We start from the raw sequence: 144,179 nt of genomic DNA on the forward strand, positions 1-144,179 counted from the left end.
CATGAAAAACGTCATTTTAAAGACACCAGACCAACCAAGATTCCAAAAGTATAAAACAGAAAAAAATGCTTACCAAGAAGGAAAATGTATCGTGCTCCGCACCCTCCGCCCGCCCTGTGGTGCAACTGATGTCCGTTTCTCCAAAAATGACTCAATGGGAGCGTAATGTTGCAACCACACACAATAGTTGACCTGTTGTTAGGAAAAAACGAGTTAGTACATTTCAAACAAGGAAAAGGTCATTTTAAAGTGAACTCGATAAACCAACATTTCGAAAGAAAAAACAGAAAGAAATGCTTACGAAGAAGGAAAATGTATCGTCCTCCGCACCCTCCACCCGCCCTGTGGTGCAAATGATGTCCCTTTCTCCAAAAGTGACTCAATGGGACAGTAATGTTGCAACCACACACACAAGTTGACCTGCTGTCAGGGAAGAACGAGTTAGTACATTTCAAACAAGGAAAATGTCATTTTAAAGTCAACTCGGTAAACCAAGATTCCAAAAGAAAAAAGAGAAAAAAATGCTTACCAAGGAAGGAAAATGTATCGTGCTCCGCACCCTCCTCCCGCCCTGTGGTGCAACTGATGTCCCTTTCTCTAAAAATGTACTCAATGGGAGCATAATGTTGCAACCAAACACACAAGGTGTCCTGCTGTGAGGAAAAAACGAGTTAGTACATTTCAAACATGAAAAAGGTCATTTAAAAATCAACAGAATAACCAAGATTCCAAAAGTTTAAAATCAACAGATTAAACAAGATTCCAAAAGTACAAAACAGAAAAAAATGCTTACCAAGAAGGAAAATGTATCGTGCTCCGCACCCTCCTCCCGCCCTGTGGTGCAACTGATGTCCCTTTCTCCAAAAATGTCTCAATGGGAGCGTAATGTTGCAACCACACACATAAGTTGACCTGCTGTTAAGAATAAACGAGTTAGTACATTTCAAACATGGAAAAGGTCATTTTAAAGTCAACTTGATAAACCAAGATTCCAAAAGTATAAAAAAGAAAACAATGCTTACCAAGAAGGAAAATGTATCTTGCTCCGCACCCTCCTCCCGCCCTGTGGTGCAACTGATGTCCCTTTCTCCAAAAATGTACTCAATGGGAGCGTAATGTTGCAACCACACACACAAGTTGACCTGCTGTGAGGAAAAAACGAGTTAGTACATTTCAAACATCAAAAATGTCATTTTAAAATCAACAGATTAACGAAGATTGCAAAAGTATAAAACAGAAAAGAATGCTTACGAAGGAAGGAAAATGTATCGTGCTCCGCACCCTCCTCCCGCCCTGTGGTGCAAATGATGTCCCTTTCTCCAAAAATGTCTCAATGGGAGAGTAATGTTGCAACCACACACACAAGTTGACCTGCTATCAGGGAAAAACGAGTTGGTACATTTCAAACAAGGAAAAGGTCATTTTAAAGTGAACTCGATAAACCAAGATTCCAAAAGAAAAAACAGAAAAAAATGCTTACCAAGGAAGGAAAATGTATCGTGCTCCGCACCCTTTTCCCGCCCTGTGGTGCAACTGATGTCCCTTTCTCCAAAAATGACTCAATGGGAGCGTAATGTTGCAACCACACACACAAATTGATGTGCTGTTAGGAAAAAACGAGATAGTACAATTCAAACATGGAAAAGATCATTTTAAAGTCAACTTGATAAACCAAGATTCCAAAAGTATAAAACAGAAAAAAATGCTTACCAAGAAGGAAAATGTATCGTGCTCCGCACCCTCCTCCCGCCCTGTGGTGCAACTGATGTCCCTTTCTACAAAAATGTACTCAATGGGAGCGTAATGTTGCAACCACACACACAAGTTGACCTGCATTGAGGAAAAAACGAGTTAGTACATTTCAAACATGAAAAAGGTAATTTAAAAATCAACAGTATAACCTAGATTCCAAAAGTTTAAAATCAACAGATTAACCAAGATTCCAAAAGTACAAAACATAAAAAAAGGCTTACCAAGGAAGGAAAATGTATCGTGCTCCGCACACTCCTCCCACCCTGTGGCGCAGCTGATGTCCCATTGTCCAAAAATGTACTCATTGGGAGTGTAATTTTGTAACCACACACACAAGTTGACCTGTTGTGAGGAAAAAACGAGTTAGTACATTTCAAACATGAAAAAGGTCATTTTAAAGTCACCAGACCAACCAAGATTCCAAAAGTATAAAACAGAAAAAAATGCTTACCAAGAAGGAAAATGTATCGTGCTCCGCACCCTCCGCCCGCCCTGAGGTGCAACTGATGTCCCTTTCTCGAACAATGACTCAATGGGAGCGTAATGTTGCAACCACACACACACGTTGACCTGCTGTTAGGAACAGACGAGTTAGTACATTTCAAACATCGAAAAGGTCATTTTAAAGTAAACTTGATAAACCAAGATTCGAAAAGTATAAAACAGAAAAAAATGCTTACCAAGAAGGAAAATGTATCGTGCTCCGCACCCTCCGCACGCCCTGTGGTGCAACTGATGTCCCTTTCTCCAAAAATGTACTCAATGGGAGCGTAATTTTGCAACCACAGACACAAGTTGATCTGTTGTTAGGAAAAAACGAGTTAGTACATTTCAAACAAGGAAAAGGTCATTTTAAAGTGAACTCGATAAACCAAGATTCCAAAAGAAAAGACAGAAAAAAATGCTTACCAAGGAAGGAAAATGTATCGTGCTCCACACCCTTCTCCCGCCCTGTGGTGCAACTGATGTCCCTTTCTCCAAAAACGACTCAATGGGAGCGTAATGTTGCAACCACACACACAAGTTGACCTGCTGTTAGGAAAAAACGAGTTAGTACATTTCAAACATCGAAAAGGTCATTTTAAAGTCAACTTGATAAACCAAGATTCGAAAAGTATAAAACAGAAAAAAATGCTTACCAAGGAAGGAAACTGTATCGTGCTCCGCACCCTCCTCCCGCCCTGTGGTGCAACTGATGTCCCTTTCTCCAAAAATGTAGTCAATGGGAGCGTAATGTTGCAAACACACACACAAGTTGACCTGCTGTGAGGAAAAGACGAGTTAGTACATTTCAAACATGAAAAAGGTCATTTTAAAGTGAACTTGATAAACCAAGATTCCAAAAGTATAAAACAGAAAATAATGCTTACCAAGGAAGGAAAATGTATCGTGCTCCGCACTCTCCTCCCACCCTCTGGTGCAATGGATGTCCCTTTCTCCAAAAATGTACTCAATGGGAGCGTAATGTTGCAACCACCCACACAAGTTGACCTGCTGTGAGGAAAAAACGGGTTAGTACATTTCAAACATGGAAAAGGTCATTTTAAAGTCAACTTGATAAACCAAGATTCCAAAAGTATAAAACAGAAAAAAATGCTTACCAAGGAACGAAAATGTATCGTGCTCTGCACCCTCCTCCCGCCCTGTGGTGCAACTGATGTCCCTTTCTCTAAAAATGTACTCAATGGGAGCATAATGTTGTAACCAAACACACAAGGTGACCTGCTGTGAGGAAAAAACGAGTTAGTACATTTCAAACATGAAGAAGGTCATTTAAAAATCAACAGAATAACCAAGATTCCAAAAGTTTAAAATCAACAGATTAACCAAGATTCCAAAAGTATAAAACAGAAAAAAATGTTTACCAAGGAAGGAAAATGTATCGTGCTCCGCACTCTCCTCCCGCCCTGTGGTGCAACTGATGTCCCTTTCTCCAAAAGTGTACTCAATGGGAGCGTAATGTTGCAACCACACACACAAGTTGACCTGCTGTGAGGAAAAAACGAGTTAGTACATTTCAAACATGAAAAAGGTCATTTTGAAGTCACCAGACCAACCAAGATTCCAAAAGTATAAAACAGAAAAAAATGCTTACCAAGAAGGAAAATGTATCGTGCTCCGCACCCTCCGCCCGCCCTGTGGTGCAACTGATGTCCCTTTCTCCAAAAATGAATCAATTGGAGCGTAATGTTGCAACCACACACACAAGTTGACCTGTTGTTAGGAAAAAACGATTTAGTACATTTCAAACAAGGAAAAGGTCATTTTAAAGTGAACTCGATAAACCAATATTTCAAAAGAAAAAACAGAAAAAAATGCTTACCAAGGAAGGAAAATGTATCGTGCTCCGCACCCTCCTCCCGCCCTGTGGTGCAACTGATGTCCCTTTCTCCAAAAGTGACTCAATGGGACAGTAATGTTGCAACCACACACACAAGTTGACCTGCTGTCAGGGAAGAACGAGTTAGTACATTTCAAACAAGGAAAATGTCATTTTAAAGTGAACTCGATAAACAAAGATTCCAAAAGAAAAAACAGAAAAAAATGCTTACCAAGAAAGGAAAATGTATTGTGCTCCGCACCCTCCGCCCGCCGTGTGGTGCAACTGATGTCCCTTTCTCCAAAAATGACTCAATGGGAGCGTAATGTTGCAACCACACACACAAGTTGACCTGCTGTGAGGAAAAAACGAGTTAGTACATTTCAAACATGAAAAAGGTCATTTAAAAATCAACAGAATAACCAAGATTCCAAAAGTTTAAAATCAACAGATTAACCAAGATTACAAAAGTACAAAACAGAAAAAAATGCTTACCAAGGACTGAAACTGTATCGTGCTCCGCACCCTCCGCCCGCCCTGTGGTGCAACTGATGTCCCTTTCTCCAAAAATGACTCAATGGGAGCGTAATGTTGCAACCACACACACAAGTTGACCTGTTGTTAGGAAAAAACGAGTTAGTACATTTCAAACAAGGAAAAGGTCATTTTAAAGTGAACTCGATAAACCAGGATTCCAAAAGTATAAAAAAGAAAAAAATGCTTACCAAGAAGGAAAATGTATCGTGCTCCGCACCCTCCGCCCGCCCTGTGGTGCAACTGATGTCCCTTTCTCCAAAAATGTACTCAATGGGAGCGTAATGTTGCAACCACACACACAAGTTGACCTGCTGTGAGGAAAAAACGAGTTAGTACATTTCAAACATGAAAAAGGTCATTTTAAAATCAACAGATTAACCAAGATTGCAAAAGTATAATACAGAAAAAAATGCTTACCAAGGAAGGAAAATGTATCGTGCTCCGCACCCTCCTCCCGCCCTGTGGTGCAACTGATGTCCCTTTCTCCAAAAATGACTCAATGTGAGGGTAATGTTGCAACCACACACACAAGTTGACCTGCTGTCAGGGAAAAACGAGTTGGTACATTTCAAACAAGGAAAAGGTCATTTTAAAGTGAACTCGATAAACCAAGATTCCAAAAGAAAAAACAGAAAAAAATGCTTACCAAGGAAGGAAAATGAATCGTGCTCCGCACCCTTCTCCCGCCCTGTGGTGCAACTGATGTCCCTTTCTCCAAAAATGACTCAATGGGAGCGTAATGTTGCAACCACACACACAAGTTGACCTGCTGTTAGGAAAAAACGAGTTAGTACAATTCAAACATGGAAAAGGTCATTTTAAAGTCACCAGACCAACCAAGATTCCAAAAGTATAAAACAGAAAAAAATGCCTACCAAGAAGGGAAATGTATCGTGCTCCGCACCCTCCGCCCGCCCTGTGGTGCAACTGATGTCCCTTTCTCGAACAATGACTCAATGGGAGCGTAATGTTGCAACCACACACACAAGTTGACCTGCTGTTAGGAAAAAACAAGTTAGTACATTTCAAATATCGAAAAGGTCATTTTAAAGTCAACTTGATAAACCAAGATTCGAAAAGTATAAAACAGAAAAAAATGCTTACCAAGAAGGAAAATGTATCGTGCTCCGTATCCTCCGCCCGCCCTGTGGTGCAACTGATGTCCCTTTCTCCAAAAATGTACTCAATGGGAGCGAAATTTTGCAACCACACAAACAAGTTGACCTGCTGTGACGAAAAAAAGCGTTAGTACATTTCAAACATGAAAAAGGTCATTTAAAGATCAACAGAATAACCAAGATTCCAAAAGTTTAAATTCAATAGATTAACCAATATTCCAAAAGTACAAAACAGAAAAAAATGCTTACCAAGGAAGGAAAATGTATCGTGCTCCGCACACTCCTCCCACCCTGTGGCGCAGCTGATGTCCCATTGTCCAAAAATGTACTCAATGGGAGTGTATTTTTGTAACCACACACACAAGTTGACCTGTTGTGAGGAAAAAACGAGTTAGTACATTTCAAACATGAAAAAGGTCATTTTAAAGTCACCAGACCAACCAAGATTCCAAAAGTATAAAAGAGAAAAAAATGCTTACCAAGAAGGAAAATGTATCGTGCTCCGCACCCTCCGCCCGCCCTGTGGTGCAGCTGATGTCCCTTTCTCCAAAAATGACTCAATGGGAGCGTAATGTTGCAACCACACACACAAGTTGATCTGTTGTTAGGAAAAAACGAGTTAGTACATTTCAAACAAGGAAAAGGTCATTTTAAAGTGAACTCGATAAACCAAGATTCCAAAAGAAAAAACAGAAAAAAACGCTTACCAAGGAAGGAAAATGTATCGTGCTCCACACCCTTCTCCCGCCCTGTGGTGCAACTGATGTCCCTTTCCCCAAAAACGACTCAATGGGAGCGTAATGTTGCAACCACACACACAAGTTGACCTGCTGTTAGGAAAAAACGAGTTAGTACATTTCAAACATGGAAAAGGTCATTTTAAAGTCAACTCGATAAACCAAGATTCCAAAATTATAATACAGAAAAAAATGCTTACCAAGTAAGGAAAATGTATCGTGCTCCGCACCCTCCGCCCGCCCATTGTGCAACTGATGTCCCTTTCTCCAAAAATGTACTCAATGGGAGCGTAATGTTGCAACCACAGACACAAGTTAACCTGCTGTGAGGAAAAAACGAGTTAGTACATTTCAAACATGAAAAAGGTCATTTAAAAATCAGCAGAATAACCAAGATTCCAAAAGTTTAAAATCAACAGATTAACCAAGATTCCAAAAGTACAAAACAGAAAAAAATGCTTACCAAGGAAGGAAAATGTATCGTGTTCCGCACTCTCCGCCCGCCCATTGTGCAACTGATGTCCCTTTCTCCAAAAATGTACTCAATGGGAGCGTAATGTTGCAACCACAGACACAAGGTGACCTGCTGTGAGGAAAAAACGAGTTAGTACATTTCAAACATGGAAAAGGTCATTTTAAAATCAACAGATTAACCAAGATTCCAAAAGTATAAAACGAAATTAATGCTATCAAGGAAGGAAAATGTATCGTGCTCGGCACCCTCCTCCCGCCCTGTGGTGCAACTGATGTCCCTTTCTCCAAAAATGTACTCAATGGGAGCGTAATGTTGCAAACACACACACAAGTTGACCTGCTGTGAGGAAAAGACGAGTTAGTACATTTCAAACATGAGAAATGTCATTTTAAAATCAGCAGATTAACCAAGATTCCAAAAGTATAAAACAGAAAAAAATGCTTACCAAGGAAGGAAAATATATCGTGCTCCGCACCCTCCGCCCGCCCTGTGGTGCAACTGATGTCCCTTTCTCCAAAAATGTACTCAATGGGAGCGTAATGTTGCAACCACACACACAAGTTGACCTGCTGTGAGGAAAAAACGAGTTAGTACATTTCAAACATGAAAAAGGTCATTTAAAAATCAACAGAATAACCAAGATTCCAAAAGTTTAAAATCAACAGATTAACAAAGATTCCAAAACTACAAAACAGAAAAAAATGCTTACCAAGAAGGAAAATGTATAGCGCTCCGCACCTTCCGCCCGCCCTGTGGTGCAACTGATGTCCCTTTCTCCAAAAATGTACTGAATGGGAGCGTAATGTTGCAACCACACACACAAGTTGACCTGCTGTGAGGAAAAAACGAGTTAGTACATTTCAAACATGAAAAAGGTCATTAAAAATCAACAGAATAACCAAGATTCAAAAAGTTTAAAATCAACAGATTAACCAAGATTCCAAAAGTACAAAATAGAAAAAAATGCTTACCAAGGAAGGAAAATGTAATGTGCTCCGCACACTCCTCCCACCCTGCGGCGCAGCTGATGTCCCATTCTCCAAAAATGTACTCAATGGGAGTGTAATTTTGTAACCACACACACAAGTTGACTTGTTGTGAGGAAAAAACGAGTTAGTACATTTCAAACATGAAAAAGGTCATTTTAAAGTCACCAGACCGACCAAGATTCCAAAAGAATAAAACAGAAAAAATGCTTACCAAGAAGGAAAATGTATCGTGCTCCGCACCCTCCACCCGCCCTGTGGTGCAACTGATGTCCCTTTCTCCAAAAATGACTCAATGGGAGCGTAATGTTGCAACCACACACACAAGTTGACCTGCAGTTAGGAAAATACGAGTTAGTACATTTCAAACATCGAAAAGGTCATTTTAAAGTCAATTTGTAAACCAAGATTCCAAAAGTATAAAACAGAAAAAAATGCTTGCTAAGAAGGAAAATGTATCCTGCTCCGCACTCTCCGCCCGCCCTGTGGTGCAACTGATGTCCCTTTCTCCAAAAATGTACTCAATGGGAGCGTAATGTTGCAACCACAGACACAAGTTGACCTGCTGTGAGGAAAAAACGAGTTAGTACATTTCAAACATGAAAAAGTCATTTAAAAATCAACAGAATAACCAAGCTTCCAAAAGTTTAAAATCAACAGATTAACCAAGATTCCAAAAGTACAAAACAGAAAAAAATGCTTACCAAGGAAAGAAAATGTATCGTGCTCCGCACACTCCACCCACCCTGTGGCGCAGCTGATGTCCCATTCTCCAAAAATGTACTCAATGGGAGTGTAATTTTGTAACCACACACACAAGTTGACCTGTTGTGAGGAAAAAACGAGTTAGTACATTTCAAACATGAAAACGGTCATTTTAAAGTCACCAGACCAACCAAGATTCCAAAAGTATAAAACAGAAAAAAATGCTTACCAAGAAGGAAAATGTATCGTGCTCCGCACCCTCCTCCCGCCCTGTGGTGCAACTGATGTCCCTTTCTCCAAAAATGTACTCAATGGGAGCGTAATGTTGCAAACACACAGACAAGTTGACCTGCTGTGAGGAAAAGACGAGTTAGTACATTTCAAACATGAGAAATGTCATTTTAAAATCAACAGATTAACCAAAATTCCAAAAGTATAAAACAGAAAAAAATGCTTATCAAGGAAGGAAATTGTATCGTGCTCCGCACACTCCTCCCACCCTGTGGCGCAGCTGATGTCCCATTCTCCAAAAATGTACTCAATGGGAGTGTAATTTTGTAACCACACACACAAGTTGACCTGTTGTGAGGAAAAAACGAGTTAGTACATTTCAAACATGAAAAAGGTCATTTTAAAGTCTCCAGACCAACCAAGATTCCAAAAGTATAAAACAGAAAAAAATGCTTATCAAGAAGGAAAATGTATCGTGCTCCGCACCCTCCGCCCGCCCTGTGGTGCAACTGATGTCCCTTTCTCCAAAAATGACTCAATGGGAGCGTAATGTTGCAACCACACACACAAGTTGACCTGCTGTTAGGAAAATACGAGTTAGTACATTTCAAACATCGAAAAGGTCATTTTAAAGTCAACTTGATAAACCAAGATTCCAAAAGTATAAAACAGAAAAAAATGCGTACCAAGAAGGAAAATGTATCGTGCTCCGCACCCTCCGCCCGCCCTGTGGTGCAACTGATGTCCCTTTCTCCAAAAATGTACTCAGTGGGAGCGTAATGTTGCAACCACACACACAAGTTGACCTGCTGTGAGGAAAAAACGAGTTAGTACATTTCAAACATGAAAAAGGTCATTTAAAAATCAACAGAATAACCAAGATTCCAAAAGTTTAAAATCAACAGATTAACAAAGATTCCAAAACTACAAAACAGAAAAAAATGCTTACCAAGGAAGTAAAATGTATCGTGCTCCGCACACTCCTCCCGCCCTGTGGCGCAGCTGATGTCCCATTCTCCAAAAATGTACTCAATGGGAGCGTAACGTTGCAACCACACACACAAGTTGACCTGTTGTGAGGAAAAAACGAGTTAGTACATTTCAAACATGAAAAAGGTCGTTTTAAAGTCACTAGACCAACCAAGATTCCAAAAGTATAATACAGAAAAAAATGCTTACCAAGAAGGAAAATGTATCGTGCTCCGCACCTTCCGCCCGCCCTGTGGTGCAACTGATGTCCCTTTCTCCAAAAATGTACTGAATGGGAGCGTAATGTTGCAACCACACACACAAGTTGATCTGCAGTGAGGAAAAAACGAGTTAGTACATTTCAAACATGAAAAAGGTCATTTAAAAATCAACAGAATAACCAAGATTCCAAAAGTTTAAAATCAACAGATTAACCAAGATTCCAAAAGTATAAAACAGAAAAGAATGCTTACCAAGAAGGAAAATGTATCGCGCTCCGCATCTTCCGCCCGCCCTGTGGTGCAACTGATGTCCCATTCTCCAAAAATGTACTCATTGGGAGCGTAATGTTGCAACCACACACACAAGTTGACCTGTTGTGAGGAAAAAACGAGTTAGTACATTTCAAACATGAAAAAGGTCGTTTTAAAGTCACCAGACCAACCAAGATTCCAAAAGTATAAAACAGAAAAAAATGCTTACCAAGAAGGAAAATGTATCGCGCTCCGCACCTTCCGCCCGCCCTGTGGTGCAACTGATGTCCCTTTCTCCAAAAATGTACTGAATGGGAGCGTAATGTTGCAACCACACACACAAGTTGACCTGCTGTGAGGAAAAAACGAGTTAGTACATTTCAAACATGAAAAAGGTCATTTAAAAATCAACACAATAACCAAGATTCCAAAAGTTTAAAATCAACATATTAACCAAGATTCCAAAAGTACAAAATAGAAAAAATGCTTACCAAGGAAGGAAAATGTATCGTGCTCCGCACACTCCTCCCACCCTGTGGCGCAGCTGATGTCCCATTCTCCAAAAATGTACTCAATGGGAGGGTATTTTTGTAACCACACACACAAGTTGACTTGTTGTGAGGAAAAAACGAGTTAGTACATTTAAACATGAAAAAGGTCATTTTAAAGTCACCAGACCGACCAAGATTCCAAAAGTATAAAACAGAAAAAATGCTTACCAAGAAGGAAAATGTATCGTGCTCCGTACCCTCCGCCCGCCCTGTGGTGCAACTGATGTCCCTTACTCCAAAAATGACTCAATGGGAGCGTAATGTTGCAACCACAGACACAAGTTGACCTGCTGTGAGGAAAAAACGAGTTAGTACATTTCAAACATGAAAAAGGTCATTTAAAAATCAACAGAATAACCAAGCTTCCAAAAGTTTAAAATCAACAGATTAACCAAGATTCCAAAAGTACAATACAGAAAAAAATGCTTACCAAGGAAAGAAAATGTATCGTGCTCCGCACACTCCACCCACCCTGTGGCGCAGCTGATGTCCCATTCTCCAAAAATGTACTCAATGGGAGTGTAATTTTGTAACCACACACACAAGTTGACCTGTTGTGAGGAAAAAACGAGTTAGTACATTTCAAACATGAAAACGGTCATTTTAAAGTCACCAGACCAACCAAGATTCCAAAAGTATAAAACAGAAAAAAATGCTTACCAAGAAGGAAAATGTATCGTGCTCCGTACCCTCCGCCCGCCCTGTGGTGCAACTGATGTCCCTTTCTCCAAAAATGACTCAACGGGAGCGTAATGTAGCAACCACACACAAAAGTTGACCTGCTGTTAGGAAAAAACGAGTTAGTACATTTCAAACATCGAAAAGGTCATTTTAAAGTCAACTTGATAAACCAAGATTCCAAAAGTATAAAACAGAAAAGAATGCTTACCAAGGAAGGAAAATGTATCGTGCTCCGCACCCTCCTCCCGCCATGTGGTGCAACTGATGTCCCTTTCTCCAAAAATGTACTCAATGGGAGCGAAATGTTGCAACCACACACACAAGTTGACCTGCTGTGAGGAAAAAACGAGTTAGTACATTTCAAACATGAAAATGGTCATTTAAAAATCAACAGAATAACCAAGATTCCAAAAGTTTAAAATCAACAGATTAACCAAGATTCCAAAAGTACAAAACAGATAAAAATGCTTACCAAGGAAGGAAAATGTATCGTGCTCCGAACCCTACTCCCGCCCTGTGGTGCAACTGATGTACCTTTCTCCAAAAATGACTCAATGGGAGAGTAATGTTGCAACCACACACACAAGTTGACCTGCTGTCAGGGAAAAACGAGTTAGTACATTTCAAACAAGGAAAAGGTCATTTTAAAGTGAACTCGATAAACCAAGTTTCCAAAGGAAAAACAGAAAAAAATGCTTACGAAGGAAGGAAAATGTATCGTGCTCCGCACCCTCCTCCCGCCCTGTGGGGCAACTGATGTCCCTTTCACCAAAAATGTACTCAATGCGAGCATAATGTTGCAACCACACACACAAGTTGACCTGCTGTGAGGAAAAAACGAGTTAGTACATTTCAAACATGAAAAATGTCATTTTAAAATCAACAGATTAACCAAGATTCCAAAAGTATAAAACAGAAAATAACGCTTACCAAGGAAGGAAAATGTATCGTGCTCCGCACCCTCCTCCCGCCCTGTGGTTCAACTAATGTCCCTTTCTCCAAAAATGTACTCAATGGGAGCTTAATGTTGCAACCACACACACAAGTTGACCTGCTGTGAGGAAAAAACGAGTTAGTACATTTCAAACATGAAAACGGTCATTTTAAAGTCACCAGACCAACCAAGATTCCAAAAGTATAAAACAGAAAAAAATGCTTACCAAGAAGGAAAATGTATCGTGCTCCGCACCCTCCGCCCGCCCTGTGGTGCAACTGACGTCCCTTTCTCCAAAAATGTACTCAATGGGAGCGTAATGTTGCAACCACACACACAAGTTGACCTGCTGTGAGGAAAAAACGAGTTAGTACATTTCAAACATGAAAAATGTCATTTTAAAATCAACAGATTAACCAAGATTCAAAAAGTAAAAAAAGAAAATAACGCTTACCAAGGAAGGAAAATGTATCGTGCTCCGCACCCTCCTCACGCCCTGTGGTGCAACTGATGTCCCTTTCTCCAAAAATGTACTCAATGGGAGCGTAATGTTGCAACCACACACAGAAGTTGACCTGCTGTGAGGAAAAAACGAGTTAGTGCATTTCAAACACGAAAAATGTCATTTTAAAATCAACAGATCAACAAAGATTCCAAAAGTATAAAATTGAAAAAAATGCTTACCAAGGAAGGAAAATGTATCGTGCTCCGCACCCTCCTCCCGCCCTGTGGTGCAACTGATGTCCCTTTCTGCAAAATTGACTCAATGGGAGCGTAACGTTGCAACCACACACACAAGTTGACTTGCTGTTAGGAAAAAACGAGTTAGTACAATTCAAACATCGAAAAGGTCATTTTAAAGTCAACTTGATAAACCAAGATTCCAAAAGTATTAAACAGAAAAAAATGCTTACTATGAAGGAAAATGTATCGTGCTGCGCACCCTCCGCCCGCCCTGTGGTGCAACTGATGTCCCTTTCTCCAAAAATGTACTGAATGGGAGCGTAATGTTGCAACCACACACACATGTTGACCTGCTGTTAGGAAAAAACGAGTTAGTACATTTCAAACATGAAAAAGGTCATTTAAAAATCAACACAATAACCAAGATTCCAGAAGTTTAAAATCAACAGATTAACCAAGATACCAAAAGTACAAAACAGAAAAAAATGCTTACCAAGGAAGGAAAATGTATCGTGCTCCGCACACTCCTCCCACCCTGTGGCGCAGCTGATGTCCCATTCTCCAAAAATGTACTCATTGGGAGTGTAATTTTGTAACCACACACACAAGTTGACCTGTTGTGAGGAAAAAACGAGTTAGTACATTTCAAACATGAAAAAGGTCGTTTTAAAGTCACCAGACCAACCAAGATTCCAAAAGTATAAAACAGAAAAAAATGCTTTCCAAGAGGGAAAATGTATCGTGCTCCGCACCTTCCGCCCGCCCTGTGGTGCAACTGATGTCCCTTTCTCCAAAAATGTACTGAATGGGAGCGTAATGTTGCAACCACACACACAAGTTGACCTGCTGTGAGGAAAAAACGAGTTAGTACATTTCAAACATGAAAAAGGTCATTTAAAAATCAACAGAATAACCAAGATTCCAAAAGTTTAAAATCAACAGATTAACCAAGATTCCAAAAGTGTAAAACAGAAAAGAATGCTTACCAAGAAGGAAAATGTATCGCGCTCCGCACCTTCCGCCCGCCCTGTGGTGCAACTGATGTCCCTTTCTCCATAAATGTACTCAATGGGAGCGTAATGTTGCAACCACACACACAAGTTGACCTGCTGTGAGGAAAAAACGAGTTAGTACATTTCAAACATGAAAAAGGTCATTTAAAAATCAACAGAATAACCAAGCTTCCAAAAGTTTAAAATCAACAGATTAACCAAGATTCCAAAAGTACAAAACAGAAAAAAATGCTTACCAAGGAAGGAAAATGTATCGTGCTCCGCACACTCCACCCACCCTGTGGCGCAGCTGATGTCCCATTCTCCAAAAATGTACTCAATGGGAGTGTAATTTTGTAACCACACACACAAGTTGACCTGTTGTGAGGAAAAAACGAGTTAGTACATTTCAAACATGAAAACGGTCATTTTAAAGTCACCAGACCAACCAAGATTCCAAAAGTATAAAACAGAAAAAAATGCTTACCAAGAAGGAAAATGTATCGTGCTCCGCACCCTCCGCCCGCCCTGTGGTGCAACTGATGCCCCTTTCTCCAAAAATGACTCAACGGGAGCGTAATGTAGCAACCACACACAAAAGTTGACCTGCTGTTAGGAAAAAACGAGTTAGTACATTTCAAACATCGAAAAGGTCAGTTTAAAGTCAACTTGATAAACCAAGATTCCAAAAGTATAAAACAGAAAAAAATGCGTACCAAGAAGGAAAATGTATCGTGCTCCGCACCCTCCGCCCGCCCTGTGGTGCAACTGATGTCCCTTTCTCCAAAAATGTAGTCAATGGGAGCGTAATGTTGCAACCACACACACATGTTGACCTGCTGTTAGGAAAAAACGAGTTAGTACATTTCAAACATGAAAAAGGTCATTTAAAAATCAACACAATAACCAAGATTCCAGAAGTTTAAAATCAACAGATTAACCAAGATACCAAAAGTACAAAACAGAAAAAAATGCTTACCAAGGAAGGAAAATGTATCGTGCTCCGCACACTCCTCCCACCCTGTGGCGCAGCTGATGTCCCATTCTCCAAAAATGTACTCATTGGGAGTGTAATTTTGTAACCACACACACAAGTTGACCTGTTGTGAGGAAAAAACGAGTTAGTACATTTCAAACATGAAAAAGGTCGTTTTAAAGTCACCAGACCAACCAAGATTCCAAAAGTATAAAACAGAAAAAAATGCTTACTAAGAAGGAAAATGTATCGTGCTCCGCACCTTCCGCCCGCCCTGTGGTGCAACTGATGTCCCTTTCTCCAAAAATGTACTGAATGGGAGCGTAATGTTGCAACCACACACACAAGTTGACCTGCTGTGAGGAAAAAACGAGTTAGTACATTTCAAACATGAAAAAGGTCATTTAAAAATCAACAGAATAACCAAGATTCCAAAAGTTTAAAATCAACAGATTAACCAAGATTCCAAAAGTGTAAAACAGAAAAGAATGCTTACCAAGAAGGAAAATGTATCGCGCTCCGCACCTTCCGCCCGCCCTGTGGTGCAACTGATGTCCCTTTCTCCATAAATGTACTCAATGGGAGCGTAATGTTGCAACCACACACACAAGTTGACCTGCTGTGAGGAAAAAACGAGTTAGTACATTTCAAACATGAAAAAGGTCATTTAAAAATCAACAGAATAACCAAGCTTCCAAAAGTTTAAAATCAACAGATTAACCAAGATTCCAAAAGTACAAAACAGAAAAAAATGCTTACCAAGGAAGGAAAATGTATCGTGCTCCGCACACTCCACCCACCCTGTGGCGCAGCTGATGTCCCATTCTCCAAAAATGTACTCAATGGGAGTGTAATTTTGTAACCACACACACAAGTTGACCTGTTGTGAGGAAAAAACGAGTTAGTACATTTCAAACATGAAAACGGTCATTTTAAAGTCACCAGACCAACCAAGATTCCAAAAGTATAAAACAGAAAAAAATGCTTACCAAGAAGGAAAATGTATCGTGCTCCGCACCCTCCGCCCGCCCTGTGGTGCAACTGATGTCCCTTTCTCCAAAAATGACTCAACGGGAGCGTAATGTAGCAACCACACACAAAAGTTGACCTGCTGTTAGGAAAAAACGAGTTAGTACATTTCAAACATCGAAAAGGTCATTTTAAAGTCAACTTGATAAACCAAGATTCCAAAAGTATAAAACAGAAAAAAATGCGTACCAAGAAGGAAAATGTATCGTGCTCCGCACCCTCCGCCCGCCCTGTGGTGCAACTGATGTCCCTTTCTCCAAAAATGTACTGAATGGGAGCGTAATGTTGCAACCACACACACAAGTTGACCTGCTGTGAGGAAAAAACGAGTTAGTACATTTCAAACATGAAAAAGGTCATTTAAAAATCAACAGAATAACCAAGATTCCAAAAGTTTAAAATGAACAGATTAACCAAGATTCCAAAAGTACAAAATAGAAAAAAATGCTTACCAAGGAAGGAAAATGTATCGTGCTCCGCACACTCCTCCCACCCTGTGGCGCAGCTGATGTCCCATTCTCCAAAAATGTACTCAATGGGAGAGTAATGTTGCAACCACACACACAAGTTGACCTGCTGTCAGGGAAAAACGAGTTAGTACATTTCAAACAAGGAAAAGGTCATTTTAAAGTGAACTCGATAAACCAAGTTTCCAAAGGAAAAACAGAAAGAAATGCTTACGAAGGAAGGAAAATGTATCGTACTCCGCACCCTCCTCCCGCCCTGTGGGGCAACTGATGTCCCTTTCACCAGAAATGTACTCAATGCGAGCATAATGTTGCAACCACACACACAAGTTGACCTGCTGTGAGGAAAAAACGAGTTAGTACATTTCAAACATGAAAAATGTCATTTTAAAATCAACAGATTAACCAAGATTCCAAAAGTATAAAACAGAAAAAAATGCTTACCAAGGAAGGAAAATGTATCGTGCTCCGCACCCTCCTCCCGCCCTGTGGTTCAACTAATGTCCCTTTCTCCAAAAATGTACTCAATGGGAGCTTAATGTTGCAACCACACACACAAGTTGACCTACTGTGAGGAAAAAACGAGTTAGTACATTTCAAACATGAAAAAGGTCATGTAAAATCAACAGAATAACCAAGATTCCAAAAGTTTAAGATCAACAGATTAACCAAGATTCCAAAAGTACAAAACAGAAAGAAATGCTTACGAAGGAAGGAAAATGTATCGTACTCCGCACCCTCCTCCCGCCCTGTGGGGCAACTGATGTCCCTTTCACCAGAAATGTACTCAATGCGAGCATAATGTTGCAACCACACACACAAGTTGACCTGCTGTCAGGGAAAAACGAGTTAGTACATTTCAAACATGGAAAAGGTCATTTTAAAGTGAACTCGATAAACCAAGATTCCAAAAGAAAAAACAGAAAAAAATGCTTACCAAGGAAGGAAAATGTATCGTGCTCCGCACCCTCCTACCGCCCTGTGGGGCAACTGATGTCCCTTTCTCCAAAAATGTACTCAATGGGAGCGTAATGTTGCAACCACACACACAAGTTGACCTGCTGTGAGGAAAAAACGAGTTAGTACATTTCAAACATAAAAAAGGTCATTTTAAAGTCAACTTGATAAACCAAGATTCCAAAAGTATGAAACAGAAAAGAATGCTTACCAAGGAAGGAAAATGTATCGTGCTCCGCACCCTCCTCCAGCCCTGTGGTGCAACTGATGTCCCTTTCTCCAAAAATGTACTCAATGGGAGCGTAATGTTGCAACCACACACACAAGTTGACCTGCTGTGAGGAAATAACGAGTTAGTACATTTCAAACATGGAAAAGGTCATTTTAAAGTCAACTTGATAAACCAAGATTCCAAAAGAAAAAACAGAAAAAAATGCTTACCAAGGAAGGAAAATGTATCGTGCTCCGCACCCTCCTCCCGCCCTGTGGGGCAACTGATGTCCCTTTCTCCAAAAATGTACTCAATGGGAGCGTAATGTTGCAACCACACACACAAGTTAACCTGCTGTGAGGAAAAAACGAGTTAGTACATTTCAAACATAAAAAAGGTCATTTTAAAGTCAACTTGATAAACCAAGATTCCAAAAGTATGAAACAGAAAAGAATGCTTACCAAGGAAGGAAAATGTATCGTGCTCCGCACCCTCCTCCCGCCCTGTGGTGCAACTGATGTCCCTTTCTCCAAAAATGTACTCAATGGGAGCGTAATGTTGCAACCACACACACAAGTTGACCTGCTGTGAGGAAATAACGAGTTAGTACATTTCAAAAATGGAAAGGGTCATTTTAAAGTCAACTTGATAAACCAAGATTCCAAAAGTATAAAACAGAAAAGAATGCTTACCAAGGAAGGAAAATGTATCGTGCTCCGCACCCTCCTCCCGCCCTGTGGTGCAACTGATGTCCCTTTCTCCAAAAATGTACTCAATGGGAGCGTAATGTTGCAACCACACACACAAGTTGACCTGCTGTGAGGAAAAAACGAGTTAGTACATTTCAAACATAAAAAAGGTCATTTTAAAGTCAACTTGATAAACCAAGATTCCAAAAGTATAAAACAGAAAAGAATGCTTACCATGGAAGGAAAATGTATCGTGCTCCGCACCCTCCTCCCGCCCTGTGGTGCAACTGATGTCCCTTTCTCCAAAAATGTACTCAATGGGAGCGTAATGTTGCAACCACACACACAAGTTGACCTGCTGTGAGGAAATAACGAGTTAGTACATTTCAAACATGGAAAAGGTCATTTTAAAGTCAACTTGATAAACCAAGATTCCAAAAGTATAAAACAGAAAAAATGCTTACCAAGGAAGGAAAATGTAACGTGCTCTGCACCCTCCTCCCGCCCTGTGGTGCAACTGATGTCCCTTTCTCCAAAAATGTACTCAATGGTAGCGTAATGTTGCAACCACACACACAAGTTGTCCTGCTGTGAGGAAAAAACGAGTTAGTACATTTCAAACATGAAAAAGGTCATGTAAAATCAACAGAATAACCAAGATTCCAAAAGTTTAAGATCAACAGATTAACCAAGATTCCAAAAGTACAAAACAGAAAAAAATGCTTACCAAGGAAGGAAAATGTATCGTGCTCCGAACCCTCCTCCCGCCCTGTGGTGCAACTGATGTCCCTTTCTCCAAAAATGACTCAATGGGAGAGTAATGTTGCAACCACACACACAAGTTGACCTGCTGTCAGGGAAAAACGAGTTAGTACATTTCAAACATGGAAAAGGTCATTTTAAAGTGAACTCGATAAACCAAGATTCCAAAAGAAAAAACAGAAAAAAATGCTTACCAAGGAAGGAAAATGTATCGTGCTCCGCACCCTCCTCCCGCCCTGTGGGGCAACTGATGTCCCTTTCTCCAAAAATGTACTCAATGGGAGCGTAATGTTGCAACCACACACACAAGTTGACCTGCTGTGAGGAAAAAACGAGTTAGTACATTTCAAACATAAAAAAGGTCATTTTAAAGTCAACTTGATAAACCAAGATTCCAAAAGTATGAAACAGAAAAGAATGCTCACCAAGGAAGGAAAATGTATCGTGCTCCGCACCCTCCTCCAGCCCTGTGGTGCAACTGATGTCCCTTTCTCCAAAAATGTACTCAATGGGAGCGTAATGTTGCAACCACACACACAAGTTGACCTGCTGTGAGGAAATAACGAGTTAGTACATTTCAAAAATGGAAAGGGTCATTTTAAAGTCAACTTGATAAACCAAGATTCCAAAAGTATAAAACAGAAAAGAATGCTTACCAAGGAAGGAAAATGTATCGTGCTCCGCACCCTCCTCCCGCCCTGTGGTGCAACTGATGTCCCTTTCTCCAAAAATGTACTCAATGGGAGCGTAATGTTGCAACCACACACACAAGTTGACCTGCTGTGAGGAAAAAACGAGTTAGTACATTTCAAACATAAAAAAGGTCATTTTAAAGTCAACTTGATAAACCAAGATTCCAAAAGTATAAAACAGAAAAGAATGCTTACCAAGGAAGGAAAATGTATCGTGCTCCGCACCCTCCTCCCGCCCTGTGGTGCAACTGATGTCCCTTTCTCCAAAAATGTACTCAATGGGAGCGTAATGTTGCAACCACACACACAAGTTGTCCTGCTGTGAGGAAATAACGAGTTAGTACATTTCAAACATGGAAAAGGTCATTTTAAAGTCAACTTGATAAACCAAGATTCCAAAAGTATAAAACAGAAAAAATGCTTACCAAGAAAGGAAAATGTATCGTGCTCTGCACCCTCCTCCCGCCCTGTGGTGCAACTGATGTCCCTTTCTCCAAAAATGTACTCAATGGGAGCGTAATGTTGCAACCACACACACAAGTTGACCTGCTGTGAGGAAATAACGAGTTAGTACATTTCAAAAATGGAAAGGGTCATTTTAAAGTCAACTTAATAAACCAAGATTCCAAAAGAAAAAACAGAAAAAAATGCTTACCAAGGAAGGAAAATGTATCGTGCTCCGCACCCTCCTCCCGCCCTGTGGGGCAACTGATGTCCCTTTCTCCAAAAATGTACTCAATGGGAGCGTAATGTTGCAACCACACACACAAGTTGACCTGCTGTGAGGAAAAAACGAGTTAGTACATTTCAAACATAAAAAAGGTCATTTTAAAGTCAACTTGATAAACCAAGATTCCAAAAGTATGAAACAGAAAAGAATGCTTACCAAGGAAGGAAAATGTATCGTGCTCCGCACCCTCCTCCAGCCCTGTGGTGCAACTGATGTCCGTTTCTCCAAAAATGTACTCAATGGGAGCGTAATGTTGCAACCACACACACAAGTTGACCTGCTGTGAGGAAATAACGAGTTAGTACATTTCAAAAATGGAAAGGGTCATTTTAAAGTCAACTTGATAAACCAAGATTCCAAAAGTATAAAACAGAAAAGAATGCTTACCAAGGAAGGAAAATGTATCGTGCTCCGCACCCTCCTCCCGCCCTGTGGTGCAACTGATGTCCCTTTCTCCAAAAATGTACTCAATGGGAGCGTAATGTTGCAACCACACACACAAGTTGACCTGCTGTGAGGAAAAAACGAGTTAGTACATTTCAAACATGGAAACGGTCATTTTAAAGTCAACTTGATAAACCAAGATTCCAAAAGTATAAAACAGAAAAGAATGCTTACCAAGGAAGGAAAATGTATTGTGCTCCGCACCCTCCTCCCGCCCTGTGGTGCAACTGATGTCCCTTTCTCCAAAAATGTACTCAATGGGAGCGTAATGTTGCAACCACACACACAAGTTGACCTGCTGTGAGGAAATAACGAGTTAGTACATTTCAAACATGGAAAAGGTCATTTTAAAGTCAACTTGATAAACCAAGATTCCAAAAGTATAAAACAGAAAAAATGCTTACCAAGGAAGGAAAATGTATCGTGCTCCGCACCCTCCTCCCGCCCTGTGGTTCAACTAATGTCCCTTTCTCCAAAAATGTACTCAATGGGAGCTTAATGTTGCAACCACACACACAAGTTGACCTGCTGTGAGGAAAAAACGAGTTAGTACATTTCAAACATGAAAACGGTCATTTTAAAGTCACCAGACCAACCAAGATTCCAAAAGTATAAAAACAGAAAAAAATGCTTACCAAGAAGGAAAATGTATCGTGCTCCGCACCCTCCGCCCGCCCTGTGGTGCAACTGATGTCCCTTTCTCCAAAAATGTACTCAATGGGAGCGTAATGTTGCAACCACACACACAAGTTGACCTGCTGTGAGGAAAAAACGAGTTAGTACATTTCAAACATGAAAAAGGTCATTTAAAAATCAACAGAATAACCAAGATTCCAAAAGTTTAAAATCAACAGATTAACAAAGATTCCAAAACTACAAAACAGAAAAAAATGCTTACCAAGGAAGTAAAATGTATCGTGCTCCGCACCCTCCTCTCGCCCTGTGGTGCAACTGATGTCCCTTTCTCCAAAATGACTCAATGGGAGAGTAATGTTGCAACAACACACACAAGTTGACCTGCTGTTAGGAAAAAACGAGTTAGTACATTTCAAACATCGAAAAGGTCATTTTAAAGTCAACTTGATAAACCAAGATTCCAAAAGTATAAAACAGAAAAAAATGCTTGCTAAGAAGGAAAATGTATCGTGCTCCGCACTCTCCGCCCGCCCTGTGGTGCAACTGATGTCCCTTTCTCCAAAAATGTACTCAAGGGGAGCGTAATGTTGCAACCACACACACAAGTTGACCTGCTGTGAGGAAAAAACGAGTTAGTACATTTCAAACATGAAAAAGGTCATTTAAAAATCAACAGAATAACCAAGCTTCCAAAAGTTTAAAATCAACAGGTTAACCAAGATTCCAAAAGTACAAAACAGAAAAAAATGCTTACCAAGGAAAGAAAATGTATCGTGCTCCGCACACTCCACCCACCCTGTGGCGCAGCTGATGTCCCATTCTCCAAAAATGTACTCAATGGGAGTGTAATTTTGTAACCACACACACAAGTTGACCTGTTGTGAGGAAAAAACGAGTTAGTACATTTCAAACATGAAAACGGTCATTTTAAAGTCACCAGACCAACCAAGATTCCAAAAGTATAAAACAGAAAAAAATGCTTACCAAGAAGGAAAATGTATCGTGCTCCATACCCTCCGCCCGCCCTGTGGTGCAACTGATGTCCCTTTCTCCAAAAATGACTCAACGGGAGCGTAATGTAGCAACCACACACAAAAGTTGACCTGCTGTTAGGAAAAAACGAGTTAGTACATTTCAAACATCGAAAAGGTCATTTTAAAGTCAACTTGATAAACCAAGATTCCAAAAGTATAAAACAGAAAAAAATGCGTACCAAGAAGGAAAATGTATCGTGCTCCGCACCCTCCGCCCGCCCTGTGGTGCAACTGATGTCCCTTTCTCCAAAAATGTACTCAATGGGAGCGAAATGTTGCAACCACACACACAAGTTGACCTGCTGTGAGGAAAAAACGAGTTAGTACATTTCAAACATGAAAATGGTCATTTAAAAATCAACAGAATAACCAAGATTCCAAAAGTTTAAAATCAACAGATTAACCAAGATTCCAAAAGTACAAAACAGATAAAAATGCTTACCAAGGAAGGAAAATGTATCGTGCTCCGAACCCTACTCCCGCCCTGTGGTGCAACTGATGTCCCTTTCTCCAAAAATGACTCAATGGGAGAGTAATGTTGCAACCACACACACAAGTTGACCTGCTGTCAGGGAAAAACGAGTTAGTACATTTCAAACAAGGAAAAGGTCATTTAAAAGTGAACTCGATAAACCAAGTTTCCAAAGGAAAAACAGAAAAAATGCTTACGAAGGAAGGAAAATGTATCGTGCTCCGCACCCTCCTCCCGCCCTGTGGGGCAACTGATGTCCCTTTCACCAAAAATGTACTCAGTGCGAGCATAATGTTGCAACCACACACACAATTTGACCTGCTGTGAGGAAAAAACGAGTTAGTACATTTCAAACATGAAAAATGTCATTTTAAAATCAACAGATTAACCAAGATTCCAAAAGTATAAAACAGAAAATAACGCTTGCCAAGGAAGGAAAATGTATCGTGCTCCGCACCCTCCTCCCGCCCTGTGGTTCAACTAATGTCCCTTTCTCCAAAAATGTACTCAATGGGAGCTTAATGTTGCTACCACACACACAAGTTGACCTGCTGTGAGGAAAAAACGAGTTAGTACATTTCAAACATGAAAACGGTCATTTTAAAGTCACCAGACCAACCAAGATTCCAAAAGTATAAAACAGAAAAAAATGCTTACCAAGAAGGAAAATGTATCGTGCTCCGCACCCTCCTCCCGCCCTGTGGGGCAACTGATGTTCCTTTCTCCAAAAATGTACTCAATGCGAGCGTAATGTTGCAACCACACACACAAGTTGACCTGCTGTGAGGAAAAAACGAGTTAGTACATTTCAAACATGAAAAATGTCATTTTAAAATCAACAGATTAACCAAGATTCAAAAAGTAAAAAAAGAAAATAACGCTTACCAAGGAAGGAAAATGTATTGTGCTCCGCACCCTCCTCACGCCCTGTGGTGCAACTGATGTCCCTTTCTCCAAAAATGTACTCAATGGGAGCGTAATGTTGCAACCACACACAGAAGTTGACCTGCTGTGAGGAAAAAACGAGTTAGTGCATTTCAAACACGAGAAATGTCATTTTAAAATCAACAGATCAACAAAGATTCCAAAGTATAAAATTGAAAAAAATGCTTACCAAGGAAGGAAAATGTATCGTGCTCCGCACCCTCCTCCAGCCCTGTGGTGCAACTGATGTCCCTTTCTGCAAAATTGACTCAATGGGAGCGTAACGTTGCAACCACACACACAAGTTGACTTGCTGTTAGGAAAAAACGAGTAAGTACAATTCAAACATCGAAAAGGTCATTTTAAAGTCAACTTGATAAACCAAGATTCCAAAAGTATTAAACAGAAAAAAATGCTTACTATGAAGGAAAATGTATCGTGCTCCGCACCCTCCGCCCGCCCTGTGGTGCAACTGATGTCCCTTTCTCCAAAAATGTACTGAATGGGAGCGTAATGTTGCAACCACACACACAAGTTGACCTGCTGTGAGGAAAAAACGAGTTAGTACATTTCAAACATGAAAAAGGTCATTTAAAAATCAACAGAATAACCAAGATTCCAAAAGTTTAAAATCAACAGATTAACCAAGATTCCAAAAGTGTAAAACAGAAAAGAATGCTTACCAAGAAGGAAAATGTATCGCGCTCCGCACCTTCCGCCCGCCCTGTGGTGCAACTGATGTCCCTTTCTCCATAAATGTACTCAATGGGAGCGTAATGTTGCAACCACACACACAAGTTGACCTGCTGTGAGGAAAAAACGAGTTAGTACATTTCAAACATGAAAAAGGTCATTTAAAAATCAACAGAATAACCAAGCTTCCAAAAGTTTAAAATCAACAGATTAACCAAGATTCCAAAAGTACAAAACAGAAAAAAATGCTTACCAAGGAAGGAAAATGTATCGTGCTCCGCACACTCCACCCACCCTGTGGCGCAGCTGATGTCCCATTCTCCAAAAATGTACTCAATGGGAGTGTAATTTTGTAACCACACACACAAGTTGACCTGTTGTGAGGAAAAAACGAGTTAGTACATTTCAAACATGAAAACGGTCATTTTAAAGTCACCAGACCAACCAAGATTCCAAAAGTATAAAACAGAAAAAAATGCTTACCAAGAAGGAAAATGTATCGTGCTCCGCACCCTCCGCCCGCCCTGTGGTGCAACTGATGTCCCTTTCTCCAAAAATGACTCAACGGGAGCGTAATGTAGCAACCACACACAAAAGTTGACCTGCTGTTAGGAAAAAACGAGTTAGTACATTTCAAACATCGAAAAGGTCATTTTAAAGTCAACTTGATAAACCAAGATTCCAAAAGTATAAAACAGAAAAAAATGCGTACCAAGAAGGAAAATGTATCGTGCTCCGCACCCTCCGCCCGCCCTGTGGTGCAACTGATGTCCCTTTCTCCAAAAATGTACTGAATGGGAGCGTAATGTTGCAACCACACACACAAGTTGACCTGCTGTGAGGAAAAAACGAGTTAGTACATTTCAAACATGAAAAAGTCATTTAAAAATCAACAGAATAACCAAGATTCCAAAAGTTTTAAATCAACAGATTAACCAAGATTCCAAAAGTGTAAAACAGAAAAGAATGCTTACCAAGAAGGAAAATGTATCGCGCTCCGCACCTTCCGCCCGCCCTGTGGTGCAACTGATGTCCCTTTCTCCAAAAATGTACTGAATGGGTGCGTAATGTTGCAACCACACACACAAGTTGACCTGCTGTGAGGAAAAAACGAGTTAGTACATTTCAAACATGGAAAAGGTCATTTTAAAGTCAACTTGATAAACCAAGACTCCAAAAGTATAAAACAGAAAAGAATGCTTACCAAGGAAGGAAAATATATCGTGCTCTGCACCCTCGTCCCGCCCTGTGGTGCAACTGATGTCCCTTTCTCCAAAAATGTACTGAATGGGTGCGTATTGTTGCAACCACACACACAAGTTGACCTGCTGTGAGGAAAAAACGAGTTAGTACATTTCAAACATGAAAAAGGTCATTTAAAAATCAACAGAATAACCAAGATTCCAAAAGTTTAAAATGAACAGATTAACCAAGATTCCAAAAGTACAAAATAGAAAAAAATGCTTACCAAGGAAGGAAAATGTATCGTGCTCCGCACACTCCTCCCACCCTGTGGCGCAGCTGATGTCCCATTCTCCAAAAATGTACTCAATGGGAGAGTAATGTTGCAACCACACACACAAGTTGACCTGCTGTCAGGGAAAAACGAGTTAGTACATTTCAAACAAGGAAAAGGTCATTTTAAAGTGAACTCGATAAACCAAGTTTCCAAAGGAAAAACAGAAAAAAATGCTTACGAAGGAAGGAAAATGTATCGTACTCCGCACCCTCCTCCCGCCCTGTGGGGCAACTGATGTCCCTTTCACCAGAAATGTACTCAATGCGAGCATAATGTTGCAACCACACACACAAGTTGACCTGCTGTGAGGAAAAAACGAGTTAGTACATTTCAAACATGAAAAATGTCATTTTAAAATCAACAGATTAACCAAGATTCCAAAAGTATAAAACAGAAAAAAATGCTTACCAAGGAAGGAAAATGTATCGTGCTCCGCACCCTCCTCCCGCCCTGTGGTTCAACTAATGTCCCTTTCTCCAAAAATGTACTCAATGGGAGCTTAATGTTGCAACCACACACACATGTTGACCTACTGTGAGGAAAAAACGAGTTAGTACATTTCAAACATGAAAAAGGTCATGTAAAATCAACAGAATAACCAAGATTCCAAAAGTTTAAGATCAACAGATTAACCAAGATTCCAAAAGTACAAAACAGAAAAAAATGCTTACCAAGGAAGGAAAATGTATCGTGCCCCGAACCCTCCTCCCGCCCTGTGGTGCAACTGATGTCCCTTTCTCCAAAAATGACTCAATGGGAGAGTAATGTTGCAACCACACACACAAGTTGACCTGCTGTCAGGGAAAAACGAGTTAGTACATTTCAAACATGGAAAAGGTCATTTTAAAGTGAACTCGATAAACCAAGATTCCAAAAGAAAAAACAGAAAAAAATGCTTACCAAGGAAGGAAAATGTATCGTGCTCCGCACCCTCCTCCCGCCCTGTGGGGCAACTGATGTCCCTTTCTCCAAAAATGTACTCAATGGGAGCGTAATGTTGCAACCACACACACAAGTTGACCTGCTGTGAGGAAAAAACGAGTTAGTACATTTCAAACATAAAAAAGGTCATTTTAAAGTCAACTTGATAAACCAAGATTCCAAAAGTATGAAACAGAAAAGAATGCTTACCAAGGAAGGAAAATGTATCGTGCTCCGCACCCTCCTCCAGCCCTGTGGTGCAACTGATGTCCCTTTCTCCAAAAATGTACTCAATGGGAGCGTAATGTTGCAACCACACACACAAGTTGACCTGCTGTGAGGAAATAACGAGTTAGTACATTTCAAAAATGGAAAGGGTCATTTTAAAGTCAACTTGATAAACCAAGATTCCAAAAATATAAAACAGAAAAGAATGCTTACCAAGGAAGGAAAATGTATCGTGCTCCGCACCCTCCTCCCGCCCTGTGGTGCAACTGATGTCCCTTTCTCCAAAAATGTACTCAATGGGAGCGTAATGTTGCAACCACACACACAAGTTGACCTGCTGTGAGGAAAAAACGAGTTAGTACATTTCAAACATAAAAAAGGTCATTTTAAAGTCAACTTGATAAACCAAGATTCCAAAAGTATAAAACAGAAAAGAATGCTTACCAAGGAAGGAAAATGTATCGTGCTCCGCACCCTCCTCCCGCCCTGTGGTGCAACTGATATCCCTATCTCCAAAAATGTACTCAATGGGAGCGTAATGTTGCAACCACACACACAAGTTGACCTGCTGTGAGGAAATAACGAGTTAGTACATTTCAAACATGGAAAAGGTCATTTTAAAGTCAACTTGATAAACCAAGATTCCAAAAGTATAAAACAGAAAAAATGCTTACCAAGGAAGGAAAATGTATCGTGCTCTGCACCCTCCTCCCGCCCTGTGTTGCAACTGATGTCCCTTTCTCCAAAAATGTACTCAATGGGAGCGTAATGTTGCAACCACACACACAAGTTGACCTGCTGTGAGGAAATAACGAGTTAGTACATTTCAAAAATGGAAAGGGTCATTTTAAAGTCAACTTGATAAACCAAGATTCCAAAAGAAAAAACAGAAAAAAATGCTTACCAAGGAAGGAAAATGTATCGTGCTCAGCACCCTCCTCCCGCCCTGTGGGGCAACTGATGTCCCTTTCTCAAAAAATGTACTCAATGGGAGCGTAATGTTGCAACCACACACACAAGTTGACCTGCTGTGAGGAAAAATCGAGTTAGTACATTTCAAACATAAAAAAGGTCATTTTAAGGTCAACTTGATAAACCAAGATTCCAAAAGTATGAAACAGAAAAGAATGCTTACCAAGGAAGGAAAATGTATCGTGCTCCGCACCCTCCTCCAGCCCTGTGGTGCAACTGATGTCCCTTTCTCCAAAAATGTACTCAATGGGAGCGTAATGTTGCAACCACACACACAAGTTGACCTGCTGTGAGGAAATAACGAGTTAGTACATTTCAAAAATGGAAAGGGTCATTTTAAAGTCAACTTGATAAACCAAGATTCCAAAAGTATAAAACAGAAAAGAATGCTTACCAAGGAAGGAAAATGCATCGTGCTCCGCACCCTCCTCCCGCCCTGTGGTGCAACTGATGTCCCTTTCTCCAAAAATGTACTCAATGGGAGCGTAATGTTGCAACCACACACACAAGTTGACCTGCTGTGAGGAAAAAACGAGTTAGTACATTTCAAACATAAAAAAGAACATTTTAAAGTCAACTTGATAAACCAAGATTCCAAAAGTATAAAACAGAAAAGAATGCTTACCATGGAAGGAAAATGTATCGTGCTCCGCACCCTCCTCCCGCCCTGTGGTGCAACTGATGTCCCTTTCTCCAAAAATGTACTCAATGGGAGCGTAATGTTGCAACCACACACACAAGTTGACCTGCTTTGAGGAAATAACGAGTTAGTACATTTCAAACATGGAAAAGGTCATTTTAAAGTCAACTTGATAAACCAAGATTCCAAAAGTATAAAACAGAAAAAATGCTTACCAAGGAAGGAAAATGTAACGTGCTCTGCACCCTCCTCCCGCCCTGTGGTGCAACTGATGTCCCTTTCTCCAAAAATGTACTCAATGGTAGCGTAATGTTGCAACCACACACACAAGTTGTCCTGCTGTGAGGAAAAAACGAGTTAGTACATTTCAAACATGAAAAAGGTCATGTATAATCAACAGAATAACCAAGATTCCAAAAGTTTAAGATCAACAGATTAACCAAGATTCCAAAAGTACAAAACAGAAAGAAATGGTTACCAAGGAAGGAAAATGTATCGTGCTCCGAACCCTCCTCCCGCCCTGTGGTGCAACTGATGTCCCTTTCTCCAAAAATGACTCAATGGGAGAGTAATGTTGCAACCACACACACAAGTTGACCTGCTGTCAGGGAAAAACGAGTTAGTACATTTCAAACATGGAAAAGGTCATTTTAAAGTGAACTCGATAAACCAAGATTCCAAAAGAAAAAACAGAAAAAAATGCTTACCAAGGAAGGAAAATGTATCGTGCACCGCACCCTCCTCCCGCCCTGTGGTGCAACTGATGTCCCTTTCTCCAAAAATGTACTCAATGGGAGCGTAATGTTGCAACCACACACACAAGTTGTCCTGCTGTGAGGAAATAACGAGTTAGTACATTTCAAACATGGAAAAGGTCATTTTAAAGTCAACTTGATAAACCAAGATTCCAAAAGTATAAAACAGAAAAAATGCTTACCAAGAAAGGAAAATGTATCGTGCTCTGCACCCTCCTCCCGCCCTGTGGTGCAACTGATGTCCCTTTCTCCAAAAATGTACTCAATGGGAGCGTAATGTTGCAACCACACACACAAGTTGACCTGCTGTGAGGAAATAACGAGTTAGTACATTTCAAAATTGGAAAGGGTCATTTTAAAGTCAACTTGATAAACCAAGATTCCAAAAGAAAAAACAGAAAAAAATGCTTACCAAGGAAGGAAAATGTATCGTGCTCCGAACCCTCCTCCCGCCCTGTGGGGCAACTGATGTCCCTTTCTCCAAAAATGTACTCAATGGGAGCGTAATGTTGCAACCACACACACAAGTTGACCTGCTGTGAGGAAAAAACGAGTTAGTACATTTCAAACATAAAAAAGGTCATTTTAAAGTCAACTTGATAAACCAAGATTCCAAAAGTATAAAACAGAAAAGAATGCTTACCAAGGAAGGAAAATGTATCGTGCTCCGCACCCTCCTCCCGCCCTGTGGGGCAACTGATGTCCCTTTCTCCAAAAATGTACTCAATGGGAGCGTAATGTTGCAACCACACACACAAGTTGACCTGCTGTGAGGAAATAACGAGTTAGTACATTTCAAACATGGAAAAGGTCATTTTAAAGTCAACTTGATAAACCAAGATTCCAAAAGTATAAAACAGAAAAAATGCTTACCAAGGAAGGAAAATGTATCGTGCTCTGCACCCTCCTCCCGCCCTGTGGTGCAACTGATGTCCCTTTCTCCAAAAATGTACTCAATGGTAGCGTAATGTTGCAACCACACACACAAGTTGTCCTGCTGTGAGGAAATAACGAGTTAGTACATTTCAAACATGGAAAAGGTCATTTTAAAGTCAACTTGATAAACCAAGATTCCAAAAGTATAAAACAGAAAACATGCTTACCAAGGAAGGAAAATGTATCGTGCTCTGCACCCTCCTTCCGCCCTGTGGTGCAACTGATGTCCCTTTCTCCAAAAATGCACTCAATGGGAGCGTAATGTTGCAACCACACACACAAGTTGACCTGCTGTGAGGAAATAACGAGTTAGTACATTTCAAACATGGTAAAGGTCATTTTAAAGTCAACTTGATAAACCAAGATTCCAAAAGTATAAAACAGAAAAAATGCTTATCAAGGAAGGAAAATGTATCGTGCTCCACACCCTCCTCCCGCCCTGTGGTGCAACTGATGTCCCTTTCTCCAAAAATGTACTCAATGTGAGCGTAATGTTGCAACCACACACACAAGTTGTCCTGCTGTGAGGAAATAACGAGTTAGTACATTTCAAACATGGAAAAGGTCATTTTAAAGTCAACTTGATAAACCAAGATTCCAAAAGTATAAAACAGAAAAAATGCTTACCAAGGAAGGAAAATGTATCGTGCTCTGCACCCTCCTTCCGCCCTGTGGTGCAACTGATGTCCCTTTCTCCAAAAATGTACTCAATGGGAGCGTAATGTTGCAACCACACACACAAGTTGTCCTGCTGTGAGGAAATAACGAGTTAGTACATTTCAAACATGGAAAAGGTCATTTTAAAGTCAACTTGATAAACCAAGATTCCAAAAGTATAAAACAGAAAAAATGCTTACCAAGGAAGGAAAATGTATCGTGCTCCACACCCTCCTCCCGCCCTGTGGTGCAACTGATGTCCCTTTCTCCAAAAATGTACTCAATGGGAGCGTAATGTTGCAACCACACACACAAGTTGTCCTGCTGTGACGAAATAACGAGTTAGTACATTTCAAACATGGAAAAGGTCATTTTAAAGTCAACTTGATAAACCAAGATTCCAAAAGTATAAAACAGAAAAAATGCTTACCAAGGAAGGAAAATGTATCGTGCTCTGCACCCTCCTTCCGCCCTGTGGTGCAACTGATGTCCCTTTCTCCAAAAATGTACTCAATGGGAGCGTAATGTTGCAACCACACACACAAGTTGTCCTGCTGTGAGGAAATAACGAGTTAGTACATTTCAAACATGGAAAAGGTCATTTTAAAGTCAACTTGATAAACCAAGATTCCAAAAGTATAAAACAGAAAAAATGCTTACCAAGGAAGGAAAATGTATCGTGCTCTGCACCCTCCTCCCGCCCTGTGGTGCAACTGATGTCCCTTTCTCCAAAAATGTACTCAATGGGAGCGTAATGTTGCAACCACACACACAAGTTGACCTGCTGTGAGGAAATAACGAGTTAGTACATTTCAAACATGGAAAAGGTCATTTTAAAGTCAACTTGATAAACCAAGATTCCAAAAGTATAAAACAGAAAAAATGCTTACCAAGAAGGAAAATGTATCGTGCTCTGCACCCTCCTCCCGCCCTGTGGTGCAACTGATGTCCCTTTCTCCAAAAATGTACTCAATGGGAGCGTAATGTTGCAACCACACACACAAGTTGTCCTGCTGTGAGGAAAAAACGAGTTAGTACATTTCAAACATGAAAAAGGTCATGTATAATCAACAGAATAACCAAGATTCCAAAAGTTTAAGATCAACAGATTAACCAAGATTCCAAAAGTACAAAACAGAAAAAAATGGTTACCAAGGAAGGAAAATGTATCGTGCTCCGAACCCTCCTCCCGCCCTGTGGTGCAACTGATGTCCCTTTCTCCAAAAATGACTCAATGGGAGAGTAATGTTGCAACCACACACACAAGTTGACCTGCTGTCAGGGAAAAACGAGTTAGTACATTTCAAACATGGAAAAGGTCATTTTAAAGTGAACTCGATAAACCAAGATTCCAAAAGAAAAAACAGAAAAAAATGCTTACCAAGGAAGGAAAATGTATCGTGCTCCGCACCCTCCTCCCGCCCTGTGGGGCAACTGATGTCCCTTTCTCCAAAAATGTACTCAATGGGAGCGTAATGTTGCAACCACACACACAAGTTGACCTGCTGTGAGGAAAAAACGAGTTAGTACATTTCAAACATAAAAAAGGTCATTTTAAAGTCAACTTGATAAACCAAGATTCCAAAAGTATGAAACAGAAAAGAATGCTTACCAAGGAAGGAAAATGTATCGTGCTCCGCACCCTCCTCCAGCCCTGTGGTGCAACTGATGTCCCTTTCTCCAAAAATGTACTCAATGGGAGCGTAATGTTGCAACCACACACACAAGTTGACCTGCTGTGAGGAAATAACGAGTTAGTACATTTCAAAAATGGAAAGGGTCATTTTAAAGTCAACTTGATAAACCAAGATTCCAAAAGTATAAAACAGAAAAGAATGCTTACCAAGGAAGGAAAATGTATCGTGCTCCGCAACCTCCTCCCGCCCTGTGGTGCAACTGATGTCCCTTTCTCCAAAAATGTACTCAATGGGAGCGTAATGTTGCAACCACACACACAAGTTGACCTGCTGTGAGGAAAAAACGAGTTAGTACATTTCAAACATAAAAAAGGTCATTTTAAAGTCAACTTGATAAACCAAGATTCCAAAAGTATAAAACAGAAAAGAATGCTTACCAAGGAAGGAAAATGTATCGTGCACCGCACCCTCCTCCCGCCCTGTGGTGCAACTGATGTCCCTTTCTCCAAAAATGTACTCAATGGGAGCGTAATGTTGCAACCACACACACAAGTTGTCCTGCTGTGAGGAAATAACGAGTTAGTACATTTCAAACATGGAAAAGGTCATTTTAAAGTCAACTTGATAAACCAAGATTCCAAAAGTATAAAACAGAAAAAATGCTTACCAAGAAAGGAAAATGTATCGTGCTCTGCACCCTCCTCCCGCCCTGTGGTGCAACTGATGTCCCTTTCTCCAAAAATGTACTCAATGGGAGCGTAATGTTGCAACCACACACACAAGTTGACCTGCTGTGAGGAAATAACGAGTTAGTACATTTCAAAATTGGAAAGGGTCATTTTAAAGTCAACTTGATAAACCAAGATTCCAAAAGAAAAAACAGAAAAAAATGCTTACCAAGGAAGGAAAATGTATCGTGCTCCGCACCCTCCTCCCGCCCTGTGGGGCAACTGATGTCCCTTTCTCCAAAAATGTACTCAATGGGAGCGTAATGTTGCAACCACACACACAAGTTGACCTGCTGTGAGGAAAAAACGAGTTAGTACATTTCAAACATAAAAAAGGTCATTTTAAAGTCAACTTGATAAACCAAGATTCCAAAAGTATAAAACAGAAAAGAATGCTTACCAAGGAAGGAAAATGTATCGTGCTCCGCACCCTCCTCCCGCCCTGTGGGGCAACTGATGTCCCTTTCTCCAAAAATGTACTCAATGGGAGCGTAATGTTGCAACCACACACACAAGTTGACCTGCTGTGAGGAAATAACGAGTTAGTACATTTCAAACATGGAAAAGGTCATTTTAAAGTCAACTTGATAAACCAAGATTCCAAAAGTATAAAACAGAAAAAATGCTTACCAAGGAAGGAAAATGTATCGTGCTCTGCACCCTCCTCCCGCCCTGTGGTGCAACTGATGTCCCTTTCTCCAAAAATGTACTCAATGGTAGCGTAATGTTGCAACCACACACACAAGTTGTCCTGCTGTGAGGAAATAACGAGTTAGTACATTTCAAACATGGAAAAGGTCATTTTAAAGTCAACTTGATAAACCAAGATTCCAAAAGTATAAAACAGAAAACATGCTTACCAAGGAAGGAAAATGTATCGTGCTCTGCACCCTCCTTCCGCCCTGTGGTGCAACTGATGTCCCTTTCTCCAAAAATGCACTCAATGGGAGCGTAATGTTGCAACCACACACACAAGTTGACCTGCTGTGAGGAAATAACGAGTTAGTACATTTCAAACATGGTAAAGGTCATTTTAAAGTCAACTTGATAAACCAAGATTCCAAAAGTATAAAACAGAAAAAATGCTTATCAAGGAAGGAAAATGTATCGTGCTCCACACCCTCCTCCCGCCCTGTGGTGCAACTGATGTCCCTTTCTCCAAAAATGTACTCAATGTGAGCGTAATGTTGCAACCACACACACAAGTTGTCCTGCTGTGAGGAAATAACGAGTTAGTACATTTCAAACATGGAAAAGGTCATTTTAAAGTCAACTTGATAAACCAAGATTCCAAAAGTATAAAACAGAAAAAATGCTTACCAAGGAAGGAAAATGTATCGTGCTCTGCACCCTCCTTCCGCCCTGTGGTGCAACTGATGTCCCTTTCTCCAAAAATGTACTCAATGGGAGCGTAATGTTGCAACCACACACACAAGTTGTCCTGCTGTGAGGAAATAACGAGTTAGTACATTTCAAACATGGAAAAGGTCATTTTAAAGTCAACTTGATAAACCAAGATTCCAAAAGTATAAAACAGAAAAAATGCTTACCAAGGAAGGAAAATGTATCGTGCTCCACACCCTCCTCCCGCCCTGTGGTGCAACTGATGTCCCTTTCTCCAAAAATGTACTCAATGGGAGCGTAATGTTGCAACCACACACACAAGTTGTCCTGCTGTGACGAAATAACGAGTTAGTACATTTCAAACATGGAAAAGGTCATTTTAAAGTCAACTTGATAAACCAAGATTCCAAAAGTATAAAACAGAAAAAATGCTTACCAAGGAAGGAAAATGTATCGTGCTCTGCACCCTCCTTCCGCCCTGTGGTGCAACTGATGTCCCTTTCTCCAAAAATGTACTCAATGGGAGCGTAATGTTGCAACCACACACACAAGTTGTCCTGCTGTGAGGAAATAACGAGTTAGTACATTTCAAACATGGAAAAGGTCATTTTAAAGTCAACTTGATAAACCAAGATTCCAAAAGTATAAAACAGAAAAAATGCTTACCAAGGAAGGAAAATGTATCGTGCTCTGCACCCTCCTCCCGCCCTGTGGTGCAACTGATGTCCCTTTCTCCAAAAATGTACTCAATGGGAGCGTAATGTTGCAACCACACACACAAGTTGACCTGCTGTGAGGAAATAACGAGTTAGTACATTTCAAACATGGAAAAGGTCATTTTAAAGTCAACTTGATAAACCAAGATTCCAAAAGTATAAAACAGAAAAAATGCTTACCAAGAAGGAAAATGTATCGTGCTCTGCACCCTCCTCCCGCCCTGTGGTGCAACTGATGTCCCTTTCTCCAAAAATGTACTCAATGGGAGCGTAATGTTGCAACCACACACACAAGTTGACCTGCTGTGAGGAAATAACGAGTTAGTACATTTCAAAAATGGAAAGGGTCATTTTAAAGTCAACTTGATAAACCAAGATTCCAAAAGAAAAAACAGAAAAAAATGCTTACCAAGGAAGGAAAATGTATCGTGCTCCGCACCCTCCTCCCGCCCTGTGGGGCAACTGATGTCCCTTTCTCCAAAAATGTACTCAATGGGAGCGTAATGTTGCAACCACACACACAAGTTGACCTGCTGTGAGGAAAAAACGAGTTAGTACATTTCAAACATAAAAAAGGTCATTTTAAAGTCAACTTGATAAACCAAGATTCCAAAAGTATGAAACAGAAAAGAATGCTTACCAAGGAAGGAAAATGTATCGTGCTCTGCACCCTCCTTCCGCCCTGTGGTGCAACTGATGTCCCTTTCTCCAAAAATGTACTCAATGGGAGCGTAATGTTGCAACCACACACACAAGTTGACCTGCTGTGAGGAAAAAACGAGTTAGTACATTTCAAACATAAAAAAGGTCATTTTAAAGTCAACTTGATAAACCAAGATTCCAAAAGTATAAAACAGAAAAGAATGCTTACCAAGGAAGGAAAATGTATCGTGCTCCGCACCCTCCTCCCGCCCTGTGGTGCAACTGATGTCCCTTTCTCCAAAAATGTACTCAATGGGAGCGTAATGTTGGAACCACACACACAAGTTGACCTGCTGTGAGGAAAAAACGAGTTAGTACATTTCAAACATGGAAAAGGTCATTTTAAAGTCAACTTGATAAACCAAGATTCCAAAAGTATAAAACAGAAAAGAATGCTTACCAAGGAAGGAAAATGTATCGTGCTCTGCACCCTCCTCCCGCCCTGTGGTGCAACTGATGTCCCTTTCTCCAAAAATGTACTCAATGGTAGCGTAATGTTGCAACCACACACACAAGTTGACCTGCTGTGAGGAAAAAACGAGTTAGTACATTTCAAACATGGAAAAGGTCATTTTAAAGTCAACTTGATAAACCAAGATTCCAAAAGTATAAAACAGAAAAGAATGCTTACCAAGGAAGGAAAATGTATCGTGCTCTGCACCCTCCTCCCGCCCTGTGGTGCAACTGATGTCCCTTTCTCCAAAAATGTACTCAATGGTAGCGTAATGTTGCAACCACACACACAAGTTGACCTGCTGTGAGGAAAAAACGAGTTAGTACATTTCAAACATAAAAAAGGTCATTTTAAAGTCAACTTGATAAACCAAGATTCCAAAAGTATAAAACAGAAAAGAATGCTTACCAAGGAAGGAAAATGTATCGTGCTCTGCACCCTCCTCCCGCCCTGTGGTGCAACTGATGTCCCTTTCTCCAAAAATGTACTCAATGGTAGCGTAATGTTGCAACCACACACACAAGTTGTCCTGCTGTGAGGAAATAACGAGTTAGTACATTTCAAACATGGAAAAGGTCATTTTAAAGTCAACTTGATAAACCAAGATTCCAAAAGTATAAAACAGAAAAAATGCTTACCAAGGAAGGAAAATGTATCGTGCTCTGCACCCTCCTCCCGCCCTGTGGTGCAACTGATGTCCCTTTCTCCAAAAATGTACTCAATGGTAGCGTAATGTTGCAACCACACACACAAGTTGTCCTGCTGTGAGGAAATAACGAGTTAGTACATTTCAAACATGGAAAAGGTCATTTTAAAGTCAACTTGATAAACCAAGATTCCAAAAGTATAAAACAGAAAACATGCTTACCAAGGAAGGAAAATGTATCGTGCTCTGCACCCTCCTTCCGCCCTGTGGTGCAACTGATGTCCCTTTCTCCAGAAATGCACTCAATGGGAGCGTAATGTTGCAACCACACACACAAGTTGACCTGCTGTGAGGAAATAACGAGTTAGTACATTTCAAACATGGTAAAGGTCATTTTAAAGTCAACTTGATAAACCAAGATTCCAAAAGTATAAAACAGAAAAAATGCTTATCAAGGAAGGAAAATGTATCGTGCTCCACACCCTCCTCCCGCCCTGTGGTGCAACTGATGTCCCTTTCTCCAAAAATGTACTCAATGTGAGCGTAATGTTGCAACCACACACACAAGTTGTCCTGCTGTGAGGAAATAACGAGTTAGTACATTTCAAACATGGAAAAGGTCATTTTAAAGTCAACTTGTTAAACCAAGATTCCAAAAGTATAAAACAGAAAAAATGCTTACCAAGGAAGGAAAATGTATCGTGCTCTGCACCCTCCTTCCGCCCTGTGGTGCAACTGATGTCCCTTTCTCCAAAAATGTACTCAATGGGAGCGTAATGTTGCAACCACACACACAAGTTGTCCTGCTGTGAGGAAATAACGAGTTAGTACATTTCAAACATGGAAAAGGTCATTTTAAAGTCAACTTGATAAACCAAGATTCCAAAAGTATAAAACAGAAAAAATGCTTACCAAGGAAGGAAAATGTATCGTGCTCCACACCCTCCTCCCGCCCTGTGGTGCAACTGATGTCCCTTTCTCCAAAAATGTACTCAATGGGAGCGTAATGTTGCAACCACACACACAAGTTGTCCTGCTGTGAGGAAATAACGAGTTAGTACATTTCAAACATGGAAAAGGTCATTTTAAAGTCAACTTGATAAACCAAGATTCCAAAAGTATAAAACAGAAAAAATGCTTACCAAGGAAGGAAAATGTATCGTGCTCTGCACCCTCCTTCCGCCCTGTGGTGCAACTGATGTCCCTTTCTCCAAAAATGTACTCAATGGGAGCGTAATGTTGCAACCACACACACAAGTTGTCCTGCTGTGAGGAAATAACGAGTTAGTACATTTCAAACATGGAAAAGGTCATTTTAAAGTCAACTTGATAAACCAAGATTCCAAAAGTATAAAACAGAAAAAATGCTTACCAAGGAAGGAAAATGTATCGTGCTCTGCACCCTCCTCCCGCCCTGTGGTGCAACTGATGTCCCTTTCTCCAAAAATGTACTCAATGGGAGCGTAATGTTGCAACCACACACACAAGTTGACCTGCTGTGAGGAAATAACGAGTTAGTACATTTCAAACATGGTAAAGGTCATTTTAAAGTCAACTTGATAAACCAAGATTCCAAAAGTATAAAACAGAAGAGAATGCTTACCAAGGAAGGAAAATGTATCGTGCTCCGCACCCTCCTCCCGCCATGTGGTGCAACTGATGTCCCTTTCTCCAAAAATGTACTCAATGGGAGCGTAATGTTGCAACCACACACACAAGTTGTCCTGCTGTGAGGAAATAACGAGTTAGTACATTTCAAATATGGAAAAGGTCATTTTAAAGTCAACTTGATAAACCAAGATTCCAAAAGTATAAAACAGAAAAAATGCTTACCAAGGAAGGAAAATGTATCGTGCTCCGCACCCTCCTCCCGCCCTGTGGTGCAACTGATGTCCCTTTCTCCAAAAATGTACTCAATGGGAGCGTAATGTTGCAACCACACACACAAGTTGACCTGCTGTGAGGAAATAACGAGTTAGTACATTTCAAACATGGTAAAGGTCATTTTAAAGTCAACTTGATAAACCAAGATTCCAAAAGTATAAAACAGAAAAGAATGCTTACCAAGGAAGGAAAATGTATCGTGCTCCGCACCCTCCTCCCGCCATGTGGTGCAACTGATGTCCCTTTCTCCAAAAATGTACTCAATGGGAGCGTAATGTTGCAACCACACACACAAGTTGTCCTGCTGTGAGGAAATAACGAGTTAGTACATTTCAAAAATGGAAAAGGTCATTTTAAAGTCAACTTGATAAACCAAGATTCCAAAAGTATAAAACAGAAAAAATGCTTACCAAGGAAGGAAAATGTATCGTGCTCTGCACCCTCCTCCCGCCCTGTGGTGCAACTGATGTCCCTTTCTCCAAAAATGTACTCAATGGGAGCGTAATGTTGCAACCACACACACAAGTTGACCTGCTGTGAGGAAATAACGAGTTAGTACATTTCAAACATGGTAAAGGTCATTTTAAAGTCAACTTGATAAACCAAGTTTCCAAAAGTATAAAACAGAAAAGAATGCTTACCAAGGAAGGAAAATGTATCGTGCTCCGCACCCTCCTCCCGCCATGTGGTGCAACTGATGTCCCTTTCTCCAAAAATGTACTCAATGGGAGCGTAATGTTGCAACCACACACACAAGTTGTCCTGCTGTGAGGAAATAACGAGTTAGTACATTTCAAAAATGGAGAAGGTCATTTTAAAGTGAACTTGATAAACCAAGATTCCAAAAGTATAAAACAGAAAAGAATCCTTACCAAGGAAGGAAAATGTATCGTGCTCCGCACCCTCCTCCCGCCCTGTGGTGCAACTGATGTCCCTTTCTCCAAAAATGTACTCAATGGGAGCGTAATGTTGCAACCACACACACAAGTTGACCTGCTGTGAGGAAATAACGAGTTAGTACATTTCAAACATGGTAAAGGTCATTTTAAAGTCAACTTGATAAACCAAGATTCCAAAAGTATAAAACAGAAAAAATGCTTACCAAGGAAGGAAAATGTATCGTGCTCCGCACCCTCCTCCCGCCATGTGGTGATACTGATGTCCCTTTCTCCAAAAATGTACTCAATGGGAGCGTAATGTTGCAACCACACACACAAGTTGTCCTGCTGTGAGGAAATAACGAGTTAGTACATTTCAAATATGGAAAAGGTCATTTTAAAGTCAACTTGATAAACCAAGATTCCAAAAGTATAAAACAGAAAAAATGCTTACCAAGGAAGGAAAATGTATCGTGCTCTGCACCCTCCTCCCGCCCTGTGGTGCAACTGATGTCCCTTTCTCCAAAAATGTACTCAATGGGAGCGTAATGTTGCAACCACACACACAAGTTGACCTGCTGTGAGGAAATAACGAGTTAGTACATTTCAAACATGGTAAAGGTCATTTTAAAGTCAACTTGATAAACCAAGATTCCACAAGTATAAAACAGAAAAGAATGCTTACCAAGGAAGGAAAATGTATCGTGCTCCGCACCCTCCTCCCGCCATGTGGTGCAACTGATGTCCCTTTCTCCAAAAATGTACTCAATGGGAGCGTAATGTTGCAACCACACACACAAGTTGTCCTGCTGTGAGGAAATAACGAGTTAGTACATTTCAAACATGGAAAAGGTCATTTTAAAGTCAACTTGATAAACCAAGATTGCAAAAGTATAAAACAGAAAAAATGCTTACCAAGGAAGGAAAATGTATCGTGCTCTGCACCCTCCTCCCGCCCTGTGGTGCAACTGATGTCCCTTTCTCCAAAAATGTACTCAATGGGAGCGTAATGTTGCAACCACACACACAAGTTGTCCTGCTGTGAGGAAATAACGAGTTAGTACATTTCAAACATGGAAACGGTCATTTTAAAGTCAACTTGATAAACCAAGATTCCAAAAGTATAAAACAGAAAAGAATGCTTACCAAGGAAGGAAAATGTATCGTGCTCCGCACCCTCCTCCCGCCATGTGGTGCAACTGATGTCCCTTTCTCCAAAAATGTACTCAATGGGAGCGTAATGTTGCAACCACACACACAAGTTGACCTGCAGTGAGGAAAAAACGAGTTAGTACATTTCAAACATGGAAAAGGTCATTTTAAAGTCAACTTGATAAACCAAGATTCCAAAAGTATAAAACAGAAAAGAATGCTTACCAAGGAAGGAAAATGTATCGTGCTCCGCACCCTCCTCCCGCCCTGTGGTGCAACTGATATCCCTTTCTCCAAAAATGTACTCAATGTGAGCGTAATGTTGCAACCACACACACAAGTTGACCTGCAGTGAGGAAAAAACGAGTTAGTACATTTCAAACATGGAAAAGGTCATTTTAAAGTCAACTTGATAAACCAAGATTCCAAAAGTATAAAACAGAAAAGAATGCTTACCAAGGAAGGAAAATGTATCGTGCTCCGCACCCTCCTCCCGCCCTGTGGTGCAACTGATGTCCCTTTCTTCAAAAATGTACTCAATGGGAGCGTAATGTTGCAACCACACACACAAGTTGACCTGCTGTGAGGAAAAAACGAGTTAGTACATTTCAAACATAAAAAAGGTCATTTTAAAGTCAACTTGATAAACCATGATTCCAAAAGTATAAAACAGAAAAGAATGCTTACCAAGGAAGGAAAATGTATCGTGCTCCGCACCCTCCTCCCGCCCTGTGGTGCAACTGATGTCCCTTTCTCCAAAAATGTACTCAATGGGAGCGTAATGTTGCAACCACACACACAAGTTGTCCTGCTGTGAGTAAATATCGAGTTAGTACATTTCAAACATAAAAAAGGTCATTTTAAAGTCAACTTGATAAACCAAGATTCCAAAAGTATAAAACAGAAAAGAATGCTTACCAAGGAAGGAAAATGTATCGTGCTCCGCACCCTCCTCCCGCCCTGTGGTGCAACTGATGTCCCTTTCTCCAAAAATGTACTCAATGGGAGCGTAATGTTGCAACCACACACACAAGTTGTCCTGCTGTGAGGAAATAACGAGTTAGTACATTTCAAACATGGAAAAGGTCATTTTAAAGTCAACTTGATAAACCAAGATTCCAAAAGTATAAAACAGAAAAAATGCTTACCAAGGAAGGAAAATGTATCGTGCTCTGCACCCTCCTCCCGCCCTGTGGTGCAACTGATGTCCCTTTCTCCAAAAATGTACTCAATGGGAGCGTAATGTTGCAACCACACACACAAGTTGACCTGCTGTGAGGAAATAACGAGTTAGTACATTTCAAACATGGTAAAGGTCATTTTAAAGTCAACTTGATAAACCAAGATTCCAAAAGTATAAAACAGAAAAGAATGCTTACCAAGGAAGGAAAATGTATCGTGCTCCGCACCCTCCTCCCGCCATGTGGTGCAACTGATGTCCCTTTCTCCAAAAATGTACTCAATGGGAGCGTAATGTTGCAACCACACACACAAGTTGTCCTGCTGTGAGGAAATAACGAGTTAGTACATTTCAAATATGGAAAAGGTCATTTTAAAGTCAACTTGATAAACCAAGATTCCAAAAGTATAAAACAGAAAAAATGCTTACCAAGGAAGGAAAATGTATCGTGCTCCGCACCCTCCTCCCGCCCTGTGGTGCAACTGATGTCCCTTTCTCCAAAAATGTACTCAATGGGAGCGTAATGTTGCAACCACACACACAAGTTGACCTGCTGTGAGGAAATAACGAGTTAGTACATTTCAAACATGGTAAAGGTCATTTTAAAGTCAACTTGATAAACCAAGATTCCAAAAGTATAAAACAGAAAAGAATGCTTACCAAGGAAGGAAAATGTATCGTGCTCCGCACCCTCCTCCCGCCATGTGGTGCAACTGATGTCCCTTTCTCCAAAAATGTACTCAATGGGAGCGTAATGTTGCAACCACACACACAAGTTGTCCTGCTGTGAGGAAATAACGAGTTAGTACATTTCAAAAATGGAAAAGGTCATTTTAAAGTCAACTTGATAAACCAAGATTCCAAAAGTATAAAACAGAAAAAATGCTTACCAAGGAAGGAAAATGTATCGTGCTCTGCACCCTCCTCCCGCCCTGTGGTGCAACTGATGTCCCTTTCTCCAAAAATGTACTCAATGGGAGCGTAATGTTGCAACCACACACACAAGTTGACCTGCTGTGAGGAAATAACGAGTTAGTACATTTCAAACATGGTAAAGGTCATTTTAAAGTCAACTTGATAAACCAAGATTCCAAAAGTATAAAACAGAAAAGAATGCTTACCAAGGAAGGAAAATGTATCGTGCTCCGCACCCTCCTCCCGCCATGTGGTGCAACTGATGTCCCTTTCTCCAAAAATGTACTCAATGGGAGCGTAATGTTGCAACCACACACACAAGTTGTCCTGCTGTGAGGAAATAACGAGTTAGTACATTTCAAAAATGGAGAAGGTCATTTTAAAGTGAACTTGATAAACCAAGATTCCAAAAGTATAAAACAGAAAAGAATGCTTACCAAGGAAGGAAAATGTATCGTGCTCCGCACCCTCCTCCCGCCCTGTGGTGCAACTGATGTCCCTTTCTCCAAAAATGTACTCAATGGGAGCGTAATGTTGCAACCACACACACAAGTTGACCTGCTGTGAGGAAATAACGAGTTAGTACATTTCAAACATGGTAAAGGTCATTTTAAAGTCAACTTGATAAACCAAGATTCCAAAAGTATAAAACAGAAAAAATGCTTACCAAGGAAGGAAAATGTATCGTGCTCCGCACCCTCCTCCCGCCCTGTGGTGCAACTGATGTCCCTTTCTCCAAAAATGTACTCAATGGGAGCGTAATGTTGCAACCACACACACAAGTTGACCTGCTGTGAGGAAAAACCGAGTTAGTACATTTCAAACATAAAAAAGGTCATTTTAAAGTCAACTTGATAAACCAAGATTCCAAAAGTATAAAACAGAAAAAATGCTTACCAAGGAAGGAAAATGTATCGTGCTCTGCACCCTCCTCCCGCCCTGTGGTGCAACTGATGTCCCTTTCTCCAAAAATGTACTCAATGGGAGCGTAATGTTGCAACCACACACACAAGTTGACCTGCTGTGAGGAAATAACGAGTTAGTACATTTCAAACATGGTAAAGGTCATTTTAAAGTCAACTTGATAAACCAAGATTCCAAAAGTATAAAACAGAAAAGAATGCTTACCAAGGAAGGAAAATGTATCGTGCTCCGCACCCTCCTCCCGCCATGTGGTGCAACTGATGTCCCTTTCTCCAAAAATGTACTCAATGGGAGCGTAATGTTGCAACCACACACACAAGTTGTCCTGCTGTGAGGAAATAACGAGTTAGTACATTTCAAACATGGTAAAGGTCATTTTAAAGTCAACTTGATAAACCAAGATTCCAAAAGTATAAAACAGAAAAAATGCTTACCAAGGAAGGAAAATGTATCGTGCTCTGCACCCTCCTCCCGCCCTGTGGTGCAACTGATGTCCCTTTCTCCAAAAATGTACTCAATGGGAGCGTAATGTTGCAACCACACACACAAGTTGTCCTGCTGTGAGGAAATAACGAGTTAGTACATTTCAAACATGGAAAAGGTCATTTTAAAGTCAACTTGATAAACCAAGATTCCAAAAGTATAAAACAGAAAAGAATGCTTACCAAGGAAGGAAAATGTATCGTGCTCCGCACCCTCCTCCCGCCATGTGGTGCAACTGATGTCCCTTTCTCCAAAAATGTACTCAATGGGAGCGTAATGTTGCAACCACACACACAAGTTGACCTGCAGTGAGGAAAAAACGAGTTAGTACATTTCAAACATGGAAAAGGTCATTTTAAAGTCAACTTGATAAACCAAGATTCCAAAAGTATAAAACAGAAAAGAATGCTTACCAAGGAAGGAAAATGTATCGTGCTCCGCACCCTCCTCCCGCCCTGTGGTGCAACTGATATCCCTTTCTACAAAAATGTACTCAATGTGAGCGTAATGTTGCAACCACACACACAAGTTGACCTGCAGTGAGGAAAAAACGAGTTAGTACATTTCAAACATGGAAAAGGTCATTTTAAAGTCAACTTGATAAACCAAGATTCCAAAAGTATAAAACAGAAAAGAATGCTTACCAAGGAAGGAAAATGTATCGTGCTCCGCACCCTCCTCCCGCCCTGTGGTGCAACTGATGTCCCTTTCTTCAAAAATGTACTCAATGGGAGCGTAATGTTGCAACCACACACACAAGTTGACCTGCTGTGAGGAAAAAACGAGTTAGTACATTTCAAACATAAAAAAGGTCATTTTAAAGTCAACTTGATAAACCATGATTCCAAAAGTATAAAACAGAAAAGAATGCTTACCAAGGAAGGAAAATGTATCGTGCTCCGCACCCTCCTCCCGCCCTGTGGTGCAACTGATGTCCCTTTCTCCAAAAATGTACTCAATGGGAGCGTAATGTTGCAACCACACACACAAGTTGTCCTGCTGTGAGTAAATATCGAGTTAGTACATTTCAAACATAAAAAAGGTCATTTTAAAGTCAACTTGATAAACCAAGATTCCAAAAGTATAAAACAGAAAAGAATGCTTACCAAGGAAGGAAAATGTATCGTGCTCCGCACCCTCCTCCCGCCCTGTGGTGCAACTGATGTCCCTTTCTCCAAAAATGTACTCAATGGGAGCGTAATGTTGCAACCACACACACAAGTTGACCTGCAGTGAGGAAAAAACGAGTTAGTACATTTCAAACATGGAAAAGGTCATTTTAAAGTCAACTTGATAAACCAAGATTCCAAAAGTATAAAACAGAAAAAATGCTTACCAAGGAAGGAAAATGTATCTTGCTCTGCACCCTCCTCCCGCCCTGTGGTGCAACTGATGTCCCTTTCTCCAAAACTGTACTCAATGGTAGCGTAATGCTGCAACCACACACACAAGTTGTCCTGCTGTGAGGAAATAACGAGTTAGTACATTTCAAACATGGAAAAGGTCATTTTAAAGTCAACTTGATAAACCAAGATTCCAAAAGTATAAAACAGAAATAATGCTCACCAAGGAAGGAAAATGTATCGTGCTCCGCACCCTCCTCCCGCCCTGTGGTGCAACTGATGTCCCTTTCTCCAAAAATGAACTCAATGGTAGCGTAATGTTGCAACCACACACACAAGTTGTCCTGCTGTGAGGAAATAACGAGTTAGTACATTTCAAACATGGAAAAGGTCATTTTAAAGTCAACTTGATAAACCAAGATTCCAAAAGTATAAAACAGAAAAAATGCTTACCAAGGAAGGAAAATGTATCGTGCTCCGCACCCTCCTCCCGCCCTGTGGTGCAACTGATGTCCCTTTCTCCAAAAATGTACTCAATGGGAGCGTAATGTTGCAACCACACACACAAGTTGACCTGCTGTGAGGAAATAACGAGTTAGTACATTTCAAACATGGAAAAGGTCATTTTAAAGTCAACTTGATAAACCAAGATTCCAAAAGTATAAAACAGAAAAAATGCTTACCAAGGAAGGAAAATGTATCGTGCTCTGCACCCTCCTTCCGCCCTGTGGTGCAACTGATGTCCCTTTCTCCAAAAATGTACTCAATGCGAGCGTAATGTTGCAACCACACACACAAGTTGACCAGCTGTGAGGAAAAAACGAGTTAGTACATTTCAAACATGGAAAAGGTCATTTTAAAGTCAACTTGATAAACCAAGATTCCAAATGTATAAAACAGAAAAAATGCTTACCAAGGAAGGAAAATGTATCGTGCTCCACACCCTCCTCCCGCCCTGTGGTGCAACTGATGTCCCTTTCTCCAAAAATGTACTCAATGGTAGCGTAATGTTGCAACCACACACACAAGTTGTCCTGCTGTGAGGAAATAACGAGTTAGTACATTTCAAACATGGAAAAGGTCATTTTAAAGTCAACTTGATAAACCAAGATTCCAAAAGTATAAAACAGAAAAAATGCTTACCAAGGAAGGAAAATGTATCGTGCTCCACACCCTCCTCCCGCCCTGTGGTGCAACTGATGTCCCTTTCTCCAAAAATGTACTCAATGGGAGCGTAATGTTGCAACCACACACACAAGTTGTCCTGCTGTGACGAAATAACGAGTTAGTACATTTCAAACATGGAAAAGGTCATTTTAAAGTCAACTTGATAAACCAAGATTCCAAAAGTATAAAACAGAAAAAATGCTTACCAAGGAAGGAAAATGTATCGTGCTCTGCACCCTCCTTCCGCCCTGTGGTGCAACTGATGTCCCTTTCTCCAAAAATGTACTCAATGGGAGCGTAATGTTGCAACCACACACACAAGTTGTCCTGCTGTGAGGAAATAACGAGTTAGTACATTTCAAACATGGAAAAGGTCATTTTAAAGTCAACCTGATAAACCAAGATTCCAAAAGTATAAAACAGAAAAAATGCTTACCAAGGAAGGAAAATGTATCGTGCTCCACACCCTCCTCCCGCCCTGTTTTGCAACTGATGTCCCTTTCTCCAAAAATGTACTCAATGGGAGCGTAATGTTGCAACCACACACACAAGTTGACCTGCTGTGAGGAAAAAACGAGTTAGTACATTTCAAACATGGAAAAGGTCATTTTAAAGTCAACTTCATAAACCAAGATTCCAAAAGTATAAAACAGAAAAAATGCTTACCAAGGAAGGAAAATGTATCGTGCTCCACACCCTCCTCCCGCCCTGTGGTGCAACTGATGTCCCTTTCTCCAAAAATGTACTCAATGGGAGCGTAATGTTGCAACCACACACACAAGTTGACCTGCTGTGAGGAAATAACGAGTTAGTACATTTCAAACATGGTAAAGGTCATTTTAAAGTCAACTTGATAAACCAAGATTCCAAAAGTATGAAACAGAAAAGAATGCTTACCAAGGAAGGAAAATGTATCGTGCTCCGCACCCTCCTCCCGCCCTGTGGTGCAACTGATGTCCCTTTCTCCAAAAATGTACTCAATGGGAGTGAATTGTTGCAACCACACACACAAGTTGTCCTGCTGTGAGGAAATAACGAGTTAGTACATTTCAAACATGGAAAAGGTCATTTTAAAGTCAACTTGATAAACCAAGATTCCAAAAGTATAAAACAGAAAAAATGCTTACCAAGGAAGGAAAATGTATCGTGCTCTGCACCCTCCTCCCGCCCTGTGGTGCAACTGATGTCCCTTTCTCCAAAAATGTACTCAATGGTAGCGTAATGTTGCAACCACACACACAAGTTGTCCTGGTGTGAGGAAATAACGAGTTAGTACATTTCAAACATGGAAAAGGTCATTTTAAAGTCAACTTGATAAACCAAGATTCCAAAAGTATAAAACAGAAAAAATGCTTACCAAGGAAGGAAAATGTATCGTGCTCTGCACCCTCCTTCCGCCCTGTGGTGCAACTGATGTCCCTTTCTCCAAAAATGTACTCAATGGTAGCGTAATGTTGCAACCACACACACAAGTTGTCCTGCTGTGAGGAAATAACGAGTTAGTACATTTCAAACATGGAAAAGGTCATTTTAAAGTCAACTTGATAAACCAAGATTCCAAAAGTATGACAGAAAAGAATGCTACCCAAGGAAGGAAAATGTATCGTGCTCCGCACCCTCCTCCCGCCCTGTGGTGCAACTGATGTCCCTTTCTCCAAAAATGTACTCAATGGGAGCGTAATGTTGCAACCACACACACAAGTTGACCTGCTGTGAGTAAAAAACGAGTTAGTACATTTCAAGCATGAAAAAGGTCATTTTAAAGTCAACTTGATAAACCAAGATTCCAAATGTATAAAACAGAAAAGAATGCTTACCAAGGAAGGAAAATGTATCGTGCTCCGCACCCTCCTCCCGCCCTGTGGTGCAACTGATGTCCCTTTCTCCAAAAATGTACTCAATGGGAGCGTAATGTTGCAACCACACACACAAGTTGACCTGCTGTGAGGAAATAACGAGTTAGTACATTTCAAACATGGAAAAGGTCATTTTACAGTCAACTTAATAAACCAAGATTCCAAAAGTATGACAGAAAAGAATGCTTACCAAGGAAGGAAAATGTATCGTGCTCCGCACCCTCCTCCCGCCCTGTGGTGCAACTGATGTCCCTTTCTCCAAAAATGTACTCAATGGGAGCGTAATGTTGCAACCACACACACAAGTTGTCCTGCTGTGAGTAAAAAACGAGTTAGTACATTTCAAGCATGAAAAAGGTCATTTTAAAGTCAACTTGATAAACCAAGATTCCAAATGTATAAAACAGAAAAGAATGCTTACCAAGGAAGGAAAATGTATCGTGCTCCGCACCCTCCTCCCGCCCTGTGGTGCAACTGATGTCCCTTTCTCCAAAAATGTACTCAATGGTAGCGTAATGTTGCAACCACACACACAAGTTGTCCTGCTGTGAGGAAATAACGAGTTAGTACATTTCAAACATGGAAAAGGTCATTTTAAAGTCAACTTGATAAACCAAGATTCCAAAAGTATGACAGAAAAGAATGCTTACCAAGGAAGGAAAATGTATCGTGCTCCGCACCCTCCTCCCGCCCTGTGGTGCAACTGATGTCCCTTTCTCCAAAAATGTACTCAATGGGAGCGTAATGTTGCAACCACACACACAAGTTGACCTGCTGTGAGTAAAAAACGAGTTAGTACATTTCAAGCATGAAAAAGGTCATTTTAAAGTCAACTTGATAAACCAAGATTCCAAATGTATAAAACAGAAAAGAATGCTTACCAAGGAAGGAAAATGTATCGTGCTCCGCACCCTCCTCCCGCCCTGTGGTGCAACTGATGTCCCTTTCTCCAAAAATGTACTCAATGGGAGCGTAATGTTGCAACCACACACACAAGTTGAACTGCTGTGAGGAAAAAACGAGTTAGTACATTTCAAACATAAAAAAGGTCATTTTAAAGTCAACTTGATAAACCAAGATTCCAAAAGTATAAAACAAAAAAGAATGCTTACCAAGGAAGGAAAATGTATCGTGCTCCGCACCCTCCTCCCGCCCTGTGGTGCAACTGATGTCCCTTTCTCCAAAAATCTACTCAATGGGAGCGTAATGTTGCAACCACACACACAAGTTGACCTGCTGTGAGGAAAAAACGAGTTAGTACATTTCAAACATGGAAAAGGTCATTTTAAAGTCAACTTGATAAACCAAGATTCCAAAAGTATAAAACAGAAAAGAATGCTTACCAAGGAAGGAAAACTTATCGTGCTCCGCACCCTCCTCCCGCCCTGTGGTGCAACTGATGTCCCTTTCTCCAAAAATGTACTCAATGGGAGCGTAATGTTGCAACCACACACACAAGTTGACCTGCTGTGAGGAAAAAACGAGTTAGTACATTTCAAACATGGAAAAGGTCATTTTAAAGTCAACTTGATAAACCAAGATTCCAAAAGTATAAAACAGAAAAGAATGCTTACCAAGGAAGGAAAATATATCGTGCTCCGCACCCTCCTCCCGCCCTGTGGTGCAACTGATGTCCCTTTCTCCAAAAATGTACTCAATGGGAGCGTAATGTTGCAACCACACACACAAGTTGACCTGCTGTGAGGAAAAACCGAGTTAGTACATTTCAAACATAAAAAAGGTCATTTTAAAGTCAACTTGATAAACCAAGATTCCAAAAGTATAAAACAGAAAAGAATGCTTACCAAGGAAGGAAAATGTATCGTGCTCTGCACCCTCCTTCCGCCCTGTGGTGCAACTGATGTCCCTTTCTCCAAAAATGTACACAATGGGAGCGTAATGTTGCAACCACACACAGAAATTGACCTGCTGTGAGGAAAAAACGAGTTAGTACATTTCAAACATAAAAAAGGTCATTTTAAAGTCAACTTGACAAACCAAGATTCCAAAAGTATAAAACAGAAAAGAATGCTTACCAAGGAAGGAAAATGTATCGTGCTCCGCACCCTCCTCCCGCCCTGTGGTGCAACTGATGTCCCTTTCTCCAAAAATGTACTCAATGGGAGCGTAATGTTGCAACCACACACACAAGTTGACCTCCTGTGAGGAAATAACGAATTAGTACGTTTCAAACATAAAAAAGGTCATTTTAAAGTCAACTCGATAAACCAAGATTCCAAAAGTATAAAACAGAAAAAAAATGCTTACCAAGGAAGGAAAATGTATCGTGCTCCGCACCCTCCTCCCGCCCTGTGGTGCAACTGATGTCCCTTTCTCCAAAAATGTACTCAATGGGAGCGTAATGTTGCAACCACACACACAAGTTGACCTGCTGTGAGGAAAAAACGAGTTAGTACATTTCAAACATAAAAAAGGTCATTTTAAAGTCAACTTGATAAACCAAGATTCCAAAAGTATAAAACAGAAAAGAATGCTTACCAAGGAAGAAAAATGTATCGTGCTCCACACCCTCCTCCCGCCCTGTGGTGCAACTGATGTCCCTTTCTCCAAAAATGTACTCAATGGGAGCGTAATGTTGCAACCACACACACAAGTTGACCTGCTGTGAGGAAAAAACGAGTTAGTACGTTTCAAACAAAAAAGAGGTCATTTTAAAGTCAACTTGATAAACCAAGATTCCAAAAGTATAAATCAGAAAAGAATGCTTACCAAGGAAGGAAAATATATCGTGCTCTGCACCCTCCTTCCGCCCTGTGGTGCAACTGATGTCCCTTTCTCCAAAAATGTACTCAATGGGAGCGTAATGTTGCAACCACACACACAAGTTGACCTGCTGTGAGGAAAAAACGAGTTAGTACATTTCAAACATGGAAAAGGTCATTTTAAAGTCAACTTGATAAACCAAGATTCCAAAAGTATAAAACAGAAAAGAATGCTTACCAAGGAAGGAAAATGTATCGTGCTCCGCACCCTCCTCCCGCCATGTGGTGCAACTGATGTCCCTTTCTCCAAAAATGTACTCAATGGGAGCGTAATGTTGCAACCACACACACCAGTTGTCCTGCTGTGAGGAAAAAACGAGTTAGTATATTTCAAACATAAAAAAGGTCATTTTAAAGTCAACTTGATACACCAAGATTCCAAAAGTATAAAACAGAAAAGAATGCTTACCAAGGAAGGAAAACTTATCGTGCTCCGCAACCTCCTCCCGCCCTGTGGTGCAACTGATGTCCCTTTCTCCAAAAATGTACTCAATGGGAGCGTAATGTTGCAACCACACACACAAGTTGACCTGCTGTGAGGAAAAAACGAGTTAGTACATTTCAAACATGGAAAAGGTCATTTTAAAGTCAACTTGATAAACCAAGATTCCAAAAGTATAAAACAGAAAAGAATGCTTACCAGGAAGGAAAATATATCGTGCTCCGCACCCTCCTCCCGCCCTGTGGTGCAACTGATGTCCCTTTCTCCAAAAATGTACTCAATGGGAGCGTAATGTTGCAACCACACACACAAGTTGACCTGCTGTGAGGAAAAAACGAGTTAGTACATTTCAAACATAAAAAAGGTCATTTTAAAGTCAACTTGATAAACCAAGATTCCAAAAGTATAAAACAGAAAAGAATGCTTACCAAGGAAGGAAAACGTATCGTGCTCTGCATCCTCCTCCCGCCCTGTGGTGCAACTGATGTCCCTTTCTCCAAAAATGTACTCAATGGGAGCATAATGTTGCAACCACACACACAAGTTGACCTGTTGTGAGGAAAAAACGAGTTAGTACATTTCAAACATAAAAAAGGTCATTTTAAAGTCAACTTGATAAACCAAGATTCCAAAAGTATAAAACAGAAAAGAATGCTTACCAAGGAAGGAAAATGTATCGTGCTCTGCACCCTCCTTCCGCCCTGTGGTGCAACTGATGTCCCTTTCTCCAAAAATGTACTCAATGGGAGCATAATGTTGCAACCACACACACAAGTTGACCTGCTGTGAGGAAAAAACGAGTTAGTACATTTCAAACATGGAAAAGGTCATTTTAAAGTCAACTTGATAAACCAAGATTCCAAAAGTATAAAACAGAAAGGAATGCTTACCAAGGAAGGAAAATGTATCGTGCTCCGCACCCTCCTCCCGCCATGTGGTGCAACTGATGTCCCTTTCTCCAAAAATGTACTCAATGGGAGCATAATGTTGCAACCACACACACAAGTTGACCTGCTGTGAGGAAAAAACGAGTTAGTACATTTCAAACATAAAAAAGGTCATTTTAAAGTCAACTTGATAAACCAAGATTCCAAAAGTATAAAACAGAAAAGAATGCTTACCAAGGAAGGAAAATGTATCGTGCTCCGCACCCTCCTCCCGCCCTGTGGTGCAACTGATGTCCCTTTCTCCAAAAATGTACTCAATGGGAGCGTAATGTTGCAACCACACACACAAGTTGACCTGATGTGAGGAAAAAACGAGTTAGTACATTTCAAACATAAAAAAGGTCATTTTAAAGTCAACTCGATAAACCAAGATTCCAAAAGTATGAAACGGAAAAGAATGCTTACCAAGGAAGGAAAACGTATCGTGCTCTGCACCCTCCTCCCGCCCTGTGGTGCAACTGATGTCCCTTTCTCCAAAAATGTACTCAATGGGAGCATAATGTTGCAACCACACACACAAGTTGACCTGCTGTGAGGAAAAAACGAGTTAGTACATTTCAAACATAAAAAGGTCATTTTAAAGTCAACTCGATAAACCAAGATTCCAAAAGTATGAAACAGAAAAGAATGCTTACCAAGGAAGGAAAATGTATCGTGCTCTGCACCCTCCTTCCGCCCTGTGGTGCAACTGATGTCCCTTTCTCCAAAAATGTACTCAATGGGAGCATAATGTTGCAACCACACACACAAGTTGACCTGCTGTGAGGAAAAAACGAGTTAGTACATTTCAAACATAAAAAAGGTCATTTTAATGTCAACCCGATAAACCAAGATTCCAAAAGTATGAAACAGAAAAGAATGCTTACCAAGGAAGGAAAACGTATCGTGCTCTGCACCCTCCTCCCGCCCTGTGGTGCAACTGATGTCCCTTTCTCCAAAAATGTACTCAATGGGAGCATAATGTTGCAACCACACACACAAGTTGACCTGCTGTGAGGAAAAAACGAGTTAGTACATTTCAAACATAAAAAAGGTCATTTTAATGTCAACTCGATAAACCAAGATTCCAAAAGTATGAAACAGAAAAGAATGCTTACCAAGGAAGGAAAACGTATCGTGCTCTGCACCCTCCTCCCGCCCTGTGGTGCAACTGATGTCCCTTTCTCCAAAAATGTACTCAATGGGAGCGTAATGTTGCAACCACACACACAAGTTGACCTGCTGTGAGGAAAAAACGAGTTAGTACGTTTCAAACAAAAAAGAGGTCATTTTAAAGTCAACTTGATAAACCAAGGTTCCAAAAGTATAAATCAGAAAAGAATGCTTACCAAGGAAGGAAAATGTATCGTGCTCTGCACCCTCCCCCCGACCCTGTGGTGCAACTGATGTCCCTTTTTCCAAAAATGTACTCAATGGGAGCATAATGTTGCAACCACACACAAAAGTTGACCTGCTGTGAGGAAAAAACGAGTTAGTATATTTCAAACATAAAAAAGGTCATTTTAAAGTCAACTTGATACACCAAGATTCCAAAAGTATAAAACAGAAAAGAATGCTTACCAAGGAAGGAAAATGTATCGTGCTCCACACCCTCCTCCCGCCCTGTGGTGCAACTGATGACCCTTTATCCAAAAATGTACTCAATGGGAGCGTAATGTTGCAACCACACACACAAGTTGACCTGCTGTGAGGAAAAAACGAGTTAGTACGTTTCAAACAAAAAAGAGGTCATTTTAAAGTCAACTTGATAAACCAAGATTCCAAAAGTATAAAACAGAAAAGAATGCTTACCAAGGAAGGAAAATGTATCGCGCTCTGCACCCTCCTCCCGCCCTGTGCTGCAACTGATGTCCCTTTCTCCAAAAATGTACTCAATGGGAGCATAATGTTGCAACCACACACACAAGTTGACCTGCTGTGAGGAAAAAACGAGTTAGTATATTTCAAACATAAAAAAGGTCATTTTAAAGTCAACTTGATACACCAAGATTCTAAAAGTATAAAACAGAAAAGAATGCTTACCAAGGAAGGAAAATGTATCGTGCTCCACACCCTCCTCCCGCCCTGTGGTGCAACTGATGTCCCTTTCTCCAAAAATGTACTCAATGGGAGCGTAATGTTGCAACCACACACACAAGTTGACCTGCTGTGAGGAAAAAACGAGTTAGTACGTTTCAAACAAAAAAGAGGTCATTTTAAAGTCAACTTGATACACCAAGATTCCAAAAGTATAAAACAGAAAAGAATGCTTACCAAGGAAGGAAAATGTATCGTGCTCCACACCCTCCTCCCGCCCTGTGGTGCAACTGACGTCCCTTTCTCCAAAAATGTACTCAATGGGAGCGTAATGTTGCAACCACACACACAAGTTGACCTGCTGTGAGGAAAAAACGAGTTAGTACGTTTCAAACAAAAAAGAGGTCATTTTAAAGTCAACTTGATAAACCAAGATTCCAAAAGTATAAAACAGAAAAGAATGCTTACCAAGGAAGGAAAATGTATCGCGCTCTGCACCCTCCTCCCGACCTGTGGTGCAACTGATGTCCCTTTCTCCAAAAATGTACTCAATGGGAGCATAATGTTGCAACCACACACACAAGTTGACCTGCTGTGAGGAAAAAACGAGTTAGTATATTTCAAACATAAAAAAGGTCATTTTAAAGTCAACTTGATACACCAAGATTCCAAAAGTATAAAACAGAAAAGAATGCTTACCAAGGAAGGAAAATGTATCGTGCTCCGCACCCTCCTCCCGCCCTGTGGTGCAACTGATGTCCCTTTCTCCAAAAATGTACTCAATGGAAGCGTAATGTTGCAACCACACACACAAGTTGACCTGCTGTGAGGAAAAAACGAGTTAGTACGTTTCAAACAAAAAAGAGGTCATTTTAAAGTCAACTTGATAAACCAAGATTCCAAAAGTATAAATCAGAAAAGAATGCTTACCAAGGAAGGAAAATGTATCGTGCTCCACACCCTCCTCCCGCCCTGTGGTGCAACTGATGTCCCTTTCTCCAAAAATGTACTCAATTGGAGCGTAATGTTGCAACCACACACACAAGTTGACCTGCTGTGAGGAAAAAACGAGTTAGTACGTTTCAAACAAAAAAGAGGTCATTTTAAAGTCAACTTGATAAACCAAGATTCCAAAAGTATAAATCAGAAAAGAATGCTTACCAAGGAAGGAAAATGTATCGTGCTCTGCACCCTCCTTCCGCCCTGTGGTGCAACTGATGTCCCTTTCTCCAAAAATGTACTCAATGGGAGCGTAATGTTGCAACCACACACACAAGTTGACCTGCTGTGAGGAAAAAACGAGTTAGTATATTTCAAACATAAAAAAGGTCATTTTAAAGTCAACTTGATAAACCAAGATTCCAAAAGTATAAATCAGAAAAGAATGCTTACCAAGGAAGGAAAATGTATCGTGCTCCGCACCCTCCTCCCGCCCTGTGGTGCAACTGATGTCCCTTTCTCCAAAAATGTACTCAATGGGAGCGTAATGTTGCAACCACACACACAAGTTGACCTGCTGTGAGGAAAAAACGAGTTAGTACATTTCAAACATAAAAAAGGTCATTTTAAAGTCAACTTGATAAACCAAGATTCCAAAAGTATAAAACAGAAAAGAATGCTTACCAAGGAAGGAAAATGTATCGTGCTCCGCACCCTCCTTCCGCCCTGTGGTGCAACTGATGTCCCTTTCTCCAAAAATGTACTCAATGGGAGCGTAATGTTGCAACCACACACACAAGTTGACCTGCTGTGAGGAAAAAACGAGTTAGTACGTTTCAAACAAAAAAGAGGTCATTTTAAAGTCAACTTGATAAACCAAGATTCCAAAAGTATAAATCAGAAAAGAATGCTTACCAAGGAAGGAAAATGTATCGTGCTCTGCACCCTCCTTCCGCCCTGTGGTGCAACTGATGTCCCTTTCTCCAAAATTGTACTCAATGGGAGCGTAATGTTGCAACCACACACACAAGTTGACCTGCTGTGAGGAAAAAACGAGTTAGTACATTTCAAACATGGAAAAGGTCATTTTAAAGTCAACTTGATAAACCAAGATTCCAAAAGTATAAAACAGAAAAGAATGCTTACCAAGGAAGGAAAATGTATCGTGCTCCGCACCCTCCTCCCGCCCTGTGGTGCAACTGATGTCCCTTTCTCCAAAAATGTACTCAATGGGAGCGTAATGTTGCAACCACACACACAAGTTGACCTGCTGTGAGGAAAAAACGAGTTAGTACATTTCAAACATAAAAAAGGTCATTTTAAAGTCAACTTGATAAACCAAGATTCCAAAAGTATAAAACAGAAAAAAATGCTTACCAAGGAAGGAAAATGTATCGTGCTCCGCACCCTCCTCCCGCCCTGTGGTGCAACTGATGTCCCTTTCTCCAAAAATGTACTCAATGGGAGCGTTATGTTGCAACCACACACACAAGTTGACCTGCTGTGAGGAAAAAACGAGTTAGTACATTTCAAACATAAAAAAGGTCATTTTAAAGTCAACTTGATAAACCAAGATTCCAAGAGTATAAAACAGAAAAGAATGCTTACCAAGGAAGGAAAATGTATCGTGCTCCACACCCTCCTCCCGCCCTGTGGGGCAACTGATGTCCCTTTCTCCAAAAATGTACTCAATGGGAGCGTAATGTTGCAACCACACACACAAGTTGACCTGCTGTGAGGAAAAAACGAGTTAGTACATTTCAAACATAAAAAAGGCCATTTTAAAGTCAACTTGATAAACCAAGATTCCAAAAGTATAAAACAGAAAAGAATGCTTACCAAGGAAGGAAAATGTATCGTGCTCTGCACCCTCCTTCCGCCCTGTGGTGCAACTGATGTCCCTTTCCCCAAAAATGTACTCAATGGGAGAGTAATGTTGCAACCACACACACAAGTTGACCTGCTGTGAGGAAAAAACGAGTTAGTACATTTCAAACATGGAAAAGGTCATTTTAAAGTGAACTTGATAAACCAAGATTCCAAAAGTATAAAACAGAAAAGAATGCTTACCAAGGAAGGAAAATGTATCGTGCTCCGCACCCTCCTCCCGCCATGTGGTGCAACTGATGTCCCTTTCTCCAAAAATGTACTCAATGGGAGCGTAATGTTGCAACCACACACACAAGTTGACCTGCTGTGAGGAAAAAACGAGTTAGAACATTTCAAACATAAAAAAGGTCATTTTAAAGTCAACTTGATAAACCAAGATTCCAAAAGTATAAATAAGAAAAAAATGCTTACCAAGGAAGGAAAACGTATCGTGCTCCGCACCCTCCTCCCGCCCTGTGGTGCAACTGATGTCCCTTTCTCCAAAAATGTACTCAATGGGAGCGTAATGTTGCAACCACACACACAAGTTGACCTGCTGTGAGGAAAAAACGAGTTAGTACATTTCAAACATGGAAAAGGTCATTTTAAAGTCAACTTGATAAACCAAGATTCCAAAAGTATAAAACAGAAAAGAATGCTTACCAAGGAAGGAAAATATATCGTGCTCCGCACCCTCCTCCCGCCCTGTGGTGCAACTGATGTCCCATTCTCCAAAAATGTACTCAATGGGAGCGTAATGTTGCAACCACACACACAAATTGACCTGCTGTGAGGAAAAAACGAGTTAGTACATTTCAAACATAAAAAAGGACATTTTAAAGTCAACTCGATAAACCAAGATTCCAAAAGTATAAAACAGAAAAGAATGCTTACCAAGGAAGGAAAATATATCGTGCTCCGCACCCTCCTCCCGCCCTGTGGTGCAACTGATGTCCATTTCTCCAAAAATGTACTCAATGGGAGCGTAATGTTGCAACCACACACACAAGTTGACCTGCTGTGAGGAAAAAACGAGTTAGTACATTTCAAACATAAAAAAGGTCATTTTAAAGTCAACTTGATAAACCAAGATTCCAAAAGTATAAAACAGAAAAGAATGCTTACCAAGGAAGGAAAATATATCGTGCTCCGCACCCTCCTCCCGCCCTGTGGTGCAACTGATGTCCCTTTCTCCAAAAATGTACTCAATGGGAGCGTAATGTTGCAACCACACACACAAGTTGACCTGCTGTGAGGAAAAAACGAGTTAGTACATTTCAAACATAAAAAAGGACATTTTAAAGTCAACTCGATAAACGAAGATTCCAAAAGTATAAAACAGAAAAAAATGCTTACCAAGGAAGGAAAATATATCGTGCTCCGCACCCTCCTCCCGCCCTGTGGTGCAACTGATGTCCCTTTCTCCAAAAATGTACTCAATGGGAGCGTAATATTGCAACCACACACACAAATTGACCTGCTGTGAGGAAAAAACGAGTTAGTACATTTCAAACATAAAAAGGACATTTTAAAGTCAACTCGATAAACCAAGATTCCAAAAGTATAAAACAGAAAAGAATGCTTACCAAGGAAGGAAAATATATCGTGCTCCGCACCCTCCTCCCGCCCTGTGGTGCAACTGATGTCCCCTTCTCCAAAAATGTACTCAATGGGAGCGTAATGTTGCAACCACACACACAAGTTGACCTGCTGTGAGGAAAAAACGAGTTAGTACATTTCAAACATAAAAAAGGACATTTTAAAGTCAACTTGATAAACCAAGATTCCAAAAGTATAAATAAGAAAAAAATGCTTACCAAGGAAGGAAAACGTATCGTGCTCCGCACCCTCCTCCCGCCCTGTGGTGCAACTGATGTCCCTTTCTCCAAAAATGTACTCACTGGGAGCGTAATGTTGCAACCACACACACAAGTTGACCTGCTGTGAGGAAAAAACGAGTTAGTACATTTCAAACATGGAAAAGGTCATTTTAAAGTCAACTTGATAAACCAAGATTCCAAAAGTATAAAACAGAAAAGAATGCTTACCAAGGAAGGAAAATGTATCGTGCTCCGCACCCTCCTCCCGCCATGTGGTGCAACTGATGTCCCTTTCTCCAAAAATGTACTCAATGGGAGCGTAATGTTGCAACCACACACACAAGTTGACCTGCTGTGAGGAAAAAACGAGTTAGTACATTTCAAACATAAAAAAGGTCATTTTAAAGTCAACTTGATAAACCAAGATTCCAAAAGTATAAATAAGAAAAAAATGCTTACCAAGGAAGAAAAACGTATCGTGCTCCGCACCCTCCTCCCGCCCTGTGGTGCAACTGATGTCCCTTTCTCCAAAATTGTACTCAATGGGAGCGTAATGTTGCAACCACACACACAAGTTGACCTGCTGTGAGGAAAAAACGAGTTAGTACATTTCAAACATAAAAAAGGTCATTTTAAAGTCAACTTGATAAACCAAGATTCCAAAAGTATAAAACAGAAAAGAATGCTTACCAAGGAAGGAAAATGTATCGTGCTCCACACCCTCCTCCCGCCCTGTGGGGCAACTGATGTCCCTTTCTCCAAAAATGTACTCAATGGGAGCGTAATGTTGCAACCACACACACAAGTTGACCTGCTGTGAGGAAAAAACGAGTTAGTACATTTCAAACATAAAAAAGGTCATTTTAAAGTCAACTTGATAAACCAAGATTCCAAAAGTATAAAACAGAAAAAAATGCTTACCAAGGAAGGAAAATGTATCGTGCTCCGCACCCTCCTCCCGCCCTGTGGTGCAACTGATGTCCCTTTCTCCAAAAATGTACTCAATGGGAGCGTTATGTTGCAACCACACACACAAGTTGACCTGCTGTGAGGAAAAAACGAGTTAGTACATTTCAAACATAAAAAAGGTCATTTTAAAGTCAACTTGATAAACCAAGATTCCAAGAGTATAAAACAGAAAAGAATGCTTACCAAGGAAGGAAAATGTATCGTGCTCCACACCCTCCTCCCGCCCTGTGGGGCAACTGATGTCCCTTTCTCCAAAAATGTACTCAATGGGAGCGTAATGTTGCAACCACACACACAAGTTGTCCTGCTGTGAGTAAATAACGAGTTAGTACATTTCAAACATAAAAAAGGCCATTTTAAAGTCAACTTGATAAACCAAGATTCCAAAAGTATAAAACAGAAAAGAATGCTTACCAAGGAAGGAAAATGTATCGTGCTCTGCACCCTCCTTCCGCCCTGTGGTGCAACTGATGTCCCTTTCCCCAAATATGTACTCAATGGGAGAGTAATGTTGCAACCACACACACAAGTTGACCTGCTGTGAGGAAAAAACGAGTTAGTACATTTCAAACTTAAAAAAGTTCATTTTAAAGTCAACTTGATAAACCAAGATTCCAAAAGTATAAAACAGAAAAGAATGCTTACCAAGGAAGGAAAATGTATCGTGCTCCGCACCCTCCTCCCGCCATGTGGTGCAACTGATGTCCCTTTCTCCAAAAATGTACTCAATGGGAGCGTAATGTTGCAAACACACACACAAGTTGACCTGCTGTGAGGAAAAAACGAGTTAGTACATTTCAAACATGGAAAAGGTCATTTTAAAGTCAACTTGATAAACCAAAATTCCAAAAGTATAAATAAGAAAAAAATGCTTACCAAGGAAGGAAAACGTATCGTGCTCCGCACCCTCCTCCCGCCCTGTGGTGCAACTGATGTCCCTTTCTCCAAAAATGTACTCAATGGGAGCGTAATGTTGCAACCACACACACAAGTTGACCTGCTGTGAGGAAAAAACGAGTTAGTACATTTCAAACATGGAAAAGGTCATTTTAAAGTCAACTTGATAAACCAAGATTCCAAAAGTATAAAACAGAAAAGAATGCTTACCAAGGAAGGAAAATGTATCGTGCTCCGCACCCTCCTCCCGCCATGTGGTGCAACTGATGTCCCTTTCTCCAAAAATGTACTCAATGGGAGCGTAATGTTGCAACCACACACACAAGTTGACCTGCTGTGAGGAAAAAACGAGTTAGTACATTTCAAACATAAAAAAGGTCATTTTAAAGTCAACTTGATAAACCAAGATTCCAAAAGTATAAATAATAAAAAAATGCTTACCAAGGAAGGAAAACGTATCGTGCTCCGCACCCTCCTCCCGCCCTGTGGTGCAACTGATGTCCCTTTCTCCAAAAATGTACTCAATGGGAGCGTAATGTTGCAACCACACACACAAGTTGACCTGCTGTGACGAAAAAACGAGTTAGTACATTTCAAACATGGAAAAGGTCATTTTAAAGTCAACTTGATAAACCAAGATTCCAAAAGTATAAAACAGAAAAGAATGCTTACCAAGGAAGGAAAATATATCGTGCTCCGCACCCTCCTCCCGCCCTGTGGTGCAACTGATGTCCCTTTCTCCAAAAATGTACTCAATGGGAGCGTAATGTTGCAACCACACACACAAATTGACCTGCTGTGAGGAAAAAACGAGTTAGTACATTTCAAACATAAAAAAGGACATTTTAAAGTCAACTCGATAAACCAAGATTCCAAAAGTATAAAACAGAAAAGAATGCTTACCAAGGAAGGAAAATATATCGTGCTCCGCACCCTCCTCCCGCCCTGTGGTGCAACTGATGTCCATTTCTCCAAAAATGTACTCAATGGGAGCGTAATGTTGCAACCACACACACAAGTTGACCTGCTGTGAGGAAAAAACGAGTTAGTACATTTCAAACATAAAAAAGGTCATTTTAAAGTCAACTTGATAAACCAAGATTCCAAAAGTATAAAACAGAAAAGAATGCTTACCAAGGAAGGAAAATATATCGTGCTCCGCACCCTCCTCCCGCCCTGTGGTGCAACTGATGTCCCTTTCTCCAAAAATGTACTCAATGGGAGCGTAATGTTGCAACCACACACACAAGTTGACCTGCTGTGAGGAAAAAACGAGTTAGTACATTTCAAACATAAAAAAGGACATTTTAAAGTCAACTCGATAAACGAAGATTCCAAAAGTATAAAACAGAAAAAAATGCTTACCAAGGAAGGAAAATATATCGTGCTCCGCACCCTCCTCCCGCCCTGTGGTGCAACTGATGTCCCTTTCTCCAAAAATGTACTCAATGGGAGCGTAATATTGCAACCACACACACAAATTGACCTGCTGTGAGGAAAAAACGAGTTAGTACATTTCAAACATAAAAAAGGACATTTTAAAGTCAACTCGATAAACCAAGATTCCAAAAGTATAAAACAGAAAAGAATGCTTACCAAGGAAGGAAAATATATCGTGCTCCGCACCCTCCTCCCGCCCTGTGGTGCAACTGATGTCCCCTTCTCCAAAAATGTACTCAATGGGAGCGTAATGTTGCAACCACACACACAAGTTGACCTGCTGTGAGGAAAAAACGAGTTAGTACATTTCAAACATAAAAAAGGACATTTTAAAGTCAACTTGATAAACCAAGATTCCAAAAGTATAAATAAGAAAAAAATGCTTACCAAGGAAGGAAAACGTATCGTGCTCCGCACCCTCCTCCCGCCCTGTGGTGCAACTGATGTCCCTTTCTCCAAAAATGTACTCAATGGGAGCGTAATGTTGCAACCACACACATAAGTTGACCTGCTGTGAGGAAAAAACGAGTTAGTACATTTCAAACATGGAAAAGGTCATTTTAAAGTCAACTTGATAAACCAAGATTCCAAAAGTATAAAACAGAAAAGAATGCTTACCAAGGAAGGAAAATGTATCGTGCTCCGCACCCTCCTCCCGCCATGTGGTGCAACTGATGTCCCTTTCTCCAAAAATGTACTCAATGGGAGCGTAATGTTGCAACCACACACACAAGTTGACCTGCTGTGAGGAAAAAACGAGTTAGTACATTTCAAACATAAAAAAGGTAATTTTAAAGTCAACTTGATAAACCAAGATTCCAAAAGTATAAATAAGAAAAAAATGCTTACCAAGGAAGGAAAACGTATCGTGCTCCGCACCCTCCTCCCGCCCTGTGGTGCAACTGATGTCCCTTTCTCCAAAAATGTACTCAATGGGAGCGTAATGTTGCAACCACACACACAAGTTGACCTGCTGTGAGGAAAAAACGAGTTAGTACATTTCAAACATGGAAAAGGTCATTTTAAAGTCAACTTGATAAACCAAGATTCCAAAAGTATAAAACAGAAAAGAATGCTTACCAAGGAAGGAAAATATATCGTGCTCCGCACCCTCCTCCCGCCCTGTGGTGCAACTGATGTCCCTTTCTCCAAAAATGTACTCAATGGGAGCGTAATGTTGCAACCACACACACAAATTGACCTGCTGTGAGGAAAAAACGAGTTAGTACATTTCAAACATAAAAAAGGACATTTTAAAGTCAACTCGATAAACCAAGATTCCAAAAGTATAAAACAGAAAAGAATGCTTACCAAGGAAGGAAAATATATCGTGCTCCGCACCCTCCTCCCGCCCTGTGGTGCAACTGATGTCCATTTCTCCAAAAATGTACTCAATGGGAGCGTAATGTTGCAACCACACACACAAGTTGACCTGCTGTGAGGAAAAAACGAGTTAGTACATTTCAAACATAAAAAAGGTCATTTTAAAGTCAACTTGATAAACCAAGATTCCAAAAGTATAAAACAGAAAAGAATGCTTACCAAGGAAGGAAAATATATCGTGCTCCGCACCCTCCTCCCGCCCTGTGGTGCAACTGATGTCCCTTTCTCCAAAAATGTACTCAATGGGAGCGTAATGTTGCAACCACACACACAAGTTGACCTGCTGTGAGGAAAAAACGAGTTAGTACATTTCAAACATAAAAAAGGACTTTTTAAAGTCAACTCGATAAACGAAGATTCCAAAAGTATAAAACAGAAAAAAATGCTTACCAAGGAAGGAAAATATATCGTGCTCCGCACCCTCCTCCCGCCCTGTGGTGCAACTGATGTCCCTTTCTCCAAAAATGTACTCAATGGGAGCGTAATATTGCAACCACACACACAAATTGACCTGCTGTGAGGAAAAAACGAGTTAGTACATTTCAAACATAAAAAAGGACATTTTAAAGTCAACTCGATAAACCAAGATTCCAAAAGTATAAAACAGAAAAGAATGCTTACCAAGGAAGGAAAATATATCGTGCTCCGCACCCTCCTCCCGCCCTGTGGTGCAACTGATGTCCCCTTCTCCAAAAATGTACTCAATGGGAGCGTAATGTTGCAACCACACACACAAGTTGACCTGCTGTGAGGAAAAAACGAGTTAGTACATTTCAAACATAAAAAAGGACATTTTAAAGTCAACTCGATAAACCAAGATTCCAAAAGTATAAAACAGAAAAAAATGCTTACCAAGGAAGGAAAATGTATCGTGCTCCGCACCCTCCTCCCGCCCTGTGGTGCAACTGATGTCCCTTTCTCCAAAAATGTACTCAATGGGAGCGTAATGTTGCAACCACACACACAAGTTGACCTGCTGTGAGGAAAAAACGAGTTAGTACATTTCAAACATAAAAAAGGACATTTTAAAGTCAACTCGATAAACGAAGATTCCAAAAGTATAAAACAGAAAAAAATGCTTACCAAGGAAGGAAAATATATCGTGCTCCGCACCCTCGTCCCGCCCTGTGGTGCAACTGATGTCCCTTTCTCCAAAAATGTACTCAATGGGAGCGTAATGTTGCAACCACACACACAAGTTGACCTGCTGTGAGGAAAAAACGAGTTAGTACATTTCAAACATAAAAAAGGTAATTTTAAAGTCAACTTGATAAACCAAGATTCCAAAAGTATAAAACAGAAAAGAATGCTTACCAAGGAAGGAAAATGTATCGTGCTCTGCACCCTCCTTCCGCCCTGTGGTGCAACTGATGTCCCTTTCCCCAAAAATGTACTCAATGGGAGAGTAATGTTGCAACCACACACACAAGTTGACCTGCTGTGAGGAAAAAACGAGTTAGTACATTTCAAACTTAAAAAAGTTCATTTTAAAGTCAACTTGATAAACCAAGATTCCAAAAGTATAAAACAGAAAAGAATGCTTACCAAGGAAGGAAAATGTATCGTGCTCCGCACCCTCCTCCCGCCATGTGGTGCAACTGATGTCCCTTTCTCCAAAAATGTACTCAATGGGAGCGTAATGTTGCAAACACACACACAAGTAGAACTGCTGTGAGGAAAAAACGAGTTAGTACATTTCAAACATGGAAAAGGTCATTTTAAAGTCAACTTGATAAACCAAAATTCCAAAAGTATAAATAAGAAAAAAATGCTTACCAAGGAAGGAAAACGTATCGTGCTCCGCACCCTCCTCCCGCCCTGTGGTGCAACTGATGTCCCTTTCTCCAAAAATGTACTCAATGGGAGCGTAATGTTGCAACCACACACACAAGTTGACCTGCTGTGAGGAAAAAACGAGTTAGTACATTTCAAACATGGAAAAGGTCATTTTAAAGTCAACTTGATAAACCAAGATTCCAAAAGTATAAATAAGAAAAAAATGCTTACCAAGGAAGGAAAACGTATCGTGCTCCGCACCCTCCTCCCGCCCTGTGGTGCAACTGATGTCCCTTTCTCCAAAAATGTACTCAATGGGAGCGTAATGTTGCAACCACACACACAAGTTGACCTGCTGTGAGGAAAAAACGAGTTAGTACATTTCAAACATGGAAAAGGTCATTTTAAAGTCAACTTGATAAACCAAGATTCCAAAAGTATAAAACAGAAAAGAATGCTTACCAAGGAAGGAAAATATATCGTGCTCCGCACCCTCCTCCCGCCCTGTGGTGCAACTGATGTCCCTTTCTCCAAAAATGTACTCAATGGGAGCGTAATGTTGCAACCACACACACAAATTGACCTGCTGTGAGGAAAAAACGAGTTAGTACATTTCAAACATAAAAAAGGACATTTTAAAGTCAACTCGATAAACCAAGATTCCAAAAGTATAAAACAGAAAAGAATGCTTACCAAGGAAGGAAAATATATCGTGCTCCGCACCCTCCTCCCGCCCTGTGGTGCAACTGATGTCCATTTCTCCAAAAATGTACTCAATGGGAGCGTAATGTTGCAACCACACACACAAGTTGACCTGCTGTGAGGAAAAAACGAGTTAGTACATTTCAAACATAAAAAAGGTCATTTTAAAGTCAACTTGATAAACCAAGATTCCAAAAGTATAAAACAGAAAAGAATGCTTACCAAGGAAGGAAAATATATCGTGCTCCGCACCCTCCTCCCGCCCTGTGGTGCAACTGATGTCCCTTTCTCCAAAAATGTACTCAATGGGAGCGTAATGTTGCAACCACACACACAAGTTGACCTGCTGTGAGGAAAAAACGAGTTAGTACATTTCAAACATGGAAAAGGTCATTTTAAAGTCAACTTGATAAACCAAGATTCCAAAAGTATAAATAAGAAAAAAATGCTTACCAAGGAAGGAAAACGTATCGTGCTCCGCACCCTCCTCCCGCCCTGTGGTGCAACTGATGTCCCTTTCTCCAAAAATGTACTCAATGGGAGCGTAATGTTGCAACCACACACACAAGTTGACCTGCTGTGAGGAAAAAACGAGTTAGTACATTTCAAACATGGAAAAGGTCATTTTAAAGTCAACTTGATAAACCAAGATTCCAAAAGTATAAAACAGAAAAGAATGCTTACCAAGGAAGGAAAATATATCGTGCTCCGCACCCTCCTCCCGCCCTGTGGTGCAACTGATGTCCCTTTCTCCAAAAATGTACTCAATGGGAGCGTAATGTTGCAACCACACACACAAATTGACCTGCTGTGAGGAAAAAACGAGTTAGTACATTTCAAACATAAAAAAGGACATTTTAAAGTCAACTCGATAAACCAAGATTCCAAAAGTATAAAACAGAAAAGAATGCTTACCAAGGAAGGAAAATATATCGTGCTCCGCACCCTCCTCCCGCCCTGTGGTGCAACTGATGTCCATTTCTCCAAAAATGTACTCAATGGGAGCGTAATGTTGCAACCACACACACAAGTTGACCTGCTGTGAGGAAAAAACGAGTTAGTACATTTCAAACATAAAAAAGGTCATTTTAAAGTCAACTTGATAAACCAAGATTCCAAAAGTATAAAACAGAAAAGAATGCTTACCAAGGAAGGAAAATATATCGTGCTCCGCACCCTCCTCCCGCCCTGTGGTGCAACTGATGTCCCTTTCTCCAAAAATGTACTCAATGGGAGCGTAATGTTGCAACCACACACACAAGTTGACCTGCTGTGAGGAAAAAACGAGTTAGTACATTTCAAACATAAAAAAGGATATTTTAAAGTCAACTCGATAAACGAAGATTCCAAAAGTATAAAACAGAAAAAAATGCTTACCAAGGAAGGAAAATATATCGTGCTCCGCACCCTCCTCCCGCCCTGTGGTGCAACTGATGTCCCTTTCTCCAAAAATGTACTCAATGGGAGCGTAATATTGCAACCACACACACAAATTGACCTGCTGTGAGGAAAAAACGAGTTAGTACATTTCAAACATAAAAAAGGACATTTTAAAGTCAACTCGATAAACCAAGATTCCAAAAGTATAAAACAGAAAAGAATGCTTACCAAGGAAGGAAAATATATCGTGCTCCGCACCCTCCTCCCGCCCTGTGGTGCAACTGATGTCCCCTTCTCCAAAAATGTACTCAATGGGAGCGTAATGTTGCAACCACACACACAAGTTGACCTGCTGTGAGGAAAAAACGAGTTAGTACATTTCAAACATAAAAAAGGACATTTTAAAGTCAACTCGATAAACCAAGATTCCAAAAGTATAAAACAGAAAAAAATGCTTACCAAGGAAGGAAAATGTATCGTGCTCCGCACCCTCCTCCCGCCCTGTGGTGCAACTGATGTCCCTTTCTCCAAAAATGTACTCAATGGGAGCGTAATGTTGCAACCACACACACAAGTTGACCTGCTGTGAGGAAAAAACGAGTTAGTACATTTCAAACATAAAAAAGGACATTTTAAAGTCAACTCGATAAACCAAGATTCCAAAAGTATAAAACAGAAAAAAATGCTTACCAAGGAAGGAAAATATATCGTGCTCCGCACCCTCGTCCCGCCCTGTGGTGCAACTGATGTCCCTTTCTCCAAAAATGTACTCAATGGGAGCGTAATGTTGCAACCACACACACAAGTTGACCTGCTGTGAGGAAAAAACGAGTTAGTACATTTCAAACATAAAAAAGGTCATTTTAAAGTCAACTTGATAAACCAAGATTCCAAAAGTATAAAACAGAAAAGAATGCTTACCAAGGAAGGAAAATGTATCGTGCTCTGCACCCTCCTTCCGCCCTGTGGTGCAACTGATGTCCCTTTCCCCAAAAATGTACTCAATGGGAGAGTAATGTTGCAACCACACACACAAGTTGACCTGCTGTGAGGAAAAAACGAGTTAGTACATTTCAAACTTAAAAAAGTTCATTTTAAAGTCAACTTGATAAACCAAGATTCCAAAAGTATAAAACAGAAAAGAATGCTTACCAAGGAAGGAAAATGTATCGTGCTCCGCACCCTCCTCCCGCCATGTGGTGCAACTGATGTCCCTTTCTCCAAAAATGTACTCAATGGGAGCGTAATGTTGCAAACACACACACAAGTTGACCTGCTGTGAGGAAAAAACGAGTTAGTACATTTCAAACATGGAAAAGGTCATTTTAAAGTCAACTTGATAAACCAAAATTCCAAAAGTATAAATAAGAAAAAAATGCTTACCAAGGAAGGAAAACGTATCGTGCTCCGCACCCTCCTCCCGCCCTGTGGTGCAACTAATGTCCCTTTCTCCAAAAATGTACTCAATGGGAGCGTAATGTTGCAACCACACACACAAGTTGACCTGCTGTGAGGAAAAAACGAGTTAGTACATTTCAAACATGGAAAAGGTCATTTTAAAGTCAACTTGATAAACCAAGATTCCAAAAGTATAAAACAGAAAAGAATGCTTACCAAGGAAGGAAAATGTATCGTGCTCCGCACCCTCCTCCCGCCATGTGGTGCAACTGATGTCCCTTTCTCCAAAAATGTACTCAATGGGAGCGTAATGTTGCAACCACACACACAAGTTGACCTGCTGTGAGGAAAAAACGAGTTAGTACATTTCAAACATAAAAAAGGTCATTTTAAAGTCAACTTGATACACCAAGATTCCAAAGGTATAAAACAGAAAAGAATGCTTACCAAGGAAGGAAAACGTATCGTGCTCCGCACCCTCCTCCCGCCCTGTGGTGCAACTGATGTCCCTTTCTCCAAAAATGTACTCAATGGGAGCGTAATGTTGCAACCACACACACAAGTTGACCTGCTGTGAGGAAAAAACGAGTTAGTACATTTCAAACATGGAAAAGGTCATTTTAAAGTCAACTTGATAAACCAAGATTCCAAAAGTATAAAACAGAAAAGAATGCTTACCAAGGAAGGAAAATATATCGTGCTCCGCACCCTCCTCCCGCCCTGTGGTGCAACTGATGTCCCTTTCTCCAAAAATGTACTCAATGGGAGCGTAATGTTGCAACCACACACACAAATTGACCTGCTGTGAGGAAAAAACGAGTTAGTACATTTCAAACATAAAAAAGGACATTTTAAAGTCAACTCGATAAACCAAGATTCCAAAAGTATAAAACAGAAAAGAATGCTTACCAAGGAAGGAAAATATATCGTGCTCCGCACCCTCCTCCCGCCCTGTGGTGCAACTGATGTCCATTTCTCCAAAAATGTACTCAATGGGAGCGTAATGTTGCAACCACACACACAAGTTGACCTGCTGTGAGGAAAAAACGAGTTAGTACATTTCAAACATAAAAAAGGTCATTTTAAAGTCAACTTGATAAACCAAGATTCCAAAAGTATAAAACAGAAAAGAATGCTTACCAAGGAAGGAAAATATATCGTGCTCCGCACCCTCCTCCCGCCCTGTGGTGCAACTGATGTCCCTTTCTCCAAAAATGTACTCAATGGGAGCGTAATGTTGCAACCACACACACAAGTTGACCTGCTGTGAGGAAAAAACGAGTTAGTACATTTCAAACATAAAAAAGGACATTTTAAAGTCAACTCGATAAACGAAGATTCCAAAAGTATAAAACAGAAAAAAATGCTTACCAAGGAAGGAAAATATATCGTGCTCCGCACCCTCCTCCCGCCCTGTGGTGCAACTGATGTCCCTTTCTCCAAAAATGTACTCAATGGGAGCGTAATGTTGCAACCACACACACAAGTTGACCTGCTGTGAGGAAAAAACGAGTTAGTACATTTCAAACATGGAAAAGGTCATTTTAAAGTCAACTTGATAAACCAAGATTCCAAAAGTATAAAACAGAAAAGAATGCTTACCAAGGAAGGAAAATATATCGTGCTCCGCACCCTCCTCCCGCCCTGTGGTGCAACTGATGTCCCTTTCTCCAAAAATGTACTCAATGGGAGCGTAATGTTGCAACCACACACACAAATTGACCTGCTGTGAGGAAAAAACGAGTTAGTACATTTCAAACATAAAAAAGGACATTTTAAAGTCAACTCGATAAACCAAGATTCCAAAAGTATAAAACAGAAAAGAATGCTTACCAAGGAAGGAAAATATATCGTGCTCCGCACCCTCCTCCCGCCCTGTGGTGCAACTGATGTCCATTTCTCCAAAAATGTACTCAATGGGAGCGTAATGTTGCAACCACACACACAAGTTGACCTGCTGTGAGGAAAAAACGAGTTAGTACATTTCAAACATAAAAAAGGTCATTTTAAAGTCAACTTGATAAACCAAGATTCCAAAAGTATAAAACAGAAAAGAATGCTTACCAAGGAAGGAAAATATATCGTGCTCCGCACCCTCCTCCCGCCCTGTGGTGCAACTGATGTCCCTTTCTCCAAAAATGTACTCAATGGGAGCGTAATGTTGCAACCACACACACAAGTTGACCTGCTGTGAGGAAAAAACGAGTTAGTACATTTCAAACATAAAAAAGGACATTTTAAAGTCAACTCGATAAACGAAGATTCCAAAAGTATAAAACAGAAAAAAATGCTTACCAAGGAAGGAAAATATATCGTGCTCCGCACCCTCCTCCCGCCCTGTGGTGCAACTGATGTCCCTTTCTCCAAAAATGTACTCAATGGGAGCGTAATATTGCAACCACACACACAAATTGACCTGCTGTGAGGAAAAAACGAGTTAGTACATTTCAAACATAAAAAAGGACATTTTAAAGTCAACTCGATAAACCAAGATTCCAAAAGTATAAAACAGAAAAGAATGCTTACCAAGGAAGGAAAATATATCGTGCTCCGCACCCTCCTCCCGCCCTGTGGTGCAACTGATGTCCCCTTCTCCAAAAATGTACTCAATGGGAGCGTAATGTTGCAACCACACACACAAGTTGACCTGCTGTGAGGAAAAAACGAGTTAGTACATTTCAAACATAAAAAAGGACATTTTAAAGTCAACTTGATAAACCAAGATTCCAAAAGTATAAATAAGAAAAAAATGCTTACCAAGGAAGGAAAACGTATCGTGCTCCGCACCCTCCTCCCGCCCTGTGGTGCAACTGATGTCCCTTTCTCCAAAAATGTACTCAATGGGAGCGTAATGTTGCAACCACACACACAAGTTGACCTGCTGTGAGGAAAAAACGAGTTAGTACATTTCAAACATGGAAAAGGTCATTTTAAAGTCAACTTGATAAACCAAGATTCCAAAAGTATAAAACAGAAAAGAATGCTTACCAAGGAAGGAAAATGTATCGTGCTCCGCACCCTCCTCCCGCCATGTGGTGCAACTGATGTCCCTTTCTCCAAAAATGTACTCAATGGGAGCGTAATGTTGCAACCACACACACAAGTTGACCTGCTGTGAGGAAAAAACGAGTTAGTACATTTCAAACATAAAAAAGGTCATTTTAAAGTCAACTTGATAAACCAAGATTCCAAAAGTATAAATAAGAAAAAAATGCTTACCAAGGAAGGAAAACGTATCGTGCTCCGCACCCTCCTCCCACCCTGTGGTGCAACTGATGTCCCTTTCTCCAAAAATGTACTCAATGGGAGCGTAATGTTGCAACCACACACACAAGTTGACCTGCTGTGAGGAAAAAACGAGTTAGTACATTTCAAACATGGAAAAGGTCATTTTAAAGTCAACTTGATAAACCAAGATTCCAAAAGTATAAAACAGAAAAAAATGCTTACCAAGGAAGGAAAATATATCGTGCTCCGCACCCTCCTCCCGCCCTGTGGTGCAACTGATGTCCCTTTCTCCAAAAATGTACTCAATGGGAGCGTAATGTTGCAACCACACACACAAATTGACCTGCTGTGAGGAAAAAACGAGTTAGTACATTTCAAACATAAAAAAGGACATTTTAAAGTCAACTCGATAAACCAAGATTCCAAAAGTATAAAACAGAAAAGAATGCTTACCAAGGAAGGAAAATATATCGTGCTCCGCACCCTCCTCCCGCCCTGTGGTGCAACTGATGTCCATTTCTCCAAAAATGTACTCAATGGGAGCGTAATGTTGCAACCACACACACAAGTTGACCTGCTGTGAGGAAAAAACGAGTTAGTACATTTCAAACATAAAAAAGGTCATTTTAAAGTCAACTTGATAAACCAAGATTCCAAAAGTATAAAACAGAGAAGAATGCTTACCAAGGAAGGAAAATATATCGTGCTCCGCACCCTCCTCCCGCCCTGTGGTGCAACTGATGTCCCTTTCTCCAAAAATGTACTCAATGGGAGCGTAATGTTGCAACCACACACACAAGTTGACCTGCTGTGAGGAAAAAACGAGTTAGTACATTTCAAACATAAAAAAGGACATTTTAAAGTCAACTCGATAAACGAAGATTCCAAAAGTATAAAACAGAAAAAAATGCTTACCAAGGAAGGAAAATATATCGTGCTCCGCACCCTCCTCCCGCCCTGTGGTGCAACTGATGTCCCTTTCTCCAAAAATGTACTCAATGGGAGCGTAATATTGCAACCACACACACAAATTGACCTGCTGTGAGGAAAAAACGAGTTAGTACATTTCAAACATAAAAAAGGACATTTTAAAGTCAACTCGATAAACCAAGATTCCAAAAGTATAAAACAGAAAAGAATGCTTACCAAGGAAGGAAAATATATCGTGCTCCGCACCCTCCTCCCGCCCTGTGGTGCAACTGATGTCCCCTTCTCCAAAAATGTACTCAATGGGAGCGTAATGTTGCAACCACACACACAAGTTGACCTGCTGTGAGGAAAAAACGAGTTAGTACATTTCAAACATAAAAAAGGACATTTTAAAGTCAACTCGATAAACCAAGATTCCAAAAGTATAAAACAGAAAAAAATGCTTACCAAGGAAGGAAAATATATCGTGCTCCGCACCCTCGTCCCGCCCTGTGGTGCAACTGATGTCCCTTTCTCCAAAAATGTACTCAATGGGAGCGTAATGTTGCAACCACACACACAAGTTGACCTGCTGTGAGGAAAAAGCGAGTTAGTACATTTCAAACATAAAAAAGGACATTTTAAAGTCAACTCGATAAACCAAGATTCCAAAGCATAAAACAGAAAAAAATGCTTACCAAGGAAGGAAAATATATCGTGCTCCGCACCCTCCTCCCGCCCTGTGGTGCAACTGATGTCCCTTTCTCCAAAAATATACTCAATGGGAGCGTAATGTTGCAACCACACACACAAGTTGACCTGCTGTGAGGAAAAAACGAGTTAGTACATTTCAAACATACAAAAGGACATTTTAAAGTCAACTCGATAAACCAAGATTCCAAAAGTATAAAACAGAAAAAAATGCTTACCAAGGAAGGAAAATATATCGTGCTCCGCACCCTCCTCCCGCCCTGTGGTGCAACTGATGTCCCTTTCTCCAAAAATGTACTCAATGGGAGCGTAATGTTGCAACCACACACACAAGTTGACCTGCTGTGAGGAAAAAACGAGTTAGTACATTTCAAACATAAAAAAGGACATTTTAAAGTCAACTCGATAAACCAAGATTCCAAAAGTATAAAACAGAAAAGAATGCTTACCAAGGAAGGAAAATATATCGTGCTCCACACCCTCCTCCCGCCCTGTGGTGCAACTGATGTCCCTTTCTCCAAAAATGTACTCAATGGGAGCGTAATGTTGCAACCACACACACAAGTTGACCTGCTGTGAGGAAAAAACGAGTTAGTACATTTCAAACATAAAAAAGGACATTTTAAAGTCAACTCGATAAACCAAGATTCCAAAAGTATAAAACAGAAAAAAATGCTTACCAAGGAAGGAAAATGTATCGTGCTCCGCACCCTCCTCCCGCCCTGTGGTGCAACTGATGTCCCTTTCTCCAAAAATGTACTCAATGGGAGCGTAATGTTGCAACCACACACACAAGTTGACCTGCTGTGAGGAAAAAACGAGTTAGTATATTTCAAACATAAAAAGGGTCATTTTAAAGTCAACTTGATAAACCAAGATTCCAAAAGTATAAAACAGAAAAGAATGCTTACCAAGGAAGGAAAATGTATCGTGCTCCACACCCTCCTCCCGCCATGTGGTGCAACTGATGTCCCTTTCTCCAAAAATGTACTCAATGGGAGCGTAATGTTGCAACCACACACACAAGTTGACCTGCTGTGAGGAAAAAACGAGTTAGTACGTTTCAAACAAAAAGGAGGTCATTTTAAAGTCAACTTGATAAACCAAGATTCCAAAAGTATAAATCAGAAAAGAATGCTTACCAAGGAAGGAAAATGTATCGTGCTCTGCACCCTCCTTCCGCCCTGTGGTGCAACTGATGTCCCTTTCTCCAAAAATGTACTCAATGGGAGCGTAATGTTGCAACCACACACACAAGTTGACCTGCTGTGAGGAAAAAACGAGTTAGTACATTTCAAACATAAAAAAGGTCATTTTAAAGTCAACTTGATAAACCAAGATTCCAAAAGTATAAAACAGAAAAGAATGCTTACCAAGGAAGGAAAATGTATCGTGCTCCGCACCCTCCTCCCGCCCTGTGGTGCAACTGATGTCCCTTTCTCCAAAAATGTACTCAATGGGAGCGTAATGTTGCAACCACACACACAAGTTGACCTGCTGTGAGGAAAAAACGGGTTAGTATATTTCAAACATAAAAAAGGTCATTTTAAAGTCAACTTGATAAACCAAGATTCCAAAGGTATAAAACAGAAAAGAATGCTTACCAAGGAAGGAAAATGTATCGTGCTCCACACCCTCCTCCCGCCCTGTGGTGCAACTGATGTCCCTTTCTCCAAAAATGTACTCAATGGGAGCGTAATGTTGCAACCACACACACAAGTTGACCTGCTGTGAGGAAAAAACGAGTTAGTACGTTTCAAACAAAAAAGAGGTAATTTTAAAGTCAACTTGATAAACCAAGATTCCAAAAGTATAAATCAGAAAAGAATGCTTACCAAGGAAGGAAAATGAATCGTGCTCCGCACCCTCCTCCCGCCATGTGGTGCAACTGATGTCCCTTTCTCCAAAAATGTACTCAATGGGAGCGTAATGTTGCAACCACACACACAAGTTGACCTGCTGTGAGGAAAAAACGAGTTAGTACGTTTCAAACAAAAAAGAGGTCATTTTAAAGTCAACTTGATAAACCAAGATTCCAAAAGTATAAATCAGAAAAGAATGCTTACCAAGGAAGGAAAATGTATCGTGCTCTGCACCCTCCTTCCGCCCTGTGGTGCAACTGATGTCCCTTTCTCCAAAAATGTACTCAATGGGAGCGTAATGTTGCAACCACACACACAAGTTGACCTGCTGTGAGGAAAAAACGAGTTAGTACATTTCAGACATAAAAAAGGTCATTTTAAAGTCAACTTGATAAACCTAGATTCCAAAAGTATAAAACAGAAAAAAATGCTTACCAAGGAAGGAAAATGTATCGTGCTCCGCACCCTCCTCCCGCCCTGTGGTGCAACTGATGTCCCTTTCTCCAAAAATGTACTCAATGGGAGCGTTATGTTGCAACCACACACACAAGTTGACCTGCTGTGAGGAAAAAACGAGTTAGTACATTTCAAACATAAAAAAGGTCATTTTAAAGTCAACTTGATAAACCAAGATTCCAAGAGTATAAAACAGAAAAGAATGCTTACCAAGGAAGGAAAATGTATCGTGCTCGACACCCTCCTCCCGCCCTGTGGTGCAACTGATGTCCCTTTCTCCAAAAATGTACTCAATGGGAGCGTAATGTTGCAACCACACACACAAGTTGTCCTGCTGTGAGTAAATAACGAGTTAGTACATTTCAAACATAAAAAAGGCCATTTTAAAGTCAACTCGATAAACCAAGATTCCAAAAGTATAAAACAGAAAAAAATGCTTACCAAGGAAGGAAAATGTATCGTGCTCCGCACCCTCCTCCCGCCCTGTGGTGCAACTGATGTCCCTTTCTCCAAAAATGTACTCAATGGGAGCGTAATGTTGCAACCACACACACAAGTTGACCTGCTGTGAGGAAAAAACGAGTTAGTATATTTCAAACATAAAAAAGGTCATTTTAAAGTCAACTTGATACACCAAGATTCCAAAAGTATAAAACAGAAAAGAATGCTTACCAAGGAAGGAAAATGTATCGTGCTCCACACCCTCCTCCCGCCATGTGGTGCAACTGATGTCCCTTTCTCCAAAAATGTACTCAATGGGAGCGTAATGTTGCAACCACACACACAAGTTGACCTGCTGTGAGGAAAAAACGAGTTAGTACGTTTCAAACAAAAAGGAGGTCATTTTAAAGTCAACTTGATAAACCAAGATTCCAAAAGTATAAATCAGAAAAGAATGCTTACCAAGGAAGGAAAATGTATCGTGCTCTGCACCCTCCTTCCGCCCTGTGGTGCAACTGATGTCCCTTTCTCCAAAAATGTACTCAATGGGAGCGTAATGTTGCAACCACACACACAAGTTGACCTGCTGTGAGGAAAAAACGAGTTAGTACATTTCAAACATAAAAAAGGTCATTTTAAAGTCAACTTGATAAACCAAGATTCCAAAAGTATAAAACAGAAAAGAATGCTTACCAAGGAAGGAAAATGTATCGTGCTCCGCACCCTCCTCCCGCCCTGTGGTGCAACTGATGTCCCTTTCTCCAAAAATGTACTCAATGGGAGCGTAATGTTGCAACCACACACACAAGTTGACCTGCTGTGAGGAAAAAACGGGTTAGTATATTTCAAACATAAAAAAGGTCATTTTAAAGTCAACTTGATAAACCAAGATTCCAAAGGTATAAAACAGAAAAGAATGCTTACCAAGGAAGGAAAATGTATCGTGCTCCACACCCTCCTCCCGCCCTGTGGTGCAACTGATGTCCCTTTCTCCAAAAATGTACTCAATGGGAGCGTAATGTTGCAACCACACACACAAGTTGACCTGCTGTGAGGAAAAAACGAGTTAGTACGTTTCAAACAAAAAAGAGGTAATTTTAAAGTCAACTTGATAAACCAAGATTCCAAAAGTATAAATCAGAAAAGAATGCTTACCAAGGAAGGAAAATGACTCGTGCTCCGCACCCTCCTCCCGCCCTGTGGTGCAACTGATGTCCCTTTCTCCAAAAATGTACTCAATGGGAGCGTAATGTTGCAACCACACACACAAGTTGACCTGCTGTGAGGAAAAAACGAGTTAGTACATTTCAAACTTAAAAAAGTTCATTTTAAAGTCAACTTGATAAACCAAGATTTCAAAAGTATAAAACAGAAAAGAATGCTTACCAAGGAAGGAAAATGTATCGTGCTCGACACCCTCCTCCCGCCCTGTGGTGCAACTGATGTCCCTTTCTCCAAAAATGTACTCAATGGGAGCGTAATGTTGCAACCACACACACAAGTTGTCCTGCTGTGAGTAAATAACGAGTTAGTACATTTCAAACATAAAAAAGGCCATTTTAAAGTCAACCTGATAAACCAAGATTCCAAAAGTATAAAACAGAAAATAATGCTTACCAAGGAAGGAAAATGTATCGTGCTCCGCACCCTCCTCCCGCCCTGTGGTGCAACTGATGTTCCTTTCCCCAAAAATGTACTCATTGGGAGAGTAATGTTGCAACCACGCACACAAGTTGACCTGCTGTGAGGAAAAAACGAGTTAGTACATTTCAAACTTAAAAAAGTTCATTTTAAAGTCAACTTGATAAACCAAGATTTCAAAAGTATAAAACAGAAAAGAATGCTTACCAAGGAAGGAAAATGTATCGTGCTCTGCACCCTCCTTCCGCCCTGTGGTGCAACTGATGTCCCTTTCTCCAAAAATGTACTCAATGGGAGCGTAATGTTGCAACCACACACACAAGTTGACCTGCTGTGAGGAAAAAACGAGTTAGTACATTTCAGACATAAAAAAGGTCATTTTAAAGTCAACTTGATAAACCTAGATTCCAAAAGTATAAAACAGAAAAAAATGCTTACCAAGGAAGGAAAATGTATCGTGCTCCGCACCCTCCTCCCGCCCTGTGGTGCAACTGATGTCCCTTTCTCCAAAAATGTACTCAATGGGAGCGTTATGTTGCAACCACACACACAAGTTGACCTGCTGTGAGGAAAAAACGAGTTAGTACATTTCAAACATAAAAAAGGTCATTTTAAAGTCAACTTGATAAACCAAGATTCCAAGAGTATAAAACAGAAAAGAATGCTTACCAAGGAAGGAAAATGTATCGTGCTCGACACCCTCCTCCCGCCCTGTGGTGCAACTGATGTCCCTTTCTCCAAAAATGTACTCAATGGGAGCGTAATGTTGCAACCACACACACAAGTTGTCCTGCTGTGAGTAAATAACGAGTTAGTACATTTCAAACATAAAAAAGGCCATTTTAAAGTCAACCTGATAAACCAAGATTCCAAAAGTATAAAACAGAAAAGAATGCTTACCAAGGAAGGAAAATGTATCGTGCTCCGCACCCTCCTCCCGCCCTGTGGTGCAACTGATGTTCCTTTCCCCAAAAATGTACTCATTGGGAGAGTAATGTTGCAACCACGCACACAAGTTGACCTGCTGTGAGGAAAAAACGAGTTAGTACATTTCAAACATAAAAAAGGTCATTTTAAAGTCAACTTGATAAACCAAGATTTCAAAAGTATAAAACAGAAAAGAATGCTTACCAAGGAAGGAAAATGTATCGTGCTCTGCACCCTCCTTCCGCCCTGTGGTGCAACTGATGTCCCTTTCTCCAAAAATGTACTCAATGGGAGCGTAATGTTGCAACCACACACACAAGTTGACCTGCTGTGAGGAAAAAACGAGTTAGTACATTTCAGACATAAAAAAGGTCATTTTAAAGTCAACTTGATAAACCTAGATTCCAAAAGTATAAAACAGAAAAAAATGCTTACCAAGGAAGGAAAATGTATCGTGCTCCACACCCTCCTCCCGCCCTGTGATGCAACTGATGTCCCTTTCTCCAAAAATGAACTCAATGTGAGCGTAATGTTGCAACCACACACACAAGTTGACCTGCTGTGAGGAAAAAACGAGTTAGTACATTTCAAACATAAAAAAGGTCATTTTAAAGTCAACTTGATACACCAAGATTCCAAAAGTATAAAACAGAAAAGAATGCTTACCAAGGAAGAAAAATGTATCGTGCTCCACACCCTCCTCCCGCCCTGTGGTGCAACTGATGTCCCTTTCTCCAAAAATGTACTCAATGGGAGCGTAATGTTGCAACCACACACACAAGTTGACCTGCTGTGAGGAAAAAACGAGTTAGTACGTTTCAAACAAAAAAGAGGTCATTTTAAAGTCAACTTGATAAACCAAGATTCCAAAAGTATAAATCAGAAAAGAATGCTTACCAAGGAAGGAAAATATATCGTGCTCCGCACCCTCCTCCCGCCCTGTGGTGCAACTGATGTCCCTTTCTCCAAAAATGTACTCAATGGGAGCGTAATGTTGCAACCACACATACAAGTTGACCTGCTGTGAGGAAAAAACGAGTTAGTACATTTCAAACATAAAAAAGGTCATTTTAAAGTCAACTTGATAAACCAAGAATCCAAAAGTATAAAACAGAAAAGAATGCTTACCAAGGAAGGAAAATATATCGTGCTCCGCACCCTCCTCCCGCCCTGTGGTGCAACTGATGTCCCTTTCTCCAAAAATGTACTCAATAGGAGCGTAATGTTGCAACCACACACACAAGTTGACCTGCTGTGAGGATAAAACGAGTTAGTACATTTCAAACATAAAAAAGGTCATTTTAAAGTCAACTTGATAAACCAAGATTCCAAAAGTATAAAACAGAAAAGAATGCTTACCAATGAAGGAAAATGTATCGTGCTCTGCACCCTCCTTCCGTCCTGTGGTGCAACTGATGTCCCTTTCTCCAAAAATGTACTCAATGGGAGCGTAATGTTGCAACCACACACACAAGTTGACCTGCTGTGAGGAAAAAACGAGTTAGTACATTTCAAACATGGAATAGGTCATTTTAATGTCAACTTAATAAACCAAGATTCCAAAAGTATAAAACAGAAAAGAATGCTTACCAAGGAAGGAAAATATATCGTGCTCCGCACCCTCCTCCCGCCCTGTGGTGCAACTGATGTCCCTTTCTCCAAAAATGTACTCAATGGGAGCGTAATGTTGCAACCACACACACAAGTTGACCTGCTGTGAGGAAAAAACGAGTTAGTACATTTCAAACATAAAAAAGGTCATTTTAAAGTCAACTTGATAAACCAAGATTCCAAAAGTATAAATAAGAAAAAAATGCTTACCAAGGAAGGAAAATGTATCGTGCTCCACACCCTCCTCCCGCCCTGTGGTGCAACTGATGTCCCTTTCTCCAAAAATGTACTCAATGGGAGCGTAATGTTGCAACCACACACACAAGTTGACCTGCTGTGAGGAAAAAACGAGTTAGTACATTTCAAACATGGAAAAGGTCATTTTAAAGTCAACTTGATAAACCAAGATTCCAAAAGTATAAAACAGAAAAGAATGCTTACCAAGGAAGGAAAATATATCGTGCTCCGCACCCTCCTCCCGCCCTGTGGTGCAACTGATGTCCCTTTCTCCAAAAATGTACTCAATGGGAGCGTAATGTTGCAACCACACACACAAGTTGACCTGCTGTGAGGAAGAAACGAGTTAGTACATTTCAAACATGGAAAAGGTCATTTTAAAGTCAACTTGATAAACCAAGATTCCAAAAGTATAAAACAGAAAAGAATGCTTACCAAGGAAGGAAAATGTATCGTGCTCCACACCCTCCTCCCGCCCTGTGATGCAACTGATGTCCCTTTCTCCAAAAATGTACTCAATGGGAGCGTAATGTTGCAACCACACACACAAGTTGACCTGCTGTGAGGAAAAAACGAGTTAGTACATTTCAAACATAAAAAAGGTCATTTTAAAGTCAACTTGATAAACCAAGATTCCAAAAGTATAAAACAGAAAAGAATGCTTACCAAGGAAGGAAAATGTATCGTGCTCTGCACCCTCCTTCCGCCCTGTGGTGCAACTGATGTCCCTTTCTCCAAAAATGTACTCAATGGGAGCGTAATGTTGCAACCACACACACAAGTTGACCTGCTGTGAGGAAAAAACGAGTTAGTACATTTCAAACATGGAAAAGGTCATTTTAAAGTCAACTTGATAAACCAAGATTCCAAAAGTATAAAACAGAAAAGAATGCTTACCAAGGAAGGAAAATGTATCGTGCTCCACACCCTCCTCCCGCCCTGTGATGCAACTGATGTTCCTTTCTCCAAAAATGTACTCAATGGGAGCGTAATGTTGCAACCACACACACAAGTTGACATGCTGTGAGGAAAAAACGAGTTAGTACATTTCAAACATAAAAAAGGTCATTTTAAAGTCAACTTGATAAACCAAGATTCCAAAAGTATAAATAAGAAAAAAATGCTTACCAAGGAAGGAAAATGTATCGTGCTCCGCACCCTCCTCCCGCCCTGTGGTGCAACTGATGTCCCTTTCTCCAAAAATGTACTCAATGGGAGCGTTATGTTGCAACCACACACACAAGTTGACCTGCTGTGAGGAAAAAACGAGTTAGTACATTTCAAACATAAAAAAGGTCATTTTAAAGTCAACTTGATAAACCAAGTTTCCAAAAGTATAAAACAGAAAAGAATGCTTACCAAGGAAGGAAAATATATCGTGCTCCGAACCCTCCCCCCGCCCTGTGGTGCAACTGATGTCCCTTTCTCCAAAAATGTACTCAATGGGAGCGTAATGTTGCAACCACACACACAAGTTGACCTGCTGTGAGGAAAAAACGAGTTAGTACATTTCAAACATAAAAAAGGTCATTTTAAAGTCAACTTGATAAACCAAGATTCCAAAAGTATAAAACAGAAAAGAATGCTTACCAAGGAAGGAAAATGTATCGTGCTCTGCACCCTTTTCCGCCCTGTGGTGCAACTGATGTCCCTTTCTCCAAAAATGTACTCAATGGGAGCGTAATGTTGCAACCACACACACAAGTTGACCTGCTGTGAGGAAAAAACGAGTTAGTACATTTCAAACACGGAAAAGGTCATTTTAAAGTCAACTTGATAAACCAAGATTCCAAAAGTATAAAACAGAAAAGAATGCTTACCAAGGAAGGAAAATATATCGTGCTCTGCACCCTCCTCCCGCCCTGTGGTGCAACTGATGTCCCTTTCTCCAAAAATGTACTCAATGGGAGCGTAATGTTGCAACCACACACACAAGTTGACCTGCTGTGAGATAAAAACGAGTTAGTACATTTCAAACATGGAAAAGGTCATTTTAAAGTCAACTTGATAAAGCAAGATTCCAAAAGTATAAAACAGAAAAGAATGCTTACCAAGGAAGGAAAATATATCGTGCTCCGCACCCTCCTCCCGCCCTGTGGTGCAACTGATGTCCCTTTCTCCAAAAATGTACTCAATGGGAGCGTAATGTTGCAACCACACACACAAGTTGACCTGCTGTGAGGAAAAAACGAGTTAGTACATTTCAAACATAAAAAAGGTCATTTTAAAGTCAACTTGATAAACCAAGATTCCAAAAGTATAAAACAGAAAAGAATGCTTACCAAGGAAGGAAAATATATCGTGCTCCGCACCCTCCTCCCGCCCTGTGGTGCAACTGATGTCCCTTTCTCCAAAAATGTACTCAATGGGAGCGTAATGTTGCAACCACACACACAAGTTGACCTGCTGTGAGGAAAAAACGAGTTAGTACATTTCAAACATAAAAAAGGTCATTTTAAAGTCAACTTGATAAACCAAGATTCCAAAAGTATAAAACAGAAAAGAATGCTTACCAAGGAAGGAAAATGTATCGTGCTCTGCACCCTCCTTCCGCCCTGTGGTGCAACTGATGTCCCTTTCTCCAAAAATGTACTCAATGGGAGCGTAATGTTGCAACCACACACACAAGTTGACCTGCTGTGAGGAAAAAACGAGTTAGTACATTTCAAACATGGAAAAGGTCATTTTAAAGTCAACTTGATAAACCAAGATTCCAAAAGTATAAAACAGAAAAGAATGCTTACCAAGGAAGGAAAATATATCGTGCTCCGCACCCTCCTCCCGCCCTGTGGTGCAACTGATGTCACTTTCTCCAAAAATGTACTCAATGGGAGCGTAATGTTGCAACCACACACACAAGTTGACCTGCTGTGAGGAAAAAACGAGTTAGTACATTTCAAACATAAAAAAGGTCATTTTAAAGTCAACTTGATAAACCAAGATTCCAAAAGTATAAAACAGAAAAGAATGCTTACCAAGGAAGGAAAATGTATCGTGCTCTGCACCCTCCTTCCGCCCTGTGGTGCAACTGATGTCCCTTTCTCCAAAAATGTACTCAATGGGAGCGTAATGTTGCAACCACACACACAAGTTGACCTGCTGTGAGGAAAAAACGAGTTAGTACATTTCAAACATGGAAAAGGTCATTTTAAAGTCAACTTGATAAACCAAGATTCCAAAAGTATAAAACAGAAAAGAATGCTTACCAAGGAAGGAAAATATATCGTGCTCTGCACCCTCCTCCCGCCCTGTGGTGCAACTGATGTCCCTTTCTCCAAAAATGTACTCAATGGGAGCGTAATGTTGCAACCACACACACAAGTTGACCTGCTGTGAGGAAAAAACGAGTTAGTACATTTCAAACATGGAAAAGGTCATTTTAAAGTCAACTTGATAAACCAAGATTCCAAAAGTATAAAACAGAAAAGAATGCTTACCAAGGAAGGAAAATATATCGTGCTCCGCACCCTCCTCCCGCCCTGTGGTGCAACTGATGTCCCTTTCTCCAAAAATGTACTCAATGGGAGCGTAATGTTGCAACCACACACACAAGTTGACCTGCTGTGAGGAAAAAACGAGTTAGTACATTTCAAACATAAAAAAGGTCATTTTAAAGTCAACTTGATAAACCAAGATTCCAAAAGTATAAAACAGAAAAGAATGCTTACCAAGGAAGGAAAATATATCGTGCTCCGCACCCTCCTCCCACCCTGTGGTGCAACTGATGTCCCTTTCTCCAAAAATGTACTCAATGGGAGCGTAATGTTGCAACCACACACACAAGTTGACCTGCTGTGGGGAAAAAACGAGTTAGTACATTTCAAACATAAAAAAGGTCATTTTAAAGTCAACTTGATAAACCAAGATTCCAAAAGTATAAAACAGAAAAGAATGCTTACCAAGGAAGGAAAATGTATCGTGCTCTGCACCCTCCTTCCGCCCTGTGGTGCAACTGATGTCCCTTTCTCCAAAAATGTACTCAATGGGAGCGTAATGTTGCAACCACACACACAAGTTGACCTGCTGTGAGGAAAAAACGAGTTAGTACATTTCAAACATAAAAAAGGTCATTTTAAAGTCAACTTGATAAACCAAGATTCCAAAAGTATAAAACAGAAAAGAATGCTTACCAAGGAAGGAAAATATATCGTGCTCCGCACCCTCCTCCCGCCCTGTGGTGCAACTGATGTCCCTTTCTCCAAAAATGTACTCAATGGGAGCGTAATGTTGCAACCACACACACAAGTTGACCTGCTGTGAGGAAAAAACGAGTTAGTACATTTCAAACATAAAAAAGGTCATTTTAAAGTCAACTTGATAAACCAAGATTCCAAAAGTACAAAACAGAAAAGAATGCTTACCAAGGAAGGAAAATATATCGTGCTCCGCACCCTCCTCCCGCCCTGTGGTGCAACTGATGTCCCTTTCTCCAAAAATGTACTCAATGGGAGCGTAATGTTGCAACCACACACACAAGTTGACCTGCTGTGAGGAAAAAACGAGTTAGTACATTTCAAACATAAAAAAGGTCATTTTAAAGTCAACTTGATAAACCAAGATACCAAAAGTGTAAATAAGAAAAAAATGCTTACCAAGGAAGGAAAATGTATCGTGCTCCACACCCTCCTCCCGCCCTGTGATGCAACTGATGTCCCTTTCTCCAAAAATGTACTCAATGGGAGCGTAATGTTGCAATCACACACACAAGTTGACCTGCTGTGAGGAAAAAACGAGTTAGTACATTTCAAATATGGAAAAGGTCATTTTAAAGTCAACTTGATAAACCAAGATTCCAAAAGTATAAAACAGAAAAGAATGCTTACCAAGGAAGGAAAATATATCGTGCTCCGCACCCTCCTCCCGCCCTGTGGTGCAACTGATGTCCCTTTCTCCAAAAATGTACTCAATGGGAGCGTAATGTTGCAACCACACACACAAGTTGACCTGCTGTGAGGAAAAAACGAGTTAGTACATATCAAACATAAAAAAGGTCATTTTAAAGTCAACTTGATAAACCAAGATTCCAAAAGTATAAAACAGAAAAGAATGCTTACCAAGGAAGGAAAATGTATCGTGCTCTGCACCCTCCTCCCGCCCTGTGGTGCAACTGATGTCCCTTTCTCCAAAAATGTACTCAATGGGAGCGTAATGTTGCAACCACACACACAAGTTGACCTGCTGTGAGGAAAAAACGAGTTAGTACATTTCAAACATAAAAAAGGTCATTTTAAAGTCAACTCGATAAACCAAGATTCCAAAAGTATGAAACAGAAAAAAATGCTTACCAAGGAAGGAAAATGTATCGTGCTCTGCACCCTCCTCCCGCCCTGTGGTGCAACTGATGTCCCTTTCTCCAAAAATGTACTCAATGGGAGCGTAATGTTGCAACCACACACACAAGTTGACCTGCTGTGAGGAAAAAACGAGTTAGTACATTTCAAACATAAAAAAGGTCATTTTAAAGTCAACTTGATAAACCAAGATTCCAAAAGTATAAAACAGAAAAGAATGCTTACCAAGGAAGGAAAATGTATCGTGCTCAGCACCCTCCTCCCGCCCTGTGGTGCAACTGATGTCCCTTTCTCCAAAAATGTACTCAATGGGAGCGTAATGTTGCAACCACACACACAAGTTGACCTGCTGTGAGGAAAAAACGAGTTAGTACATTTCAAACATGGAAAAGGTCATTTTAAAGTCAACTTGATAAACCAAGATTCCAAAAGTATAAAACAGAAAAGAATGCTTACCAAGGAAGGAAAATATATCGTGCTCCGCACCCTCCTCCCGCCCTGTGGTGCAACTGATGTCCCTTTCTCCAAAAATGTACTCAATGGGAGCGTAATGTTGCAACCACACACACAAGTTGACCTGCTGTGAGGAAAAAACGAGTTAGTACATTTCAAACATGGAAAAGGTCATTTTAAAGTCAACTTGATAAACCAAGATTCCAAAAGTATAAAACAGAAAAGAATGCTTACCAAGGAAGGAAAATGTATCGTGCTCTGCACCCTCCTTCCGCCCTGTGGTGCAACTGATGTCCCTTTCTCCAAAAATGTACTCAATGGGAGCATAATGTTGCAACCACACACACAAGTTGACCTGCTGTGAGGAAAAAACGAGTTAGTACATTTCAAACATAAAAAAGGTCATTTTAAAGTCAACTCGATAAACCAAGATTCCAAAAGTATGAAACAGAAAAAAATGCTTACCAAGGAAGGAAAATGTATCGTGCTCCGCACCCTCCTCCCACCCTGTGGTGCAACTGATGTCCCTTTCTCCAAAAATGTACTCAATGGGAGCGTAATGTTGCAACCACACACACAAGTTGACCTTCTGTGAGGAAAAAACGAGTTAGTACATTTCAAACATGGAAAAGGTCATTTTAAAGTCAACTTGATAAACCAAGATTCCAAAAGTATAAAACAGAAAAGAATGCTTACCAAGGAAGGAAAATGTATCGTGCTCTGCACCCTCCTTCCGCCCTGTGGTGCAACTGATGTCCCTTTCTCCAAAAATGTACTCAATGGGAGCATAATGTTGCAACCACACACACAAGTTGACCTGCTGTGAGGAAAAAACGAGTTAGTACATTTCAAACATAAAAAAGGTCATTTTAAAGTCAACTCGATAAACCAAGATTCCAAAAGTATGAAACAGAAAAAAATGCTTACCAAGGAAGGAAAATGTATCGTGCTCCGCACCCTCCTCCCGCCCTGTGGTGCAACTGATGTCCCTTTCTCCAAAAATGTACTCAATGGGAGCGTAATGTTGCAACCACACACACAAGTTGACCTTCTGTGAGGAAAAAACGAGTTAGTATATTTCAAACATAAAAAAGGTCATTTTAAAGTCAACTTGATACACCAAGATTCCAAAAGTATAAAACAGAAAAGAATGCTTACCAAGGAAGGAAAATGTATCGTGCTCCGCACCCTCCTCCCGCCCTGTGGTGCAACTGATGTCCCTTTCTCCAAAAATGTACTCAATGGGAGCGTAATGTTGCAACCACACACACAAGTTGACCTGCTGTGAGGAAAAAACGAGTTAGTACGTTTCAAACAAAAAAGAGGTCATTTTAAAGTCAACTTGATAAACCAAGATTCCAAAAGTATAAAACAGAAAAGAATGCTTACCAAGGAAGGAAAATGTATCGTGCTCCGCACCCTCCTCCCGCCCTGTGGTGCAACTGATGTCCCTTTCTCCAAAAATGTACTCAATGGGAGCGTAATGTTGCAACCACACACACAAGTTGACCTGCTGTGAGGAAAAAACGAGTTAGTACATTTCAAACATGGAAAAGGTCATTTTAAAGTCAACTTGATAAACCAAGATTCCAAAAGTATAAAACAGAAAAGAATGCTTACCAAGGAAGGAAAATATATCGTGCTCCGCACCCTCCTCCCGCCCTGTGGTGCAACTGATGTCCCTTTCGCCAAAAATGTACTCAATGGGAGCGTAATGTTGCAACCACACACACAAGTTGACCTGCTGTGAGGAAAAAACGAGTTAGTACATTTCAAACATAAAAAAGGTCATTTTAAAGTCAACTTGATAAACCAAGATTCCAAAAGTATAAAACAGAAAAGAATGCTTACCAAGGAAGGAAAATGTATCGTGCTCTGCACCCTCCTCCCGCCCTGTGGTGCAACTGATGTCCCTTTCTCCAAAAATGTACTCAATGGGAGCGTAATGTTGCAACCACACACACAAGTTGACCTGCTGTGAGGAAAAAACGAGTTAGTACATTTCAAACATAAAAAAGGTCATTTTAAAGTCAACTTGATAAACCAAGATTCCAAAAGTATAAAACAGAAAAGAATGCTTACCAAGGAAGGAAAATGTATCGTGCTCCGCACCCTCCTCCCGCCCTGTGGTGCAACTGATGTCCCTTTCTCCAAAAATGTACTCAATGGGAGCGTAATGTTGCAACCACACACACAAGTTGACCTGCTGTGAGGAAAAAACGAGTTAGTACATTTCAAACATGGAAAAGGTCATTTTAAAGTCAACTTGATAAACCAAGATTCCAAAAGTATAAAACAGAAAAGAATGCTTACCAAGGAAGGAAAATGTATCGTGCTCTGCACCCTCCTTCCGCCCTGTGGTGCAACTGATGTCCCTTTCTCCAAAAATGTACTCAATGGGAGCATAATGTTGCAACCACACACACAAGTTGACCTGCTGTGAGGAAAAAACGAGTTAGTACATTTCAAACATAAAAAAGGTCATTTTAAAGTCAACTCGATAAACCAAGATTCCAAAAGTATAAAACAGAAAAGAATGCTTACCAAGGATGGAAAATGTATCGTGCTCCGCACCCTCCTTCCGCCCTGTGGTGCAACTGATGTCCCTTTCTCCAAAAATGTACTCAATGGGAGCATAATGTTGCAACCACACACACAAGTTGACCTGCTGTGAGGAAAAAACGAGTTAGTACATTTCAAACATGGAAAAGGTCATTTTAAAGTCAACTTGATAAACCAAGATTCCAAAAGTATAAAACAGAAAAGAATGCTTACCAAGGAAGGAAAATGTATCGTGCTCTGCACCCTCCTTCCGCCCTGTGGTGCAACTGATGTCCCTTTCTCCAAAAATGTACTCAATGGGAGCATAATGTTGCAACCACACACACAAGTTGACCTGCTGTGAGGAAAAAACGAGTTAGTACATTTCAAACATAAAAAAGGTCATTTTAAAGTCAACTCGATAAACCAAGATTCCAAAAGTATGAAACAGAAAAAAATGCTTACCAAGGAAGGAAAATGTATCGTGCTCCGCACCCTCCTCCCGCCCTGTGGTGCAACTGATGTCCCTTTCTCCAAAAATGTACTCAATGGGAGCATAATGTTGCAACCACACACACAAGTTGACCTTCTGTGAGGAAAAAACGAGTTAGTATATTTCAAACATAAAAAAGGTCATTTTAAAGTCAACTTGATACACCAAGATTCCAAAAGTATAAAACAGAAAAGAATGCTTACCAAGGAAGGAAAATGTATCGTGCTCCGCACCCTCCTCCCGCCCTGTGGTGCAACTGATGTCCCTTTCTCCAAAAATGTACTCAATGGGAGCGTAATGTTGCAACCACACACACAAGTTGACCTGCTGTGAGGAAAAAACGAGTTAGTACGTTTCAAACAAAAAAGAGGTCATTTTAAAGTCAACTTGGTAAACCAAGATTCCAAAAGTATAAAACAGAAAAGAATGCATACCAAGGAAGGAAAATGTATCGTGCTCCACACCCTCCTCCCGCCCTGTGGTGCAACTGATGTCCCTTTCTCCAAAAATGTACTCAATGGGAGCGTAATGTTGCAACCACACACACAAGTTGACCTTCTGTGAGGAAAAAACGAGTTAGTATATTTCAAACATAAAAAAGGTCATTTTAAAGTCAACTTGATAAACCAAGATTCCAAAAGTATAAAACAGAAAAGAATGCTTACCAAGGAAGGAAAATGTATCGTGCTCCGCACCCTCCTCCCGCCCTGTGGTGCAACTGATGTCCCTTTCTACAAAAATGTGCTCAATGGGAGCGTAATGTTGCAACCACACACACAAGTTGACCTGCTGTGAGGAAAAAACGAGTTAGTACGTTTCAAACATAAAAAAGGTCATTTTAAAGTCAACTTGATAAACCAAGATTCCAAAAGTATAAAACAGAAAAGAATGCTTACCAAGGATGGAAAATGTATCGTGCTCCGCACCCTCCTTCCGCCCTGTGGTGCAACTGATGTCCCTTTCTCCAAAAATGTACTCAATGGGAGCATAATGTTGCAACCACACACACAAGTTGACCTGCTGTGAGGAAAAAACGAGTTAGTACATTTCAAACATGGAAAAGGTCATTTTAAAGTCAACTTGATAAACCAAGATTCCAAAAGTATAAAACAGAAAAGAATGCTTACCAAGGAAGGAAAATGTATCGTGCTCTGCACCCTCCTTCCGCCCTGTGGTGCAACTGATGTCCCTTTCTCCAAAAATGTACTCAATGGGAGCATAATGTTGCAACCACACACACAAGTTGACCTGCTGTGAGGAAAAAACGAGTTAGTACATTTCAAACATAAAAAAGGTCATTTTAAAGTCAACTCGATAAACCAAGATTCCAAAAGTATGAAACAGAAAAAAATGCTTACCAAGGAAGGAAAATGTATCGTGCTCCGCACCCTCCTCCCGCCCTGTGGTGCAACTGATGTCCCTTTCTCCAAAAATGTACTCAATGGGAGCGTAATGTTGCAACCACACACACAAGTTGACCTTCTGTGAGGAAAAAACGAGTTAGTATATTTCAAACATAAAAAAGGTCATTTTAAAGTCAACTTGATACACCAAGATTCCAAAAGTATAAAACAGAAAAGAATGCTTACCAAGGAAGGAAAATGTATCGTGCTCCGCACCCTCCTCCCGCCCTGTGGTGCAACTGATGTCCCTTTCTCCAAAAATGTACTCAATGGGAGCGTAATGTTGCAACCACACACACAAGTTGACCTGCTGTGAGGAAAAAACGAGTTAGTACGTTTCAAACAAAAAAGAGGTCATTTTAAAGTCAACTTGGTAAACCAAGATTCCAAAAGTATAAAACAGAAAAGAATGCATACCAAGGAAGGAAAATGTATCGTGCTCCACACCCTCCTCCCGCCCTGTGGTGCAACTGATGTCCCTTTCTCCAAAAATGTACTCAATGGGAGCGTAATGTTGCAACCACACACACAAGTTGACCTTCTGTGAGGAAAAAACGAGTTAGTATATTTCAAACATAAAAAAGGTCATTTTAAAGTCAACTTGATAAACCAAGATTCCAAAAGTATAAAACAGAAAAGAATGCTTACCAAGGAAGGAAAATGTATCGTGCTCCGCACCCTCCTCCCGCCCTGTGGTGCAACTGATGTATCTTTCTACAAAAATGTGCTCAATGGGAGCGTAATGTTGCAACCACACACACAAGTTGACCTGCTGTGAGGAAAAAACGAGTTAGTACGTTTCAAACAAAAAAGAGGTCATTTTAAAGTCAACTTGATAAACCAAGATTCCAAAAGTATAAAACAGAAAAGAATGCTTACCAAGGAAGGAAAATGTATCGTGCTCTGCACCCTCCTTCCGCCCTGTGGTGCAACTGATGTCCCTTTCTCCAAAAATGTACTCAATGGGAGCGTAATGTTGCAACCACACACACAAGTTGACCTGCTGTGAGGAAAAAACGAGTTAGTACATTTCAAACATAAAAAAGGTCATTTTAAAGTCAACTTGATAAACCAAGATTCCAAAACTATAAAACAGAAAAGAATGCTTACCAAGGAAGGAAAATGTATCGTGCTCCGCACCCTCCTCCCGCCCTGTGGTGCAACTGATGTCCCTTTCTCCAAAAATGTACTCAATGGGAGCGTAATGTTGCAACCACACACACAAGTTGACCTGCTGTGAGCAAAAAACGAGTTAGTACGTTTCAAACAAAAAAGAGGTCATTTTAAAGTCAACTTGATAAACCAAGATTCCAAAAGTATAAAACAGAAAAGAATGCTTACCAAGGAAGGAAAATATATCGTGCTCCGCACCCTCCTCCCGCCCTGTGGTGCAACTGATGTCCCTTTCTCCAAAAATGTACTCAATGGGAGCGTAATGTTGCAACCACACACACAAGTTGACCTGCTGTGAGGAAAAAACGAGTTAGTACGTTTCAAACAAAAAAGAGGTCATTTTAAAGTCAACTTGATAAACCAAGATTCCAAAAGTATAAAACAGAAAAGAATGCATACCAAGGAAGGAAAATGTATCGTGCTCCACACCCTCCTCCCGCCCTGTGGTGCAACTGATGTCCCTTTCTCCAAAAATGTACTCAATGGGAGCGTAATGTTGCAACCACACACACAAGTTGACCTGCTGTGAGCAAAAAACGAGTTAGTACGTTTCAAACAAAAAAAAGGTCATTTTAAAGTCAACTTGATAAACCAAGATTCCAAAAGTATAAAACAGAAAAGAATGCTTACCAAGGAAGAAAAATATATCGTGCTCCGCACCCTCCTCCCGCCCTGTGGTGCAACTGATGTCCCTTTCTCCAAAAATGTACTCAATGGGAGCGTAATGTTGCAACCACACACACAAGTTGACCTGCTGTGAGGAAAAAACGAGTTAGTACGTTTCAAACAAAAAAGAGGTCATTTTAAAGTCAACTTGATAAACCAAGATTCCAAAAGTATAAAACAGAAAAGAATGCATACCAAGGAAGGAAAATGTATCGTGCTCCACACCCTCCTCCCGCCCTGTGGTGCAACTGATGTCCCTTTCTCCAAAAATGTACTCAATGGGAGCGTAATGTTGCAACCACACACACAAGTTGACCTGCTGTGAGGAAAAAACGAGTTAGTACATTTCAAACATGGAAAAGGTCATTTTAAAGTCAACTTGATAAACCAAGATTCCAAAAGTATAAAACAGAAAAGAATGCTTACCAAGGAAGGAAAATGTACCGTGCTCTGCACCCTCCTTCCGCCCTGTGGTGCAACTGATGTCCCTTTCTCCAAAAATGTACTCAATGGGAGCGTAATGTTGCAACCACACACATAAGTTGACCTGCTGTGAGGAAAAAACGAGTTAGTACATTTCAAACATAAAAAAGGTCATTTTAAAGTCAACTTGATAAACCAAGATTCCAAAAGTATAAAACAGAAAAGAATGCTTACCAAGGAAGGAAAATGTATCGTGCTCCGCACCCTCCTCCCGCCCTGTGGTGCAACTGATGTCCCTTTCTCCAAAAATGTACTCAATGGGAGCGTAATGTTGCAACCACACACACAAGTTGACCTGCTGTGAGGAAAAAACGAGTTAGTACATTTCAAACATAAAAAAGGTCATTTTAAAGTCAACTTGATACACCAAGATTCCAAAGGTATAAAACAGAAAAGAATGCTTACCAAGGAAGGAAAATGTATCGTGCTCCACACCCTCCTCCTGCCCTGTTGTGCAACTGATGTCCCTTTCTCCAAAAATGTACTCAATGGGAGCGTAATGTTGCAACCACACACACAAGTTGACCTGCTGTGAGGAAAAAACGAGTTAGTACGTTTCAAACAAAAAAGAGGTCATTTTAAAGTCAACTTGATAAACCAAGATTCCAAAAGTATAAATCAGAAAAGAATGCTTACCAAGGAAGTAAAATGTATCGTGCTCTGCACCCTCCTTCCGCCCTGTGGTGCAACTGATGTCCCTTTCTCCAAAATTGTACTCTATGGGAGCGTAATGTTGCAACCACACACACAAGTTGACCTGCTGTGATGAAAAAAGGAGTTAGTACATTTCAAACATGGAAAAGGTCATTTTAAAGTCAACTTGATAAACCAAGATTCCAAAAGTATAAAACAGAAAAGAATGCTTACCAAGGAAGGAAAATGTATCGTGCTCCGCACCCTCCTCCTGCCCTGTTGTGCAACTGATGTCCCTTTCTCCAAAAATGTACTCAATGGGAGCGTAATGTTGCAACCACACACACAAGTTGACCTGCTGTGAGGAAAAAACGAGTTAGTACATTTCAAACATAAAAAAGGTCATTTTAAAGTCAACTTGATAAACCAAGATTCCAAAAGTATAAAACAGAAAAGAATGCTTACCAAGGAAGGAAAATGTATCGTGCTCCGCACCCTCCTCCCTCCCTGTGGTGCAACTGATGTCCCTTTCTCCAAAAATGTACTCAATGGGAGCGTAATGTTGCAACCACACACACAAGTTGACCTGCTGTGAGGAAAAAACGAGTTAGTACGTTTCAAACAAAAAAGAGGTCATTTTAAAGTCAACTTGATAAACCAAGATTCCAAAAGTATAAATCAGAAAAGAATGCTTACCAAGGAAGTAAAATGTATCGTGCTCTGCACCCTCCTTCCGCCCTGTGGTGCAACTGATGTCCCTTTCTCCAAAATTGTACTCTATGGGAGCGTAATGTTGCAACCACACACACAAGTTGACCTGCTGTGATGAAAAAAGGAGTTAGTACATTTCAAACATGGAAAAGGTCATTTTAAAGTCAACTTGATAAACCAAGATTCCAAAAGTATAAAACAGAAAAGAATGCTTACCAAGGAAGGAAAATGTATCGTGCTCCGCACCCTCCTCCTGCCCTGTTGTGCAACTGATGTCCCTTTCTCCAAAAATGTACTCAATGGGAGCGTAATGTTGCAACCACACACACAAGTTGACCTGCTGTGAGGAAAAAACGAGTTAGTACATTTCAAACATAAAAAAGGTCATTTTAAAGTCAACTTGATAAACCAAGATTCCAAAAGTATAAAACAGAAAAGAATGCTTACCAAGGAAGGAAAATGTATCGTGCTCCGCACCCTCCTCCCTCCCTGTGGTGCAACTGATGTCCCTTTCTCCAAAAATGTACTCTATGGGAGCGTAATGTTGCAACCACACACACAAGTTGACCTGCTGTGATGAAAAAAGGAGTTAGTACATTTCAAACATGGAAAAGGTCATTTTAAAGTCAACTTGATACACCAAGATTCCAAAGGTATAAAACAGAAAAGAATGCTTACCAAGGAAGGAAAATGTATCGTGCTCCACACCCTCCTCCTGCCCTGTTGTGCAACTGATGTCCCTTTCTCCAAAAATGTACTCAATGGGAGCGTAATGTTGCAACCACACACACAAGTTGACCTGCTGTGAGGAAAAAACGAGTTAGTACGTTTCAAACAAAAAAGAGGTCATTTTAAAGTCAACTTGATAAACCAAGATTCCAAAAGTATAAATCAGAAAAGAATGCTTACCAAGGAAGTAAAATGTATCGTGCTCTGCACCCTCCTTCCGCCCTGTGGTGCAACTGATGTCCCTTTCTCCAAAATTGTACTCTATGGGAGCGTAATGTTGCAACCACACACACAAGTTGACCTGCTGTGAGGAAAAAACGAGTTAGTACATTTCAAACATAAAAAAGGTCATTTTAAAGTCAACTTGATAAACCAAGATTCCAAAAGTATAAAACAGAAAAGAATGCTTACCAAGGAAGGAAAATGTATCGTGCTCCGCACCCTCCTCCCTCCCTGTGGTGCAACTGATGTCCCTTTCTCCAAAAATGTACTCAATGGGAGCGTAATGTTGCAAGCACACACACAAGTTGACCTGCTGTGAGGAAAAAACGAGTTAGTACATTTCAAACATAAAATAGGTCATTTTAAAGTCAACTTGATAAACCAAAATTCCAAGAGTATAAAACAGAAAAGAATGCTTACCAAGGAAGGAAAATGTATCGTGCTCCACACCCTCCTCCCGCCCTGTGGTGCAACTGATGTCCCTTTCTCCAAAAATGTACTCAATGGGAGCGTAATGTTGCAACCACACACACAAGTTGTCCTGCTGTGAGTAAATAACGAGTTAGTACATTTCAAACATAAAAAAGGCCATTTTAAAGTCAACTTGATAAACCACGATTCCAAAAGTATAAAACAGAAAAGAATGCTTACCAAGGAAGGAAAATGTATCGTGCTCCGCACCCTCCTCCCGCCCTGTGGTGCAACTGATGTCCCTTTCCCCAAAAATGTACTCAATGGGAGAGTAATGTTGCAACCACACACACAAGTTGACCTGCTGTGAGGAAAAAACGAGTTAGTACATTTCAAACATGGAAAAGGTCATTTTAAAGTCAACTTGATAAACCAAGATTCCAAAAGTATAAAACAGAAAAGAATGCTTACCAAGGAAGGAAAATATATCGTGCTCCGCACCCTCCTCCCGCCCTGTGGTGCAACTGATGTCCCTTTCTCCAAAAATGTACTCAATGGGAGCGTAATGTTGCAACCACACACACAAGTTGACCTTCTGTGAGGAAAAAACGAGTTAGTACATTTCAAACATAAAAAAGGACATTTTAAAGTCAACTCGATAAACCAAGATTCCAAAAGTATAAAACAGAAAAAAATGCTTACCAAGGAAGGAAAATATATCGTGCTCCGCACCCTCCTCCCGCCCTGTGGTGCAACTGATGTCCCTTTCTCCAAAAATGTACTCAATGGGAGCGTAATGTTGCAACCACACACACAAGTTGACCTGCTGTGAGGAAAAAACGAGTTAGTACATTTCAAACATAAAAAAGGACATTTTAAAGTCAACTCGATAAACCAAGATTCCAAAAGTATAAAACAGAAAAGAATGCTTACCAAGGAAGGAAAATATATCGTGCTCCGCACCCTCCTCCCGCCCTGTGGTGCAACTGATGTCCCTTTCTCCAAAAATGTACTCAATGGGAGCGTAATGTTGCAACCACACACACAAGTTGACCTGCTGTGAGGAAAAAACGAGTTAGTACATTTCAAACATAAAAAAGGACATTTTAAAGTCAACTCGATAAACCAAGATTCCAAAAGTATAAAACAGAAAAAAATGCTTACCAAGGAAGGAAAATGTATCGTGCTCCGCACCCTCCTCCCGCCCTGTGGTGCAACTGATGTCCCTTTCTCCAAAAATGTACTCAATGGGAGCGTAATGTTGCAACCACACACACAAGTTGACCTGCTGTGAGGAAAAAACGAGTTAGTGCATTTCAAACATAAAAAAGGACATTTTAAAGTCAACTCGATAAACCAAGATTCCAAAAGTATAAAACAGAAAAAAATGCTTACGAAGGAAGGAAAATATATCGTGCTCCGCACCCTCCTCCCGCCCTGTGGTGCAACTGATGTCCCTTTCTCCAAAAATGTACTCAATGGGAGCGTAATGTTGCAACCACACACACAAGTTGACCTGCTGTGAGGAAAAAACGAGTTAGTACATTTCAAACATAAAAAAGGTCATTTTAAAGTCAACTTGATAAACCAAGATTCCAAAAGTATAAAACAGAAAAGAATGCTTACCAAGGAAGGAAAATATATCGTGCTCCGCACCCTCCTCCCGCCCTGTGGTGCAACTGGTGTCCCTTTCTCCAAAAATGTACTCAATGGGAGCGTAATGTTGCAACCACACACACAAGTTGACCTTCTGTGAGGAAAAAACGAGTTAGTACATTTCAAACATAAAAAAGGACATTTTAAAGTCAACTCGATAAACCAAGATTCCAAAAGTATAAAACAGAAAAAAATGCTTACCAAGGAAGGAAAATATATCGTGCTCCGCACCCTCCTCCCGCCCTGTGGTGCAACTGATGTCCCTTTCTCCAAAAATGTACTCAATGGGAGCGTAATGTTGCAACCACACACACAAGTTGACCTGCTGTGAGGAAAAAACGAGTTAGTACATTTCAAACATAAAAAAGGACATTTTAAAGTCAACTCGATAAACCAAGATTCCAAAAGTATAAAACAGAAAAGAATGCTTACCAAGGAAGGAAAATATATCGTGCTCCGCACCCTCCTCCCGCCCTGTGGTGCAACTGATGTCCCTTTCTCCAAAAATGTACTCAATGGGAGCGTAATGTTGCAACCACACACACAAGTTGACCTGCTGTGAGGAAAAAACGAGTTAGTACATTTCAAACATAAAAAAGGACATTTTAAAGTCAACTCGATAAACCAAGATTCCAAAAGTATAAAACAGAAAAAAATGCTTACCAAGGAAGGAAAATGTATCGTGCTCCGCACCCTCCTCCCGCCCTGTGGTGCAACTGATGTCCCTTTCTCCAAAAATGTACTCAATGGGAGCGTAATGTTGCAACCACACACACAAGTTGACCTGCTGTGAGGAAAAAACGAGTTAGTACATTTCAAACATAAAAAAGGACATTTTAAAGTCAACTCGATAAACCAAGATTCCAAAAGTATAAAACAGAAAAGAATGCTTACCAAGGAAGGAAAATATATCGTGCTCCGCACCCTCCTCCCGCCCTGTGGTGCAACTGATGTCCCTTTCTCCAAAAATGTACTCAATGGGAGCGTAATGTTGCAACCACACACACAAGTTGACCTGCTGTGAGGAAAAAACGAGTTAGTACGTTTCAAACATAAAAAAGGACATTTTAAAGTCAACTCGATAAACCAAGATTCCAAAAGTATAAAACAGAAAAAAATGCTTACCAAGGAAGGAAAATGTATCGTGCTCCGCACCCTCCTCCCGCCCTGTGGTGCAACTGATGTCCCTTTCTCCAAAAATGTACTCAATGGGAGCGTAATGTTGCAACCACACACACAAGTTGACCTGCTGTGAGGAAAAAACGAGTTAGTGCATTTCAAACATAAAAAAGGACATTTTAAAGTCAACTCGATAAACCAAGATTCCAAAAGTATAAAACAGAAAAAAATGCTTACGAAGGAAGGAAAATATATCGTGCTCCGCACCCTCCTCCCGCCCTGTGGTGCAACTGATGTCCCTTTCTCCAAAAATGTACTCAATGGGAGCGTAATGTTGCAACCACACACACAAGTTGACCTGCTGTGAGGAAAAAACGAGTTAGTACATTTCAAACATAAAAAAGGTCATTTTAAAGTCAACTTGATAAACCAAGATTCCAAAAGTATAAAACAGAAAAGAATGCTTACCAAGGAAGGAAAATATATCGTGCTCCGCACCCTCCTCCCGCCCTGTGGTGCAACTGGTGTCCCTTTCTCCAAAAATGTACTCAATGGGAGCGTAATGTTGCAACCACACACACAAGTTGACCTTCTGTGAGGAAAAAACGAGTTAGTACATTTCAAACATAAAAAAGGACATTTTAAAGTCAACTCGATAAACCAAGATTCCAAAAGTATAAAACAGAAAAAAATGCTTACCAAGGAAGGAAAATATATCGTGCTCCGCACCCTCCTCCCGCCCTGTGGTGCAACTGATGTCCCTTTCTCCAAAAATGTACTCAATGGGAGCGTAATGTTGCAACCACACACACAAGTTGACCTGCTGTGAGGAAAAAACGAGTTAGTACATTTCAAACATAAAAAAGGACATTTTAAAGTCAACTCGATAAACCAAGATTCCAAAAGTATAAAACAGAAAAGAATGCTTACCAAGGAAGGAAAATATATCGTGCTCCGCACCCTCCTCCCGCCCTGTGGTGCAACTGATGTCCCTTTCTCCAAAAATGTACTCAATGGGAGCGTAATGTTGCAACCACACACACAAGTTGACCTGCTGTGAGGAAAAAACGAGTTAGTACATTTCAAACATAAAAAAGGACATTTTAAAGTCAACTCGATAAACCAAGATTCCAAAAGTATAAAACAGAAAAAAATGCTTACCAAGGAAGGAAAATGTATCGTGCTCCGCACCCTCCTCCCGCCCTGTGGTGCAACTGATGTCCCTTTCTCCAAAAATGTACTCAATGGGAGCGTAATGTTGCAACCACACACACAAGTTGACCTGCTGTGAGGAAAAAACGAGTTAGTGCATTTCAAACATAAAAAAGGACATTTTAAAGTCAACTCGATAAACCAAGATTCCAAAAGTATAAAACAGAAAAAAATGCTTACGAAGGAAGGAAAATATATCATGCTCCGCACCCTCCTCCCGCCCTGTGGTGCAACTGATGTCCCTTTCTCCAAAAATGTACTCAATGGGAGCGTAATGTTGCAACCACACACACAAGTTGACCTGCTGTGAGGAAAAAACGAGTTAGTACATTTCAAACATAAAAAAGGTCATTTTAAAGTCAACTTGATAAACCAAGATTCCAAAAGTATAAAACAGAAAAGAATGCTTACCAAGGAAGGAAAATATATCGTGCTCCGCACCCTCCTCCCGCCCTGTGGTGCAACTGGTGTCCCTTTCTCCAAAAATGTACTCAATGGGAGCGTAATGTTGCAACCACACACACAAGTTGACCTGCTGTGAGGAAAAAACGAGTTAGTACATTTCAAACATAAAAAAGGACATTTTAAAGTCAACTCGATAAACCAAGATTCCAAAAGTATAAAACAGAAAAAAATGCTTACCAAGGAAGGAAAATATATCGTGCTCCGCACCCTCCTCCCGCCCTGTGGTGCAACTGATGTCCCTTTCTCCAAAAATGTACTCAATGGGAGCGTAATGTTGCAACCACACACACAAGTTGACCTGCTGTGAGGAAAAAACGAGTTAGTACATTTCAAACATAAAAAAGGACATTTTAAAGTCAACTCAATAAACCAAGATTCCAAAAGTATAAAACAGAAAAAAATGCTTACCAAGGAAGGAAAATATATCGTGCTCCGCACCCTCCTCCCGCCCTGTGGTGCAACTGATGTCCCTTTCTCCAAAAATGTACTCAATGGGAGCGTAATGTTGCAACCACACACACAAGTTGACCTTCTGTGAGGAAAAAACGAGTTAGTACATTTCAAACATAAAAAAGGACATTTTAAAGTCAACTCGATAAACCAAGATTCCAAAAGTATAAAACAGAAAAAAATGCTTACCAAGGAAGGAAAATATATCGTGCTCCGCACCCTCCTCCCGCCCTGTGGTGCAACTGATGTCCCTTTCTCCAAAAATGTACTCAATGGGAGCGTAATGTTGCAACCACACACACAAGTTGACCTGCTGTGAGGAAAAAACGAGTTAGTACATTTCAAACATAAAAAAGGACATTTTAAAGTCAACTCGATAAACCAAGATTCCAAAAGTATAAAACAGAAAAGAATGCTTACCAAGGAAGGAAAATATATCGTGCTCCGCACCCTCCTCCCGCCCTGTGGTGCAACTGATGACCCTTTCTCCAAAAATGTACTCAATGGGAGCGTAATGTTGCAACCACACACACAAGTTGACCTGCTGTGAGGAAAAAACGAGTTAGTACATTTCAAACATAAAAAAGGACATTTTAAAGTCAACTCGATAAACCAAGATTCCAAAAGTATAAAACAGAAAAAAATGCTTACCAAGGAAGGAAAATATATCGTGCTCCGCACCCTCCTCCCGCCCTGTGGTGCAACTGATGTCCCTTTCTCCAAAAATGTACTCAATGGGAGCGTAATGTTGCAACCACACACACAAGTTGACCTGCTGTGAGGAAAAAACGAGTTAGTACATTTCAAACATAAAAAAGGACATTTTAAAGTCAACTCAATAAACCAAGATTCCAAAAGTATAAAACAGAAAAAAATGCTTACCAAGGAAGGAAAATATATCGTGCTCCGCACCCTCCTCCCGCCCTGTGGTGCAACTGATGTCCCTTTCTCCAAAAATGTACTCAATGGGAGCGTAATGTTGCAACCACACACACAAGTTGACCTGCTGTGAGGAAAAAACGAGTTAGTACATTTCAAACATAAAAAAGGACATTTTAAAGTCAACTCGATAAACCAAGATTCCAAAAGTATAAAACAGAAAAGAATGCTTACCAAGGAAGGAAAATATATCGTGCTCCACACCCTCCTCCCGCCCTGTGGTGCAACTGGTGTCCCTTTCTCCAAAAATGTACTCAATGGGAGCGTAATGTTGCAACCACACACACAAGTTGACCTGCTGTGAGGAAAAAACGAGTTAGTACATTTCAAACATAAAAAAGGACATTTTAAAGTCAACTCGATAAACCAAGATTCCAAAAGTATAAAACAGAAAAAAATGCTTACCAAGGAAGGAAAATGTATCGTGCTCCGCACCCTCCTCGCGCCCTGTGGTGCAACTGATGTCCCTTTCTCCAAAAATGTACTCAATGGGAGCGTAATGTTGCAACCACACACACAAGTTGACCTGCTGTAAGGAAAAAACGAGTTAGTATATTTCAAACATAAAAAAGGTCATTTTAAAGTCAACTTGATACACCAAGATTCCAAAAGTATAAAACAGAAAAGAATGCTTACCAAGGAAGGAAAATGTATCGTGCTCCGCACCCTCCTCCCGCCCTGTGGTGCAACTGATGTCCCTTTCTCCAAAAATGTACTCAATGGGAGCGTAATGTTGCAACCACACACACAAGTTGACCTGCTGTGAGGAAAAAACGAGTTAGTACATTTCAAACTTAAAAAAGTTCATTTTAAAGTCAACTTGATAAACCAAGATTCCAAAAGTATAAAACAGAAAAGAATGCTTACCAAGGAAGGAAAATGTATCGTGCTCCGCACCCTCCTCCCGCCCTGTGGTGCAACTGATGTCCCTTTCTCCAAAAATGTACTCAATGGGAGCGTAATGTTGCAACCACACACACAAGTTGACCTGCTGTGAGGAAAAAACGAGTTAGTACATTTCAAACATAAAAAAGGTCATTTTAAAGTCAACTTGATAAACCAAGATTCCAAAAGTATAAAACAGAAAAGAATGCTTACCAAGGAAGGAAAATGTATCGTGCTCCGCACCCTCCTCCCGCCCTGTGGTGCAACTGATGTCCCTTTCTCCAAAAATGTACTCAATGGGAGCGTAATGTTGCAACCACACACACAAGTTGACCTGCTGTGAGGAAAAAACGAGTTAGTACATTTCAAACATGGAAAAGGTCATTTTAAAGTCAACTTGATAAACCAAGATTCCAAAAGTATAAAACAGAAAAGAATGCTTACCAAGGAAGGAAAATATATCGTGCTCCGCACCCTCCTCCCGCCCTGTGGTGCAACTGATGTCCTTTTCTCCAAAAATGTACTCAATGGGAGCGTAATGATCCAACCACACACACAAGTTGACCTGCTGTGAGGAAAAAACCAGTTAGTACATTTCAAACATAAAAAAGGTCATTTTAAAGTCAACTTGATAAACCAAGATTCCAAAAGTATAAAACAGAAAAGAATGCTTACCAAGGAAGGAAAATGTATCGTGCTCCGCACCCTCCTCCCGCCCTGTGGTGCAACTGATGTCCGTTTCTCCAAAAATGTACTCAATGGGAGCGTAATGTTGCAACCACACACACAAGTTGACCTGCTGTGAGGAAAAAACGAGTTAGTACATTTCAAACATAAAAAAGGTCATTTTAAAGTCAACTTGATAAACCAAGATTCCAAAAGTATAAAACAGAAAAGAATGCTTACCAAGGAAGGAAAATGTATCGTGCTCCGCACCCTCCTCCCGCCCTGTGGTGCAACTGATGTCCCTTTCTCCAAAAATGTACTCAATGGGAGCGTAATGTTGCAACCACACACACAAGTTGACCTGCTGTGAGGAAAAAACGAGTTAGTACATTTCAAACATAAAAAAGGTCATTTTAAAGTCAACTTGATAAACCAAGATTCCAAAAGTATAAAACAGAAAAGAATGCTTACCAAGGAAGGAAAATATATCGTGCTCCGCACCCTCCTCCCGCCCTGTGGTGCAACTGATGTCCCTTTCTCCAAAAATGTACTCATTGGGAGCGTAATGTTGCAACCACACACACAAGTGGACCTGCTGTGAGGAAAAAACGAGTTAGTACATTTCAAACATAAAAAAGGTCATTTTAAAGTCAACTTGATAAACCAAGATTCCAAAAGTATAAAACAGAAAAGAATGCTTACCAAGGAAGGAAAAAGTATCGTGCTCCGCACCCTCCTCCCGCCCTGTGGTGCAACTGATGTCCCTTTCTCCAAAAATGTACTCAATGGGAGCGTAATGTTGCAACCACACACACAAGTTGACCTCCTGTGAGGAAAAAACGAGTTAGTACATTTCAAACATAAAAAAGGTCATTTTAAAGTCAACTTGATAAACCAAGATTCCAAAAGTATAAAACAGAAAAAAATGCTTACCAAGGAAGGAAAATGTATCGTGCTCCGCACCCTCCTCCCGCCCTGTGGTGCAACTGATGTCCCTTTCTCCAAAAATGTACTCAATGGGAGCGTAATGTTGCAACCACACACACAAGTTGACCTGCTGTGAGGAAAAAACGAGTTAGTACATTTCAAACATGGAAAAGGTCATTTTAAAGTCAACTTGATAAACCAAGATTCCAAAAGTATAAAACAGAAAAGAATGCTTACCAAGGAAGGAAAATGTATCGTGCTCCACACCCTCCTCCCGCCCTGTGATGCAACTGATGTCCCTTTCTCCAAAAATGTACTCAATGGGAGCGTAATGTTGCAACCACACACACAAGTTGACCTGCTGTGAGGAAAAAACGAGTTAGTACATTTCAAACATAAAAAAGGTCATTTTAAAGTCAACTTGATAAACCAAGATTCCAAAAGTATAAATAAGAAAAAAATGCTTACCAAGGAAGGAAAATGTATCGTGCTCCGCACCCTCCTCCCGCCCTGTGATGCAACTGATGTCCCTTTCTCCAAAAATGTACTCAATGGGAGCGTAACGTTGCAACCACACACACAAGTTGACCTGCTGTGAGGAAAAAACGAGTTAGTACATTTCAAACATGGAAAAGGTCATTTTAAAGTCAACTTGATAAACCAAGATTCCAAAAGTATAAAACAGAAAAGAATGCTTACCAAGGAAGGAAAATATATCGTGCTCCGTACCCTCCTCCCGCCCTGTGGTGCAACTGATGTCCCTTTCTCCAAAAATGTACTCAATGGGAGCGTAATGTTGCAACCACACACACAAGTTGACCTGCTGTGAGGAAAAAACGAGTTAGTACATTTCAAACATAAAAAAGGTCATTTTAAAGTCAACTTGATAAACCAAGATTCCAAAAGTATAAAACAGAAAAGAATGCTTACCAAGGAAGGAAAATGTATCGTGCTCCGCACCCTCCTCCCGCCCTGTGGTGCAACTGATGTCCCTTTCTCCAAAAATGTACTCAATGGGAGCGTAATGTTGCAACCACACACACAAGTTGACCTGCTGTGAGGAAAAAACTAGTTAGTACATTTCAAACATAAAAAAGGTCATTTTAAAGTCAACTTGATAAACCAAGATTCCAAAAGTATAAAACAGAAAAGAATGCTTACCAAGGAAGGAAAATGTATCGTGCTCCACACCCTCCTCCCGCCCTGTGATGCAACTGATGTCCCTTTCTCCAAAAATGTACTCAATGGGAGCGTAATGTTGCAACCACACACACAAGTTGACCTGCTGTGAGGAAAAAACGAGTTAGTACATTTCAAACATAAAAAAGGTCATTTTAAAGTCAACTTGATAAACCAAGATTCCAAAAGTATAAATAAGAAAAAAATGCTTACCAAGGAAGGAAAATGTATCGTGCTCCGCACCCTCCTCCCGCCCTGTGGTGCAACTGATGTCCCTTTCTCCAAAAATGTACTCAATGGGAGCGTAATGTTGCAACCACACACACAAGTTGACCTGCTGTGAGGAAAAAACGAGTTAGTACATTTCAAACATGGAAAAGGTCATTTTAAAGTCAACTTGATAAACCAAGATTCCAAAAGTATAAAACAGAAAAGAATGCTTACCAAGGAAGGAAAATGTATCGTGCTCCACACCCTCCTCCCGCCCTGTGATGCAACTGATGTCCCTTTCTCCAAAAATGTACTCAATGGGAGCGTAATGTTGCAACCACACACACAAGTTGACCTGCTGTGAGGAAAAAACGAGTTAGTACATTTCAAACATGGAAAAGGTCATTTTAAAGTCAACTTGATAAACCAAGATTCCAAAAGTATAAAACAGAAAAGAATGCTTACCAAGGAAGGAAAATGTATCGTGCTCCGCACCCTCCTCCCGCCCTGTGGTGCAACTGATGTCCCTTTCTCCAAAAATGTACTCAATGGGAGCGTAACGTTGCAACCACACACACAAGTTGACCTCCTGTGAGGAAAAAACGAGTTAGTACATTTCAAACATGGAAAAGGTCATTTTAAAGTCAACTTGATAAACCAAGATTCCAAAAGTATAAAACAGAAAAGAATGCTTACCAAGGAAGGAAAATGTATCGTGCTCCACACCCTCCTCCCGCCCTGTGATGCAACTGATGTCCCTTTCTCCAAAAATGTACTCAATGGGAGTGTAATGTTGCAACCACACACACAAGTTGACCTGCTGTGAGGAAAAAACGAGTTAGTACATTTCAAACATAAAAAAGGTCATTTTAAAGTCAACTTGATAAACCAAGATTCCAAAAGTATAAAACAGAAAAGAATGCTTACCAAGGAAGGAAAAAGTATCGTGCTCCGCACCCTCCTCCCGCCCTGTGGTGCAACTGATGTCCCTTTCTCCAAAAATGTACTCAATGGGAGCGTAATGTTGCAACCACACACACAAGTTGACCTCCTGTGAGGAAAAAACGAGTTAGTACATTTCAAACATAAAAAAGGTCATTTTAAAGTCAACTTGATAAACCAAGATTCCAAAAGTATAAAACAGAAAAAAATGCTTACCAAGGAAGGAAAATGTATCGTGCTCCGCACCCTCCTCCCGCCCTGTGGTGCAACTGATGTCCCTTTCTCCAAAAATGTACTCAATGGGAGCGTAATGTTGCAACCACACACACAAGTTGACCTGCTGTGAGGAAATAAGTAGTTAGTACATTTCAAACATAAAAAAGGTCATTTTAAAGTCAACTTGATAAACCAAGATTCCAAAAGTATAAAACAGAAAAGAATGCTTACCAAGGAAGGAAAATGTATCGTGCTCCACACCCTCCTCCCGCCCTGTGATGCAACTGATGTCCCTTTCTCCAAAAATGTACTCAATGGGAGCGTAATGTTGCAACCACACACACAAGTTGACCTGCTGTGAGGAAAAAACGAGTTAGTACATTTCAAACATGGAAAAGGTCATTTTAAAGTCAACTTGATAAACCAAGATTCCAAAAGTATAAAACAGAAAAGAATGCTTACCAAGGAAGGAAAATGTATCGTGCTCCACACCCTCCTCCCGCCCTGTGATGCAACTGATGTCCCTTTCTCCAAAAATGTACTCAATGGGAGCGTAACGTTGCAACCACACACACAAGTTGACCTGCTGTGAGGAAAAAACGAGTTAGTACATTTCAAACATGGAAAAGGTCATTTTAAAGTCAACTTGATAAACCAAGATTCCAAAAGTATAAAACAGAAAAGAATGCTTACCAAGGAAGGAAAATGTATCGTGCTCCGCACCCTCCTCCCGCCCTGTGGTGCAACTGATGTCCCTTTCTCCAAAAATGTACTCAATGGGAGCGTAATGTTGCAACCACACACACAAGTTGACCTGCTGTGAGGAAAAAACGAGTTAGTACATTTCAAACATGGAAAAGGTCATTTTAAAGTCAACTTGATAAACCAAGATTCCAAAAGTATAAAACAGAAAAGAATGCTTACCAAGGAAGGAAAATATATCGTGCTCCGCACCCTCCTCCCGCCCTGTGGTGCAACTGATGTCCCTTTCTCCAAAAATGTACTCAATGGGAGCGTAATGTTGCAACCACACACACAAGTTGACCTGCTGTGAGGAAAAAACGAGTTAGTACATTTCAAACATAAAAAAGGTCATTTTAAAGTCAACTTGATAAACCAAGATTCCAAAAGTATAAAACAGAAAAGAATGCTTACCAAGGAAGGAAAAAGTATCGTGCTCCGCACCCTCCTCCCGCCCTGTGGTGCAACTGATGTCCCTTTCTCCAAAAATGTACTCAATGGGAGCGTAATGTTGCAACCACACACACAAGTTGACCTGCTGTGAGGAAAAAACGAGTTAGTACATTTCAAACATGGAAAAGGTCATTTTAAAGTCAACTTGATAAACCAAGATTCCAAAAGTATAAAACAGAAAAGAATGCTTACCAAGGAAGGAAAATGTATCGTGCTCCACACCCTCCTCCCGCCCTGTGATGCAACTGATGTCCCTTTCTCCAAAAATGTACTCAATGGGAGCGTAATGTTGCAACCACACACACAAGTTGACCTGCTGTGAGGAAAAAACGAGTTAGTACATTTCAAACATAAAAAAGGTCATTTTAAAGTCAACTTGATAAACCAAGATTCCAAAAGTATAAAACAGAAAAGAATGCTTACCAAGGAAGGAAAAAGTATCGTGCTCCGCACCCTCCTCCCGCCCTGTGGTGCAACTGATGTCCCTTTCTCCAAAAATGTACTCAATGGGAGCGTAATGTTGCAACCACACACACAAGTTGACCTCCTGTGAGGAAAAAACGAGTTAGTACATTTCAAACATAAAAAAGGTCATTTTAAAGTCAACTTGATAAACCAAGATTCCAAAAGTATAAAACAGAAAAAAATGCTTACCAAGGAAGGAAAATGTATCGTGCTCCGCACCCTCCTCCCGCCCTGTGGTGCAACTGATGTCCCTTTCTCCAAAAATGTACTCAATGGGAGCGTAATGTTGCAACCACACACACAAGTTGACCTGCTGTGAGGAAAAAAGTAGTTAGTACATTTCAAACATAAAAAAGGTCATTTTAAAGTCAACTTGATAAACCAAGATTCCAAAAGTATAACACAGAAAAGAATGCTTACCAAGGAAGGAAAATGTATCGTGCTCCACACCCTCCTCCCGCCCTGTGATGCAACTGATGTCCCTTTCTCCAAAAATGTACTCAATGGGAGCGTAATGTTGCAACCACACACACAAGTTGACCTGCTGTGAGGAAAAAACGAGTTAGTACATTTCAAACATAAAAAAGGTCATTTTAAAGTCAACTTGATAAACCAAGATTCCAAAAGTATAAAACAGAAAAGAATGCTTACCAAGGAAGGAAAATGTATCGTGCTCCACACCCTCCTCCCGCCCTGTGATGCAACTGATGTCCCTTTCTCCAAAAATGTACTCAATGGGAGCGTAACGTTGCAACCACACACACAAGTTGACCTGCTGTGAGGAAAAAACGAGTTAGTACATTTCAAACATGGAAAAGGTCATTTTAAAGTCAACTTGATAAACCAAGATTCCAAAAGTATAAAACAGAAAAGAATGCTTACCAAGGAAGGAAAATGTATCGTGCTCCGCACCCTCCTCCCGCCCTGTGGTGCAACTGATGTCCCTTTCTCCAAAAATGTACTCAATGGGAGCGTAATGTTGCAACCACACACACAAGTTGACCTGCTGTGAGGAAAAAACGAGTTAGTACATTTCAAACATGGAAAAGGTCATTTTAAAGTCAACTTGATAAACCAAGATTCCAAAAGTATAAAACAGAAAAGAATGCTTACCAAGGAAGGAAAATATATCGTGCTCCGCACCCTCCTCCCGCCCTGTGGTGCAACTGATGTCCCTTTCTCCAAAAATGTACTCAATGGGAGCGTAATGTTGCAACCACACACACAAGTTGACCTGCTGTGAGGAAAAAACGAGTTAGTACATTTCAAACATAAAAAAGGTCATTTTAAAGTCAACTTGATAAACCAAGATTCCAAAAGTATAAAACAGAAAAGAATGCTTACCAAGGAAGGAAAATTTATCGTGCTCCGCACCCTCCTCCCGCCCTGTGGTGCAACTGATGTCCCTTTCTCCAAAAATGTACTCAATGGGAGCGTAATGTTGCAACCACACACACAAGTTGACCTGCTGTGAGGAAAAAACGAGTTAGTACATTTCAAACATGGAAAAGGTCATTTTAAAGTCAACTTGATAAACCAAGATTCCAAAAGTATAAAACAGAAAAGAATGCTTACCAAGGAAGGAAAATGTATCGTGCTCCACACCCTCCTCCCGCCCTGTGATGCAACTGATGTCCCTTTCTCCAAAAATGTACTCAATGGGAGCGTAATGTTGCAACCACACACACAAGTTGACCTGCTGTGAGGAAAAAACGAGTTAGTACATTTCAAACATGGAAAAGGTCATTTTAAAGTCAACTTGATAAACCAAGATTCCAAAAGTATAAAACAGAAAAGAATGCTTACCAAGGAAGGAAAATGTATCGTGCTCCGCACCCTCCTCCCGCCCTGTGGTGCAACTGATGTCCCTTTCTCCAAAAATGTACTCAATGGGAGCGTAACGTTGCAACCACACACACAAGTTGACCTCCTGTGAGGAAAAAACGAGTTAGTACATTTCAAACATGGAAAAGGTCATTTTAAAGTCAACTTGATAAACCAAGATTCCAAAAGTATAAAACAGAAAAGAATGCTTACCAAGGAAGGAAAATGTATCGTGCTCCACACCCTCCTCCCGCCCTGTGATGCAACTGATGTCCCTTTCTCCCAAAATGTACTCAATGGGAGCGTAATGTTGCAACCATACACACAAGTTGACCTGCTGTGAGGAAAAAACGAGTTAGTACATTCCAAACATAAAAAAGGTCATTTTAAAGTCAACTTGATAAACCAAGATTCCAAAAGTATAAATAAGAAAAAAATGCTTACCAAGGAAGGAAAATGTATCGTGCTCCGCACCCTCCTCCCGCCCTGTGGTGCAACTGATGTCCCTTTCTCCAAAAATGTACTCAATGGGAGCGTAACGTTGCAACCACACACACAAGTTGACCTGCTGTGAGGAAAAAACGAGTTAGTACATTTCAAACATGGAAAAGGTCATTTTAAAGTCAACTTGATAAACCAAGATTCCAAAAGTATAAAACAGAAAAGAATGCTTACCAAGGAAGGAAAATATATCGTGCTCCGCACCCTCCTCCCGCCCTGTGGTGCAACTGATGTCCCTTTCTCCAAAAATGTACTCAATGGGAGCGTAATGTTGCAACCACACACACAAGTTGACCTCCTGTGAGGAAATAACGAGTTAGTACATTTCAAACATAAAAAAGGTCATTTTAAAGTCAACTCGATAAACCAAGATTCCAAAAGTATAAAACAGAAAAAAAAGCTTACCAAGGAAGGAAAATGTATCGTGCTCCGCACCCTCCTCCCGCCCTGTGGTGCAACTGATGTCCCTTTCTCCAAAAATGTACTCAATGGGAGCGTAAGTTGCAACCACACACACAAGTTGACCTGCTGTGAGGAAAAAACGAGTTAGTACATTTCAAACATAAAAAAGGTAATTTTAAAGTCAACTTGATAAACCAAGATTCCAAAAGTATAAAACAGAAAAGAATGCTTACCAAGGAAGGAAAATGTATCGTGCTCCGCACCCTCCTCCCGCCCTGTGGTGCAACTGATGTCCCTTTCTCCAAAAATGTACTCAATGGGAGCGTAATGTTGCAACCACACACACAAGTTGACCTGCTGTGAGGAAAAAACGAGTTAGTACATTTCAAACATAAAAAAGGTCATTTTAAAGTCAACTTGATAAACCAAGATTCCAAAAGTATAAAACAGAAAAGAATGCTTACCAAGGAAGGAAAATGTATCGTGCTCCGCACCCTCCTCCCGCCCTGTGGTGCAACTGATGTCCCTTTCTCCAAAAATGTACTCAATGGGAGCGTAATGTTGCAACCACACACACAAGTTGACCTGCTGTGAGGAAAAAACGAGTTAGTACATTTCAAACATAAAAAAGGTCATTTTAAAGTCAACTTGATAAACCAAGATTCCAAAAGTATAAAACAGAAAAGAATGCTTACCAAGGAAGGAAAATGTATCGTGCTCCGCACCCTCCTCCCGCCCTGTGGTGCAACTGATGTCCCTTTCTCCAAAAATGTACTCAATGGGAGCGTAATGTTGCAACCACACACACAAGTTGACCTCCTGTGAGGAAATAACGAGTTAGTACATTTCAAACATAAAAAAGGTCATTTTAAAGTCAACTCGATAAACCAAGATTCCAAAAGTATAAAACAGAAAAAAAGCTTACCGAGGAAGGAAAATGTATCGTGCTCCGCACCCTCCTCCCGCCCTGTGGTGCAACTGATGTCCCTTTCTCCAAAAATGTACTCAATGGGAGCGTAATGTTGCAACCACACACACAAGTTGACCTGCTGTGAGGAAAAAACGAGTTAGTACATTTCAAACATAAAAAAGGTCATTTTAAAGTCAACTTGATAAACCAAGATTCCAAAAGTATAAAACAGAAAAGAATGCTTACCAAGGAAGGAAAATGTATCGTGCTCCGCACCCTCCTCCCGCCCTGTGGTTCAACTGATGTCCCTTTCTCCAAAAATGTACTCAATGGGAGCGTAATGTTGCAACCACACACACAAGTTGACCTGCTGTGAGGAAAAAACGAGTTAGCACATTTCAAACATAAAAAAGGTCATTTTAAAGTCAACTTGATAAACCAAGATTCCAAAAGTATAAAACAGAAAAGAATGCTTACCAAGGAAGGAAAATGTATCGTGCTCTGCACCCTCCTTCCTCCCTGTGGTGCAACTGATGTCCCTTTCTCCAAAAATGTACTCAATGGGAGCGTAATGTTGCAACCACACACACAAGTTGACCTGCTGTGAGGAAAAAACGAGTTAGTACATTTCAAACATAAAAAAGGTCATTTTAAAGTCAACTTGATAAACCAAGATTCCAAAAGTATAAAACAGAAAAGAATGCTTACCAAGGAAGGAAAATGTATCGTGCTCCGCACCCTCCTCCCGCCCTGTGGTGCAACTGATGTCCCTTTCTCCAAAAATGTACTCAATGGGAGCGTAATGTTGCAACCACACACACAAGTTGACCTGCTGTGAGGAAAAAACGAGTTAGTACATTTCAAACATAAAAAAGGTCATTTTAAAGTCAACTTGATAAACCAAGATTCCAAAAGTATAAAACACAAAAAATTCTTACCAAGGAAGGAAAATGTATCGTGCTCCGCACTCTCCTCCCGCCCTGTGGTGCAACTGATGTCCCTTTCTCCAAAAATGTACTCAATGGGAGCGTAATGTTGCAACCACACACACAAGTTGACCTGCTGTGAGGAAAAAACTAGTTAGTACATTTCAAACATAAAAAAGGTCATTTTAAAGTCAACTTGATAAACCAAGATTCCAAAAGTATAAAACAGAAAAGAATGCTTACCAAGGAAGGAAAATGTATCGTGCTCCACACCCTCCTCCCGCCCTGTGATGCAACTGATGTCCCTTTCTCCAAAAATGTACTCAATGGGAGCGTAATGTTGCAACCACACACACAAGTTGACCTGCTGTGAGGAAAAAACGAGTTAGTACATTTCAAACATAAAAAAGGTCATTTTAAAGTCAACTTGATAAACCAAGATTCCAAAAGTATAAATAAGAAAAAAATGCTTACCAAGGAAGGAAAATGTATCGTGCTCCGCACCCTCCTCCCGCCCTGTGGTGCAACTGATGTCCCTTTCTCCAAAAATGTACTCAATGGGAGCGTAACGTTGCAACCACACACACAAGTTGACCTGCTGTGAGGAAAAAACGAGTTAGTACATTTCAAACATAAAAAAGGTCATTTTAAAGTCAACTTGATAAACCAAGATTCCAAAAGTATAAAACAGAAAAGAATGCTTACCAAGGAAGGAAAATATATCGTGCTCCGCACCCTCCTCCCGCCCTGTGGTGCAACTGATGTCCCTTTCTCCAAAAATGTACTCAATGGGAGCGTAATGTTGCAACCACACACACAAGTTGACCTCCTGTGAGGAAATAACGAGTTAGTACATTTCAAACATAAAAAAGGTCATTTTAAAGTCAACTCGATAAACCAAGATTCCAAAAGTATAAAACAGAAAAAAAAGCTTACCAAGGAAGGAAAATGTATCGTGCTCCGCACCCTCCTCCCGCCCTGTGGTGCAACTGATGTCCCTTTCTCCAAAAATGTACTCAATGGGAGCGTAATGTTGCAACCACACACACAAGTTGACCTGCTGTGAGGAAAAAACGAGTTAGTACATTTCAAACATAAAAAAGGTCATTTTAAAGTCAACTTGATAAACCAAGATTCCAAAAGTATAAAACAGAAAAGAATGCTTACCAAGGAAGGAAAATGTATCGTGCTCCGCACCCTCCTCCCGCCCTGTGGTGCAACTGATGTCCCTTTCTCCAAAAATGTACTCAATGGGAGCGTAATGTTGCAACCACACACACAAGTTGACCTGCTGTGAGGAAAAAACGAGTTAGTACATTTCAAACATAAAAAAGGTCATTTTAAAGTCAACTTGATAAACCAAGATTCCAAAAGTATAAAACAGAAAAGAATGCTTACCAAGGAAGGAAAATGTATCGTGCTCCGCACCCTCCTCCCGCCCTGTGGTGCAACTGATGTCCCTTTCTCCAAAAATGTACTCAATGGGAGCGTAATGTTGCAACCACACACACAAGTTGACCTGCTGTGAGGAAAAAACGAGTTAGTACATTTCAAATATAAAAAAGGTCATTTTAAAGTCAACTTGATAAACCAAGATTCCAAAAGTATAAAACAGAAAAGAATGCTTACCAAGGAAGGAAAATGTATCGTGCTCCGCACCCTCCTCCCGCCCTGTGGTGCAACTGATGTCCCTTTCTCCAAAAATGTACTCAATGGGAGCGTAATGTTGCAACCACACACACAAGTTGACCTCCTGTGAGGAAATAACGAGTTAGTACATTTCAAACATAAAAAAGGTCATTTTAAAGTCAACTCGATAAACCAAGATTCCAAAAGTATAAAACAGAAAAAAAGCTTACCAAGGAAGGAAAATGTATCGTGCTCCGCACCCTCCTCCCGCCCTGTGGTGCAACTGATGTCCCTTTCTCCAAAAATGTACTCAATGGGAGCGTAATGTTGCAACCACACACACAAGTTGACCTGCTGTGAGGAAACAACGAGTTAGTACATTTCAAACATAAAAAAGGTCATTTTAAAGTCAACTTGATAAACCAAGATTCCAAAAGTATAAAACAGAAAAGAATGCTAACCAAGGAAGGAAAATGTATCGTGCTCCACACCCTCCTCCCGCCCTGTGGTTCAACAGATGTCCCTTTCTCCAAAAATGTACTCAATGGGAGCGTAATGTTGCAACCACACACACAAGTTGACCTGCTGTGAGGAAAAAACGAGTTAGTACATTTCAAAGATAAAAAAGGTCATTTTAAAGTCAACTTGATAAACCAAGATTCCAAAAGTATAAAACAGAAAAGAATGCTTACCAAGGAAGGAAAATGTATCGTGCTCCGCACCCTCCTCCCGCCCTGTGGTGCAACTGATGTCCCTTTCTCCAAAAATGTACTCAATGGGAGCGTAATGTTGCAACCACACACACAAGTTGACCTGCTGTGAGGAAAAAACGAGTTAGTACATTTCAAACATAAAAAAGGTCATTTTAAAGTCAACTTGATAAACCAAGATTCTAAAAGTATAAAACAGAAAAAAATGCTTACCAAGGAAGGAAAATGTATCGTGCTCCGCACCCTCCTCCCGCCCTGTGGTGCAACTGATGTCCCTTTCTCCAAAAATGTACTCAATGGGAGCGTTATGTTGCAACCACACACACAAGTTGACCTGCTGTGAGGAAAAAACGAGTTAGTACATTTCAAATATAAAAAAGGTCATTTTAAAGTCAACTTGATAAACCAAGATTCCAAAAGTATAAAACAGAAAAGAATGCTTACCAAGGAAGGAAAATGTATCGTGCTCCACACCCTCCTCCCGCCCTGTGGTGCAACTGATGTCCCTTTATCCAAAAATGTACTCAATGGGAGCGTAATGTTGCAACCACACACACAAGTTGTCCTGCTGTGAGTAAATAACGAGTTAGTACATTTCAAACATAAAAAAGGCCATTTTAAAGTCAACTTGATAAACCAAGATTCCAAAAGTATAAAACAGAAAAGAATGCTTACCAAGGAAGGAAAATCTATCGTGCTCCGCACCCTCCTCCCGCCCTGTGGTGCAACTGATGTCCCTTTCCCCAAAAATGTACTCAATGGGAGAGTAATGTTGCAACCACACACACAAGTTGACCTGCTGTGAGGAAAAAACGAGTTAGTACATTTCAAACTTAAAAAAGTTCATTTTAAAGTCAACTTGATAAACCAAGATTCCAAAAGTATAAAACAGAAAAGAATGCTTACCAAGGAAGGAAAATGTATCGTGCTCCGCACCCTCCTCCCGCCCTGTGGTGCAACTGATGTCCCTTTCTCCAAAAATGTACTCAGTGGGAGCGTAATGTTGCAACCACACACAAGTTGACCTGCTGTGAGGAAAAAACGAGTTAGTACATTTCAAACATAAAAAAGGTCATTTTAAAGTCAACTTGATAAACCAAGATTCCAAAAGTATAAAACAGAAAAGAATGCTTACCAAGGAAGGAAAATGTATCGTGCTCCGCACCCTCCTCCCGCCCTGTGGTGCAACTGATGTCCCTTTCTCCAAAAATGTACTCAATGGGAGCGTAATGTTGCAACCACACACACAAGTTGACCTGCTGTGAGGAAAAAACGAGTTAGTACATTTCAAACATGGAAAAGGTCATTTTAAAGTCAACTTGATAAACCAAGATTCCAAAAGTATAAAACAGAAAAGAATGCTTACCAAGGAAGGAAAATGTATCGTGCTCTGCACCCTCCTTCCGCCCTGTGGTGCAACTGATGTCCCTTTCTCCAAAAATGTACTCAATGGGAGCGTAATGTTGCAACCACACACACAAGTTGACCTGCTGTGAGGAAAAAACGAGTTAGTACATTTCAAACATGGAAAAGGTCATTTTAAAGTCAACTTGATAAACCAAGATTCCAAAAGTATAAAACAGAAAAGAATGCTTACCAAGGAAGGAAAATGTATCGTGCTCTGCACCCTCCTCCCGCCATGTGGTGCAACTGATGTCCCTTTCTCCAAAAATGTACTCAATGGGAGCGTAATGTTGCAACCACACACACAAGTTGACCTCCTGTGAGGAAATAACGAGTTAGTACATTTCAAACATAAAAAAGGTCATTTTAAAGTCAACTCGATAAACCAAGATTCCAAAAGTATAAAACAGAAAAAAAAGCTTACCAAGGAAGGAAAATGTATCGTGCTCCGCACCCTCCTCCCGCCCTGTGGTGCAACTGATGTCCCTTTCTCCAAAAATGTACTCAATGGGAGCGTAATGTTGCAACCACACACACAAGTTGACCTGCTGTGAGGAAAAAACGAGTTAGTACATTTCAAACATAAAAAAGGTCATTTTAAAGTCAACTTGATAAACCAAGATTCCAAAAGTATAAAACAGAAAAGAATGCTTACCAAGGAAGGAAAATGTATCGTGCTCCGCACCCTCCTCCCGCCCTGTGGTGCAACTGATGTCCCTTTCTCCAAAAATGTACTCAATGGGAGCGTAATGTTGCAACCACACACACAAGTTGACCTCCTGTGAGGAAATAACGAGTTAGTACATTTCAAACATAAAAAAGGTCATTTTAAAGTCAACTCGATAAACCAAGATTCCAAAAGTATAAAACAGAAAAAAAGCTTACCAAGGAAGGAAAATGTATCGTGCTCCGCACCCTCCTCCCGCCCTGTGGTGCAACTGATGTCCCTTTCTCCAAAAATGTACTCAATGGGAGCGTAATGTTGCAACCACACACACAAGTTGACCTGCTGTGAGGAAAAAACGAGTTAGTACATTTCAAACATAAAAAAGGTCATTTTAAAGTCAACTTGATAAACCAAGATTCCAAAAGTATAAAACAGAAAAGAATGCTTACCAAGGAAGGAAAATGTATCGTGCTCCGCACCCTCCTCCCGCCCTGTGGTTCAACTGATGTCCCTTTCTCCAAAAATGTACTCAATGGGAGCGTAATGTTGCAACCACACACACAAGTTGACCTGCTGTGAGGAAAAAACGAGTTAGCACATTTCAAACATAAAAAAGGTCATTTTAAAGTCAACTTGATAAACCAAGATTCCAAAAGTATAAAACAGAAAAGAATGCTTACCAAGGAAGGAAAATGTATCGTGCTCTGCACCCTCCTTCCGCCCTGTGGTGCAACTGATGTCCCTTTCTCCAAAAATGTACTCAATGGGAGCGTAATGTTGCAACCACACACACAAGTTGACCTGCTGTGAGGAAAAAACGAGTTAGTACATTTCAAACATAAAAAAGGTCATTTTAAAGTCAACTTGATAAACCAAGATTCCAAAAGTATAAAACAGAAAAGGATGCTTACCAAGGAAGGAAAATGTATCGTGCTCCGCACCCTCCTCCCGCCCTGTGGTGCAACTGATGTCCCTTTCTCCAAAAATGTACTCAATGGGAGCGTAATGTTGCAACCACACACACAAGTTGACCTGCTGTGAGGAAAAAACGAGTTAGTACATTTCAAACATAAAAAAGGTCATTTTAAAGTCAACTTGATAAACCAAGATTCCAAAAGTATAAAACAAAAAAGAATGCTTACCAAGGAAGGAAAATGTATCGTGCTCCGCACTCTCCTCCCGCCCTGTGGTGCAACTGAAGTCCCTTTCTCCAAAAATGTACTCAATGGGAGCGTAATGTTGCAACCACACACACAAGTTGACCTGCTGTGAGGAAAAAACTAGTTAGTACATTTCAAACATAAAAAAGGTCATTTTAAAGTCAACTTGATAAACCAAGATTCCAAAAGTATAAAACAGAAAAGAATGCTTACCAAGGAAGGAAAATGTATCGTGCTCCACACCCTCCTCCCGCCCTGTGATATAACTGATGTCCCTTTCTCCAAAAATGTACTCAATGGGAGCGTAATGTTGCAACCACACACACAAGTTGACCTGCTGTGAGGAAAAAACGAGTTAGTACATTTCAAACATAAAAAAGGTCATTTTAAAGTCAACTTGATAAACCAAGATTCCAAAAGTAGAAATAAGAAAAAAATGCTTACCAAGGAAGGAAAATGTATCGTGCTCCGCACCCTCCTCCCGCCCTGTGGTGCAACTGATGTCCCTTTCTCCAAAAATGTACTCAATCGGAGCGTAACGTTGCAACCACACACACAAGTTGACCTGCTGTGAGGAAAAAACGAGTTAGTACATTTCAAACATGGAAAAGGTCATTTTAAAGTCAACTTGATAAACCAAGATTCCAAAAGTATAAAACAGAAAAGAATGCTTACCAAGGAAGGAAAATATATCGTGCTCCGCACCCTCCTCCCGCCCTGTGGTGCAACTGATGTCCCTTTCTCCAAAAATGTACTCAATGGGAGCGTAATGTTGCAACCACACACACAAGTTGACCTCCTGTGAGGAAATAACGAGTTAGTACATTTCAAACATAAAAAAGGTCATTTTAAAGTCAACTCGATAAACCAAGATTCCAAAAGTATAAAACAGAAAAAAAAGCTTACCAAGGAAGGAAAATGTATCGTGCTCCGCACCCTCCTCCCGCCCTGTGGTGCAACTGATGTCCCTTTCTCCAAAAATGTACTCAATGGGAGCGTAATGTTGCAACCACACACACAAGTTGACCTGCTGTGAGGAAAAAACGAGTTAGTACATTTCAAACATAAAAAAGGTCATTTTAAAGTCAACTTGATAAACCAAGATTCCAAAAGTATAAAACAGAAAAGAATGCTTACCAAGGAAGGAAAATGTATCGTGCTCCGCACCCTCCTCCCGCCCTGTGGTGCAACTGATGTCCCTTTCTCCAAAAATGTACTCAATGGGAGCGTAATGTTGCAACCACACACACAAGTTGACCTGCTGTGAGGAAAAAACGAGTTAGTACATTTCAAACATAAAAAAGGTCATTTTAAAGTCAACTTGATAAACCAAGATTCCAAAAGTATAAAACAGAAAAGAATGCTTACCAAGGAAGGAAAATGTATCGTGCTCCGCACCCTCCTCCCGCCCTGTGGTGCAACTGATGTCCCTTTCTCCAAAAATGTACTCAATGGGAGCGTAATGTTGCAACCACACACACAAGTTGACGTGCTGTGAGGAAAAAACGAGTTAGTACATTTCAAACATAAAAAAGGTCATTTTAAAGTCAACTTGATAAACCAAGATTCCAAAAGTATAAAACAGAAAAGAATGCTTACCAAGGAAGGAAAATGTATCGTGCTCCGCACCCTCCTCCCGCCCTGTGGTGCAACTGATGTCCCTTTCTCCAAAAATGTACTCAATGGGAGCGTAATGTTGCAACCACACACACAAGTTGACCTCCTGTGAGGAAATAACGAGTTAGTACATTTCAAACATAAAAAAGGTCATTTTAAAGTCAACTCGATAAACCAAGATTCCAAAAGTATAAAACAGAAAAGAATGCTTACCAAGGAAGGAAAATGTATCGTGCTCCGCACCCTCCTCCCGCCCTGTGGTGCAACTGATGTCCCTTTCTCCAAAAATGTACTCAATGGGAGCGTAATGTTGCAACCACACACACAAGTTGACCTGCTGTGAGGAAAAAACGAGTTAGTACATTTCAAACATAAAAAAGGTCATTTTAAAGTCAACTTGATAAACCAAGATTCCAAAAGTATAAAACAAAAAAGAATGCTTACCAAGGAAGGAAAATGTATCGTGCTCCGCACCCTCCTCCCGCCCTGTGGTTCAACAGATGTCCCTTTCTCCAAAAATGTACTCAATGGGAGCGTAATGTTGCAACCACACACACAAGTTGACCTGCTGTGAGGAAAAAACGAGTTAGTACATTTCAAACATAAAAAAGGTCATTTTAAAGTCAACTTGATAAACCAAGATTCCAAAAGTATAAAACAGAAAAGAATGCTTACCAAGGAAGAAAAATGTATCGTGCTCCGCACCCTCCTCCCGCCCTGTGGTGCAACTGATGTCCCTTTCTCCAAAAATGTACTCAATGGGAGCGTAATGTTGCAACCACACACACAAGTTGACCTCCTGTGAGGAAATAACGAGTTAGTACATTTCAAACATAAAAAAGGTCATTTTAAAGTCAACTCGATAAACCAAGATTCCAAAAGTATAAAACAGAAAAAAAAGCTTACCAAGGAAGGAAAATGTATCGTGCTCCGCACCCTCCTCCCGCCCTGTGGTGCAACTGATGTCCCTTTCTCCAAAAATGTACTCAATGGGAGCATAATGTTGCAACCACACACACAAGTTGACCTCCTGTGAGGAAATAACGAGGTAGTACATTTCAAACATAAAAAAGGTCATTTTAAAGTCAACTCGATAAACCAAGATTCCAAAAGTATAAAACAGAAAAAAAAGCTTACCAAGGAAGGAAAATGTATCGTGCTCCGCACCCTCCTCCCGCCCTGTGGTGTAACTGATGTCCCTTTCTCCAAAAATGTACTCAATGGGAGCGTAATGTTGCAACCACACACACAAGTTGACCTGCTGTGAGGAAAAAACGAGTTAGTACATTTCAAACATAAAAAAGGTCATTTTAAAGTCAACTTGAGAAACCAAGATTCCAAAAGTATAAAACAGAAAAGAATGCTTACCAAGGAAGGAAAATGTATCGTGCTCCACACCCTCCTCCCGCCCTGTGGTGCAACTGATGTCCCTTTCTCCAAAAATGTACTCAATGGGAGCGTAATGTTGCAACCACACACACAAGTTGACCTGCTGTGAGGAAAAAACGAGTTAGTACGTGTCAAACAAAAAAGAGGTCATTTTAAAGTCAACTTGATAAACCAAGATTCCAAAAGTATAAAACACAAAAGAATGCTTACCAAGGAAGGAAAATGTATCGTGCTCTGCACCCTCCTTCCGCGCTGTGGTGCAACTGATGTCCCTTTCTCCAAAAATGTACTCAATGGGAGCGTAATGTTGCAACCACACACACAAGTTGACCTGCTGTTAGGAAAAAACGAGTTAGTACATTTCAAACATGGAAAAGGTCATTTTAAAGTCAACTTGATAAACCAAGATTCCAAAAGTATAAAACAGAAAAGAATGCTTACCAAGGAAGGAAAATGTATCGTGCTCTGCACCCTCCTCCCGCCATGTGGTGCAACTGATGTCCCTTTCTCCAAAAATGTACTCAATGGGAGCGTAATGTTGCACCCACACACACAAGTTGACCTGCTGTGAGGAAAAAACGAGTTAGTACATTTCAAACATGGAAAATGTCATTTTAAAGTCAACTTGATAAACCAAGATTCCAAAAGTATAAAACAGAAAAGAATGCTTACCAAGAAAGGAAAATGTATCGTGCTCCGCACCCTCCTCCCGCCCTGTGGTGCAACTGATGTCCCTTTCTCCAAAAATGTACTCAATGGGAGCGTAATGTTGCAACCACACACACAAGTTGACCTGCTGTGAGGAAAAAACGAGTTAGTACATTTCAAACATAAAAAAGTTCATTTTAAAGTCAACTTGATAAACCAAGATTCCAAAAGTATAAAACAGAAAAAAATGCTTACCAAGGAAGGAAAATGTATCGTGCTCCGCACCCTCCTCCCGCCCTGTGGTGCAACTGATGTCCCTTTCTCCAAAAATGTACTCAATGGGAGCGTAATGTTGCAACCACACACACAAGTTGACCTGCTGTGAGGAAAAAACGAGTTAGTACATTTCAAACATGGAAAAGGTCATTTTAAAGTCAACTTGATAAACCAAGATTCCAAAAGTATAAAACAGAAAAGAATGCTTACCAAGGAAGGAAAATGTATCGTGCTCCGCACCCTGCTCCCGCCCTGTGGTGCAACTGATGTCCCTTTCTCCAAAAATGTACTCAATGGGAGCGTAATGTTGCAACCACACACACAAGTTGACCTGCTGTGAGGGAAAAACGAGTTAGTACATTTCAAACATAAAAAAGGTCATTTTAAAGTCAACTTGATAAACCAAGATTCCAAAAGTATAAAACAGAAAAGAATGCTTACCAAGGAAGGAAAATGTATCGTGCTCCACACCCTCCTCCCGCCCTGTGGTGCAACTGATGTCCCTTTCTCCAAAAATGTACTCAATGGGAGCGTAATGTTGCAACCACACACACAAGTTGACCTGCTGTGAGGAAAAAACTAGTTAGTACATTTCAAACATGGAAAAGGTCATTTTAAAGTCAACTTGATAAACCAAGATTCCAAAAGTATAAAACAGAAAAGAATGCTTACCAAGGAAGGAAAATATATCGTGCCCCGCACCCTCCTCCCGCCCTGTGGTGCAACTGATGTCCCTTTCTCCAAAAATGTACTCAATGGGAGAGTAATGTTGCAACCACACACACAAGTTGACCTGCTGTGAGGAAAAAACGAGTTAGTACATTTCAAACATAAAAAAGGTCATTTTAAAGTCAACTTGATAAACCAAGATTCCAAAAGTATAAAACAGAAAAGAATGCTTACCAAGGAAGGAAAATGTATCGTGCTCTGCACCCTCCTTCCGCCCTGTGGTGCAACTGATGTCCCTTTCTCCAAAAATGTACTCAATGGGAGCGTAATGTTGCAACCACACACACAAGTTGACCTGCTGTGAGGAAAAAACGAGTTAGTACATTTCAAACATAAAAAAGGTCATTTTAAAGTCAACTTGATAAACCAAGATTCCAAAAGTATAAAACAGAAAAGAATGCTTACCAAGGAAGGAAAATGTATCGTGCTCCGCACCCTCCTCCCGCCCTGTGGTGCAACTGATGTCCCTTTCTCCAAAAATGTACTCAATGGGAGCGTAATGTTGCAACCACACACACAAGTTGACCTGCTGTGAGGAAAAAACGAGTTAGTACATTTCAAACATAAAAAAGGTCATTTTAAAGTCAACTTGATAAACCAAGATTCCAAAAGTATAAAACAGAAAAGAATGCTTACCAAGGAAGGAAAATGTATCGTGCTCCGCACCCTCCTCCCGCCCTGTGGTGCAACTGATGTCCCTTTCTCCAAAAATGTACTCAATGGGAGCGTAATGTTGCAACCACACACACAAGTTGACCTCCTGTGAGGAAATAACGAGTTAGTACATTTCAAACATAAAAAAGGTCATTTTAAAGTCAACTCGATAAACCAAGATTCCAAAAGTATAAAACAGAAAAAAAGCTTACCAAGGAAGGAAAATGTATCGTGCTCCGCACCCTCCTCCCGCCCTGTGGTGCAACTGATGTCCCTTTCTCCAAAAATGTACTCAATGGGAGCGTAATGTTGCAACCACACACACAAGTTGACCTGCTGTGAGGAAAAAACGAGTTAGTACATTTCAAACATAAAAAAGGTCATTTTAAAGTCAACTTGATAAACCAAGATTCCAAAAGTATAAAACAGAAAAGAATGCTTACCAAGGAAGGAAAATGTATCGTGCTCTGCACCCTCCTCCCGCCCTGTGGTTCAACAGATGTCCCTTTCTCCAAAAATGTACTCAATGGGAGAGTAATGTTGCAACCACACACACACAAGTTGACCTGCTGTGAGGAAAAAACGAGTTAGTACATTTCAAACATAAAAAAGGTCATTTTAAAGTCAACTTGATAAACCAAGATTCCAAAAGTATAAAACAGAAAAGAATGCTTACCAAGGAAGGAAAATGTATCGTGCTCCGCACCCTCCTCCCGCCCTGTGGTGCAACTGATGTCCCTTTCTCCAAAAATGTACTCAATGGGAGCGTAATGTTGCAACCACACACACAAGTTGACCTCCTGTGAGGAAATAACGAGTTAGTACATTTCAAACATAAAAAAGGTCATTTTAAAGTCAACTCGATAAACCAAGATTCCAAAAGTATAAAACAGAAAAAAATGCTTACCAAGGAAGGAAAATGTATCGTGCTCCGCACCCTCCTCCCGCCCTGTGGTGCAACTGATGTCCCTTTCTCCAAAAATGTACTCAATGGGAGCATAATGTTGCAACCACACACACAAGTTGACCTCCTGTGAGGAAATAACGAGGTAGTACATTTCAAACATAAAAAAGGTCATTTTAAAGTCAACTCGATAAACCAAGATTCCAAAAGTATAAAACAGAAAAAAAAGCTTACCAAGGAAGGAAAATGTATCGTGCTCCGCACCCTCCTCCCGCCCTGTGGTGTAACTGATGTCCCTTTCTCCAAAAATGTACTCAATGGGAGCGTAATGTTGCAACCACACACACAAGTTGACCTGCTGTGAGGAAAAAACGAGTTAGTACATTTCAAACATAAAAAAGGTCATTTTAAAGTCAACTTGAGAAACCAAGATTCCAAAAGTATAAAACAGAAAAGAATGCTTACCAAGGAAGGAAAATGTATCGTGCTCCACACCCTCATCCCGCCCTGTGGTGCAACTGATGTCCCTTTCTCCAAAAATGTACTCAATGGGAGCGTAATGTTGCAACCACACACACAAGTTGACCTCCTGTGAGGAAAAAACGAGTTAGTACGTGTCAAACAAAAAAGAGGTCATTTTAAAGTCAACTTGATAAACCAAGATTCCGAAAGTATAAAACACAAAAGAATGCTTACCAAGGAAGGAAAATGTATCGTGCTCTGCACCCTCCTTCCGCCCTGTGGTGCAACTGATGTCCCTTTCTCCAAAAATGTACTCAATGGGAGCGTAATGTTGCAACCACACACACAAGTTGACCTGCTGTTAGGAAAAAACGAGTTAGTACATTTCAAACATGGAAAAGGTCATTTTAAAGTCAACTTGATAAACCAAGATTCCAAAAGTATAAAACAGAAAAGAATGCTTACCAAGGAAGGAAAATGTATCGTGCTCTGCACCCTCCTCCCGCCATGTGGTGCAACTGATGTCCCTTTCTCCAAAAATGTACTCAATGGGAGCGTAATGTTGCAACCACACACACAAGTTGACCTGCTGTGAGGGAAAAACGAGTTAGTACATTTCAAACATAAAAAAGGTCATTTTAAAGTCAACTTGATAAACCAAGATTCCAAAAGTATAAAACAGAAAAGAATGCTTACCAAGGAAGGAAAATGTATCGTGCTCCACACCCTCCTCCCGCCCTGTGGTGCAACTGATGTCCCTTTCTCCAAAAATGTACTCAATGGGAGCGTAATGTTGCAACCACACACACAAGTTGACCTGCTGTGAGGAAAAAACTAGTTAGTACATTTCAAACATGGAAAAGGTCATTTTAAAGTCAACTTGATAAACCAAGATTCCAAAAGTATAAAACAGAAAAGAATGCTTACCAAGGAAGGAAAATATATCGTGCCCCGCACCCTCCTCCCGCCCTGTGGTGCAACTGATGTCCCTTTCTCCAAAAATGTACTCAATGGGAGAGTAATGTTGCAACCACACACACAAGTTGACCTGCTGTGAGGAAAAAACGAGTTAGTACATTTCAAACATAAAAAAGGTCATTTTAAAGTCAACTTGATAAACCAAGATTCCAAAAGTATAAAACAGAAAAGAATGCTTACCAAGGAAGGAAAATGTATCGTGCTCTGCACCCTCCTTCCGCCCTGTGGTGCAACTGATGTCCCTTTCTCCAAAAATGTACTCAATGGGAGCGTAATGTTGCAACCACACACACAAGTTGACCTGCTGTGAGGAAAAAACGAGTTAGTACATTTCAAACATAAAAAAGGTCATTTTAAAGTCAACTTGATAAACCAAGATTCCAAAAGTATAAAACAGAAAAGAATGCTTACCAAGGAAGGAAAATGTATCGTGCTCCGCACCCTCCTCCCGCCCTGTGGTGCAACTGATGTCCCTTTCTCCAAAAATGTACTCAATGGGAGCGTAATGTTGCAACCACACACACAAGTTGACCTGCTGTGAGGAAAAAACGAGTTAGTACATTTCAAACATAAAAAAGGTCATTTTAAAGTCAACTTGATAAACCAAGATTCCAAAAGTATAAAACAGAAAAGAATGCTTACCAAGGAAGGAAAATGTATCGTGCTCCGCACCCTCCTCCCGCCCTGTGGTGCAACTGATGTCCCTTTCTCCAAAAATGTACTCAATGGGAGCGTAATGTTGCAACCACACACACAAGTTGACCTCCTGTGAGGAAATAACGAGTTAGTACATTTCAAACATAAAAAAGGTCATTTTAAAGTCAACTCGATAAACCAAGATTCCAAAAGTATAAAACAGAAAAAAAGCTTACCAAGGAAGGAAAATGTATCGTGCTCCGCACCCTCCTCCCGCCCTGTGGTGCAACTGATGTCCCTTTCTCCAAAAATGTACTCAATGGGAGCGTAATGTTGCTACCACACACACAAGTTGACCTGCTGTGAGGAAAAAACGAGTTAGTACATTTCAAACATAAAAAAGGTCATTTTAAAGTCAACTTGATAAACCAAGATTCCAAAAGTATAAAACAGAAAAGAATGCTTACCAAGGAAGGAAAATGTATCGTGCTCCGCACCCTCCTCCCGCCCTGTGGTTCAACAGATGTCCCTTTCTCCAAAAATGTACTCAATGGGAGCGTAATGTTGCAACCACACACACACAAGTTGACCTGCTGTGAGGAAAAAACGAGTTAGTACATTTCAAACATAAAAAAGGTCATTTTAAAGTCAACTTGATAAACCAAGATTCCAAAAGTATAAAACAGAAAAGAATGCTTACCAAGGAAGGAAAATGTATCGTGCTCCGCACCCTCCTCCCGCCCTGTGGTGCAACTGATGTCCCTTTCTCCAAAAATGTACTCAATGGGAGCGTAATGTTGCAACCACACACACAAGTTGACCTCCTGTGAGGAAATAACGAGTTAGTACATTTCAAACATAAAAAAGGTCATTTTAAAGTCAACTCGATAAACCAAGATTCCAAAAGTATAAAACAGAAAAAAATGCTTACCAAGGAAGGAAAATGTATCGTGCTCCGCACCCTCCTCCCGCCCTGTGGTGCAACTGATGTCCCTTTCTCCAAAAATGTACTCAATGGGAGCATAATGTTGCAACCACACACACAAGTTGACCTCCTGTGAGGAAATAACGAGGTAGTACATTTCAAACATAAAAAAGGTCATTTTAAAGTCAACTCGATAAACCAAGATTCCAAAAGTATAAAACAGAAAAAAAAGCTTACCAAGGAAGGAAAATGTATCGTGCTCCGCACCCTCCTCCCGCCCTGTGGTGTAACTGATGTCCCTTTCTCCAAAAATGTACTCAATGGGAGCGTAATGTTGCAACCACACACACAAGTTGACCTGCTGTGAGGAAAAAACGAGTTAGTACATTTCAAACATAAAAAAGGTCATTTTAAAGTCAACTTGAGAAACCAAGATTCCAAAAGTATAAAACAGAAAAGAATGCTTACCAAGGAAGGAAAATGTATCGTGCTCCACACCCTCCTCCCGCCCTGTGGTGCAACTGATGTCCCTTTCTCCAAAAATGTACTCAATGGGAGCGTAATGTTGCAACCACACACACAAGTTGACCTGCTGTGTGGAAAAAACGAGTTAGTACGTGTCAAACAAAAAAGAGGTCATTTTAAAGTCAACTTGATAAACCAAGATTCCAAAAGTATAAAACACAAAAGAATGCTTACCAAGGAAGGAAAATGTATCGTGCTCTGCACCCTCCTTCCGCCCTGTGGTGCAACTGATGTCCCTTTCTCCAAAAATGTACTCAATGGGAGCGTAATGTTGCAACCACACACACAAGTTGACCTGCTGTTAGGAAAAAACGAGTTAGTACATTTCAAACATGGAAAAGGTCATTTTAAAGTCAACTTGATAAACCAAGATTCCAAAAGTATAAAACAGAAAAGAATGCTTACCAAGAAAGGAAAATGTATCGTGCTCTGCACCCTCCTCCCGCCATGTGGTGCAACTGATGTCCCTTTCTCCAAAAATGTACTCAATGGGAGCGTAATGTTGCAACCACACACACAAGTTGACCTGCTGTGAGGAAAAAACGAGTTAGTACATTTCAAACATGGAAAATGTCATTTTAAAGTCAACTTGATAAACCAAGATTCCAAAAGTATAAAACAGAAAAGAATGCTTACCAAGAAAGGAAAATGTATCGTGCTCCGCACCCTCCTCCCGCCCTGTGGTGCAACTGATGTCCCTTTCTCCAAAAATGTACTCAATGGGAGAGTAATGTTGCAACCACACACACAAGTTGACCTGCTGTGAGGAAAAAACGAGTTAGTACATTTCAAACATAAAAAAGGTCATTTTAAAGTCAACTTGATAAACCAAGATTCCAAAATTATAATACAGAAAAGAATGCTTACCAAGGAAGGAAAATGTATCGTGCTCTGCACCCTCCTTCCGCCCTGTGGTGCAACTGATGTCCCTTTCTCCAAAAATGTACTCAATGGGAGCGTAATGTTGCAACCACACACACAAGTTGACCTGCTGTGAGGAAAAAACGAGTTAGTACATTTCAAACATAAAAAAGGTCATTTTAAAGTCAACTTGATAAACCAAGATTCCAAAAGTATAAAACAGAAAAGAATGCTTACCAAGGAATGAAAATGTATCGTGCTCTGCACCCTCCTTCCGCCCTGTGGTGCAACTGATGTCCCTTTCTCCAAAAATGTACTCAATGGGAGCGTAATGTTGCAACCACACACACAAGTTGACCTGCTGTGAGGAAAAAACGAGTTAGTACATTTCAAACATAAAAAAGGTCATTTTAAAGTCAACTTGATAAACCAAGATTCCAAAAGTATAAAACAGAAAAGAATGCTTACCAAGGAAGGAAAATGTATCGTGCTCCGCACCCTCCTCCCGCCCTGTGGTGCAACTGATGTCCCTTTCTCCAAAAATGTACTCAATGGGAGCGTAATGTTGCAACCACACACACAAGTTGACCTCCTGTGAGGAAATAACGAGATAGTACATTTCAAACATAAAAAAGGTCATTTTAAAGTCAACTCGATAAACCAAGATTCCAAAAGTATAAAACAGAAAAAAATGCTTACCAAGGAAGGAAAATGTATCGTGCTCCGCACCCTCCTCCCGCCCTGTGGTGCAACTGATGTCCCTTTCTCCAAAAATGTACTCAATGGGAGCGTAATGTTGCAACCACACACACAAGTTGACCTGCTGTGAGGAAAAAACGAGTTAGTACATTTCAAACATAAAAAAGGTCATTTTAAAGTCAACTTGATAAACCAAGATTCCAAAAGTATAAAACAGAAAAAAATGCTTACCAAGGAAGGAAAATGTATCGTGCTCCACACCCTCCTCCCGCCCTGTGGTGCAACTGATGTCCCTTTCTCCAAAAATGAACTCAATGGGAGCGTAATGTTGCAACCACACACACAAGTTGACCTGCTGTGAGGAAAAAACGAGTTAGTACGTTTCAAACAAAAAAGAGGTCATTTTAAAGTCAACTTGATAAACCAAGATTCCAAAAGTATAAAACAGAAAAGAATGCTTACCAAGGAAGGAAAATGTATCGTGCTCTGCACCCTCCTCCCGCCCTGTGGTGCAACTGATGTCCCTTTCTCCAAAAATGTACTCAATGGGAGCGTAATGTTGCAACCACACACACAAGTTGACCTGCTGTGAGGAAAAAACGAGTTAGTACATTTCAAACATAAAAAAGGTCATTTTAAAGTCAACTTGATAAACCAAGATTCCAAAAGTATAAAACAGAAAAGAATGCTTACCAAGGAAGGAAAATATATCGTGCTCCGCACCCTCCTCCCGCCCTGTGGTGCAACTGATGTCCCTTTCTCCAAAAATGTACTCAATGGGAGCGTAATGTTGCAACCACACACACAAGTTGACCTGCTGTGAGGAAAAAACGAGTTAGTACATTTCAAACATGGAAAAGGTCATTTTAAAGTCAACTTGATAAACCAAGATTCCAAAAGTATAAAACAGAAAAGAATGCTTACCAAGGAAGGAAAATGTATCGTGCTCTGCACCCTCCTCCCGCCCTGTGGTGCAACTGATGTCCCTTTCTCCAAAAATGTACTCAATGGGAGCGTAATGTTGCAACCACACACACAAGTTGACCTGCTGTGAGGAAAAAACGAGTTAGTACATTTCAAACATGGAAAAGGTCATTTTAAAGTCAACTTGATAAACCAAGATTCCAAAAGTATAAAACAGAAAAGAATGCTTACCAAGGAAGGAAAATATATCGTGCTCCGCACCCTCCTCCCGCCCTGTGGTGCAACTGATGTCCCTTTCTCCAAAAATGTACTCAATGGGAGCGTAATGTTGCAACCACACACACAAGTTGACCTGCTGTGAGGAAAAAACGAGTTAGTACATTTCAAACATGGAAAAGGTCATTTTAAAGTCAACTTGATAAACCAAGATTCCAAAAGTATAAAACAGAAAAGAATGCTTACCAAGGAAGGAAAATATATCGTGCTCCGCACCCTCCTCCCGCCCTGTGGTGCAACTGATGTCCCTTTCTCCAAAAATGTACTCAATGGGAGCGTAATGTTGCAACCACACACACAAGTTGACCTGCTGTGAGGAAAAAACGAGTTAGTACATTTCAAACATAAAAAAGGTCATTTTAAAGTCAACTTGATAAACCAAGATTCCAAAAGTATAAAACAGAAAAGAATGCTTACCAAGGAAGGAAAATGTATCGTGCTCCAAACCCTCCTCCCGCCCTGTGGTGTAACTGATGTCCCTTTCTCCAAAAATGTACTCAATGGGAGCGTAATGTTGCAACCACACACACAAGTTGACCTGCTGTGAGGAAAAAACGAGTTACTATGTTTCAAACAAAAAAGAGGTCATTTTAAAGTCAACTTGATAAACCAAGATTCCAAAAGTATAAAACAGAAAAGAATGCTTACCAAGGAAGGAAAATATATCGTGCTCCGCACCCTCCTCCCGCCCTGTGGTGCAACTGATGTCCCTTTCTCCAAAAATGTACTCAATGGGAGCGTAATGTTGCAACCACACACACAAGTTGACCTGCTGTGAGGAAAAAACGAGTTAGTACATTTCAAACATGGAAAAGGTCATTTTAAAGTCAACTTGATAAACCAAGATTCCAAAAGTATAAAACAGAAAAGAATGCTTACCAAGGAAGGAAAATGTATCGTGCTCCGCACCCTCCTCCCGCCCTGTGGTGCAACTGATGTCCCTTTCTCCAAAAATGTACTGAATGGGAGCGTAATGTTGCAACCACACACACAAGTTGACCTCCTGTGAGGAAATAACGAGTTAGTACATTTCAAACATAAAAAAGGTCATTTTAAAGTCAACTTGATAAACCAAGATTCCAAAAGTATAAAACAGAAAAAAATGCTTACCAAGGAAGGAAAATGTATCGTGCTCCGCACCCTCCTCCCGCCCTGTGGTGCAACTGATGTCCCTTTCTCCAAAAATGTACTCAATGGGAGCGTAATGTTGCAACCACACACACAAGTTGACCTGCTGTGAGGAAAAAACTAGTTAGTACATTTCAAACATAAAAAAGGTCATTTTAAAGTCAACTTGATAAACCAAGATTCCAAAAGTATAAAACAGAAAAGAATGCTTACCAAGGAAGGAAAATGTATCGTGCTCTGCACCCTCCTTCCGCCCTGTGGTGCAACTGATGTCCCTTTCTCCAAAAATGTACTCAATGGGAGCGTAATGTTGCAACCACACACACAAGTTGACCTGCTGTGAGGAAAAAACGAGTTAGTACATTTCAAACATAAAAAAGGTCATTTTAAAGTCAACTTGATAAACCAAGATTCCAAAAGTATAAAACAGAAAAGAATGCTTACCAAGGAAGGAAAATGTATCGTGCTCTGCAACCTCCTCCCGCCCTGTGGTGCAACTGATGTCCCTTTCTCCAAAAATGTACTCAATGGGAGCGTAATGTTGCAACCACACACACAAGTTGACCTCCTGTGAGGAAATAACGAGTTAGTACATTTCAAACATAAAAAAGGTCTTTTTATAGTCAACTCGATAAACCAAGATTCCAAAAGTATAAAACAGAAAAAAATGCTTACCAAGGAAGGAAAATGTATCGTGCTCCACACCCTCCTCCCGCCCTGTGGTGCAACTGATGTCCCTTTCTCCAAAAATGTACTCAATGGGAGCGTAATGTTGCAACCACACACACAAGTTGACCTCCTGTGAGGAAATAACGAGTTAGTACATTTCAAACATGGAAAAGGTCATTTTAAAGTCAACTTGATAAACCAAGATTCCAAAAGTATAAAACAGAAAAGAAAGCTTACCAAGGAAGGAAAATGTATCGTGCTCCGCACCCTCCTCCCGCCCTGTGGTGCAACTGATGTCCCTTTCTCCAAAAATGTACTCAATGGGAGCGTAATGTTGCAACCACACACACAAGTTGACCTGCTGTGAGGAAAAAACGAGTTAGTACGTTTCAAACAAAAAAGAGGTCATTTTAAAGTCAACTTGATAAACCAAGATTCCAAAAGTATAAAACAGAAAAGAATGCTTACCAAGGAAGGAAAATGTATCGTGCTCTGCACCCTCCTTCCGCCCTGTGGTGCAACTGATGTCCCTTTCTCCAAAAATGTACTCAATGGGAGCGTAATGTTGCAACCACACACACAAGTTGACCTGCTGTGAGGAAAAAACGAGTTAGTACATTTCAAACCTGGAAAAGGTCATTTTAAAGTCAACTTGATAAACCAAGATTCCAAAAGTATAAAACAGAAAAGAATGCTTACCAAGGAAGGAAAATGTATCGTGCTCCGCACCCTCCTCCCGCCCTGTGGTGCAACTGATGTCCCTTTCTCCAAAAATGTACTCAATGGGAGCATAATGTTGCAACCACACACACAAGTTGATCTGCTGTGAGGAAAAAACGAGTTAGTACGTTTCAAACAAAAAAGAGGTCATTTTAAAGTCAACTTGATAAACCAAGATTCCAAAAGTATAAAACAGAAAAGAATGCTTACCAAGGAAGGAAAATGTATCGTGCTCTGCACCCTCCTTCCGCCCTGTAGTGCAACTGATGTCCCTTTCTCCAAAAATGTACTCAATGGGAGAGTAATGTTGCAACCACACACACAAGTTGACCTGCTGTGAGGAAAAAACGAGTTAGTACATTTCAAACATAAAAAAGGTCATTTTAAAGTCAACTTGATAAACCAAGATTCCAAAAGTATAAAACAGAAAAGAATGCTTACCAAGGAAGGAAAATGTATCGTGCTCCACACCCTCCTCCCGCCCTGTGGTGCAACTGATGTCCCTTTCTCCAAAAATGTACTCAATGGGAGCGTAATGTTGCAACCACACACACAAGTTGACCTGCTGTGAGGAAAAAACGAGTTAGTACGTTTCAAACAAAAAAGAGGTCATTTTAAAGTCAACTTGATAAACCAAGATTCCAAAAGTATAAAACAGAAAAGAATGCTTACCAAGGAAGGAAAATGTATCGTGCTCTGCACCCTCCTCCCGCCCTGTGGTGCAACTGATGTCCCTTTCTCCAAAAATGTACTCAATGGGAGCATAATGTTGCAACCACACACACAAGTTGACCTGCTGTGAGGAAAAAACGAGTTAGTACATATCAAACAAAAAAGAGGTCATTTTAAAGTCAACTTGATAAACCAAGATTCCAAAAGTATAAAACAGAAAAGAATGCTTACCAAGGAAGGAAAATGTATCGTGCTCTGCACCCTCCTTCCGCCCTGTGGTGCAACTGATGTCCCTTTCTCCAAAAATGTACTCAATGGGAGCGTAATGTTGCAACCACACACACAAGTTGACCTGCTGTGAGGAAAAAACGAGTTAGTACTTTTCAAACATGGAAAAGGTCATTTTAAAGTCAACTTGATAAACCAAGATTCCAAAAGTATAAAACAGAAAAGAATGCTTACCAAGGAAGGAAAATGTATCGTGCTCCGCACCCTCCTCCCGCCCTGTGGTGCAACTGATGTCCCTTTCTCCAAAAATGTACTCAATGGGAGCGTAATGTTGCAACCACACACACAAGTTGACCTGCTGTGAGGAAAAAACGAGTTAGTACATTTCAAACATAAAAAAGGTCATTTTAAAGTCAACTTGATAAACCAAGATTCCAAAAGTATAAAACAGAAAAAAATGCTTACCAAGGAAGGAAAATGTATCGTGCTCCGCACCCTCCTCCCGCCCTGTGGTGCAACTGATGTCCCTTTCTCCAAAAATGTACTCAATGGGAGAGTAATGTTGCAACCACACACACAAGTTGACCTGCTGTGAGGAAAAAACGAGTTAGTACGTTTCAAACAAAAAAGAGGTCATTTTAAAGTCAACTTGATAAACCAAGATTCCAAAAGTATAAAACAGAAAAGAATGCTTACCAAGGAAGGAAAATGTATCGTGCTCCGCACCCTCCTCCCGCCCTGTGGTGCAACTGATGTCCCTTTCTCCAAAAATGTACTCAATGGGAGCATAATGTTGCAACCACACACACAAGTTGACCTGCTGTGAGGAAAAAACGAGTTAGTACGTTTCAAACAAAAAAGAGGTCATTTTAAAGTCAACTTGATAAACCATGATTCCAAAAGTATAAAACAGAAAAGAATGCTTACCAAGGAAGGAAAATGTATCGTGCTCTGCACCCTCCTTCCGCCCTGTGGTGCAACTGATGTCCCTTTCTCCAAAAATGTACTCAATGGGAGCGTAATGTTGCAACCACACACACAAGTTGACCTGCTGTGAGGAAAAAACGAGTTAGTACATTTCAAACATAAAAAAGGTCATTTTAAAGTCAACTTGATAAACCAAGATTCCAAAAGTATAAAACAGAAAAGAATGCTTACCAAGGAAGGAAAATGTATCGTGCTCCAAACCCTCCTCCCGCCCTGTGGTGTAACTGATGTCCCTTTCTCCAAAAATGTACTCAATGGGAGCGTAATGTTGCAACCACACACACAAGTTGACCTGCTGTGAGGAAAAAACGAGTTACTATGTTTCAAACAAAAAAGAGGTCATTTTAAAGTCAACTTGATAAACCAAGATTCCAAAAGTATAAAACAGAAAAGAATGCTTACCAAGGAAGGAAAATATATCGTGCTCCGCACCCTCCTCCCGCCCTGTGGTGCAACTGATGTCCCTTTCTCCAAAAATGTACTCAATGGGAGCGTAATGTTGCAACCACACACACAAGTTGACCTGCTGTGAGGAAAAAACGAGTTAGTACATTTCAAACATGGAAAAGGTCATTTTAAAGTCAACTTGATAAACCAAGATTCCAAAAGTATAAAACAGAAAAGAATGCTTACCAAGGAAGGAAAATGTATCGTGCTCCGCACCCTCCTCCCGCCCTGTGGTGCAACTGATGTCCCTTTCTCCAAAAATGTACTGAATGGGAGCGTAATGTTGCAACCACACACACAAGTTGACCTCCTGTGAGGAAATAACGAGTTAGTACATTTCAAACATAAAAAAGGTCATTTTAAAGTCAACTTGATAAACCAAGATTCCAAAAGTATAAAACAGAAAAAAATGCTTACCAAGGAAGGAAAATGTATCGTGCTCCGCACCCTCCTCCCGCCCTGTGGTGCAACTGATGTCCCTTTCTCCAAAAATGTACTCAATGGGAGCGTAATGTTGCAACCACACACACAAGTTGACCTGCTGTGAGGAAAAAACTAGTTAGTACATTTCAAACATAAAAAAGGTCATTTTAAAGTCAACTTGATAAACCAAGATTCCAAAAGTATAAAACAGAAAAGAATGCTTACCAAGGAAGGAAAATGTATCGTGCTCTGCACCCTCCTTCCGCCCTGTGGTGCAACTGATGTCCCTTTCTCCAAAAATGTACTCAATGGGAGCGTAATGTTGCAACCACACACACAAGTTGACCTGCTGTGAGGAAAAAACGAGTTAGTACATTTCAAACATAAAAAAGGTCATTTTAAAGTCAACTTGATAAACCAAGATTCCAAAAGTATAAAACAGAAAAGAATGCTTACCAAGGAAGGAAAATGTATCGTGCTCTGCAACCTCCTCCCGCCCTGTGGTGCAACTGATGTCCCTTTCTCCAAAAATGTACTCAATGGGAGCGTAATGTTGCAACCACACACACAAGTTGACCTCCTGTGAGGAAATAACGAGTTAGTACATTTCAAACATAAAAAAGGTCTTTTTATAGTCAACTCGATAAACCAAGATTCCAAAAGTATAAAACAGAAAAGAATGCTTACCAAGGAAGGAAAATGTATCGTGCTCCACACCCTCCTCCCGCCCTGTGGTGCAACTGATGTCCCTTTCTCCAAAAATGTACTCAATGGGAGCGTAATGTTGCAACCACACACACAAGTTGACCTCCTGTGAGGAAATAACGAGTTAGTACATTTCAAACATGGAAAAGGTCATTTTAAAGTCAACTTGATAAACCAAGATTCCAAAAGTATAAAACAGAAAAGAAAGCTTACCAAGGAAGGAAAATGTATCGTGCTCCGCACCCTCCTCCCGCCCTGTGGTGCAACTGATGTCCCTTTCTCCAAAAATGTACTCAATGGGAGCGTAATGTTGCAACCACACACACAAGTTGACCTGCTGTGAGGAAAAAACGAGTTAGTACGTTTCAAACAAAAAAGAGGTCATTTTAAAGTCAACTTGATAAACCAAGATTCCAAAAGTATAAAACAGAAAAGAATGCTTACCAAGGAAGGAAAATGTATCGTGCTCTGCACCCTCCTTCCGCCCTGTGGTGCAACTGATGTCCCTTTCTCCAAAAATGTACTCAATGGGAGCGTAATGTTGCAACCACACACACAAGTTGACCTGCTGTGAGGAAAAAACGAGTTAGTACATTTCAAACATAAAAAAGGTCATTTTAAAGTCAACTTGATAAACCAAGATTCCAAAAGTATAAAACAGAAAAGAATGCTTACCAAGGAAGGAAAATGTATCGTGCTCCACACCCTCCTCCCGCCCTGTGGTGCAACTGATGTCCCTTTCTCCAAAAATGTACTCAATGGGAGCGTAATGTTGCAACCACACACACAAGTTGACCTGCTGTGAGGAAAAAACGAGTTAGTACGTTTCAAACAAAAAAGAGGTCATTTTAAAGTCAACTTGATAAACCAAGATTCCAAAAGTATAAAACAGAAAAGAATGCTTACCAAGGAAGGAAAATGTATCGTGCTCTGCACCCTCCTCCCGCCCTGTGGTGCAACTGATGTCCCTTTCTCCAAAAATGTACTCAATGGGAGCATAATGTTGCAACCACACACACAAGTTGACCTGCTGTGAGGAAAAAACGAGTTAGTACATATCAAACAAAAAAGAGGTCATTTTAAAGTCAACTTGATAAACCAAGATTCCAAAAGTATAAAACAGAAAAGAATGCTTACCAAGGAAGGAAAATGTATCGTGCTCTGCACCCTCCTTCCGCCCTGTGGTGCAACTGATGTCCCTTTCTCCAAAAATGTACTCAATGGGAGCGTAATGTTGCAACCACACACACAAGTTGACCTGCTGTGAGGAAAAAACGAGTTAGTACTTTTCAAACATGGAAAAGGTCATTTTAAAGTCAACTTGATAAACCAAGATTCCAAAAGTATAAAACAGAAAAGAATGCTTACCAAGGAAGGAAAATGTATCGTGCTCCGCACCCTCCTCCCGCCCTGTGGTGCAACTGATGTCCCTTTCTCCAAAAATGTACTCAATGGGAGCGTAATGTTGCAACCACACACACAAGTTGACCTGCTGTGAGGAAAAAACGAGTTAGTACATTTCAAACATAAAAAAGGTCATTTTAAAGTCAACTTGATAAACCAAGATTCCAAAAGTATAAAACAGAAAAAAATGCTTACCAAGGAAGGAAAATGTATCGTGCTCCGCACCCTCCTCCCGCCCTGTGGTGCAACTGATGTCCCTTTCTCCAAAAATGTACTCAATGGGAGAGTAATGTTGCAACCACACACACAAGTTGACCTGCTGTGAGGAAAAAACGAGTTAGTACGTTTCAAACAAAAAAGAGGTCATTTTAAAGTCAACTTGATAAACCAAGATTCCAAAAGTATAAAACAGAAAAGAATGCTTACCAAGGAAGGAAAATGTATCGTGCTCCGCACCCTCCTCCCGCCCTGTGGTGCAACTGATGTCCCTTTCTCCAAAAATGTACTCAATGGGAGCATAATGTTGCAACCACACACACAAGTTGACCTGCTGTGAGGAAAAAACGAGTTAGTACGTTTCAAACAAAAAAGAGGTCATTTTAAAGTCAACTTGATAAACCATGATTCCAAAAGTATAAAACAGAAAAGAATGCTTACCAAGGAAGGAAAATGTATCGTGCTCTGCACCCTCCTTCCGCCCTGTGGTGCAACTGATGTCCCTTTCTCCAAAAATGTACTCAATGGGAGCGTAATGTTGCAACCACACACACAAGTTGACCTGCTGTGAGGAAAAAACGAGTTAGTACATTTCAAACATAAAAAAGGTCATTTTAAAGTCAACTTGATAAACCAAGATTCCAAAAGTATAAAACAGAAAAGAATGCTTACCAAGGAAGGAAAATGTATCGTGCTCCAAACCCTCCTCCCGCCCTGTGGTGTAACTGATGTCCCTTTCTCCAAAAATGTACTCAATGGGAGCGTAATGTTGCAACCACACACACAAGTTGACCTGCTGTGAGGAAAAAACGAGTTACTATGTTTCAAACAAAAAAGAGGTCATTTTAAAGTCAACTTGATAAACCAAGATTCCAAAAGTATAAAACAGAAAAGAATGCTTACCAAGGAAGGAAAATATATCGTGCTCCGCACCTTCCTCCCGCCCTGTGGTGCAACTGATGTCCCTTTCTCCAAAAATGTACTCAATGGGAGCGTAATGTTGCAACCACACACACAAGTTGACCTGCTGTGAGGAAAAAACGAGTTAGTACATTTCAAACATGGAAAAGGTCATTTTAAAGTCAACTTGATAAACCAAGATTCCAAAAGTATAAAACAGAAAAGAATGCTTACCAAGGAAGGAAAATGTATCGTGCTCCGCACCCTCCTCCCGCCCTGTGGTGCAACTGATGTCCCTTTCTCCAAAAATGTACTGAATGGGAGCGTAATGTTGCAACCACACACACAAGTTGACCTCCTGTGAGGAAATAACGAGTTAGTACATTTCAAACATAAAAAAGGTCATTTTAAAGTCAACTTGATAAACCAAGATTCCAAAAGTATAAAACAGAAAAAAATGCTTACCAAGGAAGGAAAATGTATCGTGCTCCGCACCCTCCTCCCGCCCTGTGGTGCAACTGATGTCCCTTTCTCCAAAAATGTACTCAATGGGAGCGTAATGTTGCAACCACACACACAAGTTGACCTGCTGTGAGGAAAAAACTAGTTAGTACATTTCAAACATAAAAAAGGTCATTTTAAAGTCAACTTGATAAACCAAGATTCCAAAAGTATAAAACAGAAAAGAATGCTTACCAAGGAAGGAAAATGTATCGTGCTCTGCACCCTCCTTCCGCCCTGTGGTGCAACTGATGTCCCTTTCTCCAAAAATGTACTCAATGGGAGCGTAATGTTGCAACCACACACACAAGTTGACCTGCTGTGAGGAAAAAACGAGTTAGTACATTTCAAACATAAAAAAGGTCATTTTAAAGTCAACTTGATAAACCAAGATTCCAAAAGTATAAAACAGAAAAGAATGCTTACCAAGGAAGGAAAATGTATCGTGCTCTGCAACCTCCTCCCGCCCTGTGGTGCAACTGATGTCCCTTTCTCCAAAAATGTACTCAATGGGAGCGTAATGTTGCAACCACACACACAAGTTGACCTCCTGTGAGGAAATAACGAGTTAGTACATTTCAAACATAAAAAAGGTCTTTTTATAGTCAACTCGATAAACCAAGATTCCAAAAGTATAAAACAGAAAAAAATGCTTACCAAGGAAGGAAAATGTATCGTGCTCCACACCCTCCTCCCGCCCTGTGGTGCAACTGATGTCCCTTTCTCCAAAAATGTACTCAATGGGAGCGTAATGTTGCAACCACACACACAAGTTGACCTCCTGTGAGGAAATAACGAGTTAGTACATTTCAAACATGGAAAAGGTCATTTTAAAGTCAACTTGATAAACCAAGATTCCAAAAGTATAAAACAGAAAAGAAAGCTTACCAAGGAAGGAAAATGTATCGTGCTCCGCACCCTCCTCCCGCCCTGTGGTGCAACTGATGTCCCTTTCTCCAAAAATGTACTCAATGGGAGCGTAATGTTGCAACCACACACACAAGTTGACCTGCTGTGAGGAAAAAACGAGTTAGTACGTTTCAAACAAAAAAGAGGTCATTTTAAAGTCAACTTGATAAACCAAGATTCCAAAAGTATAAAACAGAAAAGAATGCTTACCAAGGAAGGAAAATGTATCGTGCTCTGCACCCTCCTTCCGCCCTGTGGTGCAACTGATGTCCCTTTCTCCAAAAATGTACTCAATGGGAGCGTAATGTTGCAACCACACACACAAGTTGACCTGCTGTGAGGAAAAAACGAGTTAGTACATTTCAAACCTGGAAAAGGTCATTTTAAAGTCAACTTGATAAACCAAGATTCCAAAAGTATAAAACAGAAAAGAATGCTTACCAAGGAAGGAAAATGTATCGTGCTCCGCACCCTCCTCCCGCCCTGTGGTGCAACTGATGTCCCTTTCTCCAAAAATGTACTCAATGGGAGCATAATGTTGCAACCACACACACAAGTTGATCTGCTGTGAGGAAAAAACGAGTTAGTACGTTTCAAACAAAAAAGAGGTCATTTTAAAGTCAACTTGATAAACCAAGATTCCAAAAGTATAAAACAGAAAAGAATGCTTACCAAGGAAGGAAAATGTATCGTGCTCTGCACCCTCCTTCCGCCCTGTAGTGCAACTGATGTCCCTTTCTCCAAAAATGTACTCAATGGGAGAGTAATGTTGCAACCACACACACAAGTTGACCTGCTGTGAGGAAAAAACGAGTTAGTACATTTCAAACATAAAAAAGGTCATTTTAAAGTCAACTTGATAAACCAAGATTCCAAAAGTATAAAACAGAAAAGAATGCTTACCAAGGAAGGAAAATGTATCGTGCTCCACACCCTCCTCCCGCCCTGTGGTGCAACTGATGTCCCTTTCTCCAAAAATGTACTCAATGGGAGCGTAATGTTGCAACCACACACACAAGTTGACCTGCTGTGAGGAAAAAACGAGTTAGTACGTTTCAAACAAAAAAGAGGTCATTTTAAAGTCAACTTGATAAACCAAGATTCCAAAAGTATAAAACAGAAAAGAATGCTTACCAAGGAAGGAAAATGTATCGTGCTCTGCACCCTCCTCCCGCCCTGTGGTGCAACTGATGTCCCTTTCTCCAAAAATGTACTCAATGGGAGCATAATGTTGCAACCACACACACAAGTTGACCTGCTGTGAGGAAAAAACGAGTTAGTACATATCAAACAAAAAAGAGGTCATTTTAAAGTCAACTTGATAAACCAAGATTCCAAAAGTATAAAACAGAAAAGAATGCTTACCAAGGAAGGAAAATGTATCGTGCTCTGCACCCTCCTTCCGCCCTGTGGTGCAACTGATGTCCCTTTCTCCAAAAATGTACTCAATGGGAGCGTAATGTTGCAACCACACACACAAGTTGACCTGCTGTGAGGAAAAAACGAGTTAGTACTTTTCAAACATGGAAAAGGTCATTTTAAAGTCAACTTGATAAACCAAGATTCCAAAAGTATAAAACAGAAAAGAATGCTTACCAAGGAAGGAAAATGTATCGTG

This window comes from Schistocerca nitens, chromosome 11 (assembly GCF_023898315.1).
Source record: "Schistocerca nitens isolate TAMUIC-IGC-003100 chromosome 11, iqSchNite1.1, whole genome shotgun sequence".
NCBI classification, from domain to species: domain Eukaryota; kingdom Metazoa; phylum Arthropoda; class Insecta; order Orthoptera; family Acrididae; genus Schistocerca; species Schistocerca nitens.